At 60.6% G+C, this 137,872-nt stretch overlaps 2 protein-coding genes across 5 annotated transcripts in view; both read left to right on the plus strand.

The window, feature by feature from the left end:
• The first annotated feature begins 13,827 nt into the window (after positions 1–13,827).
• On the plus strand, positions 13,828–79,078 carry KCNQ2 (potassium voltage-gated channel subfamily Q member 2). Of its 4 annotated transcripts, XM_030914493.1 has the most exons (17): positions 13,876–14,292; positions 37,913–38,003; positions 39,378–39,504; positions 39,910–40,085; positions 42,168–42,293; positions 46,347–46,457; positions 47,327–47,422; positions 51,674–51,768; positions 54,281–54,310; positions 56,723–56,791; positions 60,860–60,889; positions 65,972–66,025; positions 70,325–70,548; positions 71,225–71,330; positions 71,855–71,986; positions 76,788–76,911; positions 77,787–79,078. In XM_030914493.1, the coding sequence occupies exons 1-17, from the start codon at positions 13,997–13,999 to the stop codon at positions 78,516–78,518; spliced, it is 2,619 nt and encodes an 872-aa protein (XP_030770353.1). In that variant the 5' UTR covers positions 13,876–13,996; the 3' UTR covers positions 78,519–79,078. The 4 variants fall into 4 exon arrangements, with proteins under 4 accessions (XP_030770354.1, XP_030770353.1, XP_030770355.1 ...); XM_030914494.1 differs by lacking the exon at positions 65,972–66,025 and having other exon boundaries at positions 13,828–14,292; positions 77,787–78,924; XM_030914495.1 differs by lacking the exon at positions 65,972–66,025 and having other exon boundaries at positions 13,957–14,292; positions 70,361–70,548; positions 71,228–71,330; positions 77,787–78,695.
• A 47,165-nt stretch (positions 79,079–126,243) lies between these two features.
• CHRNA4 (cholinergic receptor nicotinic alpha 4 subunit) overlaps positions 126,244–137,872 on the plus strand; it is a 15,614-nt gene continuing 3,985 nt past the window's right edge. Inside the window, 6 exon segments of the mRNA XM_030914497.1 lie at positions 126,244–126,423; positions 127,769–127,830; positions 127,832–127,921; positions 131,742–131,786; positions 132,053–132,162; positions 136,643–137,872. The exon segment at positions 136,643–137,872 is cut by the window's right edge and continues 145 nt beyond it. Coding sequence (XP_030770357.1) covers positions 126,348–126,423; positions 127,769–127,830; positions 127,832–127,921; positions 131,742–131,786; positions 132,053–132,162; positions 136,643–137,872 — 1,613 coding nt within the window. The 5' untranslated portion in view covers positions 126,244–126,347.

Consider the following 137,872-nt stretch of genomic DNA (forward strand, 5'->3'; position numbering starts at 1 on the left):
CAGTCAGCTACAGATTCCAGGGTTGTGGGCCTGATATCCTTGGGGCATGTTAGACCCGCTGTGCTGGGTGAGGACTGAAACGAGGCTAGCCCAGCTGACAGGCAGTGGTGATGGGGCACTGTCTGGGGGTGCCCTTGGAGGGCCTGCTCGTGTCTCCGGTCCCAAAGTGGGGTGGCCTCAAACCCACATGAAAGGGGGGTGGAATGGGAGGAAGAGTGGAGCAATCAGGCAGGGATGTGGTTGGGCGCTTGGGCCCCCAGGTGGGGAGGATTTGAACCCACGAACATCAGAGCCACGAGGCCTCTGAGGAGGAGATACAGGACCCAGTCACATCGGGACTTTGGATATATACCAGTAATTGTTTAGTGTAAAATACTTGGGGCATATTTACACAGAAATGGTACTCCTTATTTATCTGAAATTCTGATCCTGACTGGGTGTCCTGTGTTTTACCTGGTGGCCCTGCCCAGGGACACAGGTGTTCCTGATGGACCCCAGCCCATCCTGGGCCTCTGTGGGGCCACCATTGATGGGAGGGGCTGAGGGGCCCCTGCAGGGCCTGTCTGGAAGGAAGTTATCCTTTCACATGTGACCTGGCTAGAGTTGGGGCCAAATGGGAGAAATTTGCCAGCCTGAGATGGGACAAAAGTGGAAAACAGCCCCCAGCTGCAGTTGCAGAAAGCCCCCTTGGGTGGCCCCTGAGGTGCTCAGGGGTCCCCTCACCCCCATGTCCCAGTTGCAGTTGCAAACTCTGGATGACTCTGGCAGCCTTGGTCACCCAGGCTCTGCTGGTGGGGGGCAAGCCCAGCCTGCCTGCCGCGGTCTGTGCTGGGGCCACAGTGCCCCCTCCAGGTGGGTGTGTTTCTGGGGTGGAGAGGAGCACAGGGAGGGCAGAGAGATGGGAGCACTCCCTGTTCCCACTGGGGTCCTCAGCAGATGAGAGTCCTGGCCATGGTAGCCTGGAGGGTGGGTCTCCAGGGAGGGTCTCTGACCTCGGCTCCCCTTCTGGGGTAATGAAGGCAGGCCCAAGTCCTTGGATCTGATGCCTGGCAGGGCTCCGGGCCTTGCTCTGCCCCTCGTGCTCGGGTGGGGGGCTGTGGGGTGGGGACCAGCAGTGGCTGGAGGAGGCCGGAATCTGGGACTGGGCTCCTGGTGTCCATCGTGGGCGGAGGCAGAACACACGGTGCCAGGATTGCCCTGCTGGATGCTGGGCAGGGGATACCCTGTGTCCAGCCCACTGTCAGTTCTGGAGGGTGGGGCAGGGGCTTGGCCAAAGTCCGCCCTGGGGGCCCCAGCCCTAGGTCTCCGGGGAGTTCTGGTACCACCCACAACAAGGGCAGGAGGAGCTTCTGGTGGGTGAGAGACCCACGGAAGCAAGCTGTGCTCACTAATCAGGAAGGGGGGTTGGGGGGATGCCAGGCAGAGCTCTGCATTGCCTCCAGGCCAGTAATGCTCAAAGCTTTCGTCTTAGGACGCTTGCATGGTGTTAAAAGTCAGGGAGGTTACATGTGCTGCTGTTTAGTGTGCTGGAAACTAAACGTGAGAATATTTAAGACATGAGAAAGCAGGGGAGTGTCATACCTCTTATGGCCTCTGAAAACTCCACTGTCCAAGTGAGGATGGGAGTGAGAAGCCTTGGCATTACTGTGAAAACAGGTTTTGACCTTGGGGCTTTCTGGAAGGTTCTTGGGAGCCCCAGGGGGCCTGGACCGTGTTTTGTGAACTGAGACTTTAGGCGGCAGAGCAGTGGGGAAGGCGAGGGTTGGGGTCCCAGCTCTGGTAACGGAGCCAGAGATGCCACGGTGCCCCTTCTCCATCGGTGAAAGGGGGTCATATTGCACCTGCCCTGAGGGTCGGGCCAGGATTAAAGGAAGCCACGGCTTCACAGGGCCTCTGCGGCTGCCTCTCCAGCTCCCTGAGCAGGGGCTGCACTGGAGGTGTGAGCTCTGGCTGCTCCCTTGGGCCCAGAGGAGGGTGGGGTTTTCCCCATAGCAGGTGGAGGCAGGGGCGTGGGGAGGGGCAGAGCTCACTGGGGTTGGGGTCAGGGCAGAACGCTCTGTGGGTGTCGGCTTGGGGAGCCTGAGGACAGCTGGAGGGCGGTGGCAGGGTGAGGGCAGGGGACCACAGCCAGACAGTGCCCTGGAGCTCTGCAAGGGTGGGACAGGGCAGGGGACCACCGCCAGACAGTGCCCTGGAGCTCTGCAAGCGTGGACTGTGCAGCCCCAGGGCCTCAGTGGGGTGTCGATGGATGCTTGCAGCTGGCTGGACACTGGGCTGCTGTCTGGCTGAAGAGGGCCCCAAGGCCCAGAGAGTGGCTCTGACTAGCAGCCACTGGGACTCAGGGTCAGTCCTGGGGCTGCTGAGGCCCCAGAGCAGGTCCTGAAGTCAGGGAGGGCATGGGGCGGTGGGGGGGAAGGAGCTCCACCCTACTTGGGTTGGTGAACAATTTTTTTTTTTTTGAGATGCAGTCTCGCTCTGTCGCCCAGGCTAGAGTGCAGTGGCGCGATCTCAGCTCACTGCAAGCTCCACCTCCCGGGTTCATGCCATTCTCCTGCCTCAGCTTCCCAAGTAGCTGGGACTACAGGCACCCGCCACCACGCTTAACTAATTTTTTGTATTTTTTTATTAGAGATGGGGTTTCACCGTGTTGGCCAGGATGGTCTCGATCTCCTGACCTCGTGATCCACCCGCCTCGGCCTCCCAAAGTGCTGGGATTACAGGTGGGAGCCACCGCGCCTGGCCTTTTTTTTTTGAGATGGAGTCTTGCGGTCTCCCAGGCTGGAGTGCAGTGGCACGATCTCAGCTCACTGCAAGCTCCACCTCCCAGGTTCATGCCATTCTCCTGCCTTAGCCTCCCGAGTAGCTGGGACTGCAGGTGCCAGCCACCACGCCTGGCTAATTTTTTGCATTTTTAGTAGAGAAGGGGTTTCACCGTGTTAGCCAGGATGGTCTCGATCTCCTGACCTTGTGATCCGCCTGCCTTGGCCTCCCAAAGTGCTGGGATTACAGGCGTGAGCCACCGCGCCCAGCCGGGTTGGTGAATATTTTAAAACAGGATCCACCAAGATACCCTATTGGCGGCTTCAGTCTGCACTTTGGACATCACTGAAAAATTCCTGAGGCCTCAGGAAGGCTGTGGGGCCCTGCTGAGTGGCCAAATGCCATCTGTCCCCTGCCCTTGTCTCTGCCGGGCTCCTGGTGCCCTCTTGTAACCCAGGCGGTAAGGACCTTCCCACCCCACTCCAGGTTCCCAGGGTGGCTGGAAGGGCCTGGGTGCCCCTGGCAGTCCTGGGTTTGAGCAGCGGCTTCTGGGCTCCCTGCCAAGGGGCTGGGCTTTGTGGCAGCCGGTCGGGCCTCCACGATGGGACGCTGGGGATTTCCCACGTGTTGTGACTGTCCTTGTGGGTGACTTATTGTGTCCCGGAGTGGGACTGCAGGCACGTGGTTACATCCATACCCTGGTGCGTGTATGTGACCTGAGTGAACTGTGCATACCTGTGGGTGACTGTGTGGGGTGCAGGAGAGAACTTGGCGGGAGGTCCTGGAGCCCCTGGAAACAGGGCGTATGTGCTCGTGTGTCTCTTCATTTGTGCCTGCGTGTCTGTGTGTCGGGCGTCTGGTTGTGCCTGTGCTGCTGGCTGGCCGCCTGGAGTCAGGGCTGAGTCTCTGGGGGGTGCCCACTGGGTGGCTGGACCCAGGAAGCACTGGGCAACAGTCCCTGTCCCGAAGCCAGGGAGGGAGAAGCCGGCTGGGGGACGGGCTGGACTGGCAGGTGCATGGGCCTTGAGGCAGCTCCTGACTCTGTTGAGGGGAGGGAGGGAAGCCCCGTCCCCGTGAGAGGGTCAGCCAGGAATGTCAGGTGTCTTTGGAGGAGCTGTGGGGTCTGGCTTATTTCCTGGCTGCATGCTGCTCTGGCATTTTGCTTTGGGGATCGGCTGGGGGAGGTGCGGACGATGCTGAGAAGGATGTGTGAGGCTGAGAACAGCTCCAGGATGGAGAGCAGATGCAGGTGGGGTCAGTGGCCCCAAACCAGGGCTCTGGCTGGGTCTGTGGGGACCCCGAGGCAGGGGCGGGAGGCACCAACACCCAGAGGAGGGGGGAGAGGGTGGGGGCCCTGGATGGTGTGGGGTGGGAGCAGGAAGGAAGCCCTTGCCCCTGGACCCCCTGCCCAAACGTGGGTCCTGGTTTGCAGGCCTCCTGCTGCAGGACAGCAGTTCCTAAGAGCCTGTGGGCCTCCTGCAGGGACAGGACTGGAGCTGTGGGTGTGGCAGGAGGCAGAGCTCCCAGGCAGGACCAGCCTGGAGGGGTTGGAGGGACAGGAACCAACGCCCCCTGCCCTGCCCATCTCCCTGAACATGTCGGGGGAAGGAGCCCCAGGCTCTGCCACACAGCCTGTCATGGGGAGGGGCTGGCAGCTCTGCCCCAGGCTCTGGCAGTGAGGACCCTGCCAGCCACTGTCTGAAGCCAGGTCAGGCCAAGCCAGCTGCCAGCTGTGGGGTTCCAGGGCTCAGCTGCCTGGGAGGAGGGGGCGGTGCTGAACTGGGGAGTTGGAGGGAACGGTGGGGGGCAGGGGAAGGAGAAATCCACTGAGTCCCACAGTGGGAGGCTGTAAGATCTCCCTCTCCATGTCTTAGTCTCTGTAAACTTTTTACCCTTAGGCTATGGGGAACAACCTTTAACTATAAAGGGGTCCCTGTGGCCCCGCCCTCCCCAGAGGCTGTGGCTGCCTCCAGGGGTGGGGGTTTCTGGCACTTGAGGGGCCTTAATTGACCGCCTCCCACTGCCCTTTCTTTATGCTGCATCTCCTGACACCCAGGCCTTCATCTTGGGTGTGAGGCGGGTGGCACACAGCAGGGCACGGTGCCCACGGGGCAGCCGGGAGCTGACTCAGCATCTTCACCTTCCCGCTCACGTGACGCCTCCTCCTGCCGCCGCTCGAGACGCTTTACAAACCTTGCGCCATTCCTCCATCAGCGCAATCCTTATCTGCGGTCAGCACCCCGACTTCACAGGTAAAGAGGTGGAGGTGCGGAGAGATCCGGCAGCTGCCCAGAGCCACGCAAACTAAGCTCACAGTGAGTGAGACACAGCAATGGCTCCTGCGCCTGCGATGACGTAAAAGCAGCATTTCCCCATCAGGCTGGGAACCAGCAATGCAGAACGCCCAGGGCTCCTTTGCTGAACTCCACGGCTGCCCCAACTCGACCTCACTCCTTGGGTGCTCCCCCACCCAGTGCCCGGACTCCTGGCTCCTTTCTCATGAAGATTCTCAGCCCTTGGCTTGTGTATTCAGGAACTCTTGGAAGTCCATTTATTTATGCTGTTTCATGCTAAAGTGTGAATGACTAACATACCAGAACTATTTGCTTTTTTTTTGAGATGGAGTCTCACTCTTGTCACCAGGCTGCAGTGCAATGGTGCGATCTCAGTTCACTGCAACCTCCACTCCCAGGGTTCAAGCCATCCTCCTGCCTCGGCCTCCCGAGTAGCTGGGATAATAGGTGCCCACCATCATGCCTGGCTAATTTTTGTATTTTTAGTAGAGATGGGGTTTCACCATTTTGGCCAGGCTGGTCTCCAACTCCGGACCTCAGATGATCCACCCACCGCGACCTCCCAAAGTGCTGGGATTACAGGTGTGAGCTGCCGCACCTGGCCTATTTGCATTTTAAGAAAGGACATTGTTAACTTATACCATGTTTTCTTTTTCTTTTTCTTTTTTTTCTTTTTTGAGATGGAGTCTTGCACTGTTGCCTGGGCTGCAGTACAGTATCGTGATCTTGGCTCACTGCAACCTCTGCCTCCTGAGTTCAAGCGATTCTTCTGCCTCAGCCTCCTGAGTAGCTGGGGTTACAGGCACCCACCACCATGCCCAGCTAATTTTTTGTATTTTTAGTAGAGATGGGATTTCATCATGTTGGCCAGGCTGGTCTCGAACTCCTGACCTTGTGATTCGTCCACCTCAGCCTCCCAAAGTGCTGGGATTATAGGTGTGAGCCACCGTGACTGGCCTTACACCATGTTTTCTTAATGTCAGCACAACTGGCATTTGGGTTGGATGATGCTGTGCTCTGTGGGGGCTGCCCTGTGCCCTGCAGGGTGCTTGGTGCCCCCCCTCCCCCAACCTCCACCCACTGGATACCAGTAGCATCTGCCCCTCCACTGTGACGACCAAAACTGTCTCCAGACTCACTAGATGCTCCCTTGGGAACAAAACCCCTGGGTAAGAACAATTGACCTAAATGGATTTCATCTCTGTAGGTGGGATGCCAGGAAGTGTGATTAAGCAAAAGACTGGTCTCCAGGATGGGGCCAGCTCGTCTGAGCCGCAGGGATGGACACATCATGCTCTCTTCAACTCAACCAGTGGGAGGATCTGAGAGAAATCAGGGAAGAGGGCCGTGTCCGAGCCAGAAGTGGACTCACCTGGGCACCTTCCTGCGGAGACCAGGGAAGAGGGGCGTGTCCGAGCCAGGAACTGGACTCACCTGAGCACCTTCCTGCGCGAGACTAGGGAAGAGGGGCGTGTCCGAGCCGGGAACTGGACTCACCTGAGCACCTTCCTGCGCGAGACCAGGGAAGAGGGGCGTGTCCGAGCCGGGAACTGGACTCACCTGAGCACCTTCCTGCGCGAGACCGGGGAAGAGGGGCGTGTCCAACCAGGGAAGAGGGGCGTGTCCGACCAGGGAAGAGAGGCGTGTCCGAGCCGGGAACTGGACTCACCTGGGCACCTTCCTGCCCTCCTCCTGACGCCCTCTCAGAATGAGGCTCTCGCTGTCCGCATCCTCACCCTCCCGTGAAGTGGGGGCCGATTCTCTCCACTTGTCATAAGGTAAGCATGAGGTTCTATCTCACTTGGGCAACTACAACAAAGTACCTACGACTCGGGGGCTTAAACAACAGAAATTTATTTCTCACAGTTCTGGAAGCCAGAGGTCAAGATCAAGGTGCGGGCAGACTCGGTTCCTGCGAGCGCCGGCTTCCTGGCTTGCTGACGATGCCTTCCCATGTCCCCATGTGGCACGAAGCAGAAAAGAGGTCCCAGTGCTCCTGTCTGTTCCCCTGAGGGTGCTGGTCCTGTTCCAAGGGCTCCACCCTCCTGACCCAGCCGCCCCCAAAGCCCCCTCTCCTAACACCACCGCACTGGAGTGAGGATTTCAGCACGTGGATTCTGGGGGTACATCCAGTCCACGCAGGCCTGAGTGGTTGCCTGGCCTGCTGAAAGCCACTCAGCTCGGGCAGGCCCACGGTGGCTGCCTGCAGGCCATGCCGTGCAGCCCACACCAGCGCCACCCTCTGCAGGGGCTGAGGCAGAGCCTGCTGGGTGCTGAGGGTGGTGCCCTCGTGTTTGCTGGTGAGGTGGGGCAGCAGGCCACCTGCAGAGCCTCGGGACTGCCCAGACTCCAGCTTTGTGCAGCCCCTGGTGTGCCACTTGGAGAACCATCCACCTGGTGTGGCGTTAGGTGACTTTGTTCCGGATGCGGGGTGGGGAGGGCTGTGACAGCCCATGGGCCTTGCCAAGTCTGGGCGGCCCTGCCCAAAGCCTACTGGACAACTGGCCAAGCAAGGCCCTGGTGAGCCTGGACCGTCGGTGGGCGGGCAGTCAGGGCACAGATGCCAGCAGCCTGCGTGGGCAGAAGTCTGGCTGCTCCGCCGGCCCTGAGCTCCAGCTACCCATGTCCCCTTGGGGTCTCTCTGGCAGCCCTGAACCACACAAGCCCCAGGCTAGTGACTGAGGCCACATCTGGCTGGAGGCTCCAGCGACGTCCAGCCCCAGGTCAAAGTGGCCATCTGTCATCTGACAGGTTGACACACACCTTCCTTGGGCTGAGTGTCTGTGCCTGCCCCCACGCCCTGCACTCAGTGTGCAGTAGGGCAGCGGTCCCAGGCAAAGCAGTTTCCCATCGGGATGAGGACCAGCTCCAGAGAAGGTGGGAAGGGGTCCCCGTGTCAGGGCCTCCCTGAGAAGATGCAGTGTCTGCCATCCTGGTGGGCAGAGGGGACAGCAAATGCAAGGGCTCCTTGCCTGCTCAGGGAAGTGGGGGTGGCCGTGTGCCCAGGCAGGGAGGATGGGGGCAGAGGGGCCGGTGGTCCTGGAGCATGTGGCAGGGCCAGGTCTCAGGAGCAAGGAGGCCTCGAGGAGGAAAGTGTGTGGGTAGTGTCGAGGTGCCAGGGAGTCTGGATGTGTAGATCCACGATGGGGCCTGGGTCTCTCCCACGAGTGAGCGCAGGGCCTGCATTCCTCACGATGGATCTGCCACAGAACGGGGACGACTGTCACAGCTTCTCCATGTGGCTGAAGGCGTAGGAGGGGGCGCGTGGGAGGCCACTTGTGACACCTGTGGACCGGAGATGACAACATACGGGGTTTGGGGATGTCAAGCTCCCTTGAGGTCCCAGAGCTACAGGTTGATTTCTGCCCTTTCCGGATGCCTCCAGAGCCACTGTGGCTTCCCAGCCTGTTCCTGCCGTCACAGGTGACCACGGGCTCCTCAATTGACGGTATTATTGGTGGCTGGGAAGTACAAGCAACTCCCTCATGCAATTAGCCGGCTTGCCAGGGGCTAGGGAAGCTTGTTGAGAGCCCTGGTCCTTTAGAAAAAAGTATAAATTAAATTTTTATTGACTTTAGTGTAAGATGTTAAAAAAAGTCAATACTTTCGTATCTAAATCTTTTCCTCACTCCCCTGCTCCCCTGCAAGCTGGATAAATACAGCCCTTCCTCCTAATAATGGAAAATTCCTTTGGAGGGGCTGGGCCTCTGTCTGGGGAGGCACTTCCTGTCGCCCAAATTACAGGATTAAAGCCGCAGTGGGTCTGGCCCAGGTGAGATGACTGAGAACCTGCCTCTCCTCATTTCCTCATTTTCCCAAATTAAATCTTGTTTCTTGGCTGGCAGAGCTTTCCTCCAGGCCTCTGTGGGGTTGTCTGTTTTTCTGAAGGCACAGAGACGGGGAAGCAGCTCCCTCTGTTTCCACTGGGAGGCACAGGGTGGTGGCCTGGGAGGCCCTGCTTTAAGCCAGCATCCACAGGGGCCGTTGTCACTGGTGCCGAGGCCCTCGGAACGCAGGTGAAGCTGAGCACCCGGCACAGATCCCACCCAGGACAGCACAGCGTCAAAAGAGCATAAAATCTGGCTGTTCTAGCAAGGGCCACAACCCGCCAGGGGCACCAGCACCATGGAGCCGTCCTGCACAAACTCACTGTGGCAGCCCCTGCCTCCCACACCTGGCTTCTGATGGCCCCATACAGGAGGCAGCCAGAGGAAGCCCATATGCCTCTCAACTCACTGCCTGTGCTTGGTTTCCTGGGGTTTTTGTTCGTTTGTTTTTTGTTTGTTTGTTTTTTTGTTTTTGAGACAGAGTCTCGCACTGTTGCCCAGGCTGGAGTGCAGTGATGCAATCTCGACTCGCTGCAACCTCCACCTCCTGGGTTCAAGTGATTCTCCTGCCTCAGCCTCCCAGGTAGCTGGAATTACAGGCATGCGCCACCACACCCGGCTAATTTTGAATTTTTAGTAGAGACGGGGTTTCTCCATGTTGGTCAGGCTGGTCCCTAACTCTCCACCTCAGGTGATCCACCCACCTCGGCCTCCCAAAGTTCTGGGATTACAGGCATGAGCCACTGTACCTGGCCTGTTTTGTTTTTTTTTTTTTTTTTTGAGACTGAGTCTTGCTCTTGTCTCCCAGGCTGGAGTGCAGTGACATGATTTCAGCTCACTTCAGCCTCCGCCTCCCGGGTTCGAGTGATTCCTCTGCCTCAGCCTTCGAGTAGCTGGTGTTACAAGTGTCTGCCACCATGCCTGACTAATTTTTGTGTTTTTAGTAGAGACAGGGTTTCACCATGTAGGCCAGGCTGGTCTTGAACTCCTGACCTGGTCTTGAACTCCTAACCTCCGGTGATCGACCCACCTCAGACTCCCAAAGTGCTGGGATTACAGGCATGAGCCACCACACCCAGGCCTCATTTTTGTTTTTAATTAATTAACCCCTCCCGTCCCGTCCCCTCCCCTCTTTTCTTTCCTTTCCTTTTCTTTTTTTTTTAGGGTCTTGCTGTGTTGCCCAGGCTGGAGTGCAGTGGTGTAATGAGAGCTCAGTGTAGCCTCCAACTCCTGGGCTTGAGTGAGCCTCCTGCCTCAGCCTCCTGAGTAGCTGAGACAACAGGTACACACCAGCAAGCTCAGCTAAGTTTCATTTATTTATTTATTTTTTGAGACAGGGTCTCTCTCTCTCTCTCTTACCGAAGCTGGAGTGCAGTCGTGCCATCATGGCTCACTGCAGCCGGGACCTCCTGGATTAAAGCAGTCCTCCCATCTCAGCCTCCTGGGCAGCTAGGATCACAGGCAGGCCACCCAGCCCAGATAATTTTCGCAGTTTTGTAGAGACAGGGTTTCTGTGTTGCCCAGGCTGGTCTCGAACTCTTGGGCTCAAGCAGTCTGCCCACCTCAGCCTCCCAAAGCTCTGGACTTACAGGCATGAGCCACCTGGCCTGGCCTCGGTTGTTCACTTTTGGTCCCACCATTCCAGTGCTGAGCCTGTGAGACTGGAGTCATGACCCAGCAGGACTGCACCTGCACCTGAGGGAGAGCAGAGGCGTGGGCTCTGGAGGGCACTGAGCCTGCTCTGTGACCTGTACCATATGGGCAGGGTTACCCTATGGGTTCTCCCTGGCAGTGACCCAGACGTGCTTCAGTTTGTCCTCTAACAGCCATTGACTCTGGGTCCCTCTCTGCACCAGGCTTCAGGGAGAAGGACAGTGGGAGAAGCCCCAGGGGAGTCCGGGCAGCAGGCGGTCAGTCCCTGTGGTTCGCTTTCTGCCGGGGGAGGGAGACCAAAGGAGGACTCTGGGGACAGATGAACTGGCCTTGATCGGCAGGAGCAGCCAGTTCTGGCAGTGCAGTCTTCATGTTCTCTGGTCGTTTAGTGCAGCCCAGTGACATGGGAGACCGGGGAGGCCTCGAGGTTACTTGCCTGGAGGAGATCAGAGAAGGGGCTGGGCTTGCAGGTTCTGGCGAGAGGACGGTGCTGGAGGTGCTGAAGGGACAGCGCCCGTGTGGAATCCGCTGCCGCCCTGGCCGCCTGGGTGAGGACCGACTGTCTCCCCTGCTGGAGCTGGGCGCCGCGTACGTCTGAATTCTGCTCATCCTCTCTGGAGTCCTGTCGATGCAGTCTTGGCAAAGATTGCTTGAGCCTGAATGCTTTTCCCATCTATTTTTAAATAAATGGAATTCCTCATGCTTGGATGAAATTTACCCCAACTGGGCATTTTCACGACCTGCTTTGCCTGGGCGCAGAGGAGGGGACAGGGGGTAGGCATGCGGGTAACCAGATTGCTGACAATGTAGCCCGTGGGTGTGCAAGACACAAAATTAAAAACATAAATGATTAATGAGCTAGCTCTTTGAAAGGACATCCTAAACAAAGGAGGAAGCAAAGATTTTCAAGCCTTGATGCAGGATTCGCTTTCCAGAACCTTCCAAGGTGTGGCAAAGCTGCTGGAGCCAACGCCATTTGTAGACGGGAGAACCACGAGCTGCAGGGTGCAAAGCTCCACCTGCATCCTGAGCTGGCCCCTCCAGCCTGGCATCCCCACAGGGGCCACACTCTCAGCCACCCCCAGGAGGCTGTGAAGCCAGCTGATGGCTCCCCAAGACTTCAGCAAGGTGTTCCCCTTTTTTTCCTGAAAAATAAGACGAACAGGTTTGTCTCTCCCAATGTCCTGGAACACCAGAGCACCTTAATCCTTGCTCCCATCTCAGCTCTGGTGCATCTGCTAAAACGGGAACTGGGGATCACTTTTCCTTCATCCTCAATGGATCAGCCCTAACCTTGGGTCCCACTTGGCTCTGACATCAAACCTGAGATGACTGCTTCCCCAGGAGGGGCCATGCGCAGCCCGGGCACTGCCGAGGGACACCGGATAGTCTGAGGCTTCCCCCAGCAGGATGAGGGGCCCCAGCCCTGCCGGGTTTCCATTTTAAGCTACGGCTGCTCTTCTGGTGAGTGGGAAAGACCAGCGGCGCCAGCCAGTGTGTGAGGGGAGATGCCGTGGTGCCCTCTTCCTTCTGCACACTGAAGTCCTCTCCCTCCCCTGAACACACCAGGCTGGTGCCTCCTCCCTTAATGGAGAGAAACCGCAGCCGCGTGGGGCAAGCCCACTTCATGCTGGTTATCACAGCCAATGTGTGGGCACAGAGGCAGGGAGGCGGGGGTCCGGAGCGTGCCCCCGAATGTGCACTAGCTTGTGTAAGTTGCCGTCTATCCCCAACATCCTGTATAATGTTCAGGTTAGCATTCTGCCTGCACCGACCCTTCTGTTTACAGCCTAAACACAAAACAACAGAAACAGGCCCCATGGCCATGAGCTCTGGAAACCAAAGGGCAAACACAACCCAAGGGCTGACCCTGCGCCAGGGTTAGGGCTGTTTTATGAGCAGGTCACCTGCGAGGACAGCACCAGCGATTCAGCAGAGGGCTTTCTCTAGGCAGAATCCATGGCGCCAGGCAAACGCGCGAATAGGCTGGATGTAGTCATGAGACGCACTCGAAGACCACACCCCTCCTGGGTGTGCAGAGGAAGGCCCAGTGGCGGGGCACCTCGGGGGGTGGGCAGCACTGAGCCTCAGGGGTCCCTTGGTCTCCCGGTAGCAGCTCTAGAGGGACCCCTCCCAGGACACATGGCTCCCACAGTGGGGAGGCCACCTCTGCCCACCTGCCCCCAAGGAAACACCGTCCCATCTGTGTCCAGGAGGCACAGATCTGCCTCCTTTGTCCTGAGGTGTGGCACTGGGCTTCCCGCTGACCTCTCTGCTGCCCTGGGGCCACCCTCCAATCCTGCCCCTGCCACAGGCCCCTTGTGGAGCCTGCAGAGCAAAGTCTAGGCCCCTTGGGGGGCTTCAAGGCCCTCTAGGAGTGACTCTCCCGTCCCAACCCAGATGGTCCTTCCTCCTCTTCTTGCCTGCGGGCCGCTGTGGCCACCCCCTTTCCCCTGGTCTGTTTTCCTTGCAGGGCACCTCCAGCCTCCACAGACCCTCCCTGCACACACCCTGGGGTCTAGGGGGTCCCACTGCCTGGGCAACCCTAACACCAACAGCATGAGGTCACCATGGGCTGAGCCCCAACAGAGTCTTGGGGAGGGCCCGTACCCCACCCCTTCCCGGAGGCGTCCACTTCCAGAGCCCCAGCTGAGAGGACTCCAGTCCTGCTCAGGTGGCTCTGCACGGCTCTGGGACCCCAGGGAGCCATGGGGCCACCAGGCAGGTCCGCTTGGTTAGTACCGCCTGACTCAAAGGTGACTGCAGGGTCAGTGTGCACATGGTCGGGGGAATGGGCAGGCTCAGCCCAGAGGTTTGGTCCTGCGGGCCTTGGCCCCTTCCGCCTCCCCCTCCCCTCCCCTCCCCTCCCCTCCCCTCCCCTCCCCTCCCCTCCCGCTCCCCTCCTGTCTCCCCTCTTCCCCTCCCCTCCCCTTTTCCCGTCCCCTCCCCCTCCTCTCTCCCATCCTCTTCTCTTCTCCCCTCCCCGTTCCCTTCCCCTCTCCTCCTGTCTCCCCTTTCCCCCCTCCCCGCTTCCCTCCCCTCTACCCGTCTCTTCTCCTCCCCTCCCCTCTCCTCTCCCTCCCCTCCTGTCTCCCCTCTCCCCTTCCCCTACCCCTCCCCTCTCCCCTTCCCTCTCCTCCCCTCTCCTCCCTTTCCCTCCCCTCTCCCTCCTCCCCTCCCCTCTCCTCCCCTCCCCTCCTCCGACTGGCGTCGCGGGGGTTAACGCCGGGCGGGGCGAGGCGGCGGGCGGAGCCGGCGCGGCCGCGGGCCAGGCGCCGAGGTGCGCGCGGAGCGAGGTGGCCGCAGCGTCTCGGCGCGCGGCCCAAGCCCGTCAGGAGCGCGGAACCGCCGCCTCGGCCATGCGGCTCCCGGCCCGGGGGCCTGGGCTGGGGCCCGCGCCGCCCCCCGCGCACCGCCCCCGCTGAGCCTGCGCCCGACCCGGGGCGCCTCCCGCCCGGCACCATGGTGCAGAAGTCGCGCAACGGCGGCGTGTACCCCGGCCCGAGCGGGGAGAAGAAGCTGAAGGTGGGCTTCGTGGGGCTGGATCCCGGCGCGCCCGACTCCACCCGGGACGGGGCGCTGCTGATCGCCGGCTCCGAGGCCCCCAAGCGCGGCAGCATCCTCAGCAAACCTCGCGCGGGCGGCGCGGGCGCCGGGAAGCCCCCCAAGCGCAACGCCTTCTACCGCAAGCTGCAGAATTTCCTCTACAACGTGCTGGAGCGGCCGCGCGGCTGGGCGTTCATCTACCACGCCTACGTGTGAGTGGCGGCGCCGCCCCCGTGGCGACCCCCGTGGCGACCCCCGTGGCGACCCCCGTGGCGACCCCCATCGGCGACCCCGGCCGGGCCGGCTGCGGCGGGTTTGGCTCCCTGCGCCTGGGTCTGGGTCCGGGGCCGAGACCGGAGAGCGACTGTGCGGCGCGCGGGCAGGAAGGATTCCGGGATCGGGGCCGGGGCCGCTCAGGTCCGGGTGGGGGCTCCGGGCCCGCAGGACGGAGACGTGCGGCCGCCCCAGCCCCCTCCTCAGCCTGGGAGGCCCCTCCCCGCGGCCGCTGCGCCGAACAAAGGGCCGGCCGGGGAGGGAGGGCGGCAGCGCTGGGTCTGGGCTCTCCGGGACTCTCGGGGCCCCGCGGGGCTGGGGCCGCCCGACCAAGCGGGGGCGGCGGGGGAGGGTTTGGCCTGCCCTTCGCCATCCTCCCGAGCCGCTCTCCTTCAGCCTGGGGCCAGCTTTTGGGTTCCTGAGATGCGGGAGGATCTCCCATGACCCCCCCCAGCCCGGGCGGAGCGCAGCTGTCTGTCCTGCCCCCTCGGCGCGGACGCCCCTCCCTGGACCCGCGAACCCCCCTCGGCTCCTGCGCTCAGCGCGGCGCTGACCCATCTCTGCAGCCGCGGCCGCCCCCGTGCACATCGCGGGCTCAGGACCCCTCCTTGGCAGAGCGAGGCCCGGGGAAGGGGCTGCGGCAGAGCCGGGACCCCCAGCCCTGGGCCTGGAAGGGGCTGTCCCGCTCCCCGGGCGAGGCTCAGGGCACGGCTGCCTCCTGGGGCAGGGCTGGCGGGGGGCGGCCGAAGCCTGCGTCCGTGTGCACCTGGGTGTTCGCGTGTGGAATTTGCACGGCCCGCTGCGCGTGCGGCCTGTGCGGCGGGTGTGCACAGCCTCCCCGTGCCAGGGCGCTTGCTCTCCCATCCCAGCTGAACAAGGGACCCGCTGAGCTCCGGGACCGGCCATTTTGTGTGAGAGGCATTTTGGGATGGGACTGAGGGGCAGACTCGCCACAAGCTGGCCGGGCGCCCACCTGGGCCGAGAGGGGTGTGTGCCCTCAGCAGACCCTCCGTGGGCTGTGATATGGGAGGGTTCTGGGGTAGGGAGAAGATCCCAGAGGGAAATGCGAGGCCGCTTGCAGGGAGGGTGTCTCCGTGGAGGGCCCCTGGGCACCCAGCCCGGGAATCGCCAAGCACAGGCTTCTCCGACCTCCTGGGTCCTGGAGGTCCTGCCGCCCCCAGGAGGTGAGTCTGGCCTTTCCAGTCCAGGGTCCATGCCCAAATCCTTGGATGAGCCTCTGTGTCCTCAGGAACGGCCTCTCCTTATGGCCCCCACCTGGCTGGGGACCGAAGGGGCTCTTGGAGGGCCGGTACTGGTCAGCTAGGTCTCAGCCCAAGGTGACTCCTGGGATGAGGACAGGACAGAACCCACCCCACAGCCCTCCTGCCCCGATGGCCTCAGTGGCCAGAGCCCCATTCTGCGTTTGACCCATGGTGCTGCCCAGGGTTTGTTCTGCTTTGAGCCCATGATCCAAGGGCCCAGCCTGGCTATTCCTGAGGTTTCCTGTTGGGTCAGCAGCTCTCCACTGGCCGCCCCCTGCCTGGGCCTGCGTGGGTCAGCCCCTCTGTTCTCCTTCCTGTCTCTGCCTCCTGAGGGTGGCAGTCCAGAACTGGGGTGAAGCATGAGGAGCGCTTGCACATGTGGGGTCTGAGCCATCTCCTCCTGACGACCCTGAGTCTCTATAGAGTCTACAGAGCAGCAGCTTGTGGGGGCTTCAGGCGACACCCTCAACTCTGAACAGCCCCGCCCTCCAGCCTGCACTAGGCCTCTCCTCAGCTCCTTTGCTGTGGGTATGCAGCTCCCTGAACCTGCCTGAGCCCCGGCTCCTAGGCTCTCCTCAGCTCCCTTGCTGTGGGTGGGATTTTTTCTGAGTGTCAGGGCTGGAGAGCAGGGTCTCTGATCCTGCCCCGGGTTGGACACTGGGGGCTGGTCTCAGAACCTCTGCAAACCTCAGTTTTCTGTGGGTAACATCGGCACAGCTGCTCCTCACTCGAGGGCTTTGTGAGCCCCGCTGCTGGGGGGCATCCCACTCTACCAGGCCGGCCCAGTGCCCTCTGTGAAAGGGGTGCAACTCATCGCCCGGCCCCCAGACCCCTGGTGTGGAGTTCTCTGCTGTCCCCATGGCCCAGCCCATCCTTGGGGTGCAGCCTCCACCCTGACTTGGGAGGCCCGATGGCCCCGTGTCCCCTGCCTGGCCCGGCATGGACTGGCCGGGTTGTGTGTTAGGCATCATTTGGTCTGTTTGTTCATCAGCTAAACGGAGATGGAGCTGAGTTGGGCCTGGGGCAGCCGGGAGTGGGGGGAAGGCCAGGGCTCCCTGTGCTGCTGCACCCAGCTGTGGCTGGACACAGGTCCCCAGGCCCACCTCCCTTTTGCCTGTTGCCGCCAGCGTCTCACTTCGGAGAGGTCAAGTTGTGAGAACCTCTCTGGGCAGCCCTGCTGGACCCAGGGTGGCCACTGTCTGGGGTAGAGAGGGCGGTGGCTGCTGCCCTATGGCCCCAGGGCTTGGTAAGCATCAGGCCAGGCCCCTGTTGCCCCGGCTCTGGGGAGGTGGAGACGTCAGCACTGAGTTAGAGAGGGGCTTTTTCCACCGTTGCTCCTCCGTGTGGAGCTGCGGCCTCCGCTCACGCTGCCTGGTGCGTTCCCAGAGATTCTGGAGACAGGGCCTCCCTGAGTCAGACCTGCTCTCTGCCTGGTGGGGGCGGCATGCCGGCCCACCTCTCCCAGACCCTCCCAAAGGGAGTGTGAGCTGCAGAAGTGGCCCAAACTCAGCAGATGATGTGCCTGGGGCTGCCCTAGGGGACTCTGGGCCAGAGCACCATGGGGATGCCCTTCGGAGCCTGAATCCCCAGCTCCAGCGTCTCTCCTGCTGCCCATCTGTGCACAGGATGGAGCCAGGCACTGCTGCACCACGGACTTGAATCTCCTCGTCCAGGATCCCCACGTGGGTCACTGGACATGTCCACTCTGTTCCCACTGGGTGGGTGTGGGCCTCAGTTACAGCCTGCCAGAGGGTCACACAGCCCCATCCCTGTGAATGGGGAAACTGAGGCAGAGGAAGGTTGAGTGAGCTCCAGAGTCGTCCTGCTTAACTGAAAGGAGGGATCCCAGCCTGAGATGACAGCTGGGGTGCAGATCGCTTGAGCTTGCCAGCAGCCCAGCCACGTTGAATGGCCAGGGTGAAGCTGTGTTTAAAATAGGCCAGATGGGAACTCTGGCACCAGGGAGGGCCTGTCCTTGGGGCTCGCTGTGCCATCTTGGCTTTTGGGCCAGGCCTCAGATGGGGTCCAGGGTTGCAGGGGCCTATGGCCCTGGGCTGCTTGACCAGGTGCTGTCTCCCATTTCACTGCAGAGAGTGGCCTGGGGCTGGAGGGCCTATGTTCAAGTCCCCTCTTGCCGGGGCCCAGGTGCTTCCCCTCACAGTCCTGGATAACTCGGATGGTGCTGAGCACAGGCCGTCCGGGCCCCTCTCCCACCCTTAGCATTCAGCTCTGAGGCTGATATGAGCGCTTGAAGGGCTGGCTGGGGTGAGCAGGCGCCAGCACTCTCTTCTTGGTCAGGCTGCTTTGAGGGGTGAGTGCAGGCCTGGGCTTTACCCAGCACAGAGCGGGGCCCTGGCAGGACCAGGGTCCGGTCTCTGCTGATGGAGCACTGTGTGCCAAGAAAGAGACTTGAGTGTTTGAACGGCCACATTCCACTTCTTCCCACAGCCTCCTGGGTAGGAAATCTTATGGAAATTTCCCAAAAGGTGAAAAAGCCTTGGAGAGTTGTGGTTTCCGGGGAAACCTGGACTTCTCTGGTTCCTGGACCCCTCGGGAGGTCTTGGGCTTCCTCGCAGGATTCTGTCCCTCACCAAATAATTTAAAGTGAAGTTACTCTGGAGTGATAAGATGTTGTACGTGACGCTGCCTCGTTATACGGTGGAGGTGGAGTCAGTCTCTGTGCACATTCTGTGTCTGCGAGAGGATGGGAGCTAACGGGTAAGCAGGAACGCTCCTGATCATTCCACAGTTAGAGCAGAGGAAATCCGTGTTATTAGAAATCACTGCAAGCCAATCTCTGCAGAGATACGGTCTCTCCAGAGGCGCTGGTGCCCTGGATGTGGGCACTGCTGGGCACTAAGGATTCTCGACCCCCAGGATGCTGACCACGTGGGAGTCCTGTCTCCAGTTTCGAAAATGCTTAAATCCTGGAGTGTTCAGAGCTGTGGTCACTTCTCAGGGCACAGGCTGAGTCCAGTGGTAGAGAGTGGCTTAACATAGTGGTTTTCCCAGTTTGTTTTAGTTGATAAACGAATGAGTCTGTGGATCTCCGCAGTCCCTGTGCTCCTGACGCATCCATGCCCCCGTGTGCACACTCAGCAAGTCCATCTTGTAGCTGCTCGCAAGAGCACGGGGCCAGCCTCTGCCCTGTAGGAGTGACATTCCATAGCCTCCATCGCCGCACAGGAGCTGGGCCAGCCTCTGCCCTGTAGGAGTGACAGTTCCATAGCCTCCATCGCCGCACAGGAGCTGGGTCAGCCTCAGCCCCATAGGAATGACATTCCAAAGTCACTGAAGAGCCAGGCTGGCCCCAGCCCTGTAGGAGTGACGTTCCGCAGCTGTGGAGGAGCTGGGCTGGCCTCCGCCTGAAGCTGCTTCCAGTGTGGGGAGATGAATCTGCTACACAGAGTGAGTTCCCTTCTAGGAAAATGGGCAGGTCTGGAGGACCAAGGGGGACCTGTGGGGGCCTTGAATCTGGCGAGAAGGGATATGGGATGGTTGAGCTGCCTTGCCCAGAGGCTGGGGAGTGGCAGCCTGTGCCCTGGGCCCTCCGAGTGTCCACTGAGGTTGGATGGGAGGCTGGGGCCAGCGGCCAGGCTGTGTCCTATTAAAGGCTCAGGCGAGAGCAGTGTGCCCGTTTTGGGAGGATGGGGGGCAAGGATGGTGGGGTGATGCCTGCGATGTCCCTCGGGAGAGACGTTGGCCTTGTGTCCGACATCTCATTATCACAGACAGACCCGAGTGCGTTACCTCGCCGGGGGTCGTCTTAACTATTTTCCCGTGTGCGTGCCGGGTAGCTCTGAGACGGGAAACTGCTGGTGTGTGTGCTGTCCACTATGCAGCCCCACTCCCCTCTGGGCCTCCGCCCATGTGAGACGTGCTCCTGTGCAGCTGTGACCTGTGGAGACGGTTCCGAAGGCCCCGCGTGACCTGTGGGGAGTGAGACCCAGGGAGGGCAGGGCTGGGGCTCTGGCTGGGTCCTGTCCTGAGACTGGCCAGCATTGGGATCCTAGACCCAAGTTTCCTTATCTGCATGGTGGGGGTAACCATTCTGCGTCTGTCATGTGGTTGCCGCCGGGATTCGATGTGTGAGTCACTCCCCAGGACGCCTGATGCCTGCCACGTTCACCGAGCTCGTAGCCATCATCGCCATGACCGTGAGGCGCCTTCAGCAGAACGGAAGGCCTCACCCCAGACGAAGCGTGGAGGCCAGGAGCAGGGACGGCGTCGCTCTGCCATCCACCCCTCCAGCCGATTCTCAGTCCCATTGGTCAGCGGCTGGGCTGTGACAGAGAGGCCTGCGCTGCTGTTGAGGGCGAGGTTGTGGGTTGGAGCGCGAGGCCCAGGCTCGGGCGTCGGAAGCTTGCCTGTTTGTCGTATGGGGCTGGCCGGCCGTTTCCCTGGAACGAAGGCTGCCTGCCCTGTGTGTGCCGGGTGTTTGGGGGTTTGTCTTCCTGTTTGTGGCTTCCGGCATGTTCCCAGCATCCTGAGGGTTGAGGCTTGGAGGATAGGAATGATCTTTGGCTTGAAAAACCACTGTGGCAGGTTTTTCCAGTGAACCCCATAAGCCGTGAAAGAGCTGTGGTGCACGCGTCGAGTGTCCACGCAGACCACACCAGAGAACCCGCCAGGAGGCCTCAGCGCCGACACGGGCCCGGCAATGAGGCCGCCTTTAGCACGGAGCGGCCAGCTGAAACAGCTGTGTCTGGAACCGGGATGCCCTGTGCAGGGCTGGAGCTCAGCTCTGCCTTCTGACTCAAAACCGCGCCTCTGTTGAGGGGAGGCCCTGGACATGCTCAGAGGAGGAAGCGCGTCCTGCGTAGGGTGGGCAGCACCTCTTCAACCCGGCCAACAGGTCCAAGGTCGAAGGAGGAGGGGTCTGCAGATCTGAGCTTATCCCTGAGGAACTCTCTGGAAATGGCTCCCACTGGCCCCTGCGTGCGACCCCTACGCTCACCGGCCTGTTTGCCGAGCTTGCTCTGTTGATTTCGGAGTGGGTTCTGGTTCCTGCCTCCCTGGTGGGCTCTGAGTGGCAGGGCCCTGCCGACCGCTGGCCTCAGCAGCAGGTGATAGAGCGGTGGGCCCTGCAGGACGAGGCTCTGTCCTTGATGGCTATGGGCGAGGGGGGCGTGCTGGAGGCGGCCAGCGCAAGGCGGGTGGGCCCTGAGAAGCCCGTCTGTTTCCCCTGCAGCCTGAGAAAGCCGTACCCGCAGAGCTGGAGGAGGGAGTGACTCAGGACGCTACTTAGCAAATGGGTTGGTCGGGAGTCTGGGAAATGGAGGGTTAGACTTTTTGTTGTCTGAAGCTGGGATGGGTCATGCTTTTAATTCATCCAGGAGGACATGGAGCTGAAGAGCTCTCTGGCTCTTGTCGCCCCTGACGGGAGTGCTCTGAGGTCTGGCAGGCCACAGGGCTGCTGGGATGGCCTCAGCCCCAAACCCATGCCTGTTACTTGCCGGGGGCCAGGCCAGAGATTTCCCAGTGAGAGCTTCAGGGTCGACATTTCCAGGAGAAGGAGGCACTTCTGAAATAGAGTGCCCTTGGTGAGCTTGTGTGGCTTTTCTTTCTCTGTACCCCTCTCTGAGTTGTCCCATTGAGTGTTCTGGGGTTGTGAGCATCTGGAGCCATGGAGAGGATGGGACTGGGGGCGCGTGGGGGAGACACCCCTGCAAAGGGCAGGAGAGCCCCCTCAGCCCCACTGGGGAGGGTCTGCACGGGGCTGTGGGTGATTGGCTGGCAAGTTTGAATGCTGATCCATGTGCCACTTGTTTCTAAGTCAGCAGGGCTCCTGCCCCCACACACGGAGTGGCTGGATTCTGGGACCACTTTCCTGCGGAGAGGGGAGCCAGAGTACAGGTGCTTCTTCCTGTTAGCAGTGGGCCTGTGCTGTGCTCCCTCTGGGGTTAGGCGGCCCCGGTGGGGGCTTCAGTCTTGAAAGGGGCTCCTAGCTCTGGGGTGCAGGCTGCCGTGCGTGGGGGGTGTTGCACGTCGGTCCCCAGGATGATGTATGGTGGAGGATGGGGTGACGTGAGCTCTCCACAGAGCTTCATGTCCCTTCTGTCATCTAAACCACAGACCCTGTGCCAGGTGAGGGGCTGGGGTGGGTGAGGCTAAGGTACCTGCCCAAGGCCTCGGGGCACTTGGTGGCCCCTCCACCCCCTGCAGGAGATGTCAGCTCGGTGGAGAGGCTGGCCTCCGAGAAGACTTCTCCCTGGCCACCAGCTGCCCAGAGTTCCCAGCCCAGTGCCAGCAACTTGTGCTGGCCCCAGACAGGGGATACTGGGTGGCCTCTCGAAGAGGAAGTGGCGGTTTTCAGACAGTGGCTGCCTTGCTTTGAGGATGAGGATGTTTTCCAGACGTGCTCTGGAACTGTCCTCAGGTTCTGCTGCCTACCCAGCTTGAATACAGTTAGGTCTTTAATTTTTTTGGATTCCTGGGAGTGGCTTTGTGGACACTCAGGAGAGCAGTGGCTGCTCCAGGGAGTCCGGCCAGGAGTTGGTTGGACCTCGGAGTCTCCCATCTCTGAGTCATCTCAGTGGGGGCGGACGGGCAGCTCCTGGGGGTGTGGCAGGGCTGGGCTCCAGGCTTCCTGGCCTGCAGGGAGCCTCCTTCTAGATTCTTCCTCTGTATCTGTGGCGTGGAGGCGTCTGCTGCCTCTGCCTGCCCCCATCTCGTCCTCCAGGTCTTCTCTAGTTCTGTTCCTCCCCGTGGAGCACTTACCCTTGACCTAAGCTGAAAACCTGAGAACTTTCGAGCTTTTGCTTTTCTCTTTAGTCTTGGAAAACACATGGGAAGGGTGAGTGGGAGCAAAAGGCCAGTTTCTCCCTGGATCCCCGTCCTGGGGGGAGGTGGGGAGAAGCCTCGGGCAGGGATGAGAGGTTGGGATGCCTGCCCTGAGGGGCTGTGGGTGGGAGGCCGCGGGCGCCTGGTTAATGTGTCTCTGCCCCGTGTGCAGTGAAGGCCTCTAAACTGGGACTCAGGGTGCAGAAGGCACGTGTGTGGGACTTTAAAGTTTGTCTGTCGTGGAGGCTGAGCCCCAGGGAAGAGGCAGCAACACTCGGCCGACTGGGCTTCCTTCTCCTGGAGGAGGGCGGTCAGGGAAGCAGGGATATTGGGTAGCGTCACCCCAGGACAGAGCAGGAGGCAGACTGGAGTCCCCTTTGTAGACCAGGTAGGGCCAGGCAGGGCCTGATGTCTGTATTCTGTTATTTATTTTAGGAGTAGGGGTCTCGCTCTGTGGCCCAGGCTGAGTGCAGTGGTGTGATTGTAGCTCACAGCAGCCCAGAGCTCCTGGCTTGAGCGATCCTCTTGCTTTGACCTCCTGAGTAGCTGGGAGATGACCCCCTTCTTACCCGTTCTTCCAGAATAGGTCAAGTTCACATGACACACACAGCCACACACACTCAGAAAAGACACCCATGGAAACCCTGGAATATATAAAATGACATCCAGCCAGAACGATTTGCCCCTCTGTGCTGCCCTGTCTCCTCACTGGGTCAGCCATGGCCCCTCTCCTGGAGCTGTTCTCTGCATGCGTGCCGAGGTATGGCACGTGTGTGTCTGTGTGTGTTCACTCATTTCTTTTCACATGTGTGGAGTCACTCCGTGTCCTGCCTTGTGCGTATGGCCCCCTCTCCCTGCTTCTCCCCCTCTAGATCCGTCGGCTGCTCACCACTTCTCTGACCAGTTCGCACTGATGGACCTTGAAGCAGGTGCAAGGACTTTGCCGCTGCAAACGGTGCCACGTGGGGCTCCGTGCACATCTTCACGCAAGGTGCAGGTCTGCAGGATGAATTCCTAGAAGCTGCCTGGTGGCTGTAAAAATGTTCTCATCCCAAAGGACCAGATATGCAGAGAAGTTTAACACTCACTTTTCCTGTCATTGAAAAGTTACATTTTTGTGGAAACCCATTCAGGCTGAAGACAGAAGGTGTGTGCAGGGAAAGGAGGCTCTGAGGCCCCACTCCTGGCTGCCTGCTGCTCAGGTGGTTGATGTGGGGGCAGATGCCCTGCTCCCTGGGGTAGGTGCTGCCTCCTCCGTGTTCCCTGGGGTAGGTGCCGGCTCTTCCATATGGCCTGGGGTAGGCGCCACCCCCTCCCTGCTCCCTGGGGTAGGTGCAGCCTCCTCCCTGCTTCCCGGGGTAGGTGATATCTCTGCCCTCCTACCTGTCCAGGCTCTGGGGCCACTCTTGGGGATGGGGGAGGAGGCCGGCCCCCGGGTGCTGGCCGTGGTCCTGACCAGGAGCTGCAGTTATGTCTCCTCGTGGGCCAGAGGATCCCTTTGTGTGACTCATTCTTGGTTGGCATCTGCCCAGGCCATAGAGTCAGGGGCTTGGCTCGCCTCTGGGCAGCTTTGGGAAAGGGGCTGGTGTTTGGGAGGTGCCTGCCCAAGGAATGATTGGGGGTGGCTGCTGGGGCAAGGTACACGGCCAGCTTCTCTGCTTTATAGTTAACACTGAGCCAGCTTATCCGAGACCACCCCTTCCCACGGGTGCCGTTTAATTAGCCAAGAGCTGAGTTAAGATCACGTGAAGAAAGTAGGGGGCCTTGGCCTGAGTGGTAAGTGGACAGGACTGCGTCTGTCAGGGTGAGGGGGTCTGGCGGCCCCTGCTGCCCTTGTTTCTTTTCTTTTTTTTTTTCTTTCTTTTTTTTTGAGACAGAGTCTCGCTCTGTCGCCCAGGCTGGAGTGCAGTGGCCAGATCTCAGCTCACTGCAAGCTCCGCCCCCCGGGTTCCCGCCATTCTTCTGCCTCAGCCTCCTGAGTAGCTGGGACTACAGGTGCCCGCCACCTCGCCCAGTTAATTTTTTGTATTTTTAGTAGAGACGGGGTTTCACCGTGTTAGCCAGGATGGTCTCGATCTCCTGACCTCGTGATCCGCCCGTCTCGGCCTCTCAAAGTGCTGAGATTACAGGCTTGAGCCACTGCGCCCAGCCACCCTCCTTTCTTAAAGAAACATTTGATCGTGGCTTATTTTCTTCTGATTACAAAATAAGCACATTCACCGCAGGAGATTGGGAAAGTGTGGAAAACAGGGAAGGACATTTGCTTTTTCTGATTTCTTTCCGGTTGTCTGTGCCCACCTGTGCGTTTCTAAACAGAATAGGATTCAGGAGTCCCCATCCCTCTGCAGTGTTAGCAGCATACTGTCTGCACTTCTCATGGGCAAGATGAGTCTCGAAGGCAGGTGGTCAGCCTGTCTCTGACCTGGGGCCACTGCAGTGCCTGTCCAGCCACCTGTGGTCACGGGTAACAACAGAGTCCCCGTGTTGTGCGGTGTCCCTGCATGGATGTTGACACCACAGCTGTCCTGGGGACGTGTCCACTTGAGGCTTGGGGAATCCACATGTGTCCCATCCAAGTCCGTCCTGCAGGCCTTGGGTCTGCCTGAGTGTGATTAGGTCATGAGGCCACCCTGACCAGGAAGGCTGGTGAGGGGAGAGGGAGGACCCAGGCTAGCCCAGGAGGGCTTGTGTTAGAACGAGGTTCCTTCTGTGGGGTGAGCCCTCCGTCACCAGAGGTGTGCAAGTGGAGGACAAGAGAGAGCACTCACTAGGAAGTTTGTAGGGGCCAGGGGCTGGAGCTGTAGGCTGTGAACCAGCTGAGGGCACTGGCCTGCTTCGGTGGGGGTTAGGCATGGCTGTCTCAGGGGGCCTGCCTGGATGTGGGGTGACCCCTCTGTGCAGGTTCTGGGCTGGGCACTTGGGGCCACTGTGAGCAGAGGATGTGGGGGTGCTGCCTCTGGGAGGGCGAGCAGACCCCACCCTGGGGGGACAGTGCTTGGTCGGGCCCAGGGCCCTGGAGAGAATACACCAGAGAGAGTTGGGGGCTGCCCAGGGAAGGGAGGGTCGGGCAGCCTGTCAGAAAAAGTGACCTGAGATTGAAGCCTGGGGGATGAGGGGGTGGCCCTGGGACCTCAGAGAAAGTGACCTGAGATTGAAGTCTGGGGGATGAGGAGGCAGCCCGGGGACCTGTGGGTAGGAGAGGATTCCAGGCAGTAGGAAGGGCACATGCAAAGGCCCTGAGGCAGGGAGGGCGCTTGCTGAGGGCAGGACGGGAGCAGGGTGGATGGGTTGCGTGGGGTCCACCATGAGGGACTGCAGAGGTCTTGAGGGCCAGGCCAGGGCGGGGTCTGTCCTCAGGGCTTGGGGCTCCCCTATGCCGGCCGCCATTCCCACCCAGCTTCTCCGCCTGCTTCTGGGATCGAGGTGGCTGGTACAGGGACGCTTCTCTGCGGGCTCTGTGGGTTGGAATGGGGCAGTGGAGAGTGGGCAGCCGGGGCATGCTGGGAGGCAGAGCAAAGTCCAGGGGACCCCAGGCCAGGGGCTGCAAGCCAGGGAGGTCGGGGGACGGGCGTTGCAGGGTCCGGGAGGGAGAGCCAGGACCTCTGCATGGGGCTGGGCTGGGCACTTTGGCCAGCCCTCTTGGTGCACCTACCGGGTCTCTGTCCAGCATCTGTGGTCTGGGTGGGACAGGTGACTAATGGAGAACAAATGAGCCCTGCGGAGCTTCTGTCTCCAGGGACTGTGAGCAGGTGCTGCTAAGTCACGAGGCAGTGCCCGGGGAGCTGATTTCACTGTGTGCTGAGCCAGCGGGTTTCCTGCCAGGGCCTGGGAGTCCACCCACAGCTGCAGCTCCCAGAGCCCCTGGGGTGCACGGTGGACGCCCCCTCTTTCTGGGCCGGGGCAAAGGCCCTGGAAGGACCTGTGTTGGCTGCAGCAGTGCTGGGGGCTGGGGGTGGTACTCTTTGGGGGGCTGGGGGTCCCTGTAAGCCTTGGGCGTCTGCTGCGGGAGGTGGGCAGGACCCCGCCTCTAGCTCCTCCGCTCCCATTCCCGAAGGAGCCACAGCTGGCTGAGGGAAGTGGCCATCCTGGGGCCATGGTGAGTGGGGGGCATCGAGAGCCCCCCTGAGAGTGCCTCCTGCCCGGGATGTTGGAAGGAGGGCTGTAGGTGCCAGATGGGCACAGGCAGGCCCAGGCCATTTGGAGGCTGTGAGCACCAGGCCAGCAGCTGGGCCTTCTGAGGGCCCAAGACTTCCTGACCTGTGGCCTGTCAGGGTCCAGTTGAGCACTCAGTGTTTGGGAGGCTTGGTCCCACCTGGCCCACCTCCCATCCCTGCCCCATGGCCTTGGCTCAGGTGGGTGCTGCCAGAAGCTCCTAATGAGGGTGGACCCCGGCCTGGCAGGTACAAGCCACGCAGTGCCCAGCATGGGGCGAGAGGTCTCCATGTGCAGCTCTGCAGGAGTGTGGCCTGTGTCCCCTGGCGGTCTGTGGTCATCCATCATGCTTGGTTCATGCCTGGTTCACGCCTGGACTCTGTCAGCAGCGCCCGCGCCCGTCACTTCCGAGGTGGGAGGTGTTGTGTGTCCTGGAAACAGAGCAGTTCATTAGACGGTGAAATTAGATTCCAGGTTGCAGCGCAGCGGCCGCCTAATGGACGAGATGAGCGGGGCCCCCAGGGAGGCTCAAGCAGTCCTGGACCTGGTGCCTGCTCCGGCCTCATGCTGGCTTCCTGCTCACCCCCAGGGCCCTGCTGGGCTCCCAGCCCTATTCTGGACAGGGAATTTCTGAAGGAGGCCGCATGGGACCCCCCAGGACCCCCTGCGGTGGGAGAGGGGTGCATGGTGGGGGCTGTGCAGCCAGCCTGCTCCAGCCAGTCCGCACATGGGCCTCTGAGAGTCTCCTCAGAGCCTCTGTTTTCCCGTCTGTGAAACGGGCATGTGTGCATCTTCCTTACTGTAGGGCTGCTTCCCTCCTGGCAGGTCGTGGGTGTGCTGAGAAGCTTAGCCTGTGGGGCTGGGAGTGGGGTCTTGATGTCAGGGACCCCTCCTGACCCAACCCCAGCTCTGTCTGAGGCAGGGGCTGAGGGTGGCAGCGAGGCGGCAACGCCTTCCCTCCTGCCCGCCCATCCTCCACATGTTCCGTTTTCATTTAACTAAATACGCAAGATGAGATGAATAGCCCCAGCCAACTCGGAGTCAGCCGCTGGGGCAGGGTCCTGACCGGAGGATCCAGGGTTGCAGAGCGAGGGGGCTGGCTGTGGGACTGGCCTTGGGGGGCCCTGGCCCCTCCTGCGCTGAGTCCTCTTCCCCAAGTGCGTGAAGTGAGTGAGGAGTGGGGTGGTGGCGTCTGTGTCATGCTTTCCCAGAAAAGAAATATCCCCTTCTACCAGACTGGGGAAGGAAGGCGGCGGGACCTGGAAGCAGAGGATTCTCCGGTGGTGGGGGGCCCCGTGAGCAGAGGAGTCTCCGGAGGTGGGGGCCCCGTGAGCAGAGGAGTCTCCGGAGGTGGGGGGCCCCGTGAGCAGAGGAGTCTCCGGAGGTGGGGGGCCCCGTGAGCAGAGGAGCTTTTGCATCTCATGGCTTGTGGGTGCCAGCGGTGGGGGCCCCAGGACTGTGGTCTGGCCTTAACTGGGCACCCTTTGTGGCCTGGTGACCCTTTGGCCCCTCCCACGGGCCCCTCCCTGCCCAGCTTCTCCTGTTTGCTCTTGGATCCCCATTCCCAAGAGGGGACCCCCCCTGCTCCACGCTCAGGCTGTGGCTGGATTCGGGGTGCCTGATCCCTGCCGTGGCCTCTCGTGATGTGGGGCTGTCTGATGGGCACGGGGCTGGGCTGTGCATCAGGGACATGTGGTGAGCCCCAGCTGACGCCCTCTGCTCAGTGGTGGGTGCCAGGGCTCTGTGGGTCCTCCCCGCCCCCACCCTGAGTCTTTCCCCGAATCTGGGGCTGGGGACCAGCTACTTGCCTCGTCTCCTTGGCAACGGCTGCCAGGGAAGCTCCTGAAGTTGAACCCATTATCATAATTAGCCTAGAAACCCTTTGTGTTGTAATTCTGGGCTTCAGAGAAGCTGCTTGGTCCTCCCACTGTCCTCCCGTCGTCCTCCTGCCGTCCTCCCCTCATCCTCCCCCGTCCTCCCGTAGGAAGCCTCTTCTTTCTTTCCCTGCAGATTTGGCCACTGCCTGGGAGGAGGGGGCGGGCAGCCCTTGCCGAGCCAGTGAGACCCCAGCTGAACGCCCCGTGGTGGGCTGTATTCCCCTGCTTAGTGTAGGAGGGGCTGTACCCACACTGTGGGCCTTGGTCTGAGGGGGTGATGGCCCCGCCCTGTGAGGCCCCTGGCGGCTGGCTCTCAGGGAGTGTCCCACATCTGGACACTTGCCGTGCCGGACCCCGAGGCCACATGGGCAGGGAGTGTCCCAGCGTTCCCGGGAGCCACCTCTCCCGCGGCCTGGGGGATGCCATCGGGGTCTCCTGCCGCCCTCTCCCCTGGTTCAGAGGCAGAGGCCCTCACCCGCTTCGGTGAGCTTCAGTTTCCCGTCCTCTAAGATGGGCATTGAGTGTGGATGTCTTGGGGACACCGCGGTGTGTGGACGGAGGCCTGGAGGCCCCTGTGTCTTCCCCACAGTTCAGCCGACCGGATGTCTGGCCAGCGCATTCGGGAGCCATCAGTTTGGAGGTTTCTTCCCTGTTCTGTCCTGGGGCCTGGAGCCATGGCTGAGGCAGTGGGATCTTTGTGTCCCCGAGATGGACCCAGACGCCCCCCATGCCGCCTCCTCCCTCCTCTGCGGCTCTTCTCATGCGTCCGTCTCTCTGCCTCCCCTGCACTGGCCGCCCCCGGCGGCGCCATCTGTGCCATCTGTTCCAAAAACTTAAAAAGCAAAACTCGGAGCTGTTGCCTGCACTTTTCAGTGGGGCTGCGGCGGGAGGGGCAGCGGCTTCCTCCATGCAGGGTCTGCGGGCCGGCAAGGCGGGGGCAGACGGGTGGAAGCTGAGCTGGAAGGAGCCGGAGCCTTCTGAGGGGCTGGCTGCGAGATTCATCTTCTCCCTGAATTCTGGCTTTATTCCTCCTGGTTCATGCCTGCTGGGAGGAGCCGCAGATCTCGGCCATATCCGGGGGCATTCGCCTGCAGGCTTTCTGGAATGCTCCGAGATGCCTGGTCCGAGCCACCTTAGGAAGCAGGCTGAGTCTCGAACACCCAGGATCTGGACCTCATTCTTTTTTAATTTACAGGAAAGTTCCTTGCAGCCCTAGGAGCTGCCTTCCTGGATGTGGCACCAAGGACTCAGAATTTGAGTCTGTGGGGCTGTCCTTGCCCCCACCCCACCCTGTTCTCAAGTCTGGGCAGCCTCACCCTCATGAGACGTGGATACGCCTGCCCTTCTCTCTCCAGGCCTCCCCACCCCTCCCCATTCCCTCTGCTGGGGATGCCCTTCCCCTTCTCCCCTTGTGGCCAACTCCTCTACCCTGTAGCTGCCCCCGCCTGCCCCTGTATGTGCCTCCTTCGGGGAGCCGCCCCCTGGATTATGTGCGTGGCTCTGCTGGGCTGAGCTGGGTCCCTGAGCCCCTCCTGTGGTGTGTGATGCCCTCTGTGTCCCCGCTGTGCCCCTTCCGCCTCCCAAGCCTCCGGGCTCCTGACTGGGAAGCCAGGGACCCCCCCATCCTCCCCTGCTCCCACCCGCTGAGAGTCCGGAGAAAACCCCATTAGGCAGACAGAGAATTGCCCGCAGAAGGCGCACGAGATGTCTGCACACTTTTCCCAGGGCTCAGTTAATTGAAGAACTTAGCCAACGAGCACGGGAAATTAATCGCGGCTTGGAAATGGGACGTCCCTCGCGTGTGGTTTGTCTGCCTGGGCCTCGGTTCGGGGTCCGGGCGGAGGCCTCTGGGTCGCACACGTGGGCGGGGCCGAGGCCCCCTGGTGACGGTGCCTCGGGGCCAGTGCCTTCGAGCTGGAAGCTGTGGGCCTGTGGGGGCAGCCGAGGGTGAGGGCCTTCCTGGTGCTGCTGTGCCGGTGTCCGCTGCGGTGCGGGCCCTGGGTAGGGCAGGACCAGCCTGTGGGTTGCGGTCTTGGGAGTGGCGGGGAGGGGTGCGGGGGGACGGGCGCTGGCTCTTGGACCCGCCTCCACACGCGGTGTTGCACTTGGAGCTTCTCATGTGGCCCTGGACCCTCCCCTCAGCCTGCAGGGACTCTGCTTCCTGGAAGCCCCCGCCCCACCCCTGCCTCTGCCCCTGCAGCTGGAGCTCCGGCTGGCCTGTTGTCCTGGGCTGAAGCGTTCTCGCTGACCTGTGTGGAGGCTCCCAGTTCCCATGAGGCAGGTCCCGGTGGGGCCTCTCTCTGCGGCTGCAGGCCGGCTGGTGGGGTCCTGGGCGGGTGTGTGGCCTGGACCTGCCCTGGAGCTGAGCTTCCGGCTAGGGACCTGGCTCTGCCCACCACTGTCCCGGACACCAGTCAGGGCATTCTGGGCCTGCACCGCTGAGTCAGCCCGTTCCTGCTCCAGGCCTCCAGCTGAGGCCCGTGTCCTCTCCCAGCCCGTGATGCCCACTTTATGCATCCGCTCAGCCGTGCCACAGTGCCCGGCTGGTGGCCATGCACCTGCCTCAGTGCTGCTGTGCAGGTGTTTTCTGGCGGGAACACTTAGCTCAGTGGACTTCAAGTGAAGCTAGTGACTCTCCGCCATGGGGGTGGGCCTCGTCCCAGCAGCTGAGGCCTTGAGAGCAGAAACTGAGGTTTCCGGAAGAAAAGGGATTTTTCTCAAGATGGCAACGTGGAAGTCGTGCTGAGTTTCCCGCCTGCTGCCCTGTGGAATTCGGACTCAGATGGCGGCTTCAGCTCTTGTTTGTGCTTCCGGCCAGCCCTGCTGACTCAGCAGCCCCCGCTACACGCTCAGGAGCCCGTTCCTCAGTCAGTCCCCACATGCACCGGGTTCTGCCCAGTCGGCTCTGTTTCTGGGAGAGCTTGGTGGGTACATGGCCCGTGGGGCCCTCTAGCCTTTCTGTCCATAATGGAATGACCTTCCCTCCTCCTGCCTGGAGGAACCTGGGGAGACATCCCAAAGAGAGGCCGGTGTGGGGCAGAGCCGACTGCGGTGGAAAGGACCCTGGGCATCCACAGATGAAACCAGCTGCTCTGACGGCCACGCTCCCGCCGGGCAAAGGTGGACGGGCTGATTTGGGCAACTGGAGCCATGGCTTCATCACGGTCCTCAGAAAAAAAGCAAATGACCCCACCCAATCTACCTCCACTGGAAGATCTCGAGGAGCTGATCCAATTTTGAAAACTTACACCAAGAAAATCAAAAGAATGAAGCATGTATCCTGCTTTTCTAGAGCAACCTTAGCATGACCAATGGGTCTTCTCTTTCTAGACGTTTCTCTTTAGAAAGTTTTCACCCGAGGAATAAGGCGTGAGGGGCAAACTCCATTCATAGCCCCTGTCGTCTGTGGATCCCGCAGGATGGACAGCGGATGCTGAGCCCGGAGACACGGAGGTGGCCGGCCTCACGGGCCCACCCCTGCTGTGGGAACCGCAGGGAGAGGACCCTGAGCAGAACCGTGACCCTGCCTTCGGGGACATCTGTGGACAGCCACTGGCGTCCCCTCGATACATGGTCGCAAGGGGGACAGGGAGGGAGGGGAGGCTGGCGATCGGGGGAAAGCAGAGGGCAGGCAGCCACTGGCCCCGCCTGGCCTGGTCCGAGTGCTGTAGATGCTGGCGGCCGTGTGGGGGCTGTGGGCACTGACCATCACTGGCTTTTTAAGGGTTGCAGTGAAGCTGCAGCTGCACTTTATGAAGCCCTCGGCTCAGAAGCGGGCACTGGATTATTGCTTCTCAATGGCATGGGGCTGGGACATCCTCGGCGAGTGTGTGGGTGGAATCTGAACTGGGGCTCACGCTAGAGATGCTGACAGTGTTCACATGAGATGCTTTCAAATGTGACTTTGGCCCCTGCGCCTCCATCTCTGGTGTGGGTGCTCGGTGGCCAGAGCCTTCAAAGGCACGGTTTCTACCACTGCTGCCGGTGGCTCAGCAGTGCCCGGCCTCGGTTGGCTCTGGTGCTGGGATGGGCAGGGGTGGGGCTGACCTCAGCCGGGCCGCCTATGCCTGAAGCCTCCACCTCTGCTTCAGACCGCATGGTCCTGGGTGCTTCTGAAACATGGTCATGGCCCTTCCCGGGGCAGATCTCGGGAGGACCACCCTGTGCCGCGCCTTCCCTGCCCTGGACGACGTTCCCGGCTGCGCAGCAGAGGCCGCTGCTGGGGAGTCGGAAGGCAGAGCTATAGGGACTGTGCCTGCCCAGGCTGGAGGACTCAGGCTGCCTGGACTTGGGGGTCTCCAGCGAGCTGGAAGGGGGCACAGGGGGCCGTGCCAGCCTCCCCACATCCAGGGGTGTTCATGGGGGAGATGACTGGGTCCGGGCAGAGGGAAGCCACGGGGGTGTCCGTCGTGATTGAGCTCGGAATGGCTCGGTCGCCTTCTTGCTCTTGGCTGAGTGGAGCTTGCCCGAGGCCCCGGGTCCTGGAGGCACTTTGCACACAGGACGGGCTTGACACGAGGCCCACTCAGGTTTGTGTCTTTCCACAAGGTCAGACTTTCACTGATGCCGTTTCAGTCACAGACGTCACGAGCTACGTGGAGTTCCCAAGCAGGCAGGTTCTCCCTAGAGCTTCTGGGTCACACTGCGGTCACGGCCACTCCACGCCAGTCAGTGCTGCAGACTGTACATTGCCGTGTGCTCATCCAGTCAGGTTCCACGTTCCACCCAAAGTCAGGTTTAACATCGTGAGGAAAAGACCCAGGATGGAGGATTAATAGCAGTCCAGAGGCCTGGCCTGGGCCGCTGCAGGCAGCTGTGAGATGGCGGTGACGACAGAGGCTCCAGGGAGAACTGAGCGCGGCGGACGGGCTCGTGTGTGTCCTTATCTGGTTGGACTCGGACTCTTTTTTTTTTTTTCTTTTTTTTTTTGAGACAGAGTTTTGCTCTGTCACCCAGGCTGGAGTGCAGTGGCGTGGTCTCGGCTCACTGCAGCCTCCACCTTCTGGGTTCAAGCGATTCTTCTGCCTCCCGAGTAGCTGGGATTACAGGCACGTGCCACCATGCCTGGCTAATTTTTGTATTTTTAGTAGAGATGGAATTTCACCATATTGGCCAGGCTGGTCTCGAACTCCTGACCTCAAGTGATCTGCCCACCTCGGCCTCCTCCCAAAGTGCTGGGATTACAGACGTGAGTCGCCATGCCCAGCCAGGTTTTCTTTTTTTGTTTGTTTGTTTTTTGTTTCTTAAACAGAACATCTTTTCCTTCTCGGTAGAGTGCCCTGTGAGACAAAATGGAGTCTTTTTCTAAGATGGAGTTAGTTATGCCAAGGGCTCTCGGCACAGGCCTGCCCTCCCCTGCTTCTGAGTCCCCGCAGCCCTGGCTCCACAGACGCTGCTCTGCCAGCTCTCACCTGGGCACCTGCCACTCTTGTTCAACCTTGACCCCACCTGACCCCACCATGACCCTGTGTGACCTCTGGGCTAGGGATCTCCTGGCTTCCCCCACCTCCCCAGCCGTCTTCTCAGTCTCTGCCCCCAGGGGTGACTGCAGCGCCCAGTGCTGCCTCAGGGAGTCCTGGTTCTTGCCTGGGGCACCCATGGCCTCCTACACCTCTGGTAGCCCCGGGGCCCCTGGAACGGGGGCAAGCATCAGTGCTGCCTTATTCCTGGAAGCCTGAAGCCACCTGGGGAGGGAGATCCAGCCCTGACCCCATGTGTGGTGGTCTTGCTGGGCCTCTGCAGCCGTGCTCGTCCGGCATGTGTGCTGGGCCTGTGACCTCTGCGGCCACGCTTGTCCAGCGTGTGTGCTGGGCCTGTGACCTCTGGAAGGGGCCTGCGCTCGTCTGGCGTGTGTGCTGGGCCTGTGATCTCTGCTGGGCCTCTGCGGCCGCGCTCCTCCAGCATGTGTGCTGGGCCTATGACCTCTGCGGCCACGCTTGTCCGGCGTGTGTGCTGGGCCTGTGACCTCTGGAAGGGCAGCCAGGGTTTTTTCTAGGTCCCTCCGGAGCAGTGGGAGGAGGGTTTGGGGCAATTCGTTCCTTTGGGTGAGGGAAGGGTGGTAAGGCGGGTGGCGGGGGGGTGAGGTGGGTGAGGGGGGTGCGGGTCCTGTAGGGGGCAGAGGGCAGCGAGCTCCTGCAGCGGGACGGGCGGGCAGGTCCCGGGGGCACAGGCAGTGCAGGGCTGGGGGCTGGGAGCTGGGTGTGGGTGCTGGTGGTGGTATTGATGGTGCAGGAGGGGGTCTGGTCTGAGCGCTGTGTGTCAGATGTGGGCCCAATGATGTGCTCTAATTGCTGCCACCACCCAATGGGCCGTCCTGGTTTGGGGGCTCAGAGCCTAAGCCTGGGGTGATGGGGGCCCCAGTTTGTGCCTGGATGGCCTGGCCCCGTCCTTCTGCCTCTGCGGCCAAAAGTCTGAGAAGTCTCCCTGCCGGCCACAGACTCTGGGGCTTCCCTCTTCCCTCTTCTCCCGGGAGCTCAGACGCTGGGGCTTTTCCCTCTTCTCCTGGGCCGTGGAGCTCAGCCTTTGGGGAGTCCCTCCCCTCTCTGCGGTGCTCCCCAGGGGCTCTCCTACAGGACAGTGAAGCTGTGAGCGGAGTGGTGTCCTCTTCCCACCAGGCACCACGGCCAACGCTGACCTCCGCTTCCCAAACCCTCCAAAACCCTCCAGGCATTGCGGCCAGCGCTGACCTCTGCTCCCCGAACCCTCCAGCTTCTGTGACCAACGCTGACCTGTGCTCCCTAAATAGCTACGCACACCGAGGACTTGTTTTTCCCTTTTTGATCCGTGGCAGCTTGTGTCACAGCCACGAGGCTTGTCTGCCCAGGGAGGAGCCGTGGGTCAGAGTAGCTGTGGTCACAGCATTGTGGAGTCAGGTGTGGGCTCAGAGCAGGGACACACCCATGTCTGTCAGCTGATCATAGCCTGAAAGGTCAGGGTCTTTTGTTTGCAAGGGGCAGAAAACAAGTCTAGAGTGTTGTAAGTAATGGGCTTACAAACCTGGAAGTCCAAGGGGCTTCAGGCACAGCTGGATCCAGGTGCTCACATTATGTGTCTTCAGGTCTCTTCTCCATCCCTCAGTGCTGCCTTCCTTATTGTGACCTCATCTTCAGGCAGGTTTTCCTGTGCCCACCCATCCTCCTGCCAGTGCCCCAGGCCTGCCTCCTCCTAGTTGACAACCTTCGTGGGAAGGGGGTGCCTTATTCCTGGTAGTTCCAGCAGAGGTTCTGGGGCCACCACTTGCTGGCCGTGGTTGGCCAGCCTCGATCCGATGAGCACCCCCGCACCCCCAGACTGGAAAGGAAATTGTGAGGCTGAGACAGGAGGGGTGGGTCTCAACAGGTGCAGTGATGCCCCAAAGCTCCAATGACAAGGGGGCATGTCTGGACTGGAGAGACCCCCCCCCCAGATGCCTGTGGCTGTGCCCAGTGTCTTGGCCCAATGTCTCGGCCCAGCAGGTCAGGGGGGCATGTCCAGGCTGGAGGGACCCCCCAGGATGCCAAGAGCACCCTGGCACAGCGTCTTGGCCCAGCAGGTTGGGGGTGTGTGTCCGGGCTGGAGGGACCCCCCCAGGATGCCTGTGCCCAGTGTCTCAGCCCAGCAGGTCGGGGGGGGCGTGTCCAGGCTGGAGGGATCCCCAGGATGCCCGTGCCTGTGCCCAGTGCCCCGGCCCAGTGCCCCTGCCCAGCACCCCGGCTCAGCGTCTCGGCCCTGCAGGTCGGGGCATCCAAGGAATATTTCCTCTGTGGGAATGGGGAGAGGGGAGCCAGGACAGTGCCCCGGAACCCAGGCTGGACTGCAGCACTGCTTCGGGGACAGAGGGAAGGAGATCCTGAGTGTGGGGACTCTCCCACCTGGGTGTGGGCGCCAGGGAAGGGCTCAGGTTTGAGACACAGGAGGGCCCCACAGGCTCCGTGGCGGCCATGCGGTGCCGCCAGGTGTGCAAGGTGATGGCGAGTGTGAAGACAGCATAGGGCGCGGACACGGGGAGGCGGCTGCTCTGTGGCTGTGTCCCCACCACTCCTGATTCTGAGCACGGTTGGAACGAGAGGCAGCAACACGGTCAAGGTGAAGGCGTCTCTCCCATTGCCTGGAATGAGGGCGTGTCCCACGCGTGGCCTCCTTTATGGCTGTGACCAAGGACCTGGATGTTGGACACGTCCCCTTCACATCCCAGAACACCTGTGAAAAATGTAAATGGGACAAAGCATTTGCTTCCCGCGAAGTGGGTTTCTCTCTGGTGTGTTCAGTGGCTTCGGCACGCTGGAGCTGGCTTTCCTGCCAGAGCGGCAGCTTGAGGCTCTGGGCGGCACAGCTTTGCTCCCAGGAAGAGCTGGGAGATCTATGTCTCTTCTACGTGGGTGGCCGCAAGCCGGGTTCCCGCGGCAGGGTCTTCGGGGGGGTGGGGGCTCCTCCCATCTGTAGCTTTCTGGGGTGGGCAAGGGAGCAAGTGTAGCAGAGCCGCTTGTATCAGAGGAGGATGCAGGGCTGAGAAAAAGTCATGCATCTGGGCCAAGCATGGTGGCTGACGCCTGTATTCCCAGCCCTTTGCGGGGCCAAGGCGGGAGGATTACTTGAGCCCAAGCGTTCAAGACTAGCCCGGCCAATATGATGAAACCCCATCTCCACTAAAAAATACAAAAATTAGCCTGGTGTGGTGGCACACGCCTGTAATCCCAGCTCCCCTGGAGGCTGAGGCAGGAGAATTGCTTGAACCTGGGAGGCGGAGCTTGCAGTGAGCCGAGATCGAGCCACTGCACTCCAGCCTGCATGACAAGTGAAACTCTATCTCAAAACAAAACAAAACAAAACAAACAAAAAACATGCATTTGGGGGAATTTTGGTGGGGCGTGAACTTGAGCGTCTGAGGGGAAGTTGAAGAAGGATCGGTGAGTGAGGTAACTGCATGGGACGTGGATGGGAAGAGCAATCACGGTGGAAGTCACTGGTGGGAGGAGGCGCCTGCAACCCAGGAGGAAGGAGAAACTGAGCCTCCTGGCAGCCAGGACGAGGCTGGAAAGGAGGTGATCCCAGGAGCTCTTGTTGCTTGGCTCTGGATTTAACTAGCAGAGAAGCCATCTGCGTTGGGGTCTGGAGGAGGTGGCTGAGAGCGAGCAGCAGGGAAGGTTGATCGGGTGCCTTCTGCCCCAGGGGTTTGGCTTGTTCCTGTGTTTGCAGCCGTTGATGGGTGGGCCTTGCTGTTCCCATTCGACTCTGAGAGTTTTGGAGACGCTGCCAAAGGATGAAGCTACCAGGGCTGAAACCTGACAGGGGGCGGGGGCCAGAGTGGAGAGGGGGTGTGTCCTGGAAGAGGCAGCTGCGCACGGTGCCACTGTGGAGTTTGGGGTCCTGGGAGGTGGCTGTGGGGGTGCCCTGTGGCCTGAGTGGACTCTGGTGGGGTGGGTGGGGAGTGGGGTCCTGCGTTCTAGAGACGCAGCCATGCTGGTGCCTTGCTGCGGCCTGGCTGAGCACGTGTTCCCTGCCCCCAGGTTCCTCCTGGTTTTCTCCTGCCTCGTACTGTCTGTGTTTTCCACCATCAAGGAGTATGAGAAGAGCTCAGAGGGGGCCCTCTACATCCTGGTGAGCCCCGCGAGAGGGTGGGGGCTGGAGGGGCCCAGGAAGGAGCCAGAGCTGCCTGGGCATCTGTCCCTCATTCCTGTTACTACAGGGCCTCTGATGCCCCCAACCCTGGCTTCCTGTAAAGGCCTCCCCCACCCCCACCACACGATGCCTCTCCCCTGCCTTGCTCCCTCCAGCCCCGTCCCAGCCCAGCCCCAGCTCTGGCCATGTCTTTGTGCTCTGTCAGCTCCCACCTGCCCCCAGCCCCACAGCCCCGGCTATGCCCCAGCCCCACCCTGGCTGTAACTCAGCCCTCACCTCACCCCTCATGGTGACCTCACAGTGGCTGACAGCCCTGCCTCCATCACCCCACCCTGGGCAGGTCCACCCTCCCTCCTTCCCTCCCTTTCCCCTCCCCACTTTATCTATCTCTGGAGCCAGAGCTGTGGGGTGTCCCCAGCAGACGGCAGACGTGGGCGTCGGGGTGGGGGCTGTGATGCTTGCAGCAACCCTGTGCCAGGGCAGGGTGGGCACCATGGCAACGGGAGTGCAGTTCCTGTGTCGCTGTTGGTAACGGGGTAGGGGGCCCTCGAGGAGACTGATCCCCATCTGAATGCACCCCCCTCTACTGCCCACCCTGCCCCTCTGTCCTGGGGCTGCCCAAGGTCTGGGTGGAGGCTGAGACCCCCTTTGTAGTTACCTGGGGCCTTCCCTCAGCTCAGCCCTGCTGTGTACCCCCCAACTCAGACAGAGCAGGCCCCCCCCAGCTCAGACAGGGCCCCCAGCTCAGACAGGGCCTCCCAGCTCAGACAGGGCCTCCCAGCTCAGACAGGGCCCCCCAGCTCAGACAGGGCCTCCGAGCTCAGACAGGGTTCCCCAACTCAGACTGGGCCCCCCAGCTCAGACAGGGTTCCCCAACTCAGACAGGGCCCCCCAGCTCAGACAGGGCCCCCCAGCTCAGACAGGATTCCCCCAGTTCAGACAGGGCCCCCCAGCTCAGACAGGGCCCCCCAGCTCAGACAGGATTCCCCCAGTTCAGACAGGCCCCCCAGCTCAGACAGGGTTCCCCAGCTCAGACAGGGCCCCCCAGTTCAGACAGGGTTCCCCAGCCCAGACAGAGTCCCCAACGCAGACAGGGAGGTGGGGAGGGTGGCCCCATGGTTCGTACTCGGCTGTGTTCCCGGATGCACGGTCTCCAGAGGGCCCAACCCTTGCTGCCCAGAGGCTGGAGAGGGGTGGGGGCCCTGTGTGGGTCAGTCTAAGCTGGAGTTTCCTTTGGGGGCCTCCTGCCCTGTGGCTTGGTCCCTGGGCCAGAACTGCCCCTGTGGGGGGCCAGGCTGGGCCCCCAAGGCCTCCCCCAGGCTTCGAGGTGGCCTCAGCTTTCCTCCCCTGCAGGAAATCGTGACTATCGTGGTGTTTGGCGTGGAGTACTTTGTGCGGATCTGGGCCGCAGGCTGCTGCTGCCGGTACCGTGGCTGGAGGGGGCGGCTCAAGTTTGCCCGGAAGCCGTTCTGTGTGATTGGTGAGGCCTGGTGGGGGTCGCATTGCTGGAATCGGGGCCAGGGACCCAGGGATGGACTCAGCACTGGGGGGAGCTGGGGCTAGGTCTACGTGGGCCAGAGAGGCTGGGCAGGACTGGCTCCTTCTGGAAGTTTCTTCTCACCTGCTGACTTGGAGTCAGAGCCTGTGGTTAACTCGGCCTAAATGTCAGGAAGAGGGATGTTGTGCCGGGCTGCCCGTCCCGGGCCCTGCAGGCAGGGTAGACGATAGTAATGTCCTTCCTGGGTCCCGACAGAGCCCACACCAGGCGCTGGGCATACACCTTCCCGCCCCTCTGCACAGCCTCCTGGAACCTGGGGTGGGGGCTTTCTCCATGCGGGTGCAGGGGGCGGCGCACCAGCTCACCAGCTCTATGCCCACTTTGTAGACATCATGGTGCTCATCGCCTCCATCGCGGTGCTGGCTGCCGGCTCCCAGGGCAATGTCTTTGCCACGTCCGCGCTGCGGAGCCTGCGCTTCCTGCAGATTCTACGGATGATCCGCATGGACCGGCGGGGAGGCACCTGGAAGCTACTGGGCTCTGTGGTCTATGCCCACAGCAAGGTGAGTCATGGCGCCGAGGCTGGCGGTGGGCGCCCCCAGCCACTGCCTGGGGTTTGCTCCGGGAGCCCTGGGTGGAGGGATGGAGGTCAGTGGTGGCTCTGGCTGGAGCCCATCAGGTGTGAACGAGCCTCCCTCCCCTTTCTTCTCAGTGCTTCTTCCCATGGCTTGGCCCATCTTTGTCATCTGTCTCCAGAAAGCTGCTTTTTTGAAAGGCCGGGCCAGCCGTTTCGGCCCCTGCCGCCCCCACCTTCCTGCCGCGAACCCTTGGCTCTGTGGCTCGGTGTCTTTCCTGGGTTTTTAGTGCCTGGATCGATACATCGTGCTAGTCACCTGCCTGGTGGTTGTTTAAGCTGCAGCTTGTGGCGGCTGCTGGCCGGGGGACCCACGGGGTGGCTGTAGCCACACATGCTGAGTTCCAGGGGCCCCAGGCCCCCCAGTGACCGAGACCCCATCCTGCCAGACCGTGCTGTCTGTCTGTCCACCCTGCTCACGAGAGCCCATCCTGCCAGACCGTGCTGTCTGTCCACCTGCTCACGAGACCCCATCCTGCCAGACCGTGCTGTCTGTCTGTCCACCCTGCTCACGAGACCCCATCCTGCCAGACCGTGCTGTCTGTCTGTCCACCCTGCTCACAAGACCCCATCCTGCCAGACCGTGCTGTCTGTCTGTCCACCCTGCTCACGAGACCTCATCCTGCCAGACCGTGCTGTCTGTCTGTCCACCCTGCTCATGGGTGGGCTCATTTGCTCAAATGGCCCCTCCCCATTTTCTTCCCTCTTGAGCCCTGCCAGGGTGGTGGTTTTGGCTGCAGAACAGGCCCCCTTCCCTCCCTGGATGCTGTGGGGGTTGAGTGCTGACTGCAGTGGGCAACCTTTTCACATCTGTGCCTGGAGGCTCAGGGAGATTGGGGGAGGGTCTCAACAGTCCCAAGATTCTCCAGCCCTGCTGGCTGCCAGAATAGACGCTGCTGACCCTGGAGGAAGCGGTGGGCCGGCCATGCGAGCCGCTGTTGCCCAGGCCAGGAGGCATAGGGGAAGGGGCTGCTGTAGCTAAGATGGTGAAGCCAGTGGCCCCTCCGGGTTTCCCTGTGCCAGCCCTGCCACCAACCCTGGCGTGGAGCCCCTGCTGGCCTCAGAAGGGTCCAGCCCCCATATCCCTGGAGACAGAGCCCAAAGTGGGATGGCTGGCAAGGCTGCAGTGCTCCTGGAGGCAGGTGGCGGGTGGTGATGGTGGTGGTGGTGATGGTGGTGGTGGTGGTGGTGGTGATGGTGGGTGGTGATGATGATGGTGATGATAGTGGTGGTGGTGGTGATGGTGGTGATGGTGGTGGTGGTAGTGATGCTGATGGTGGTGATGGTGATATGGTGGTGGTGGTGGTGGTGGTGGTGGTGGTGGTGGTGGTGGTGGTGATGGTGGTGGTGGTGGTGATGCTGATGGTGGTGATGGTGATGTGATGGTGGTGGTGGTGGTGGTGGTGATGGTGGTAATGATGGTGGTGGTGGTGATGGTGGTGGTGGTGGTGGTGGTGGTGATGCTGATGGTAGTGATGGTGATGTGATGGTGGTGATGGTGATGTGATGGTGGTGGTGGTATGGTGGTGGTGGTGATGGTGGTGGTGGTGGTGGTGGTGATGCTGGTGGTGGTGGTGGTGATGGTGGTGGTGATGGTGATGTGATGGTGGTGGTGGTGATGGTGGTGGTGGTGGTGGTGGGTGTTGATGCTGCTGGTGGGATTGGTGATGGATGGTGGTGGTGGTGGTGGTGGTGGTGATGCTGATGGGTTGCGGTGGATGTGATGGTGGTGGGTTTGGTCGGTGGTGGTTGTGGTGGTGATGGTGGTGGTTGATTGGTGGTGGTGATGGTGGTGGTTGGTGGTGATGGTGGTGGTAGTAATGTTGATGGTGTGGTGGTCATGGTGGTGTGATGGTGGTGGTGGTGGTGGTGATGGTTGGTGGTGGTGTGAATTTGGTGGTGGTGGTGGTTTGTTGGTGGTGGTGGTGGTTGTTGATGGTGTGATGGTGGTGATGATGGTGGTGATGGTGATGTGATGGTGGTGATGATGGTGGTACCATCTACCTCTCAGGAGCTGGTCACCGCCTGGTACATCGGCTTCCTCTGTCTCATCCTGGCCTCGTTCCTGGTGTACTTGGCAGAGAAGGGGGAGAACGACCACTTTGACACCTACGCGGATGCACTCTGGTGGGGCCTGGTGAGTTGTGGTCATTGTGGCTTTCCCTTTCCCTGCTGTCCCACCTGTACACCGACTGAGGACGTGCCCTTGTCACTTTGCTGGGACCAGGCTGTCGCTGGCTGAGCCGGCTCCATACATCTCTTTGGGGCCACCTACTGGCCACCCATGGTCATGATGGCTCGTGGTTGAGGCGGGGTGACGGTTGCCATGCTGGTGGGGGAGCAGGTGGGGAGGGCTGGGCCCCAGGGAGCCTGAGCTCAGCTGTGGTTGGCATCTTCCTTCCTCCTGAGTGATCCTCCACCTGCTCTGTATCCTGATCATTGGGGGAAGGGGGAGAAGAGGCGTCTCTAGGAGATCTGTCCTGGCCAACCCTGGTCCAGGGACCAACCCCATGACCTGGTGGCTGTGGGAGTGGGTGAGTGGGAGGCTTTGCCCTCTGTGCCCATGGCTGGCTGCTACCGTCCTGGGTCTTCCTGTCCCTGGCCCCCACCCCTGGCCCTGCCCCTCAGGGTAAGAGAGGAGAGAATTTGAAGGGCAGCCTATCCTCTGGTCCCAGCTCAGCCTCTAGCCTGTCTGTCCAGGGTGGTCTGGAGCCTGTGGGTCTGTGGCCCCTCTACTGGTCACCCCCTCCTTGGCCTCCCTGCTGCCGGGACCCCAGCCCACTTTCTTGGCCACCTGTCCCTGTGCTGTGGCCGGGCTTCTCTCGGAGCAAGTCACCCCCGTCGAGAGGGTTCCTGGAAGCCTTCTGAAGGACCCCTTGGTGTGGGGTGGACGTGGGATCTCTGAGGCCCTGTGTTTTTGGAGACCAGGTGGCTCCGCAGGCCCCACTCTGATCAGGTCTGAACAGATCTGGGCCCCGGGCTCCTCCTCACCTGGGGCCACAGACACCCTCAGGCTGGTGGTGCGCAGGGGCAGGGTTGTGGTCTCCTGGGAGGCTGAGACCAGACCCCAGGCCCAGCCCTGCACACACTGGCCGAGTGGGCTTATCCCTGCGGGAAAGGTGTGAGCAGCTCCACCTGGTGCCTAAGTTGGATGCAGCTGATCTGAAGTTATTTTATTAATTTCATGAGACCCAGGCACTGTCCTTCCAGGCAGGGCTTGGGTGGGGGTTGAGAGCTGAGCGTGCCTCAGGGCCCAGGCTGTGGACCAGGCAGACGACCTGGACTCACTGAGCCATCGTGTGGTTCAGGCCCCACCGTAGGGTCAGCGAGAGGCCCAGGGCATCCTGAGCTGTGACTGCCAGGCCCTAGGGCTTTCAGTGGGGACAAGCTCATCCCCCAGGTCTTTTGTGGGCAAGTCTTCTTATCTTTTCGATTGAATTGGGATTTTTATTTGGGTGTTTCTTCGGAGTAATGCTTGTATATATTTTTAAATGTCAGACAGTTCCTAAGCTTTATGGTGAGAATACAGCCCCACTCTGTGGTCACGGTGCCCTCCCCTCTGGCTCCCTCTGCGGCGGCTACGGCTGCTTCTGTGTTTTCTTTGGGGTTTACCTGATTAGTCTTAAACAGCAAATAGGGATGCTGGTATTTCTGATTCAAACACGCTAACTGTGTGCCTCCTACTGGGATAGGATAAGCTCTACCCCCAATTTCCCTTTCTTGCAGCCTTTGGGGGTCCTCACCAGTGTGGGGGGAATCCCGCCTCACCTCCCCCGCAGGCCAGGCTCCATCTGCCAGGCCTCCAGCTTCCTTTCCCTTGAGTTGGCGTCTACTTTGAAGGAGCAGGTCGGATGGCAGCTGGGAATGTTTCAGGGGCAGAAATTTTTGGAGAGCTGTGTGTGAAAGTGTCCCATCCATCTGACCGCCTGGGGAGGGGTGGAGGGCCTGGCCCTCTTTCACAGACTTGGCCCTCAGTGGGACCCGGGGCTTGGAAGCTGCTCTGGGATTCTCTGGCCTCTTTCGACTCCCCTGTCTCCCACAACATTCTAGCTAGGGTCCATGTCTCACTGCCCCGCCCATCTCTCTGCCATCTCTCTCTCTCTCTCTTTTTTTTTGTTTTTTTTTTTTTTTGTTTTTTTTTTGAGGCAGGATCTTGCTCTATCATCCAGGCTGGAGTGCAGTGGTGCAGTCAAAGCTCGCTGCAGACTCAACCTCCTGGGCTCAAGTGATTCTCCTGCCTCACCCTCCTAAATAGCTGGGATTACAGGTGTGCACCACCACACCTGGCTAATTTTTGTATTTTTAGTAGAGACAGGGTTTCACCATGTTGGCCAGGCTGGTCTTGAACTCCTGGGCTCAAGCGATCCACCAGCCTTGGCCTCCCAAAGTGCTGCGATTACAGGCATGAGCCACTGTGCCAGGCCCATATCTCTCTGTCTGTCTGTCTCTATGTCTGCCTCTATCTCTCTATCTCTCTGTCTCCATCTCTCTGTCTCTGTCTCTATCTCTGTCTCAGTCCCCATCCTCTCCCTCTTGGTTTTCTGCCTCCCCCCTCAGCCCTTGCTGTCATGTGGTTGAGTTGAGAATGTCAAGAGTCACTGTTTCATGTCTTCTAAAACATTCCTCTTGGCTGGGCACGTTGGCTCACGCCTGTAATCCCAGCACTTTGGGAGGTCAAGGCGGGCGGATCATGAGGTCAGGAGATTGAGACCATCCTGGCGAACACGGTGAAACCTCGTCTCTACTAAAAATACAAAAAATTAGCCGGGCGAGGTGGCGGGCGCCTGTAGTCCCAGCTACTCGGGAGGCTGAGGCAGGAGAATGGCATGAACCCAGGAGGCGGAGCTTGCATTGAGCCGAGATTGCGCCACTGCACTCCAGCCTGGGCGACAGAGCGAGACTCCATCTCAAAATAAAAAACAAAAAACAAACCAAAAAAAAAAATTGCCTCCTTTGGTAAAGAAACTGTGTGGAGGGCTAAGGTCCTGACTTGGTCTCCCCAGGAGAGGTTTCTGGGTCCAGGCCTCGCCCAACCTCCCGCCCACCCCATGTGGCAGCCTCCTTCCCAGAGCCTGCTGTGCACTCCGCATGGTGGCGGCAGTCGAGGCCCCTAAGTGCTGGTGCTGCTTCGTGCCAGGCCGCGGCTTCTTTCAGTGTGGAGCGGGCGCGGCCCAGCCGGCCCACTCTGTCCTCAGACCACACAGCGGCATCCTCAGAGCCTGGGGTAAACTCCCTAGGGTGGGGCTGCGGGTCCTGGTGAGAGGTCTCCCCTTCCCGGCCCCACTGTCTGTGCTCAGGCCTCGAACCCTCCCTCTGTTTATCTAAGACCCTGCCCTTCCAGGGCCTGTCCCGGGCCCACCTTCTCGTCCAAGCCAGAGCGGCCTCCGTGCGGTTGTCCTGAGCCCCCTGGCTTGTGGTGCATGCGGTTCTGGCAAGGGGGGTGGGCTGCGGCCCCCACATGTCCAGCACTGAATGCAGGGCACCTGCCCTGCCTTCCTCGGCCCCGGCACAGGCGTCTCTTGTCAGAGCTGCTTGGAGACGTGTCTGACCTTTGCTTCCCCTCACCCAGGCTCCGAGCTGGGTGCTCCTGGGCTCTCTGGGACCCCTGGGGAGGCCCAACCTGGCCCGACCGCCCCCTTGCCCACCACCCCTAGAGAAACTCTAAACACAACCCCTGGGGTCCCTGCTCCAGGAGCAGCCACCCTGCCATGGCCCGGTGGGGACCACTCCCCCGCCTCTCATCATGGCCTCCTCCCGCCCACCCCTCTCCTCTGGCCTCAGCTCAGGTCAGGCTCAGCAAACCCCCTGCATGCCCCGCCTGTTCCTCTGGGTCCCTCTCGGCACTCCCTCCTCCCCAGCTGCGCTCTCCACCTGGCGGGGATGGGGTGGGGGCTGCCGTCCTAGCCGAGCCTCGTGGGAGTCACGTCACTGGGCCTCTGGTTCTCGATGTGAGATGGGGACACAGCCTTTGGCTGGACCCTGCTTCTGGCCTGTAGGGGAAAAGGAGATAGGGCTCCGGGGATGAAGGGCGGCCAACCCCAACCCTGGCCTCACTGGGCCCGTGTGGGTGGTGACACGGGGGTGGTACCACATCTGTCCCAGCCCAAGCCCTGAGCCGCCTGCGGGCGTCTAGCCTGCCCTCAGGGGTGTGAGCAGGCCCTTCATGTGACCAGAGCCTGCGGTCCCACAGATCACGCTGACCACCATTGGCTACGGGGACAAGTACCCCCAGACCTGGAACGGCAGGCTCCTGGCGGCAACCTTCACCCTCATCGGTGTCTCCTTCTTCGCGCTTCCTGCAGTAAGTCCAGCTGCCCTGCCTGCCTTGGAGGGGGATGAGGTCTTGTAGGCTCCCGAGGTGACCACAGGCCCCTGGGCACAGTTCCCTGGGTGGGACCTGGGGCAGGAGCGGCTCCCAGCAGGTCCATAGCCCCCAGGAACTGGAGGTGGCAGCTCAGGGTCAGAGGCCTTGTTCCCTGAGGACTGGAGTGGGGGTTCCCCAGCCCCAGCAGGAGCATGCCCAGGGCTGTGGCTGTAGCTTCGGGGGCTCTGTTAGTCACTGGTGGCCCCTCTTAGTCTGAGTGGGGCCCAGCAGGACGTCCTTGTGACCAGGGGCAGGGCGGCTGGTGACACAGCTCCCTCGTGGGTCTCCAGGCAGTGAGGCCCACCCAGTTCAGAGGAAGGTGGAGGGGCCCTGCCAACCTTTGCTGCCCCAGGGCAGGGCAGGGCAGCTGGTGCATGGCGAGAGGCTGGCCCCGGTGATTCCTTCACTGTGTGCCCTTCAAGATGGATGTGCAGACTTTTCTGGGTGGAAGGGAAGGAGAGGCCACCCTGAGTTCAGTGTGGGCCCTGCCATGTCTCCTGCAAGCCAGAGGGTTCCTTTTGATGCTGATGGATTGTGGGGACGCGGGTCCCTGGGTGCAGTCTGACCCTGGTGAAGGTGGGGGACGTATGGATCAGTGGAGACGGGTCTGACCCTGGTGAAGGTCGGGGAGGTATGGATCAGTGGAGATGGGTCTGACCCTGGTGAAGGTGGGGGAGGTATGGATCAGTGGAGATGGGTCTGACCCTGGTGAAGGTGGCAGACATGGGTTCCCGGGGCGTGGTCTGACCCTGATGAATTGGGGTGTGGGGGTCCCCGGGGTGTGGCCTGACCCTGATGAATTGCAGGGCATCTTGGGGTCTGGCTTTGCCCTGAAGGTTCAGGAGCAGCACCGGCAGAAGCACTTTGAGAAGAGGCGGAACCCGGCCGCAGGCTTGATCCAGGTGAGTCCAGGCGTCCCCTGGGGACCAGCGCAGCCCTCGTCCTGGTCCCACCTTGTCCAGGAGTAGAGGCCGCCAGGGCCTTGGCATCGCCCTATCTGCGGATGGGGCCACAGCCCCCACCCTCTGCGGGAATATGTGGGAGGAGCCAGGATGCGAGTGTGTGTGTTGAGAAATGGCTCCGACCCCTGAGGCTGCACAGGGTGGTTTGTCTGAAGACGCTGGAGTGGCCCTTGCCTTGTGTGGGCGCTGGGGCCCAGCCATCAGGTCTTCTCCACCGCACCCTGGGAGGCGAGTGCACCCATTCGGAAGCTGCAGGGCTGAGGCTCCCAGAGCCCACATGCTGCAGTGAGTCAGTCCCTGACCCCGTCTGACCCCTGATGCTGGCTGTAGGCCCCCCTAATGCCCGCCCAGACCCCACCCAGCCCCATCCCACCATTTGGGGGTAGGTAGGGTGCAGTGATCACTCTGGCATCCACAAGTAATTCCTGAGCCACCTTGAAAATATGGACAGACAATGGCTGGGCACAGTGGCTCACGCCTGTAATCCCAGCACTTTGGGAGGCTGAGGTGGTAGGATCACGAGGTCAGGAAATCAAGACCATCCTGGCCAACATGGTGAAACCCCGTCTCTCCTAAAAATACAAAAATTAGCCAGGTGTGGTGGTGTGCACCTGTAGTCCCAGCTACTCAGGCGGCTGAAGCAGGAGAATCGCTTGAACCAGGGAGGTGGAGGTTGCAGTGAGCGGAGATCACGCCACAGTACTCCAACTTGGGAACAGAGTGAGACTCCATCTCAAAAAACAAAACAAAACAAAACAAAACAAAATATGGACAGACAGCAGGACCCCCTTGGGACCAGCCATTCTTACAGTTCCTCCCCAAAGTCTTCCATCCACTGGACCCTCAGAACTGACCAGGTCCCTGCCAGCTGGATGTGGCTATAGGCTCTCTCCTGTCTTAGACAGCAGATCTTGAGATGGAGATAAGCCTGGGTTACACCAGGTGGGCCCTAAATGCAATGACATGCATCCTTATAAGAAGGAGATTTGACACAGAGGAGGGGAAAGCAGTGTGACCACAGAGGCAGAGACTGGAGACATGGCCACAAGCCGTGGAGTGTCGGTGGCCACGGCAGGGGATGTGCCTCTCGTGGTCTTGGTTCTGGGCCCAGCCCACCTTAAGGTGTGTATTTATCTTCCACTATAAAAACTACAAAAGCCATTTATTTTCATGCAAAAGATTATAAAGAAGAACAAAAATGCCCCCAAATCTCACTCCACTATTGATGGTTTAAAAAGTGACCACGTGGGCCGGGCGCGGTGGCTCAAGCCTGTAATCCCAGCACTTTGGGAGGCCGAGACGGGTGGATCACGAGGTCAGGAGATCGAGACCATTCTGGCTAACACGGTGAAACCTTGTCTCTACTAAAAAATACAAAAAACTAGCCGGGCGAGGTGGCGGGCGCCTGTAGTCCCAGCTACTCGGGAGGCTGAGGCAGGAGAATGGCGTAAACCCGGGAGGCGGAGCTTGCAGTGAGCTGAGATCCGGCCACTGCGCTCCAGCCTGGGCGACAGAGCGAGACTCCGTCTCCAAAAAAAAAAAAAAAGTGACCATGTATATGTGGTGAAAAGGTTAAAACAGTGCCAGAAAAGGCAGCACCTGAGCGCCCAGGGTCCTGTGCACCCTGCTCCCCTCGAAGGTCACTCTTAACAGCAGCTGGTGCACATTTCCAGAGCACCATTGGGCCTCTCCACGGGCCCACTACAATAGAGATCCAGCAATAAAGTGAGTCACACGAATTTCGTGGTTTCCCAGTGCATGTGGAAGTTATGTTTACAGGCTGGGCACCGTGGCTCCCACCTGTAATCCCAGCACTTTGGGAAGCCGAGGTGGGCAGATCTCTTGAGGTCAGGAGTTCGAGACCAGCCTGGCCGACATGGTGAAACCCCATCTCTACTAAAAATACAAAAAAATTAGCCGGGCATGGTGGCTCATGCCTGTAATCCCAGCTACTGAGGAGGCTGAGGCAGGAGAATCGCTTGAACCCGGGAGACGGAGGTTGCAGTGAGCCGAGATCGCGCCATGGCACTCCAGCTTGGGCAACAGCGTGAGACTCCATCTCAAAAAAAAAAGTTATGTTTATACCATGCTGTAGCCTACTAAGTGTGCAGTAGCATTATGTCTAAAAACCAGTAAAACACTGCACGTACCTTCACTTACAAATACTTAATTGCTAAGATATACTAACAATCACCTGAGGCTTCCGCGAGTTGTAATCTTTGTGCCGGCAGAGGGTCTCACCTCGATGCTGGTGGCCACTGCTGATGAGGTGGGGCTGCTGAAGGCTGGGGTGGTTGTGGCGATTTCTTAAAATAAGGCAAGAATGAGGTTTGCCGCTCGATTCACTCTTGCTTTCACGAAAGATTTCTCTACGGCATGCGATGCTGTTGGATAGCATTTTACCCACAGTGGAACTGCCTCGCGGTCAGTCCTCCAAGACGCTGCCACTGCTTTACCAACTAAGTTTATTTAACGTTCTGAATCCTTCTTGTCATTTCAACACTGTTCACAGCATCTTCACCTGGAGTAGAGTCTGTCAACAACGACAACAACAAAAACCAGAAAAAATACCTCCAAACGTGTCCAATGTGTTTGGGAATTAGAAGAAAGGATTATAACCAGAGATGAACCACTGTGGCCGGAGGATGGGGAGCTCTCATCCACAAATGAGCCAGTGTGGCGAGCCGCCTGTGTGCCGGAGGCGGGGGGGCAGGGAAGCTCTCCCTGGCTGAGAAGTTCACATAAGCTGCTTGGAAACAGATTTCACTGGCTCTGGAGGCTGAAAACCAGAGTTGGCGTCCGTTCACTGGTGGAGATGCCGCTGCTGGACCAGCGTTCCTCCTAGAGCATCTTGTCTGGATTGCTGCAGTCCTGACAAGAAATTCCTTGTGGGGTGCACCGCCATACCTGGCTAATTTTTTTTTTTTTTAAAGGAGAGGCAGCGTTTTGCCATGTTTCCCAGGCTGGTCTTGAACTCCTGGGCTCCGATGATCCACCTGCCTCAGCCTCCAAGGTGTGGCGAGCCTCGGCGCCTGGCCAGGGGGGCTAACATGTTAACAAATGGAAAACCAAGTGTAGGATGTGTGGAAATTGGGCCCCCTGCTGGTAGGAATGTAACGATGCGGCCACCCTGGAACGCAGTTTGGTGGTTTCTCAGAAAGTTCGGAAATGTGGAGTTACCACGTAGCCCAGCCATTCTACAGACTTCAACCAAAACGTGCACACAGATTTCACAGCAGCACCACTCATAGGAACCAAAAAGTGGCCACAGCTGCAATGTCTATTAATGGATGAACGGAATATGATTTATCCATACGATCCTCCTATGAGGAGGAGCGGGCGCTGCCCCTTGCTACGAGGAGGATGGCCCTCAGGGAGCCGGACAGGGAAGGCCTTGCAGCTTGTGATGTCCTTGGCAGGAAAAGCCCAGGGCAGGGAAGTCTGTGGAGCCCCGTACACCCTGGCGGTGGCCAGGGCCTGGGGGACCAGGGAACCAGGAGTGCCTGCTGGACGTGGGGAGTAGTAGGGGGTTTCTTGGGGGCGACGAAGAAGTGTGGCATTAGATAGGGGCAGTGGTCACACAGCACTGCGTGTGCAGGTGCCACTGAAGCGCACACTTTAAAATGGCTAAAGTGGTGAACTTTAGGACATGTCTATTTCAGCACCGCAAAACAAAACAAAGGCATAGAGAATGGAAATCCAGCCAGGCAAGGTTCAGTCTAACCCACAGGCTCATGCCCTGAGCCGGGCTGAGTCCCCGCCCTGGGAGGATGCAGGTTGGGTTAGGCCCATACCCCCAGCGCCTCAGGTTGCCCAGGGCCCAACAGGGAGGGCAGGAAGGTTAACATCCAGGACAGGTGATAACCACCAGGGGCCAGGTGAGAGTCATGGAAAGGAAAGAACGCAGCCTCCCTGCGAACTATCTGAGGGCCCCAAGTCAAGCCCTGACCACTCCCCTCCAGGCCCCACCGTCTGACAAGTGGTCTTGCCTGTCTGTCCAGCAGGGGGTAAACTGAGGCTGTGGGGCTGATGCAGCACTGGGGCCCGGCCTGCTGGCCCAGAGTCCTGAGTGCCGGGCTGACAGCATGGGAGTCCCAGGTCCTCTCTGCCCCATTCCTTCCATGCCTGGCCCTCCTGGGCGCACCCCTCACCACCTGCCCCTCGCCAACCGCCTCGTCTCTCCCTCCGCAGTCGGCCTGGAGATTCTACGCCACCAACCTCTCGCGCACAGACCTGCACTCCACGTGGCAGTACTACGAGCGCACGGTCACCGTGCCCATGTACAGGTACCACCGCCAGGCACCTGCCACCACACATCTGTTTTTTTGTTTTCCATTTGTTCTTAAACCCCATTTTTTGTTGTTCATTATTTTGATTGATTTTTTTTCTGTAAAATTTATGCATTTTTCACAAAGGAGTTCTGTGTGTGGTTTATTTTGAGGCGTTGATTCTGCCCTTTGTGTTAGAGCTGCGGCTTTCTTTTCACTTTCATTTCCTCCCCCGTTGCTTTATCATCCTGGCCATGGGTCATGCTGTGTTGTGTGCCTTGCAAGGACGCTCCCCAGGGAGCTTGACAGCCCCTCCCCGGGCTGCTCTGGACTGACAGCCCCTCCCCGGGCTGCTCTGGACCAGCAGCTCGAGGTGCCCAGGCTTCTTGAGTGGAACCAGCACTGTGACCCCGTCCCCCAGCAAGGACCTAGGGCTCCTGCGTGGGGGGCAGGAAAGTAACCCCGGATCACAGTGAGGCTTTCGGACCAGGAGACTCAAATTATCCTGGGGGTCCCAGGTGTCCCCCAACAGGACAGAGCACACAGACAACCTTGGAGCCCCTCGGACAGCAGAAAAGGGAGCCTAAAAAGTGCCAGTCGAGGCAGTGCCAGCAGGCCCTGTGAGCCTGTGTGGTTGGAGGGCAGCCTTCCCGTGTTTTTTTGTTTTACAAAAGGGCAGGTGGCAGCCAGTTGGGATTCTCATGCCTGGCTCTTGCTTAAATTAAGGTCTGAGATGAGGGGTTCCGAGGGCCTTTCTCCTGGTCCACGTGGGCCTGACCCCTCGAGTCCGTCTATGTGGGCACCACCCTGCCCGCCCGTCCGCCCGCCCTCCCTCTGCTCTGAGGTGGGGAACTGAGCCCGGCGACTTCCCAGCTCAGGCGCCCTCCTCACCTGCTCCGAGGGGGTTTCTGTTCCCTGGAGCCTTCCCTGAGGGTGGGGCCTTCCCCGAGGGTGGGGCCTTCCCCGAGGGTGGGGCCTTTCCCGAGGGTGGGGACTTCCCCGAGGGTGGGCCTTCCACGTGGGTGGGGCCTTCCCCGAGGGTGGGGCCTTCCCCGTGGGTGGGGCCTTCCCCGAGGGTGGGGCCTTCCCCGTGGGTGGGGCCTTCCCCGTGGGTGGGGCCTTCCCCGAGGGTGGGGCCTTCCCCGAGGGTGGGGCCTTCCCCGTGGGTGGGGCCTTCCCCGAGGGTGGGGCCTTCCCCGAGGGTGGAGCCTTCCCTGAGGGTGGGGGTCTTCCTTCCCTGAGGGTGGAGCTTTCCCTGTGGGTGGGGCCTTCCCTGAGAGCAGAGCCTTCCCTGAGGGTGGGGCCTTCCCTGAGGGTGGAGTCATCCCTGAGGGTGGGGCCTTCCCTGAGGGTGGGGACTTCCCTGAGGGTGGAGCCTTCCTGAGGGTGGAGCCTTCCTGAGGGTGGAGCCCTTCCTGAGGGGATGGAGGTCATCCCGTGGGTGGGGCCCTCCCCTGAGGGGGGGCCCTTCCTTCCCTGAGGTTGGAGCCTTCCCTGTGGGTGGGGCCTCCCCTTAGGGTGGGCCTTCCTTCCCTGAGGGTGGAGCCTTCCCTGGGGTGGGGCCTCCCCTGAGGGTGGGGCCTTCCTTCCCTGAGGGTGGAGCCTTCCCTGTGGGTGGGGCCTCCCCTGAGGGTGGGGCCTTCCTTCCCTGAGGGTGGAGCCTTCCCTGTGGGTGGGGCCTCCCCTGAGGGTGGGGCCTTCCTTCCCTGAGGGTGGAGCCTTCCCTGTGGGTGGGGCCTCCCCTGAGGGTGGGGCCTTCCTTCCCTGAGGGTGGAGCCTTCCCTGTGGTTGGAGCCTTCCCTGTGGGTGGGGCCTCCCCTGAGGGTGGGGCCTTCCTTCCCTGAGGGTGGAGCCTTCCCTGAGGGTGGAGCCTTCCCTGTGGGTGGGGCCTCCCCTGAGGGTGGGGCCTTCCTTCCCTGAGGGTGGAGCCTTCCCTGAGGGTGGAGCCTTCCCTGTGGGTGGGGCCTCCCCTGAGGGTGGAGCCTTCCCTGAGGGTGGAGCCTTCCCTGTGGGTGGGGCCTTCCCTGAGAGCAGAGCCTTCCCTGAGGGTGGGGCAGGTGCATAGCGTGGATGGGACTTCTAGGCTGGAGTGGGGCCCAGGATTCTTCTGGAGGATCCTGAGTTGGCAAGGGTGGACAGACCCGTGGCCATCCTCAGCTGCTACCTGCCTTTTCGGGGTGTCACTTGGGAGGAGGGTGCCAGAGCCCTTGGTGGTCCTTGATGTTTGCAGTTGTCCTCCAGGGTCTGCCCCAACCCCTCCCTCAGCACCATCCCCCCTGCACCTCCTGGAAGCCCGACCTTAGGAGCCTGGCCCTGCCCGTCTTTCCTGGGAATGTTGGCCATGCCCCTGTTTCTGCAAAGCGGCCTCTCTCAGCCCAGGGCGGGGACAGAACCAGCCCTTGTGCTAATTTTCTTTGTTCTATTGTTTCCCCTACTTTCCTCGACTATTTGTTTCATTTTCTTTTTCTTATCCCGTTCTTTTTGAAATTTTCTGTTCTTTTCCCTTTGTGTGTGTGGAAACACTTGAAAGTTCGCAAACTCAAACCTACGGGGCCTCCAGGTAGGAAATGCATGGACAGAAGCCCTGTGTGTGTGTGGTTCTCATTCTGTGTCTGGAACTGTGACCAGGCAAGCCCCCGGAGCCCCACGGCCCACCCAGTCTGTAGAGTGACCACTGCCCCCACCCACTGAGCATTCCTGCACCCCCTGCCCTGCGTGGCCCCATGCTGGGCGGCCCGATCACCCTGGGCCCTCCCCTGCCTGGAGCCCACATGCCAACCCTGCCCTCCCTGGAGCCCATGTGCCAACCCTGCCCTCCCCGGGCCCATCCACCCTTCTCACTGTGTCCCCGCCCCCAGCAGCTGCTTCCTGTTGCCGGCCCGCCTGTGTCCCCTGTGGTCTCGTCCTGTCCTGCTTCCGGCCTGGCTCCCCTCGTGCCTCCATCCCCACCCCACGGGCCCCATCTGTGAGCAGAGCAGGAATGCTGGATGGGGGGCTTCCCCCACCCTGGCGCTGGGCACCCATCTGGGGCCAAAGGTGCTCCCAGGCCAGGACCCCCAGGCCGGCCATGGTCCTTGTCCCACCGTGGCTCACAGGGTGGCCTCTGCGGGCAACTCACCTCAGGGGTCTGCTTCAGGGTCTTTTGCCCTGGACTCAAGTTTCTCCTGAGTCTTGCCCTGGCGTCACAGGGGAACCCCAAGGCTCTGGGCCGTCCCACCCCTGTGCGTTCCCCACTGCTGAGAGCGGGAAACAGGGCTGTTTGTTCAGACTGGAGGGCACTGAGCCCCTATGGGAAGCCTCACCCCCATACAGCACGAAGGGCCTCTCCCTGTCGGGTGGGGAGACTTGTGCTCTGTGATGGCACCGCCCTGCAGAGCCTGGGGCCAGCTGCTCCCCACATAGACTGGGAGGGCTTCCTGCACAAAAGCCCTTGATGACTCCTCCAGGGGCCAGTCACCCATCCCGGAGGAGAGACCTGGCCACCCTTCCTGGAAACTGTTAGACTGTGATCCTCCATTCCCAGAAGGGAAGTGGGTGCGATGCTGGGCAGTGGTGGGTTCCCGGCACCTCTGCCCCCGACTTGCTCAGCCATAAGACATCTCCAATGTCTGCAGAGACCCTGCCGCCCCTGGAGCCAGGTGGCTGGCGCTGAAGCCGGCTGCCCCCTCCCCAGCCTCTGCTCTCTCCCAGGGCCGTCCCCTCCCCTTGTTGCACCCTTGTCCCACAGCCCCATCCTGCCCTGGCCATGCTGCCCACCTGTCTGCCCTGGCGCTGCTGCTCTGTGTGTTCGAGGCATGGCCTCCTGTGTGGCTCTGAGGGCTGACGTGTGTGTCTCTTATCTGGGCCTGTGTGCGTGTGGGTCCCGCCAAGGAGAGGTGGGGAGCCACCTGTGGCCCCCGGACAGACTCCAGCCAGCCTGGGCTCTGCTGCGCCCACAACACCAGCTCACCAGCCGCCTGGGTTCCTGCTCTGACCTGGACAGCGGACTGCCCTCTGGAGGGAGGGGGCTCACAGGAGCCCCACTCCTGCCAGCATTTTGGGGGGCACCTCTGGGGCTGCAGAGGGAACAAAGAGGCCGTGGATGGGATGGTGGGGCCTGGGAGCAGAGGCTGAGGAGGTGGAGGGGTGGGGACAGGTGGGTCAGGGATCCGGGTGGGGCAGAGGCTCCCGAGGAGGGCATCTCTTCCTGAAGCTAGCTGGAATACTGTGAAGGCACAGGCGGTGAGGAGCAGGCGGAGTGAGGTGGGTGGGAGTGGTGGGGGGGTGAAGAGGGGGACGTCCCACCCAGACGTGGGGAGGCGCCTGCACGCCCGCCTGGGGGGCTTCAGGGGACCCGGACCTGGTCCTGCTGGTGGCTGTGGGTGGCAGGGCAGGAAGATGGGGGTGGGTATGACCAGGAGTGGGAAGGGGGCTCGGAGCAGAGCTGGGCATCTGGGCCTGATGAGCCTGGGCTCATCCTATAGACTCCAGAATGAGCTTCCCTTTGCCAAGCAAAATCCTTTTCTGTATCTCCACCTCCCAACTCCTCCAGCTTTGGCAGAGAAAGTGGCTGTGTAGAGAGAGGCCGGGGCCCTAAATATATTCGGGTGCTGTCCTTCTAGGATATTCAGGGATTAGAAGGTGGGCAGGGAGTAGGGCCTCCCCCGACCTGTGCGCCCTCCTCCACCTGCTCCAGGCTGCAGGGTTGGGGCTACATGGGTGGCCAGGTGCCCTCCTCCCTCCTCTCTCCTCTCTGCTGTCCCTGCTGGTTGACAAGGCCCCAGGCACAGCCAGAGAATGAATGTGGCTCCTGGGACTGCCCAGGAGAAGTGGGCCTGAGTCCAGTGGGCAGCTGCCTGAAAGCCTGACCACATCACACGCTGCCGGGTGTCTGACACCGCAGGCGTCTGCCGGTGGAGCTGTGCAAGCTGCGGGAGGTGTCCCAGGACTTGGGCGGGTGAGACGCTCACTCCCCTCTCCTCCTCTCCCCCAGACTCATCCCCCCGTTGAACCAGCTGGAGCTGCTGAGGAACCTCAAGAGTAAATCTGGACTTGCTTTCAGGTCAGCCAGGGAGCTCCAGGTGGGGCGGGTGGGCGTCTCAGTCCTCTGCGGGCCCTGGCTGTCCACAGAAGACTCGCCCCGGACAGTGCCCCGGGGACTCCAGGGAGCTGGGACGTGCAGGGACGCTGGACTTGGTGAGGGTGGTGCTTTCTCTTTCCGTGTCTGCTGACCTGGTCTGGACTCCCATCCCCAGAGGGGCAGCTGGTCTGGAGGACGGGCAGAGAGGGGGGGCGAAGGTTGACGTGGTACCCAGGTGCGTGGGTCGTATGACACAAAGTGTGCCGGCCCTGCGGACCCCCGGCCCTGCGGACCCCCGGCCCTGCATCCTCCCGAGTGCCTGGTGGTGACTCAGGCACCGGCGGCACCTGCTGCCTCTCCTTCAGGCGCAAAGCCCACGGCTGTCAGAGTGCCGGGCGCCGAGGTAGGTTGTAGAAGGGCCTGCTGAGCGGGAGACGTGGACCACGCATTCACCTGCCAGGCCTGCCCAGGCCCAGGGCCGTGCCCAAGCAGCTCCATGTCAGAAAGCCCTTGGCAGGGCAGGAGCTTCCAGTGGGTTGGATGCTGGTCTCTGCCTCCTGGAGACACGTTTCTGCCCTGGAACCTGTCAGGACGATCTCAGATCATCCTGGATTTTCTGGGCAGGCCCTGAGTCCAACGATGAGCGTTCTTACAAGGAGAGGGAGACTGGGAGACACACAGAGGAGACAGCCAACTAGGATGAAGAGAGGGACTGAAGCGATGTGGCCACAAGCCAAGGGCTGCCCCGAGCCGCAGAAGCTGGAAGAGGCAGAAAGGAGCCTTCCCTGGAGCTGCTGGAGGAAGCAGGCCCCGCCCGCCCGCCGCCGCTGCTTGGTTTTGGACTCTGGCCTCTGGGACAGTGAAAGAACAAAGTCTGTTGTTGTACACTCCAGCGGCACTTCGTTACCGGAGCTGTAGCACGTGAATCCAGACCTTAATCCCAGGAGCCGCATGCTGCTGTGCCAAACACCTACAAGTGTGGGCGCGACTTCAGAACTGGGGGATGCGGGGGCTTGTTTCCTACAATCACAGGTCCTCGCGTGGAGGACTTCAGCCCCAGGATGCTTCACACCCAGAATCACACACACCTGATTTAAATGATTCTGATGACTTTATTTTATTTATTTATTTTTGTTTGAGATGGAGTCTCACTCTGTCACCCAGGCCGGAGTGTGGTGGTGTGATCGCGGCTCACTGTAACCTCTGCCTCCCGGGTTCAAGCGATTCTCCTGCCTCAGCCTCCTGAGTAGCTGGCATTACAGATACCTGCTACCACTCCCGGCTAATTTTTGTTATTTTGGGTAGAGATGGGGTTTCACCATGTTGGTTGGCCAGGCTGGTCTCAAGTTCCTGACCTCAAGGGCTCTGCCTGTCTCGGCCTCCCAAAGTGCTGGGATTAAAGGTGGGAGCCACCGTGCCTGGCCTCTGATGACTTTAGATGATGAAATTTGGGACTTTTTGAACTGATGGGATTTAGATGAGATTTTGGACATATTTTGAGGTGCAGGCTGGAAGAAACTGAGGTGTCCTGAAGAGATGGTGGGGCTCAGGAGGAAGTGGGGATGCAGCTGTTGGAAGCTGGAGGGAAGGCTGTCCTTGTTGTTGGTGGCAGAGAATCGCCAGGCTGTGCACTACTGTCGGGCAGAGGCAGAATTTTTAAGTGATGAACTGGGATATTTAGCCAAGAAGATTTCCAAGCAAAGTGTGGAAGGTGCAGCCTAATTTATTTCTGCTGCTCATAGTAAAGTGAGAGAGGAAAGAGGGAGATTTGGAATGGCACCTGGCCGATCTGCCAAAAGACTATTAAAAAAAAAAAGAAGAAGAAGAAAGCATTCAGGGCAGAACTGCTGTAAGAAACCAGAACTTGAAGGTTTGGGAGGTGCTCAGCCCGTCCAGCTTGCTAAGGGTCTTAAATTAGGAGATTCACTGTTGGCAAAGCCTGCTTTGGAGAGAAGCCCACAGGTGTGGCCAGACAGCCTCATGCTGAAGGTGCCAGGTGTGCGGCCGCAGCCTCCACCGTCTCCACAGAGGCCTGAAGATGGAGCTATCCGGGAAGGATGTGCAGAGGGGCCTCTTGTCTAACGGCATCGTGCCCTGTGACATATTCAGGAGGCCCTGGAGGTTTGGGGGAGTTTCATACCAGCATAAACTAGATTGGCAGAGATAGCGTCAGACGAAGGTAAGAAGGCATCGAACTTCCAAGAGTCTGCAGGCGGGAAACAGGCCAGTGGCGCTCCTCAGCTGTGAACACGAGCTGCCCTTCAGGAAATGGAGAACGACCGTGAGGCTCCCGCAGAGCCCCTAAGGAGCGTCCCCAGAGCTGTGCCACGTGGAGTTTGCCCAGTGTGGTGGCTGGCGGCCCCTCTGTCTTTCTCCCTTTCTGAGTGGGAAGGGCGGTCCTGCCATTGATGTTTTAAGCAGATTACTTGTTTTCTAGATTCACAGGTGCGTGCACGGAGGACTTTAGCCCCAGGTTGGTGCACACCCACGGTCTCACACACACCTGATTTAAGTGATTGCCATGACTTTAGATGATGGGATTTGGGACTTTTTGAATGGATGGGATTTCTTTTTTCTACTTTTTTTTTCTCTGAGACAGAGTCTCCCTGTGTTACTCAGGCATGATCACGGCTCACTGCAACTTCTGCCTCCTGGGTTCAAGTGATTCTCCTCCCTCAACCTCCCGAGTCCCTGGGATTACAGGCGCCTGCCACCACACCCAGCTAATTTTTGTATTTTTAGGAGAGACAGGGTTTCACCATATTGGTCAGGCTGGTCTTGAACTCCTGACCTCAGGTGATCTGCCTGTCTTGGCCTCCCAAAGTGCTGGGACTGCAGGCGTGAGCCACCGCGCCTGGCCAACAAATGGGAGTTCGATGAAGTTTTGGACACAGAGTCTGTGCTGCAGAGGGTGGAGACTTTGGGGGATCTTGGGAGGGGTGAGTGTATTCTGGACATAAGACGGACATGAATTTTGGGAGGTTGGGGGAATGCAGTGGGTTGAATGCTGGTCTCCAAAATGTCCCAGAATGTGCAAATGTGACCTTATTTGGGAAGAGGGTCCTTGCAGCTGTAACTGAGTTTGGGATCTTGAGATGAGGTCACCCTGGATCATCCTAATGGGCCCTAGCCCCGTGACAGCTGTCCTTACAGAGGTAGAGGAGGAGAAGACACAGAGACATGGAGAATGCCATGGAGAGACGGAGGCAGAGACGGAGTAGTGCGGCCACAAGCCAAGGACACCTGGGCCACTGGGAGCTGCAGGAGGCGATGAGGGACCCTCCCTGAGAGCATGGCAACACGGTCCCTGCCACGTGAAGTATTTGGAAGTGCACCAAAGAACCTGCTTGTAATACGGCGTACCAGCTGGGGCACCAGCCCAGGTGTTCGGATGAGATTGCTGGGGCCTCCCCATGGATGAGCCAAATCACACTCCACCGATCTCTACTCAATTCGCAATGCCTTTACCAGCAGAAACAGCCCCAAGTGAGATGCCGGAAGGCCCAGACAGCTTTGCCTGCAGGGCGAGGCTGGGACAGTTGGTTGGGGGCACAAACCCTGGGCTCACTGACTGTGGCACAGTGGAGCCACCCCTGGAGAATCATGCGGAAGAGAATCATTCCACTGGGATAAGCGTGGAAAAGAGTCGGAGCAGCTCAGTCTGTCTCGATAATTGATTGTAAACTAAACTCCCTTGCGGAGCTTTTTTCAGCAAACATGTCCTTTTTGGAACTTTATTAATATTGGTGTGGTTCTGGTTAAAACGAGTGTCCGTGAATGTGGAGGGGTAGTGACCCCCAGGTCAGGAGAGCAGAAGCCCCCGGCGGAGTCCCTCTTCCCTCTCAGAGCTGCCTCCATGGGCCCTGGGGTGCCCATTCTGGGGCTGTGGGCTCTCTGGGGTGGGTGAGCCAGCTCCACCCCTGCCCAGCCTTCTCTGAGACCCCCCTCCCCTGCAGCCCCTGGCCCATGGGACTGTGGGGGGCTGGGCTGGTTAGGTGCCCATGGGTGCTGAGTGGGCGGCCACTAACTCTCTATTGCTTCTGTTTGAAGGAAGGACCCCCCGCCGGAGCCGTCTCCAAGGTCAGTGCCCCTCACCGCTGCCCTGGTGTCTGCCATGCGCACAACCATCTGGTCTCTCTCCCACACGTGTGCACAACCTGTCGTGGAGACATGAGGGCCTTGTGTGTGCTTCCGTGTGTGACCGTGTGACTGTGTGTCCAGACCCCCGCCTGGCGGTGATGTGGGCCCTTAAATCACTTTTCCTGCTCACCCCTCCCCAGTGATTTGGTTTTACTTTGCAGCACTGTGGATCCGGGCAGCTGGGTGGCTTCTCGGGGGGTCCCCCACCCCGCCCACAAGTCTGGCCCCAGGGCTCTCGGAGGCAGGGGTTTCTGTTAGCGCACTCCCTCCGGCTGCAGGCACACAGCCCGAGCTCACAGCTGGCCTGAGTCGGGCCAGCCGGGGTGAAAGCTCCGAGTGGGCCTCTGGCTTTCCCGCTGTTCTGGGTCGGGAGTATCTGGAGCACATGGCACAGACCAGGGCCCCCCTGTCCTCCGGGGAGGGTGGGACATCCTCTCTGCCTCGCGCCCCTGGGTGGAGATTCTGGCCAGCCTCCTCTCCCTGTTTGCCAAGGTCAAGGTGGGCCAAGGGTGCAGGTGCTCAGCCTGGTTCCCTCTCCCGGGTCCCTGAGTTTCTGTGGGTCAGGCAGATTGGAGACAGGACTCGTGTAAGGGGTGAAGGATGGAGACAGAGAAAATCAAGATCATTTCACAAGTTAATTCTATGTCTGTCGAGCCCCAGCCCCCCATGCATCACCCTGAGGAGGTCCCAGGCTTCTCTCGGCCCCATCCACATGTTGCAGAGTAAATCTGGCCCCTTGGACCTGGAGTCCGAGATGGATGCCTGGCTGCTTTGTGCTCGTGCCCTCCTGGACGGCAGGGTGACAGCTGGCAAGACACTGGGGTCTTGGGTGCGGGGAGATGGAGTGGGGCTGAGTTCCGTTTTTCCAGCCACCCTACATCCCACAGAAGGGGAGTCACGGTCAGTGCCTTGAGCTGGAAAGACGGGCAATGCTTCCGGCCCAAACCAACCAAGAGAACCACTAGGGGCTCGTTCATCCTCTCAGAGGCTAAGAAAACGGACGAGGGCCCAGAAAGAGTTGGATGGGCAGCACGGCTTCTGCTGGTGCCACCCCCACTGCTGCCACTGCTGGGGCCGCGTCATTCTCCTGTCACTGCCTCCCCCGCCCCTGCTGTTGGCCCTGAGGCTGGGAGTGGCTGTGGGGATGGACACTGTGCCCCCCACAATGGGCACCCTCGCCTGTGATTTGGGTGGAACCTCGGTGCTGTCCCAGGTGGACGAGAGGCTTCCGCGCAGCGGGGCCCCACGCCCTTGCTGAGAGCGACGCTGGAAATGCCCCAAGCCTCAGGGCCCTCGTGCTCGACGCCCCCGCCCGGCCCGCTCCACGTTCTCGTCTCAGCCTCTCTCTTTCTCTCTCTCCCTCCTGCCCTCCACCCCACCCATCTGGACACCCGCTGCCCCCAAGCGCTTTAATCCCTGTTACTGCCCTTCTTGGGCCCCTCTCTCGTCTGCCCCCTTTGGGGATGAGGTGCTGGCCCTGAAAGCGAACTCCAGGTGAGGACACGCGGGAGCCTCCGGGCTCTCCGGTAAGCTCTGTGGCTCCCCACCCCTCCCCCGTCTCTTCCCCATGTGTCTGGGGGTCCTTGCCTGCCTGTGCCTCCCACGCCCTCCCCCGTGGGTGAGCGCCCACCCGCCCCGGCCCTCCTCCTGGGACGCCTGTGGTGAGGGACGTGGGGCTGCCGGGTCTGGGGCTTCCGGAAGGTGCCTGGGGTGCAGTGGGAGTGAGGAGCAGTCTCTGCCCTTGAAGACCCTACCTGCCCGTCCTGGGGTGCTCACCTGCCAGGTAATGGGCGGCGTCTCTGTTCCCTGGCCTGGGGCAGCCGCAGCCTTGTCCAGTGCAGGGCCATGCCTAGGAAGTTGTTTCGCAGTCATTACCTGCCACGTCCCTGGGCTGCTGGGTGAGGGGCCTGCTCTGTGAAGCCTGAGGGAGAGCTCGGCTCCTGGTGCCCCTCTGCTGCCCGACCCGGGCTCTGTGAGTCCGGTGGGACCCGTGCCTCTGCCTGCCCTTTGGAGGTGGAGCCCACACCCCACCTGGTAGGACCCCGCTGGTGTCAGCTGGTCTTGGCAGGTGGATGGTGTGGACACAGGGACCCTCACTCACTGCTGAGACCCTCACCCCCATCCTAGCTCGGAACACAGGCATGTGGTGGCAAGCGACCCGGCTGGCGGGGGCTTGGTTCCCGTAGGGACCACTGGGGCTGTGCTGGAGTCAGAGGAGGTGTCTACGTTGGGGTCGGGTGGGGAGCCAGGCAGGCTGGGGCTTGGGCTGCCCAGGGCAGGGGTCCCAGGGGGGTCTCTGTGGCCAGGTGGGGGGCCAGGTAGGCTGGGGGGCTCGGGGTGTGCTGCCCCAGGGGGGTCTCGGGGGGTCTCTGTGGCCAGGTGGGGGGCCAGGTAGGCTGGGGGGCTCGGGGTGTGCTGCCCCAGGGGGGTCTCGGGGGGTCTCTGTGGCCACGGCGGCTCTGACTTGTGCTGTCTTGTCCCATCCTGCATCTCACTGCCTCCTGCCCCCGTGCCTGGAGGAGCCCCCAGCAGCGGCTGCCCCCTTGCGCCTGTGTGGGCTCCTTCGCGCCTGTGTGGGCTCCTTCGCGCCTGTGTGGGCTCCTTCGCGCCTGTGTGGGCCCCCTCGCGCCTGTGGCTCCCCCGCCCTCTTCGCGCCCCCGGGGGCCCCCTCGTGCCTGTGGGCTCCTCGCCCTGTGGTCCTCGCCCTGCCCCCTGTGCCTGGCTCGCCCTGTGGCTCCTCGCACTGGTGGGCCCTCGTCCTGGGGCCCTGTCTGTGGCCCTCGTGCTGGGGCCCCCACCAGTGGGCCCCCTCGCGCCTGTGGGCCCCCTCGCGCCTGTGGGCTCCCTCGTGCCTGTGGGCTCCTTCTCCTCTTCTCAAACACAAGTGTCCGCGTGTTTTTGGTGCCTGTCTGTCCTGTCGGGTCTTGGTCAGCATCTGTGGGTCTCGGGCTCGCCATGGGCCTGCCTGCCTGTCCGGCCTTGGGTCATGGTGCCTTCTCACGCAGTGTGGAGCTCCCTGTGGCTGATGGGGCTGGAAGGAAGCCCAGTGCCAGCTGCAGACCCCAGGGTGAGGTGCAGCTGCACGGGCCCCCCCACAAAACTTTGGGGGTCTTAGGGGGCTGTGGCTGCAGCGCCTCCCCACCAGCTATCCCTGGCTCTCAGACCACGTTGCCCCATACAGGAGCTGCCAGCCACGGGTGGCTGTTAAGATAACGTGCATTAAAATGGGCACGATTAGAGATTCACTCCTGGCGCCCTCTGCTGCCCGATCCGGGCTCTGTGAGTCCGGTGGGACCCGTGCCTCTGCCTGCCCTTTGGAGGTGGAGCCCGCACCCCACATGGCAGGACCCCGCTGGTGTCAGCTGGTCTTGGCAGGTGGATGGTGTGGACACAGGGACCAAATGGGCACGATTAGAGATTCACCAGGCACTCTCAGGTGCCTGGTGGCGACAGCCAGAGCTTCAGTGTGGCGACAGGACGATTCCATTGCAGAATTGGGCAGCAGGGCCGGCCCGGGAGGGGCCTCTTGGTCAAGGCGATCGTCATGGGGTCAAAACAGGAGACCTTGGGAGGTCTGGGGAAGCAGGACTCTGCCTCCTTCATGCTCCTTCCCCGGGGTGGCAAAGGTCTCCGGGGGCCTTCAGGCAGGGGCTCTGTGCTTGGGCCTGGGCACCCTGGTGGTGCTGGTGGGAGTCTGAGGTCTTTGCCTGCCAGGAAGGCTTGGGTGTCATCATGGCTGCCATGGCCACAGTGGGAGAGACTCTGTGCCAGCCAGAACCTCGGGCCCCGTCCCACCCTCGCGTTCGTGGTTAACCAGCAAACAGAGTCTGGCCTTAGTGCCTGGGGACCCCAAAGCTGCTTGTGTACTAAAAAGCGGGACTGGCACGGGGGCTGGGGTGGAAGCCGGCCACCCGTCCTCGGGGTCTTGCAGGCCGGTGGGGCTCGGGGAAGGGTCCAGAGCCCTCAGCTACCCGGGTGGCCGAGTGCTGCCATGACTGGAGCTAGCCGTGTCCGTGACGCCGCGTGGAGAGCTGCCAGCGGGTTTGTGCAGGGACGTTGGTGCCTAAACACGTGTGCAAGAAGACAGGAGGCGGGGCCCTTTCTTCCTAGAGCCTGTGTGTTCTGAGTGGAAGCCGTCGTCACGCTGGGGTTCCTGGGGCGCCTAGTTTGAGAAATGCTGTCTCAGGAAGCAGCGGCAAAGCGGGTGGGGGTGGCGGGGGTGGGGAAAAGGAAGGGGTTCTTGTCGTTCGTGGTGATTTGCTTTTTCATGTTTTGCTTAATCATTTGCATATTGTAATACAGAGATCAATCGCCAGGGCTTTCGGGGAGATTGTTGGGAAAGTGTTCCGCGTTTTCTGAGCCTTTTCTAAGGAACGGCCAGCGGGGAGCTGCCCCGGTGAAGGGCTTTGCACTGAGGGGATCCACCGAGCCCCGACGTGACTATCCTCAGGGGAGCCCTTGAACCCCCGGGTAGCCACGCCTGCAGCGGCAGCCACGCCTCCCGGGTAACCCGAGACCCGCCTCCAACTGGGGGCCTGGCTGGCGTGGCCAAACGTCGCCGATCGGTTTGCAAAGTGGGACAGCTGGACGTTTTCCTCCCTAAAATGTGCTTCCCACCCACACCCTTTCCTGGGATCACGTCCATCCCAAGTGGGGCTTCTGCGGCGTCTGAGGCCACATGTATTATTGTTTTGTTGGCATGAATACTGCAAAAAATAATACATCTTTTAAGACATGAACCCAAACTGTGGCTTTGGAAGGAAAAGGTATTTTTGGAGGAAAACAAACAAACAAACAAAAAAAAAAACCAGGGATTTTTTTTTCCTTCAGAAATAGGGAAGTGTTTTCTTCTCCAGACAGTGGAGACGATGGTGCACCTTCTCGCTGACCTTGCTTGGGCGCAAGCTCTGCCGCTGGGGACTGCACACAACACCCTGGGTGGTTGCGGTGCCTCAGTTTCCCTGCTCCCGGCCGTGTGCTGTTGCCGGCACCCAGGACTAACTGTGCTCTCCTCATTTCCAGTAAAGGCAGCCCGTGCAGAGGGCCCCTGTGTGGATGCTGCCCCGGACGCTCTAGGTACCGCGGAACGCGCCGCACGGACTGACCGCTGCTGCACGGCTCCTCTGCCCCTCCCTGCTTACTAGAGGTTCTGGAGGAGCCAGGGGGAGGCTGGCGCCCCAACCCCAATTCTGACCCATCACCCTCGCGGTGCGGGGTCAGTTTCTTCTATTTCAGCCGACAGCTGCCTGCAGGGCGGAGCTGGGCGAAGGTGGTTCTTCTTGCTCCCCACGCCAGGCGATGTCCTGCACACAGCTGGAGGGGCCAGCCAGGGGCTCTGAACCCAGCAAGGCGTCCGCGCCTCCTGGGGTCCCCGACTGCTCTTCAGGGAGCATTCCCCTGGGGCTGTCTCTCTAGCACCTCTGCTGCACACCTGAGGACGACTGAGCCTTCCTGGCTGCCTCGCCCACGGGAGGCAGCTCCGTCTGTGTGTGCCGGGCTCCTCAGGGTCCTGATGCATCAGAAGCCCCAGAAAGCCAGAGGCCCGCGGCTCCCTCTCCCAACAACAGGCCTGGTTTAGGGCAGGTGGAAACAGGACGGGGGAGGAGCCGCCCCCTTTGTACCATGGGCTCCTGGCCTGCACTGTGACCCGCACCTCCCCTGTCCCCGCGTCCCCTGTCTGCTGTGGGGTGTGTGCAGGCCTGCACTGGGGGCCCCTCCCTCCTGGCCAGCACAGCCTAGCAAGGTGGAGGCAGCTGTGTCGTGCTCATGTGGGGCTCTCCTTGGTGCGTGCATGCCGCCCGTGGTGCTGGCCTGGGAGGGTCGGTGGGGCCGCATGCTGCCTATCTGCTTCGGTGCATGCTCCAGACCCTGCTCCACGGGGGACCTGCAGCCCCCACCTCCCCCGGCTACCCTCTCCCTGCGACTTTGCTCTGCTGCTTGTGTGCTTTGGAGTCAGTGCTTGCGGGCAGACTGTTGGCAGCCCCAGAGAGGGAGACAGGCATGTGGGCTGCCCGGGGCACGGCCTGCTGGGGTTCTAGCAGGATGTCCTGCCTGTCCAGAGCATCTGTTCAGGGTGCTTCTGGCTGCATGCTGGTCCCTCAGGGCAGGGGCTGAGGTCAGGCTACTTGGGGACCAGAGGGTTTGGAAGTGGGGGTGGGAGCCCAGGCCAGAGAACAACCCATGGAAGGCCCTGTCCTGCTGCAAGCAGCCCCCACGGGAAGCCCCTTCATCCTCACACACCCTGGGCATCATTGGTCCAGACACCAGCTGGGTGGGGCTCTGGATGCTCCTCAGCCTCCTGTTTCCTGCAGGCACCGCACATCTGAATTTCCCCACGGGGAGGGAGGGTGGCAGGCAGGGTGGGGGTGGTACTCTCTCCCAGGTGCTTCTTGAGCCTGCCCCGGCCCCGTAAGCGCCAAGCGTAGGTGCCACGGACACCCCTCGCACACAGAGGGCAGCTCTGGCCGAGGGCTCCTCCCAGGCGGGTGTCGGCAGCTTTTCGCGTGTGCTTGTTCTTGGCTTGTGCGCCGAGGGAGGTTCCCGTGAGACCATGTGTGCGCCTGGCAGCTGAGCAGGCTGGCAGGGTCTGGTGTCTGCAGCATGGAGCCTCGCCGGCTGTGCTTGGAGGGTGCAGAGTTTGGGTCATGGTGGAGGTCCAGGGGAGGGAAAGGCATGGCCAGGCCCCACCACCCTCCTCTCCCTGGCAGATCCTCCCTCACAGGTCTGAGGTGGGAGCAGAGCCCGAGACCCGGTACAGCAGGGCCGTGCTGAGGCCAGGGCAGGCTCCTTCCCGCCGGCTCCGTCTTGGGGAAGGGCACGTGGGCTGCGTCCCGGTGGCCCTTGGGGCTGTGCTGGCATCGGGTCCAGCAGGGCATGCCTGCCGCTTGGTGGGACTACGGCTCCTCGTGGTGGCCGGGGGAGGGGGAGTTCCCCACTGGAAAATGGGAAGCAGACGTCGCTGGGGCCAGGTCTTCTCTCCTGGGGCCTGTGGAATCCACGCCACCCTTCCTGCAACTCCCTGCGGACTGTGGGGCCTGACCTTTCCTGGCCGGCACGTCTGTGTGGTGGCCTGGGTGTTTGACCCGTTCATCTCCGAAGCCACAGGAAGGAATCTGATGCCAATTCCTCAAGCTGTGCCTCTCCCACTGCAAGCCCTCAGCACTGGGCTCTGCCCAGAGACCATCCAGGGGCAGCCCCGAAGCTGCAGTTGGGCCGACCGGCTCTGTCCTCCACCCGGTGCTTTGCCAGCTGCCATGAGAAAGGAGGTGGCTGCTTCTCTCTCTCTTTGGTGACTGGACCTGCCTGGGGTGGAGAGGTGGAGAGAGGAATTGAGTCTTCCAGTGACTCCCACTTGCCCTAAGGCCTGCCTGAGCGGGGCCAGGAGGGCCTGTTCCTGCCTCTGAAATGGCTCGTGCAGTGGAGGAAGAGAAAACATTCTAGAAGCCAGAGTCCCACGGAGCCCGTGCCCAGGTGCTCCCCCAGCCCTGGTCTGGTTCTCCCCGGCCACCTGTGCTTTTGTTGTTGGGACAGGGATCAGAGGCCGTCGGGACAGAGGCCCCCATGGCACCAGGACTCTGAGCACCCCTGGCCCCTACGGGCACAGCGTGTTGGCCTCAGGCAGTGCAGGGCTGTGGACTCAGGGCTGGGGTCCTGAGCGAGCCTGTACCATCGGCTCCTGATGCCCCCAAGCACGCGACACCTCGGGGGATCTCGGCCACTCCGTCTCTGCTTCCCCGAGCGGGTACCACACCGGGGGCTTCTTTCTTTCTCTCAGAGACCCGAGTGGGCACAGATGGTCTGGGCGGTCACTTGCTGCCCGGGGGATGGGGTGGGGAGGAGCAGCCAAGCCATCCGCGGGTCCAGGCCGGGCAGATGGGCGCGGTGGGCTCTCGTGTCTGTGGCTGGTTATCTCTGTGCCGTCTGGTGGGCGTGTCTTTCTGGCTGTGGGTCCGGGGTTGGGGCTGATGGTGGCTGCTGACCGGGACCTCAGTCCCTCGCTGTTGGCTGTGGAGCTGCCGTGGGATCAGTGAGCCCATGAGGCATTGGGCTTCCTCTCTGAAGTGTGTCAGGGATCTGCTGGGCCTCCCCACCCGAGGGCTCGTCTCAGGTCCCCGGAACGGTGCTCTGGGCCCCGCCCAGAACCGCCCTGAGAAGTTCTGTGCCTGCTGAGCATGGCTGGGCACGAGTGGGTCCCCAGTTCACGAGATCCCCACTGTCCTCAAGGGAGCCAGGGACTCGGATGCTTTCCAGACCTCAGGAGGCCACATCTGCCTGATGCATCCCAACCACAGTGACCCCTCCCCTCCCCTCACTGTCGCCCGGAGGACGCTGGAGCTGAAGAACTTGGGTGCAAACCTGTCGCCACGGTCACCAAAAAACTCAGGGGGAAGGCAGGCCCAAGGACACCTGAGAATATGGAGCTGGAGATCCAGCCAGACACAGCTGCAAATCCTGCTTCATGCCTTGCAGGCCGAGGGGGCTGGGCCACAGCACTGCAGCTTCCGAGGCTGCCTCTCCCTGCCCTGGGGCAGGACTTGGACAGTGAGGCTTGTTGCTTGAGGCCCGGCTGGCGGAGGAGCCCGGTTACCCATTCCTTCCTTCCAGAAGCCTGAAGGAGCAGTTCTCTGACGATGCACCTGGTGGGAGGGGAGCCTGACAGGGAGGCCTGAGCCCTCCCGAAGCCCATCCCACCAGGCAGTCCCCTGGGTTGGGTGGAAAGGCCAGAGTGTGGTGGAAGGGTCCACCGCAGACTCGGCCCCCAACGTCTTGTTGTCCCCCGGCCCCTTGACTCTGGGGCAGAGGGAGAGGGACAGGTGGCAGGAGGGGAGGAGGGAGGCCACTTCCTGGGAGCAGTTACGGGTGTGAAAAGGCCACAGGGGAAACCACGGGTGGGGCCAGGGCAGACAGAGGTGCCCGAAGAAGAGCCTCAGCCCTGGTGTTTGGGACGCCCATTGCCCTGCATGTCACTGGGTGAGGGGCTGGCGGGACAGCATGAAGAAGGCACTGGCACCTCATGGTGGTAGCAGAAAGTGATTTAAGAGTCCACAGACATCAACTCCCCCGACATGGCCAAGCTCTGGCCACGCCTGAGCCAGCCGGGGGAGCTTGCCACCCACCCAGCCTCCCCTCCCTCCCTCCTCCCGCCCGGTGCTGGGTCCCTGTGGCCTCCCCGCCCTGCTCCCGCCGGGTGCTCGGTCCCCGTGGCATCTGCTCTGAGCCACTTGTGTGGCTGGCTGTTCTTCAGACCTGTGTCTCCCTGCGGCGCGTGGGTGGCGTTGGCCATGAGCAGACACGGTCTGTGTTCTTTCCAGAGTGACTTCTCTCGCTGTTTTTCTATCTGTCTGTCTGTCTGTCTGTCGTTTCCCATGGGAGCAGCCAGAAGGTCAGTTTGAAAGATCGTGTCTTCTCCAGCCCCCGAGGCGTAGCTGCCAAGGGGAAGGGGTCCCCGCAGGCCCAGACAGTGCGGCGGTCACCCAGCGCCGACCAGAGCCTCGAGGACAGCCCCAGCAAGGTGCCCAAGAGCTGGAGCTTTGGGGACCGCAGCCGGGCGCGCCAGGCTTTTCGCATCAAGGGCGCCGCGTCACGACAGAACTCAGAAGGTGGGTCTGTCCTCGCCGCCCTCTCCGGGGATGGATGTGGTGCCTCAGCCACTGGGACACCCGGTGGCATCACAGCCTCTTGTGCTTGCTCTTGGAGTGGGAACCCCCATCCTTTCTAAAATTGAGTTACACTCATGCAACCTAAAATTAACTTTTTAAAAGTGTAGGAATTCAGTGGCATTTGGCACACTCATGGTGGAGTGGTCGCCACCACCTCAGCCTAGTTCCAGAACATTCTCATCACCACGGAAGGAAACTGCGGCCCCATCAGTGGTCACCCCATTCCCCGCCTCAGCCCCAGCACCCACCGCTCTCGGGCCGTGCGTGTCCGCGGCTGCTGCATGCGGCCGTCGGGTGTGGCTTCCGTCACTGAGCCTCAGGGGTCAGGCCTGCACCTTCCGCTGTTAACATCTGTGTATGGATGCACCGTGTTCTGCTCATCCATTGGCCGGGGTGTCCTTTGATGCCCCACATCGACCACTCCCTGTGGCCACAGGCTGCCGGGGAAGGTCAGCTGGATGCAGAGGGGAGGGTTTCCAGAAAAGCAGGTGCACCCGTGGGGCACCCCAGGGAGCCTCAAAGGGCTCCCTGGTGCTCTGTCCAGCTGGTGTGCCCTGCAGGACCCCGTGAATGGGCCTCCCAGCCGACCCCTCACGGCCTGTCTCCTTCCCCCCAGAAGCAAGCCTCCCTGGAGAGGACATTGTGGATGACAAGAGCTGCCCCTGCGAGTTTGTGACTGAGGACCTGACCCCGGGCCTCAAAGTCAGCATCAGAGCCGTGTGGTGAGGCCCCTGCCCAGCCGGGAGCCTGGGGGAGTGAGGAGGGGCCTCCCGCTCGGTGGTCCTGCCTCCTGCAGGTGCTCATGGGGCTGGACAGAGCCGCCCAGAGACAGAGTCTACCACAAAAAGAAAGGGCCAAGACACAGCAACCTGGCTGAATGTCCTGGAGTTCACTCTGGGACTTGGGTGGGCTTCGGGTGGGATGCTGGTTTGGCAAGAGGCCTGAGGCCTGGTGCCACCTGGCTTAGGAAGCAACTCAGCCACTTTGTGCCTGCTGTGGCACGGAGTCCAAGGGGGCATGGCCAGGCCTGCAAGCCCCACCTGTCACGGGCATAGCAGGGCCACGAACAGGCCCTTCTGTGTGTGGAGCTGGTGGGAGGCAGACAAGACGGGCAAGTCCAGCCATCTCCAGGGGCCGCAGTCTCAGAGGTGCTGGGAAGGCGACAGGCAGGCAGACGCAGGGCCAGCCTGGTGCATGTGGCCGGGGTCTCTGGCCCAGGGCTCATGGCCCCACCTACCCCCTGCAGTGTCATGCGGTTCCTGGTGTCCAAGCGGAAGTTCAAGGAGAGCCTGCGGCCCTACGACGTGATGGACGTCATTGAGCAGTACTCAGCCGGCCACCTGGACATGCTGTCCCGAATTAAGAGCCTGCAGTCCAGGCAAGAGCCCCGCCTGCCTGTCCAGCAGGGGACGAGAGCGGGGTGGGCTTCTGGGACAAAGCCATGGTGGGAGTGCAGGGGGTGTGCGGGGGGCCTCGTCCCCACCCATGTCGGCCTCTGTCAGCTTCTGTTGTGTCTTCACAAAGTCGGTTTTAATATTTCTGTTGTTTCCCCCGTCTTTCCCCCATCCACACTGCGGTGGAAAAGTGTGTGCACCTGTGTGTGTGGGTCCCTGAAAACGTGCGTGTGCATGTGTGTGTGTATAAGTCACGCATGCACACGTGTGCTTCTGCACAGGTGTATGTGTGTGGCGTGCACATGTGGCTCTGCTCTGCCATGTATGCACGTGTGTGGGGAGTGCATACATGTGTGTACACATGTGTGCATGTGTGTGCATGTGTGTTGGGGATGGAGTAATTCTGTTGAGATGTGAAGCTGCAGGGTTCCCGTGGGCCCTGCCAGGCAGCAGTTATGCTATTTGGCACCTTTTCTTCTTCTACCTGCCCTCCTTGGCATAGGTGTCCCCTAAGTCCACACATGTGCAGCCTCAGGCACATACAAACAAGCATATACACATGAATGGGTGTTTATGTTGCCTGTAATGGGGACACACGGCTGTTGGGAGTCTCTCCTGCAGTAGGGGACATGCTCCTGCCTATCAGGGTCCCCTCCCTCTCCCAGGCCCCCCAACCAAGGCTGTAGCAGTTTCCCAGCCCTGGAAGCAAGGCTGGGCCCCCGTTACAGGGAGGAGGCTGGGATGGTCAGGGACAGCCCGGGGTCACAGCCCAACTCTGGGCCTTCCAGCGGAGTGCAGCTGTCCTCTGGGGCAGCTGAGAACCCCACCCTGGGGCTCCTGCCCAGTCCTGCTTCAGGGGGCCAGGGAAGGGGCACCTCCAGGCCTTAGCCCACTCCTGCTGTGCAGGGGCCGCTGAGCCATCCCCTTCGCCCCGCTGGGCTCCAGCCGCGAGGCCTCTTTTCCAGCGTCCTCTCTGGAGCAGCGGCCAGCGCTGGCCTCGTGTGCGTGTGCGTGCGCGTGCAGAACGCCCTCCTGTCTTGACTTTTGTGCTTTGTCTCCACATCTCTCTCACTTTAGCTGTTTTTGTTCACCAGGATCTCGTCCTAAATTTTCCCTTTCCTTCCCTTCCCTTTCTCTCTGGAAAAGCAAACAAAACAAACCAAACAGCCCAAGGACCCCAGGAGTCCTCGGCCGGCTCCTGACAATGCGTTTCACGTTGCCCCGCAGTGGCCTGTCTGGTACCAGCTCCCGCTGCAGGCACCTCCCCTGTACTGCACACTCCGGGGTGCAGCGCCCGGGTCTCCGCAGTGGGGCCGCCCACCACTGTTCCCGAGTCAAACGCTTTGCTTGAAACACGGGAAGGACTTGGCAAATCCAAGGTCCAGCAAGGTGGCGTCCGCACCCTCTGTGGGAGAGCACCTGTTTTGACGAAGCCTCACTGTTGCTTCTGTTGGGTGTTCCTTCCGTTTCCGCCAGTTCCTGGCCAGCTCCTTCTTTCATGTGGCTTTACGATGCATTTTGCTGGTGTCTCTTTTCTTGTTTACTCTGCCAGGATAGATATGATTGTGGGCCCCCCACCCCCTTCAACTCCCCGGCACAAGAAGTACCCCACCAAAGGACCCACGGCCCCTCCGAGAGAGTCACCCCAGTACTCACCTAGGTTAGGATGCCAGCACCTCTCCGACGTGTCTGTGGAATGGCCGGCCCCTTCGCTCCAGGCCACATGACGGCAGCACCTTGTACCACCCTTTCCCCGGGACAGAGGGGACGCTCGGGTTTTCTCTGTTCCTGAAAAAGCAACATGAGGGAGAAGGCCCTTCCTCTGCCAGGGCCCCAGGCAGGCTGTGCCCATGTCAGGACTGCCAGGGGCCCCACTGCTCCTCTCGACAAGTGTCCTGGGCAAGCCGGGGGCTCTGGACGCCCTGTGAGACGTCCCTCTGGAGTTGGGAGGCCCCGGGCAGCACCTCCAGGATCAGATGCCATCAGACCTTCAGGGATGTCACCCTGGCCCTGCTCCTGCCCCCTGGACAGGCCCCTCTTGGTAGAGGGCCCTCCAGCCTCCCCAGGCACTGACCTGCCCCTCAGCACCTGCCCACTGCGGGGGTGGGCCTGGCCGTGTGCACAGCCCAGACCTGGGCCCCGTGTGCCTCTGAGCAGGTGCAGCTGCGTCTCTGTGGCTCTTCCGTCTCGTGGAAGATACAGATGGTCACAGCATCTAACCCTTAAGCCACTGGGAAGAAATGTGAGCAAAGGCCTGCCAGGTGCCCGGCACAGACGTGTGCTGAGCAGCTCCGGTGCTGGCTTTCAAGCCACCAGCATCCTAATTAGTGTTTTTGATAACGGAGCTGGCGAGAGCCCCCGCCGATGGGCAGAAGAGGCGCGGCCCACGTGAGCTGGCAGAAGCCAATTCTATAGTGATTAATTCAGACTTTCCAAGGCCTTCCTGCCTCCCAGGGACCATTCAGATGACGGTGGTTCCCCGTCTTCTTGCAAGTCTGATAGGCTGCCCCCCGGGCAGAGGCCTGGAGGCTGAGCATAGACCCCTGGCCCTCCCTGACAGCTCAGGGCAGAGGGTTTGTGGGCACAGCCGATGCCAGTGTCTGGGCAAATGAAGCCCAGGCCTGGGCTGTTGGGGACAGCGTCCGGGGCGAGTCTGACCCCTCCTCCCTCTGTGGTGGGGTTTCTGCCTGTGAGGCTGAGGTTCTGTGCACTGGACACGTCAACCCCGTGCTCCTCCCATGAGAATGGCGTTTCTGGGAGCCGGCAGGGCATCGTCTGCTACTGCCCAACCCAAGGTAGCCCCAGACAGTGTTTCCAGGGTTCCCTGCCCTGCGGTGCCCCCCAGGCCCAAGGGTACTGTGCCCTGGGGCTGGTCCTCCGTCCTCAGGAGACGTGTAGGTTCACAGAGAGAGGGGGCCAGGGGGACAGTTGGGGCGCTTGCCCCACCTCACGGGGCACTGAGCACTCAAGGATCAAGTCTCCCCCAGTCTGAGGTCCAGGGCAGGAGGGGCACAGGGTCCTTGGAGGAGCCCCCAGCAGCAGCTCCAGGCCGAGCCCGTGGCCAGGGCTCCTATTGGGACTGAGCAGGCGGGCGGCCCGTCATGTGGCAGGGGCGAAGGTGCTGAGCATCTGCCTGGACTGTGTGGACGCCCCGAACACCAGGGACCCCCATCTCCTCCATCGCCACTGGCGTCTGCTCGGAGCCAGAGGGTCCCCTCCCGCTGCCCCTCCCCCGTCCCCTCCTGCCCTCCTGGCCCTGTTGCATGAGTCCAGCATGAAGCCCTGCAGAGCATGAGGAGCTGCACTGTGGCCGATGCGAGCCTGAAACCCCCTCTGTTTCTTGCAACAGAAAGAAGAAAACACCCCTGGCCCACCTTCCCCCACCCCCATCAGAGGCAGGTAGGGCAGCCCAGTGGCAGGAAGTGAGGACTCGGCCCTGTCCGGCTGGTGTGGGGCACTCTTCATGTACGAGGCCCCAGTCCAGGGGAGACTCGGGAGCTTGCGGCCTCGCGTGGATGGGTCCTGCTCAGCCACACCCTATCTCGAGCTGCCCTTGTCCGGCTGGACTTTTATAGACTTATTGCAGGGTCTTCGTTTCCAAGTGAGTTCCCATGTAGCTTCAGGCCTCAGCGAACACCCACCGTGGTGGCCTCCGCCAGCCCAGCAGCGGCCGTGGCTCTGTGGCTACCAGACTGTTCAGAAGCCCCTGTCCCTGAGGGCAAAGGAGCCTCCCTCCCTTTTTATTGTCATGAGTGACCTATGACCTCATTGGAGATCAGCTCAGCTGAATTCTGCATCCTGCAGACACATAGGCACACAGGCAAACGTGCACAGTCTTGCACACATCAACACGTGTGCACACACAAACTTGTACAAGAGGGCACACATGCATAACTGAGTACACACACGTGCAGTATGCACACACCTGGGTACACACGTGCACACACGTGTAGTATGCACACGCCTGGGTACACACGTGCAGTATGCACACACCTGGGTACACACATGCACACATGTGCAGTATGCACACACCTGGGTACACACGTGCACACACACGTGTAGTATGCACACGCCTGGGTACACACGTGTAGTATGCACACACCTGGGTACACACGTGCAGTATGCACACACCTGGGTACACACGTGCACACACACGTGCACACACCCTTGCAGCTTTGTCTCCCCTCCTCTGGTTTGTGCGTTGGTTCCTGTGCTGCTCTGTGCCCTCCCTCCTTGTCCTGGTGCATGGAGCTGCAGCTCTCACGCCTTTTCTGCTTCTGTTGTCCCCGCCACAGACAGTTAACTCTGTCCCCATCAGACCTGGTGGGGCCGATGGCCTCAGTGGCACATTACGTAGGAGTAAAGCTCCAGGGTGGGCATGGGTAGGGGGAGGAGCATCCTCTGGAGTGGGCTCCAGGCCCTGCAGTGGGAGACCCACCGTGGGCTGTGGGGTCAATAGGCCTTGAGCAGGGAAGAGGGTGAGCAGGTGGGGCTGGCTGGAGGGAGCCGGGAGCCCACGGAGAGGAGCCAGGCGACTTGGTTCTGGTGGGAGCTTCCTTTACTCCTCGCTAATGTGCCAGGCCCCTCGGGGACAGAGTGGGCAGGAGCAGAACCTCGCGGTGCCAGAAGACGGGCTGAGAACGGGGTGTACCCCGTCCATCTGTCCTGGCACCCGCTGCCCCCTGGTCGGCTCTGGGCTGGGTCTGCAGCCTGGCCCAGGAGGAGAGGGCAGGGCCCCTGCTGCACCCACCCGAACTCATGCTTTGCGGTCTCTGTTCCCGGTAGAGTGGACCAGATTGTGGGGCGGGGCCCAGCGATCACGGACAAGGACCGCACCAAGGGCCCGGCCGAGGCGGAGCTGCCTGAGGACCCCAGCATGATGGGACGGCTCGGGAAGGTGGAGAAGCAGGTGCGAAAGGCTGGGCGGGAGGGGTGCAGGTCTGGAGGGCTGTGGTGCCTGCTGTCCTGGGGCCCCTGCTGTCAGCCTGTGGCAGTGTCAGCTTCAAGGGCTGGGTGCCACAGAGGGCTCCTCAAGTCTAGGGGGCACATGGCCCTGTTACCACCGATAGCTGCTCTGTGCAGACCCCTCACACCCCACCATGAGCCCCCACCACCAGCCTGGGGTGCCTTCCCTCCTGACAGTACCCAAGAGTCTGCTGTTTCCACGTCCCCTGTGGAATGTGCCAGAAGTTGTACCTGCCTGGCTTTCCTCCTCTCTGTTCTCCTTGCCCGACACCCCAGTCACTATCTTCTGGGGGTGCATTCTCAGAAACCACCGCAGAGGACCCCTGTTTTGAGGTCTGCGTCTGAGAATCAGGCCTGAGCAGTAAGTGAGGAACCGCCAGGTCCTGCCCTGTGGGGCTTTCGCTGAAGGGGGTTCCACGGTAGGCAGCAGGAGGGCCTGGCTCTGAACACACGCCCCAACCATGGAGCTGGAGGCTGAGCCCCCAGGGGTCTGGGAAGGAGGAGGAGCTGCTCCTGGGCCTCCTCTTCCTGCTCCTCCAGCTTCCAGGGAGCAGGGGTCCCCCCTCCCTGCACCTCTCCAGGGAGCAGCCCGGGTCCGCCCACCTCCTGGGACCAGCCCAAGTCGACTGACTTCCTGGGAGTGGCCCAGGTCCCCCCATCTCCTAGGACCAGCCTGGGACCCCCCACTTCCTGGGACTAGCCTGGGTCCCTCCTGTTTCCTGGGACCAGCCTGGGTCCCCCCGTTTCCTGGGAGCAGCCCAGGTCCCCCCATCTCCTGGCATGGGCCCTCGCAGCCCAGCCCAGCAGCCCCTTTTGCAGGTCTTGTCCATGGAGAAGAAGCTGGACTTCCTGGTGAACATCTACATGCAGCGGATGGGCATCCCTCCGACAGAGACTGAGGCCTACTTTGGGGCCAAAGAGCCAGAGCCGGCACCTCCGTACCACAGCCCGGAAGACAGCCGGGAGCACGTCGACAGGCACGGCTGCATCGTCAAGATTGTGCGCTCCAGCAGCTCCACGGGCCAGAAGAACTTCTCGGCGCCCCCGGCTGCGCCCCCTGTCCAGTGTCCGCCCTCCACCTCCTGGCAGCCACAGAGCCACCCGCGCCAGGGCCACGGCACCTCCCCCGTGGGGGACCCTGGCTCCCTGGTGCGCATCCCGCCGCCGCCTGCCCACGAGCGGTCACTGTCCGCCTACGGCGGGGGCAACCGCGCCAGCACGGAGTTCCTGCGGCAGGAGGACGCCCCGGGCTGCAGGCCCCCCGAGGGGACTCTGCGGGACAGCGACACGTCCATCTCCATCCCGTCCGTGGACCACGAGGAGCTGGAGCGTTCCTTCAGCGGCTTCAGCATCTCCCAGTCCAAGGAGAACCTGGATGCTCTCAACAGCTGCTACGCGGCCGTGGCGCCTTGTGCCAAAGTCAGGCCCTACATCGCGGAGGGAGAGTCAGACACCGACTCCGACCTCTGTACGCCCTGTGGGCCCCCGCCACGCTCGGCCACCGGCGAGGGCCCCTTTGGTGACGTGGGCTGGGCCGGGCCCCGGAAGTGAGGCAGCGCTGGGCCAGTGGACCCGTCCGCGGCCCTCCTCAGCACGGTGCCTCCGAGGTTTTGAGGCAGGAACCCTCTGGGGCCCTTTTCTTACAGTAACTGAGTGTGGCGGGAAGGGTGGGCCCTGGAGGGGCCCATGTGGGCTGAAGGACGGGGCTCCTGGCAGTGACCTTTTACAAAAGTGATTTTCCGACAGGAGCTGGAGGGCTGGGCAGGGCCCTGTGGCTCCAGGAGCAGCAGTAAGGCCGCCTGTCCACTCTGCTCAGGGCTGTGGCAGACATCAGCCTGGTGTGAGGAGGGGCGGGAGTGATGACGGGGTGTGGCTGGCATGGCGACGGGCGGGGGATGGTCTCAGGGAGCCGAGCCCAGGGAAGGCACAAGGGGCAGGGCTGTTCCATGAGGACCTGTGGGCCTTGGGGCCTGGTGGGATTTCTGGGCAGCTGCAGGTGGGTGTGGCCAGCCGCTGCGCGTGGCCTCTGCCCTCACACCTGGCCTGCCTGGCGGACTTTCCCGTGCCCCACCTCAGGGGTGCCCAGTTACAGAGCTATTGATTGGCATCTTCTCCCGTACCTTCTGGGACCTGAGGGGTCTTTTGGTGGGAACCAGCCCTGAGGTGGAGACCCTCACTGGCAGCTGAGGAGCAGGTGGGGCCTGGGAACCAAACTGGAGCCCAAAGTGGACGTCCAACCCTCTGGTCTTGGCCTCTAGAGGGAAGGCCCGGCTCACAGTGGGGCCAGGGATCCAGCTCTGAAGGGTCTTCAGAAAGGGGGTCCTTGGGGGCTCCAGCTGCCTCGCCCTGGCCTTTCCATGGGTGTGTGAGAGCCAGCAGCACCCCAGCCTCGGAGACCTGGGAGGCAGAACCCCAAGTCTTCCTCTCTCTCCTGACTGCCCTGGTTGGGGGCTGGCGCTGGGACACCTGCCTGGTGAGCAGGCCTCACAGTTCTTAGCCAGGGGTCCGCCTCACCTCTGTCCACCAATGCCCTGACAGACTTGGGGCAGGGCTGGGCAATGATGCAGTGGGCCAGGAAAGCCTTCACGTCAGCACACGGCCGCCCGCCCCGCCGTTCTGGAGGAAGCCTCTCCCACCTCAGCCCAGCTGAGCGCCCTCCCTGGCTCTCCTGCGCCCCTGGAGCTGACGGCCCCTTCTCCACTGACCGATTCCTTAGCTGGGCCTCTTGGGGTCTCGGGCCTCAGGGATGCACCATCCCACACCTGTCCTGTTGCAGGCACCGTGGCCTTTGGGGCGGGCGGCTGTGATGGGGGAGCGAGTCCCTAGCTCCAGACTTAAGCACCAGAGCCCGGGAACATCTGGCACTGGGGTGATGGCATCGCAGGCGGGCCTGGGCTCCTGGAGAGTGGCCTCCCTGGGGGTGAGCAGGGTGGGGTCATGGGCACAAATACTCGCAGAGAGCAAGGGCAGGGGAGCCCTGGGCCCGTTTCTTCTCCACCTTCGGGGAGCCCTGGGCCCGTTTCTTCTCCACCTTCGGGGAGCCCTGGGCCCGTTTCTTCTCCACCTTCGGGGAACACTGGGCCCGTTTCTTCTCCACCTTCAGGAGCCCTGGGCCCGTTTCTTCTCCACCTTCGGCGAACCCTGGGCCCGTTTCTTCTCCACCTTCGGGGAACACTGGGCCCGTTTCTTCTCCACCTTCAGGAGCCCTGGGCCCGTTTCTTCTCCACCTTCGGCGAACCCTGGGCCCGTTTCTTCTCCACCTTCGGGGAACACTGGGCCCGTTTCTTCTCCACCTTCGGGGAGCCCTGGGCCTGTATCTTCTCCACCTTCGTTTTAAGTTCACTTGGCTTGGCTGGGAGGTCCTGAGGCCCTGAGGTCAGCAGGGGAACACGTCCTGAGGGAGAGGACTTTGAAAGCCGCATGTGAGGGTCGTATGCCCCTGGCTGGTGGGGGTCCTGGCGCTCAGGGTGTTTGGGGAGCCATGTCTGGCATCCGTTGTGGGGAGCTGCTACCCTGGCCTCTGTGCCTACCCCCAGCCTGGCCAGGGCACTCCCAGGCCACATCGTCATTGGGGTGCCTCCACTGGGCTGTCTCCTTACCCCTCCCTGTGCCGGAGCCTGTCCCAAAAAGGTGCCAATTGGGAGGCCTCAGAAGCCACTGTCTGTCTGCTTTGTTCCCAAAGGCAGCGTGTGTGGCCTCGGGCCCTGCGGTGGCAAGAAGCATCCCTTCTGGTGTGGCTGCGGCTGCTTGTTTCCTGGGCAGTGTCTCATGGGCGGTGCCCTTGCTGTCTCCCTTGGGCTGGGAGCCACGTCCCTTCGCCTTCCTGTCATGGGATAGGGAATCCCCAGCGGGGCCCACAGGCAGGGGTGTGCCTGCATCCCGCCCAGCGCAGCACCAGCCCCAGCCACCGCTCCCCACGTCCCCAGTTCCGGCTCAGCCATCTGGACTCCAAATCCTGGAGAAGGGAGACCTGGCAGTGGAGGGAGGGTGTGCTGTGTGTCCCCTGCCAGGTGTGTCCCCGCCTGCTCTTCCCTCCCCCAGGGCCTCTGAGGCATGAGCACTTGGGCACAGGTTGGGATTCTGCAGGATGGGGAAGACAGGCCAATCCCTTTCCTACCAGAAGCTGGCCACCCAGCAGGAGGGACTGAGGCCAGACTCATGTCCAGCAAGGAGCCTGTGGTGTGTAACCTGGGAAGTCTCTGGTCCCTGGGAAGAGGGAAGGTGCACGTCCTGGGATGGTTGGTGGACCCTGTTTTGGGAGACAAGGAGGTAGAGGGTCTCTCTTGGGCCCCCCGAGACTCCAACCTAAGCAGTGCAGCCACCCACTGCCCCAGGGCCCCACCTCAGAGAAGTGCAGCAGGAAGGAGGCTAGAGGTGGTGCGGCGCCGCCTCAGGTGTCTGCGTGAATGAGCGTGGCCCAGGACTGGTGCTGCCTCATGGCAAAGAGCTCCCACGATGTTCGTTAGAGCGCACATCCCTACATGCCCACTGGCACACACACGTGCTCACACACGCCCGCATACAGGCATACACATGCACGCTTGCACACATGCACACACACGTGCACGCACATGCACAGGCCGCACGTGTATAGACCATGCACTGTACACATATGTGCACACACATTCCTGCGTACAGGTATACACATGCACTCAGGCACATGCACACACGTGTATAGCTCACACACAGTACACACATATGCACAAGTGTACAGACCACACACAGCACTAACACATGCACACACAAGTGCACAGACCACACAGCACACACATACGCACACACAAGTGCACAGAACACATGGCACACATGCACACACACACACACGCATGTGTGCACACTCCTCCCACCTCCAGCATTGGAGCCCTTCTGTCTCTGGTCTTTCTCTTTGACCCTGCTGGGTTTAAACTGCCTAGGGAGGGGCTACAGGGAGTAATTGTGGCTTTAGGGGTCGTGGTGATGCTGGAATGTCAAGCCCCGTGGTGGGGTATCTGACTGTCCGGGTTCCTGGTCCGCAGTGGCAGAGTGCCAGGCAGAGCCCAATCAGGGTCTCGTGCTGCCTCCCCCCACAGCCTGGCAGCCATCCAGAGGAGGGGCTCTGCCAGATGCCAAGGTGCCCCGGCGCCCGTATGTGTGTTCATCTGGGTCCTGTGTTTGGTCTGCCCTGGAGGTGCTGGGCCCTCCTGGGATGGGTGGCCCAGCCTCGAATCCCAGGCCCTGGCCCAGGCAGGCGCTGCTGCCCGTTGTGGTTTCCTGGCCCAGCTTCTCCTTCTTCCTCTGCATAAAATTGCAGTCCGTGAATCTTACAGCTGTCACCGCGGCTGGAACACGCTGGGGGAGGGCCCCTCCCGCGCCTCCCTCGCCTCCCGCGCCTCCCGCGCCTCCCGCACCTCCCACACACAGCTGTCTGAGCAGGGAAGGTGCCCGACATCCCCCACCAGAGGACACGCTGCCCCTCAGCGATGCCCCTAACTTTTGGGGAACCTTGTCTCAAGCCCCCACTTGGAGGCTGGAATCGCCCCAGGCACTGTGAGGGCTTCTCCAGGGGCACCTGAGCTGTGGGTCTGATCACCCCAAGTCCCGCCCGGAGGAGAGGCACAGCCAGGGCGTGTGTTTTAACATTTACCCCCTTCAGGGCTGGAGGTCTCAGTGTTTCTAGATTCCAGACCCTGCTGCCGGAGAGACCTGCTGCTGGAGAGAAGGGGAGGAGGACCCCAGCTGGGGTCGGTCCCCCACAGTCAGGGACCCCCGTAAAGGACACCCCCTTCTTTCTAGAAAGAACTGGACCCTGAGCTATTTCTAGTCGCTTCCCAGAAGCCGAAGGAGCCGTGAGAGCTTCGCAGAAACGCCCTTGTTGTCCCGCTGCCCTGAGCTGTGAGTGCCGTGTAAGTGGAGGCCGGGGGCACTGGCAAGATCACAGGTGGACACTGCACAGCCCCAGTGACACAAACCCTTACAGCAAACGTGGTGTGAGAGGATGGCTCACAAGGCTTGGACCTGCCGTGGAGGGTGCCTGGCAGGGGGCTGAGCTCTGAGGGGTGGGTGCTCAGTGCATGAGTACCCCCAGTGTCCTCTGACCCTGTCCAGTGCCTCCCCCAACCCCCACACCCATGCAAAACTCCCAGGCCACATGTATGTATGTCCAGGGCATGAGGGTGGGGTGGAGAGGCCTGGTCAGGGCCTTTGAGGGCTGCAGGATGGAATGACCACCCGGGGAGCCTGTGTGGCTGTGCTGGGCCAGCCGTCCTGTGTTCCCACCCAGTGGGGCAGGCTCCACATTGGCCCCAGCAAAGCACTAAGGAGCAGGACAGACAGCCAGGGCGGCTTCCTGAAGGATGTGGGATGGTGGACTCCGGGGTCGAGGGAATACCCAGGTTCCTGTCCCTCCGGGAGACCTGGAGAAGCTGCACACCCAGAAGCTTTCCGTGACCCTTGGAGCATGAGTAAATGGGGGTCCCAGTTTGCTGAACTTTGCTGTCTTGTAAGGGTGGGGGCTGACGGCAGACCCGGGAGGAGGTGATGTCACAGAGGAGGTTGTGGGAAACGGTGGAGGAGAGACGGGAAAGGGCTGCTTGGGAGGGAGGGGCCTCTTCAAAGTTTTAAAAGGCATTTGTGGGGTGGGGTTGAGTGTGCTCTGGGCTTGGACACTTGCTGTGGTGTCCCTGGCTGGCCGAGGAGACTGGCTCTGGCCGGTGGCCCCGTCCTGAGAGGTCCTCAGCATCTGACTCTTGGCACCAGCAAGGAGGGGCCGGTCCCCAGGGCTGCCAGGCAGGCGCATGCATACCGCCATACGCCACACGCCAACTCTGCCTGGGTTTTACAAAGTCGTTGCCTTAATGCATGTGGACAGGAACTCCCTGAGGTCACCCCGTGCCCCCTGGCTCTGCCAGGTACGGACACCCTGGACCCTGCCTCCAGGTGGGGTGGGCGAGGGGCCCAAGGGATGGGCTCCAGAGACAAGCGCAGGGCAGGAGGGGTCTCACGGAGGAGTCTTGCACCGAGGTGCCCAGAGTGGGCGGTCCCACTGGACGCCATCCCTCTGCCTGGGATCCACTCAGCCCACGCGCGCCCGCCACGCCCGCGCCCCACGCCATTGCAGTCTGCCATCCTCTGGCCGTGACGGTGGCTGCAGCTTCCCCATTTGCGCCGTTGCCTCTGGCTGTCTGCACTTTTGTTCATGCTCCAAAGAATATTTCATAATGCCTTCAGTACCGACGTACACTTCTGACCATTTTGTATGTGTCCTTGTGCCATAGTGACCAGGCCTTTTTTTTGGTGGATGTGTTACCCCGCACACTTCAATCTCAACTTTGTGCACCATCCGTTTTCTAGGGATAGACGCCCAGGGAATGAACTCTAGTTTTCTAACAGATTAGCCGAGATATTAACTTACACGGACAGGTTGATGCCAGAGCCACAAGAATGCGCCAGTGCGGGTTTGTGGGGCACTTCGGGTGTGGGGTCCTGCGGCTGGGAGGGCTGTGGAAGGTTCTGGGGATCCCTGCTGCCACGGGGACGAGTTCGGACACCAGGTGGACCTGTGCACTCAGTAAAACGCAGTGATTCAACCTGGACAGTGTATGGCCTCCTCACTCCACTGTCTCTGGGTGGCCGGTCTGAGGGCTGGGGACTTCTGGCCAATGCTGGGGCTGGGTCGGGTGCGGTGCTGTGGACCGGGTGTGCGGACAGATGGTCCCTCTCCTCAGGGGATGAAAGAGCTGCGGTGTTGTGGAACAGTGGGGCTGGGGGTCACAGTGGGTGAGGAGCAGGGGCAGCCATGTCCTAGGGCTCTGGCCAGAGGAGGGGCCACTGTGGTCCCTGGGCTCTCTCTGGGGGTGCCGAGCTCTCCCTCCCCTCTGAGGCCTGCAGCCACCCAGAAAGATGCTGGGCCCTAGGCCTGCTCCTGGAGCACCTGCGGTCCATCAGCTTGCCCGGGCAGGATCGCCGGCCACCACATGTCCACTTGGGTACCTCCTGTTGTTGGCCTGGACTCCATCTGCTTGTCTGTCTCCCTGCCCCTACTCCCTGCCCACATCTTCCTCTGCCCATCTCTGGCCTCTGGACAAGCTCTTCTGCCCCCCACGCTCGTTGAGGCCCTCAGCTAGGGAGCTCTGTGGTGAGGCTGACATCCCACCTGGTGACCAGCACCTTGTAGGGTGATTTATGCCCCCACACAGGGCGCAGGTGTCCACCCACCCATGCTGCCGCCTTCCTGCTGTGACACTGAGTTCCTTGGGGGCCGCTGGGTGCTTCCCCACACCTGCGGGTTCTCTCACAAAGGGGGCACATTTGCAGGAGCCCCCAAATGCTCCAGTCTGAAGAGGACACGGGGACAGGGCACTTGTGAGGGTCTGGGAGGGTCTAGAGGGGGCCATGGTCAACATGGTGATGGGAAACAGGGCGGGGGGACCACCTGCCCAAGGGGTCTCCAGGGGAGCTCAGGAGTCCCCTGTCCAGGGCCAGCCAGAGAGTGAGTGCAGAGCTCCACCATGAGCTGGGCCTGCAGGGGCCTCACTAGGGATGGACCTCACGCTCCCCTCCAGGGACGGACCCCACACCCCCTCCAGGGACGGACCCCACGGCTCCCTGACCGGATGGACCCCACACCCCCTCCAGGGATGGACCCCATGACCCCCTCCAGGGACGGACCCCACACCCCTCCCGGGATGGACCCCACACCCCCCTCCAGGGACGGACCCCACACCCCCTCCAGGGACGGACCCCACGGCCCCCTCTAGGGACGGACCCCACGGCCCCCTGCAGGGACGGACCCCACGGTCACCTCCAGCTGGTGGCCAAGCCTAGGATGCCTGCCTGGTTGCAGGGCTCACCCAGAGGAGGACCCCATGGGCACCCACTCCTCCCCGTGGGCACCCACTCCACCTGGCAGCAGAGGCCCTGAAAGGCCCACCTGACCTGTACCCTGGGCGGGAACTGCTCGGCTAAACCCATAGCTAAGTTGAGATGACCTGGCTCTTCCCCACAGGGAGGCCACAGCCACAGCTCTGGACGCATCGCAGAGGCGCGTGCGTTAGTCCCCGTCCCTCTGTGTGTGCCCGTCCATCGGCAAGGCGGGCAAAGCTGGACAGGCACACAGATCCCAGGCTCCCCAGGCCTGGCTCCTGGCTCCTGGGTGGGGGCTCCTGCAGGGCTGGAGCAGGAGGGGCCGCTCTGTGGCTTCAGTCGCTGCAGTCTGGACTCCACCCTGGCCCAGCGGCCTCGAGCTGTCCAGTCCCCCTGGCCCGTTCCTTGCCTGCCCTGTGCTGGGCCACAGCAGCCACCTGGACGCCAGCGCCCCTGCTGTGCGGGGTCAGCCAGCACCTGAAGTCCCAAGGACAGGCAGAATCAGAATTGTGACCTAAATTCTCTGAATTGGCTCTGCCCCTGAGTATGACAGGCCCGAAAACAGGCCCAGAGGCATTGCAGCAAGTGACAGCATGAATTCTCCCATTCACTCATTCACTCATTCATTCATTCACCAAATAGGCACATGCCCCAAGACCTCCCACAGACTGAGTCCAGCAGAAGCCTGAAGCCCAGACCCAGCGCAGGAATTACAGAACTAAACAGGCCACTGCCTGCTGCTCTGGAGAGGGATGGGGGGACAGAAACGCCTGCCCAAGACTCAGGGGCGCTTGTGCTGGGAGGAGAGTGCTAGGGATGTGCGGGGCTCCCTGGGACAGCCGCCCTGGGCCATTGCTGGGCTGTGCACGGACAGTGACTGGGGGAGGACACAGTGGGTCAGAGCTACACGCCGCTGTTCCTGGGGGCGTCCATCTCCACCGAGGACAGGGCCAGGGCGGGTCATCTCTCCATCAGCCTGGGGTGGCAGGTGAGTGCCCAGCTGGCTCCCTCCAGCCAGCGTCCCTCCAGCCTGGCACTGCTCAGCAGGGCGCTCTGGAAAACCTCTCCTGACCATCCTGGCTAGCTTTGGGGCCCACTCCTGACAGAGGAGCAGAGGGCGGCTGGTGTAGGCCCCTCAGAACTGGAGCTGTGGGAGGACCCGGAGCTCGCCATGAACACCCAGTGTCCCATGGTGACCAGGTGATCTGGGTCTGAGTGGGCGTCCCAGGGCATGTTAACTCGGACTGGGAGGGCACACTGGCTTCCGGGAGGTTCCGATGCCTAGGAGGAGACCATGGCTGGAGCTGGGGGCCCGCTGCCGGAAGGGGTAGGGGGCAGGATGAGTGCTGGAGGGAGGGTGCTCTGGGTGAGGGCTGAGTCCTAATTAACAAACACACCCGGCCACGGGACGGCTATGGAAAGAAAGGCAGGAACAAGCATGGTGAGCGCGTGCAGATGCAGGAGCCCAGCGCTGCTGACAGGGAGGTGAAATGGCACAGCCACGGCAGGAACACACAGGCAGCGGCTCCTCCAAACATTCCGCATAAAATTACCACAGGACCCAGCAATCCCACGTCGGGGCACAGACCCCCAAACACCCAGGTGGGCAGCACGTCACTCACGACAGACAGAGGCAGCCCAGGTGGATGAGCCCACGTGGCCCATCTGTGCCATGGAATTTACTCAGCCTCAGAAGGAGGGAAATCCTGACACACGCCACACTGGCAACCTTGAGGACATTTTACAAAGTGAAATAAGCCGGTCACAAAAGGGCAAATACTGTACGATTCACCCTGTAGGAGGCGGATTCGGAGACGGAGGGTGGGACGGTTCTACCTGTAGAGGTATTACAGTAGCCGGATTCAGAGACGACAGGTAGGAAGTGGGTGCCAGGGGCTGGGAAGGAGAAATGGGAGTGAGTGTTTAATGGGGGCAGAGTTTCAGTTTGGGAAGATGAAAGTGCTGGAGATGGACGGTGGCAAAGGTCACACAACAGTGGGAATGTGCTATACTGAAACCACTGAACTGCGTGCTTTAAGTGGTGATGATGGTAAATTTTCTGCTGTGTGTTTTACAATTTAAACAAACAAGGGTCGAGCCCTCTTCCTCCTGGGCTGGGTCTCGGCCAGCAGAGGGGCCTCGACAAGCCCATGGCGATCTCCTTGGGGCCTGAAACTGGGCTTAGCAGCTACAAGAACTTCGTCGGTTTTGAGCAGACTGAAGTCTGTGCGCTGGGGCGGGTCTCAGGGCAGTGGATCTGAGCAGACGTGGGCTGGGCCGGGGATTCCAGGGCTCCCTCATCCTCCGTGGCCTGGAGGTCTCGGCATCGCCTCCGGGCACTTCTCAGATGGCCTCATCCTGTGTCCAGTGTGGGCGCGCCAGCATAGCCCTGCTCCAGCCCCATCCCAGTCAGCTCCTGTTCCTGTCCATCACCTTCCACACCCGGGAACTGACCCCACACGACGCCTTGCCTGGTTCACACCCTCCTCACCTCCTCCCTTGGCTCTGGGGCAGTGTACGGCTGTGCTGTAGGAAAGGCCCACAGCATCCACCTGCTGGTTTGAGGAACTGGAAACTGAGGCCCAAAAAGTAGAACAAGGGGGCCCGGGGAAATAGCCATTCTGTGGGCAGAACCCGGAGTCGGGCCGCCTGTGGTCCCCACTCCTGGCAGGACTTAGAACCGCCAGGTCACTGGGCGTCCCTGAGGGGCAGAAAAGAGGCACCTCTCACCTTCCCGCACCCACCCCCCCCAACCGCCAACCCCAGATGTCCACGCCACTGAGAGACGCAGAAGCTCGCAAAAGCGGAACAGGGGCTCACTGAGGCGGAGCACCCGGGTCACTCCCCGAAGGAGTGAGGGAGCCCCCAAGCCACACGCCAGGCATAAGCACGTGGATCTTCTCAGACCAACCCACAAGCTGCCGGCTTAAGGATCCCGACTGGGAGCTGCTTCTGTGTGTACAGAGCTGGCCTTTCACACTTGCTCCTGTGAACTTGTCTGTCCAGGACCTCCTACAGCCCCTCCACCTGGCCTGCCCTGTGCCTCCTCCTGCAGCCCCTCCGCCTCCACTGGGCCTGCACCTCCTCCTGCAGCCCCTCCGCCTCCACAGGCCAGGCCTGTGCCTCCTCCTGCAGCCCCTTCACCTTCACCCAGCCAAGCCTGCACCTCCTCCTGCAGCCCCTCTGCCTCCACCAGGCCAGGCCTGCACCTCCTCCTGCAGCCCCGGCCACCTCCTCCCTCATGGCCGCTGCCCGCGGATCCCCCAACTGTGGTGCTCCCTGCCCCGAAGTCTGCATGGTGCACAGGGAAAATCCCAGCTCTCTAGCAGCACTGGGACCCTCTGAAGGCGGCCCTCTGTGCCATCCCCACACCCACCTTCCCCCCTCTCTACTCTCTTCTAGAATGCTCCTGAACTTCCTGGTCCCTCCCAGTCCACCTCCAGCCCTACCTCCTCCTTGGAGCCCCCAGCTGCCCTGAACCAGTGCCCCCTACACCACCACCACCATCCCCTGCCTGGAGCTGTGTCCTGAGGGTGTTGGTTCCATCTCCATCCGCTCACCCTTCCTTCCCTCCAGCCGGGGCCATGTCCCCAGGCTTGGGGATTTGCTGACGGTGACCACCAGAAAGTCCCAGCATCCGAGCTTGGCTGAGTCCTTAGGAGCCATACCCGATCGCAGCCGTATCTGCTTTAATAAAATGCAAAACACTTCATTTCTTCTTAAATTTAAAAGCAAAATGGTTCAGCTCGAGTTCATCTCAGGAGACAAGGACTGTGCCAGGCGTCGCCTTCTGCCTGAAGGGACTCTGGGCGGGGACCCCGGGGTCTGCCGTCAGCCAGCAGAGACAGGGAGCTGCACCAGCCTCTCACATGGACAGGAGCACCTGCTGCCTGCCGTGGGGTCAGGAAAGAGAGGTGAGGCCGCACCTGCTGGGGGGGGCAGGAAAGAGAGGTGAGGCCGCACCTGCTGGGGGGGGCAGGAAAGAGAGGCGAGGCCGCACCTGCTGGGGGGGGGCAGGAAAGAGAGGTGAGGCCACACCTGCTGGGGGGCAGGAGAGAGAGGTGAGGCCACACCTGCTGGGGGGGGCAGGGAAAGAGAGGTGAGGCCGCACCTGCTGGGGGGGACAGGAAAGAGAGGTGAGGCCGCACCTGCTGGGGGGGGGCAGGGGAAGAGAGGTGAGGCCGCACCTGCTGGTGGGGGCAGGAAAGAGAGGTGAGGCCGCACCTGCTGGGGGGCAGGAGAGAGAGGTGAGGCTGCACCTGCTGGGGGGATAGGGAAAGAGAGGTGAGGCCGCACCTGCTGGGGGGGCAGGAAAGAGAGGTGAGGCTGCACCTGCTGGGGGGATAGGGAAAGAGAGGTGAGGCCGCACCTGCTTGGGGGGGCAGGAAAGAGAGGTGAGGCCGCACCTGCTGGGGGGGGCAGGGAAAGAGAGGTGAGGCAGCACTTACTGGAAGTGGGGGAAGGGAAAGAGAAGTGAGGTTGCACCTGCTGAAGGGGGACTGAGGGAGGAGCAGGGTATGGGGGTGGCTCCGAGGGTGGGGAGCACATGGCGCCCGGTCTCTCCGCAATGCTGTGCTGCGTGGTCTTGGATGTGCTCCCTGCCTCAGATGTCACCTTGTGCCTCTCTGCATGCCGGGTCGGTCCCTGCAGCCTCACCATGGGTAGTCCCTTGGCCTCGGTTTGCCCTGCACTGTCCTCCGGCCTCATGTGGCCTTGTCTTCACACCCAGCCTGGTCATGTCTTGGGAGCCTGTCACCCACGCACCCCTCGGGGTGGAGCCCCTGCCTGGACTCAGGTCCCCCTGGCATCACACCCAGACGGTGGCCCCAGACCCTCCCCTGTCCAAACAGGAGATCTCTCATAACGCAGCCAGGTGGTGTCCGGGGGACTGAGGCCCACCAGTGCCTCCGCTTTTTCCCGGCCTGACAGTGAATCCCGGTGCTGCTTCCTCAGCCTTGGCTCAGTTGCCATCCTGCTGCTGCAGGATTTGCCTTCTGCTCTGCATCCTGGCTCTGTCGTCAGCAGCCCTGGTCTCGAGGAGAGGCCCCCTTGGCACACCGGCTCCCGCGTGTCTCAGGCTATGCGGACAGGAGTCCCTGGACTGGGCTGTGCTTGCTGGAGCTCCTTCCCTCCAGCGATGAGTCCCCAGATCGTCTCCCTGGTGTGCCTCAGTTCTCAAAGGTCCCGGCAGCCCCTCTGTGCCAGGCAGTGGCCCCGTGCCAGCAGCCTCCTCCCACAGCCCAGGAGCTGGAGGAAACAGCTCAGCCATGCCGCGCCGCCAGCTAGAGCCGGGACTCCCTCCTTGACATTCAGAGCTGCTAAGTTTTCCTGCGCAGGGTTAGTTTGACATTTGCATTGGAATAGATTTATGCTAACTTCCTCCCTGCTGCTGGTCAGAGACCAAATCCTCCTGGTTGCTCAGGCAGTGGCCGGATGGGCCACCTGCCTCATTGCCTGCCTCGCCACAGGCAGGCTCTGGGACCCGAGACCACCCAGGCGCAGACTTGGCACTGTACAGCTCGTGCAGTGCCCCCACCTCTGCCCCCACAGAGACCTCCAGCCCCCTTGTCTTGGAAGGACACAGCTGCCCTTCCTGGCCCTCCCCCAACTGCAAGGCCTCGCCCAAGGTCTGCTTCCTCTATGAAGCTTCCCTGAGTGGCCCTCTTGGAGGGTCACTCTGCCCTGGTGAATTCTGACCACACCTGGCCCCTCCATCATTTCATGGACGTAGCCCTGGTCAGCTCCACTTGGGTCGTGGCTGATGCGGCTCATTCCTTTGCACCCCAGCACAGCACAGCACAGGCTATTCACTTGATGTCCAGTCAGCCTGTGCTGCATGCTCCCTGCAGCCGGGGGCCTGCCACCACGCATCCATCCACCCTTCCGTCCTCCCTGAGGGCCGGCAGTGCCTCCTGGATCCAGCCACATACACAGCAGGTGCAGAATGGGTGCTCACTAACTCCACAGGACGACGAGGTGTTAAACCTGCAGCCACTGGCTCTTGACGAGAGATTTGCGGAGAGCCTGCAAGTCCCACAGGCCTCCTGGAGGGCCATGCACAGAGAGCCTGGGGGGCCATACACAGAGAGCCTGGGGGTCCATAGCCCAGCCCTGGCACTCTCCACCCACAGCAAGCATTGCCTCAGGAGCCAGGCCCAGCCTGCATCCCCCCACACCCGCCCTGCTCCTTCCTCCTCTAGGCCCAGGAGCCTGCCTAATGCGTGTCTACCATGTTCACCTTGCCTGTGTCACACGTGAGAAGACTGAGGCTCAGTGAGGGCCCAGCAGAGCAGGTGGAGCTGGTCAGCCCAGCTGTACCCTGACATGTGGGGGTGTGGTGGTATGGAATCTTAATGAGGCTGGCAGGACTGAGGGAAGGCAAAAAGAAGAGGCAAAGAAGCTTTAACTCTGCCTTTTTTCATTGTCCAGAACACACAGCCCTCCAGCAGAAAACTCCCAGTCTTCCTGTGCCCGGCTATCATCAGACCCTTGGCTGACAGGAGAATGGATGTTAGCTGACTGCAGCCTCGGCGTTATCAGTGCTGCCTGTCGCCCTCTCTAGCACACAGCGCAGGCACTGCCCTATAAAATCCCCAGCAAACCTTCATCTCTTTGCAGCGGCTCCTCTCTTGCTGACCTACCCGTTGCTTCCGTGCTATGTACTTTTCCTACTTCCTCTAATAAATCTGCCTTTCTTTACCTACAACTGTTTTGGTAAATTCTTTTTATGGCCCACACAGCCCCAGCCCCAGATAGTCACTACCCAAGACGGGGTCACTTCCTGCCACAGGTGAACGGGTGAGGTCCCGGGATCCAGCACAGGCCAGTGTGGCTGGAGAGTGTGTGTGGAGGCGGGTGCTTCTGCAACCCTATGCCTTCTCAAGGGCTGCGGGCTTTGCCCGGGTTGCCCTGAGGGGCACTGAATCTGAGTGACAGGAGCATGGAGGAACCCATGTAGGGGCTTGGGAGGGGCCACAGGTCCCAGTGCCCCCCAGCCCCTGCTCAGCCCTCAAGACATAGCCAGGAGATGGGGGTCTGTGGGCGACACCTGTGTTCTTCCTTCTGTGCTTGTGAGACCCCCGCCCTGCACAGTGCAGACCAGGCCAGAGGGAACCTGAGGGGCCTCTCTAAGTGGCAGGCTGGGTGCTGTGGCCTCCGTGGGGATGTGGGCACTGCTCAGAGGGCTGCCTGTCTACCCAGGGACCAACCTGAACCTTCCCCTCAGACAGGCCCTGCCAGGACTCTGAAGAAACCTGGTCTGCATGTACTGTGGGGGTCCCTGTTGCAGTGAAAATGGACAAACGGCACCCAGGAATTAGAAGGTGAGATGCAGGCAGATGTTCACATAGAAGAAACGGGTATGGCAAACTAACTTCTCCAGCAGCAGCCGCGCGGGTGTGTCCCATGTGCTCCCCCAACGGTGGGACCTTGCCTCCCCTCCACTGGGAGGTGGGGTCTCCATTTCCTCTGCTTGGGCCTGGGGGCCCAGGTTAGAAGGCATGGGAGTGACACTGCCTGACTCCAAGGCTAGGCAAGGATCCGCAGGGCTGCTTCTGCTTGGCTTTTCTCAGGATGCCAACCCCTGAAATCCAGACATCACGCTGTGGGGAAGCCCAGAGGCCACATGGCCACGTGTGTGTCCTGGTCAGCAGTTCCAGCTCAGGCCTCTGCTGACAGTCTGTACCAGCCCCAGACATGTGAGTGAACGAGCCTTCGAGGTTTATGGCAGAGGCCCTGCATATTGGGAGTGGAGATTGGCTGCGTGCCGTCTGACTCCTGAGCTGCAGAAACTATGAGATGATAAATGGTTTTCATTATTTTTAAGCCACTATGTTTTAGGGCAATTTGTTATTCAGCAACAGATACACAGCAACTTCTCTTTCCTGAAACTGCTTGTGTAACTCTGACGTTACTCCGTCCTTACACGTTTGTTAGAATTTACCAATGGAACCATAGGAACTTAAAATTTTCTGTTTTGAAAGGATTTTAGCTACAAATTCAGTTTCTTTAACAGGCATAAGACTATCTCGGTTATCTATTTCTTCTTGAAAGAGTTTTGGTAGTTTGTGTTGTTCAAGGAATTGGTCCACTTCAGTTGTTGAACCTGGGTGTAGACTTGTTCCTAGTATTTTTTTATTGTTCCTTTAATGTGTTTTGTTACTGTTCCTTTAATGAGTGGTTGAGAGTGATGTCCTCCTCTTTTGTTTCTGATATAATTTGCATTTTCTTTTTACAGCAGTCTTGCTCTGTTGCCCAGGCTGGAGTGCAGTGCTGCGATCTCGGCTCATTGCAACCTCCGCCTTCCCAGTTCAAGCGATTCTCCTGCCTCAGCCTCCTGAGTAGCTGGGATCACAGGCACCCGTCACCACGCCCAGCTAATCTGTGTATTTTTAGTAGAGATGAGGTTTCACCATGTTGGTCAGGCTGGTCTTGAACTCCTGGCCTCAAGTGATGTCCGCCTCCCACAGTGCTGGGATTACAGGCGTGAGCCACCATGTCCGGCCCTTCTTCTTTCTTCTTTTTATTGCTCAGTCTAAGGTTTATCAGTTTTATTTTTTCAAAGAACCAGATTTTGGTTTGGTTGACTTTGCTTTCAATTTCATTGATTTTTGCTGTAATCTTTATTATTTCCTTCCTTCTACTTACTTTAGGTTTAATTTTCTCTGCATCTTTAGTTTTTTTTTTTTTTTTTTTTTTTTTTTTTTGAGACAGAGTCTCGCTCTGTCGCCCAGCCTGGAGTACAGCGGGCAGATCTCAGCTCACTGCAAGCTCCGCCTCCCGGGTTTATGCCATTCTCCTGCCTCAGCCTCCCGAGTAGCTGGGACTACAGGCGCCGCCACCTCGCCCGGCTAGTTTTTTGTATTTTTTTAGTAGAGACGGGTTTCACCATGTTAGCCAGGATGGTCTCGATCTCCTGACCACATGATCCGCCCGTCTCGGCCTCCCAAAGTGCTGGGATTACAGGCTTGAGCCACCACGCCCGGCCTCTTTAGTTTCTTTAGGTGGAAGTTTGGGTTACTTATATGAAATATTTCTTCTTTTTCTAATAATTTAATACTATAAATTTTCCTCTAAGCACTGCTTTACCTACCTACTGCAAATTTTGATGTTATTCTTTACATTTTCATTTCAAAATATTTTCAAATTTTTCTTGATACTTCTTCTTTCATAGATTATTTTAGAGTGTGCCATTCAATTTCCAAATGTTTGTGAGACTTCACACATATTCTGTCATTTAATTCTAGTTTAATTTCTTTATGTACTAAGACTGTACTTTGTATGATTTCTATTCTTTTTTTTTTTTTTTTACTTTTTTTTTTTTTTTGAGACGGAGTCTCGCTCTGCCCCCCGGGCTGGAGTGCAGTGGCCGGATCTCAGCTCACTGCAAGCTCCGCCTCCCGGGTTCACGCCATTCTCCTGCCTCAGCCTCCCGAGTAGCTGGGACTACAGGCGCCCGCCACCTCGCCCGGCTAGTTTTTTGTATTTTTTTTTAGTAGAGACGGGGTTTCACCGTGTTAGCCAGGATGGTCTCGATCTCCTGACCTCGTGATCCGCCCGCCTCGGTCTCCCAAAGTGCTGGGATTACAGGCTTGAGCCACCGCACCCGGCCGGTGATTTCTATTCTTTTAAATTTTAGAGTTTGTTTTATGACCAGAATACAGGCTGTCTTGGTGAATCTCATGTGTACTTGAGAGGAAGGTGCCTCTGGGTCTCTGAGTGTTGCTTTGTTTTACACATGTCAGTTAGTTCCAATTGGTTGAGGTTGTTCAGGTCATCTGTATTGTGACTGATTTTCTTTTTTTCTTTTCTTTTCTTTTTTTTTTTTTCGAGTCTCACTCTGTCTCCAGGCCGGAGTACAATGGTACGATTTCAGCTCACTGCAACCTCCGCCTCCCAGGTTCAAGCGATTCCCCTGCCTCAGCCTCCTGAGTAGCTGGGACTACAGGCGCCCGCCACCTCGCCTGGCTAACTTTCTGTATTTAGTAGAGATGGGGTTCACTATGTTGGCCAAGATGTTACTGATTTTCTACCTGACTGTTCCGTCAATTACTGCTGGGGGAGTACTGACATCTCCAGTTAAAACTGTGGATTTCCCAGTTTCTCCTTTTAATTCTCTCAGTGTTTACTTCATGGATTTTGAGACTCTGTTACGAGCTGACTACACATTTAGGATGGTTATGTCTTCTTGGAGAACTGACCTTTTTATCATGAGGTAAATGTTCCTCTTTATCCCTGATAATATCCTTTGTTCTGAAGCTACTTATTCTGATATGAACAGTTACTCCAGGTTTCTTTGGCTTAGTGTTTATATAGTATATCTTTTTCCATCTTTCAGCTTTTTACCATCTTTGTCTTTATACTGAAAGTGATTTTTTTTCACACACTGTAGTTAGATACTGTTTTCTAAAATCCAATCTGACAATCTCTTTATTTTTAACTGGTGCTTTTAGATCACTCACATTTGTAGTGATTATTGATATGATTGGATTAAAATCCACCATCTTGCTAGCTATTTTGTATTTGTTCCATTTGGCTCAGTTTCTTTCCTCCTTTTCTTTTTTAATCTTTCTTGGAGTAATTGAACAGTCCCAGGTCCTCCTTCACATCCTTTGCAATATTGGGAATTATTGCATATTTTACATTTATATGTGCTATAGACACAAAATACGTCGCTTCTGTTTTTTGCTTTGTACATTTTGCTTTGGACAGTTAATTATATTTTAGAGCAAATAAAAATAAGAAAAAGTAAACTTTATTTTACATTATTTTATCCAATTTCCAACTTTCTTCATTGTTTTGTGTAGACCCAAGTTCCTGGTGGACACCACGCTCCTTCTGCCTGAAGAACTTCCTTTGGCATTTCCTGTCAAGTAGATCTGAGGGCCGTGCATTCCCTTGGGTTTTGTTTGCCAGAGAAAGACTGTGTCCTTCATATTTGGTGGATAGTTTTGCTGGCGACTGAATTCTGGGTTGACAGGTTTGTGTTTTCTCAGTAATTAACGATGATACTCCATTGGCTTCTTCCTTGAATGATTTATGACAAGAAGTCGGCTGTGATTCTTACATCCTGTTCTTCTGTAGGTATTGTGTTCCCGCTACCCCCGCACTCCCAGGCCACTGGATGCCTCCAAGAGTTCTGCTTTGCCTTTAGCTTCCTTTTTTCTTTTTTTGAGATGGAGTCTGGCTCTGTCACCCAGGCTGGAGTGCAGTGGGGCAATCTCGGCTCCCTGCAGCCTCTGCCTCCCAGGTTCAAGCGATTCTCGTGCCTCAGCCTCCTGAGTAGCTGGGACTACAGGTGTGAGCCACCACATCAGGCTATTTTTTGTATTTTTAGTAGATGGGGTTTTGCCATGTTGGGCAGGCTGGTCTCAAACTCCTGACTTCAAGTGATCCACCCTCCTTGGCCTCCCAAAGTGCTGGTATTACAGGTGTGAGCCACCACACCAGGGCTGCCTTTGCCTTTAGTTTTCAAAAGTTTGAATTTGATATGCCTGGGTGCAGTTATTTTTGGTATTTTCCCTCCTTAGTGTTAAGTTTCTTAGATCTGTGGCCTAGTGTTTGTCATTAATTTTGAAAAAGATACAGCCATTATTTCTCCAAACAGCTCTTCCCCACTTTCTCTTTTCCTTGTGATCTTGGATGCTCTGCCTTTCCCTCACCTCCGTGTGTACGTGTGTGTGTGCGTGTGTGTTTGTGTGTGTATACGTGCATGCATGCACGTATGTGTGTGTGTGGGGGCATGTGTGTTCATGCGCATGTGTGTGGAGGTGTATGTGCTTGTGCATATGTGTTTGGATTAGTATGTGTGTTCGTGCGTGTGTCAGCATGTACATGCATGTGTGTGTGCGTGTGTGTGCATGTGTGTTCGTGTGTGTGTCAGCATGTAGGTGCATGTGTGTGTGCATGTGTGTGCGTGTGTGTGCATGTGTGTTCGTGTGCATGTGTGTGTCCACATATGCACACGTGGGGGTGTGTGCATACGTGTGTGTGTGGGTGTGTGTGCATGTGTGCATATGTGTGTGCACCTATGTGTGTGCATGTGTGCATGGGTGTGTGTGTGTGCGTGCATGCACGTGCATGTGCATGCATGTGCATTCACATGCAGGTGCTTCTGCCTGCATGTGCTTGTGTGCAGGCACACACGTGTGTGTGCACGTGCGTGTGCTTCTGTGTGCGTGTGTGTGGGCGTGCATGTGTGTGTGCTTCTGCATGCATGTGTGTGGGGGGGCATGTACGTGCATGTGCTTCTGTGTGCTTGTGCATGTGTTGCTTGTGCATGCACGTGTGTGTGTGTGCATGTGCATGTGTTGGTTATTGGGTGTTGATCTATCTTCACGTTCACTGACCCTTTCCTCCACTGCATTGCGTCTACTGCCCCATCAAAAGCATTTTTCATCTCTGTAGCTGGGGTTTTGGTTTGACGTCTTTCCATCTGGTTCTTTCTTATAGTTTCCATCTCCCTGCGGAAATTACTCATCCCATCTTGTACATTGTCTACGTTTTCCGTTAGGGCCCCTAACATACTACTCAAGGTTGTTATGTTCCCTGCCTGATAGTCCCGACATCAGGGTCATACACAATTCTGGTTTAGATGATTATTTTGCATCTTTGGAGTCTGTTTGTTCTTGCTTTTCACATGTCTTATAATTTTTTTGCTGGAAGGCGGGCATTGAGTGGAGGACAGTAGATATTGCCATGAGCGGCTTTATGCTTGGTGACGACCTGCCCTTCCTTCTCTAGGTCTTTGGTGTGGAGGTTTTATTACTCAGGTCAGGACTTGGACTTGGTTTGAGGTTGTTGCTATGGTTACCTTCTGTGTTTAGGGGATAGTCCACGTGCCAGGTATTTTCTCAATGACTTTTCCTTGGCTTTGCATCTTGTCTTGGTTTCATACCCAGGGAGAATGCTTCTTCTTCAGCTCTTCCAGTTTTATTTTTATGGAGCCCTTGTTAGTCTTGCGTGAAAGGGTGGAGAATGCTTCTGGCTCCATCTTAGGCAGGCACTGTGTCCTCGGGGTGTGGTTTTCACGACTGCACTGATTCCTTCCCAGCCACGGAGCTGGGCCAAGCATTTTTCTTCCTGTTCCCCAGGACCAGGGCTTCTCCCTTCTCACTTCCTGTCACTCAACCACAGTGTCTTCCCGCAGTGTCCTGCGGTGACGGTTTCTGCACTCTTCCCTCTGCAAGTGAATGTGCGTTTCACAGGAGGGTGAGGAGATGGTGCTGTCTGGGGTGGCTGCCATTCTCCTCGCCCGCTAGAGCCAGAGGAAAGATTTCTCATGATTTTCTATGACCTTTCCTGTGAGCCCCTGGTGGACTCTGCAAAAGGGGGACCCTCCACCCCTGTGTCTTCACGGAGGTTCCCAGGGTCAGACCAGCCTCATGCAGACTTTAGAACGTGCTGACATTTAGTTGGATCTTCTTCCTGGCTTATCTGGCATCCAGCAGAGTTCCAGGCAACCAAAGGCTCGGGTCCTGTGTCTCGCATCCAGAGCCTGGTCCCTGTATCTCCACAGATTTGGAATGAGTGGTTGGCCGAGACCTGAGCTTTCTGATAGGTTCCAGAAGGTGCTCATTTCCAGGCTTTCCTGTGTTTCCCGCATTGTAAGCATGAGTGTGATGGTCTTTTCGTCTCTTTGCATTGAGCCCAGCCTGGAAGGCTTGTCTTCGTTTGTGAAGGATAGTTGTGCTGGGTATAGAATTCTAGATTGACTTTTAAGGCTGTTGCTCCAAAACCCTCGCTGTTCACGTTGTTTCTGAGGGTGAACCTGCTCTTGTCCTTTATTCTCCTCTGTCTAATGTGTCTTTTTTTTTCTGGCTGCTTTATTGATTACCTTTCCTGACATTGCCAGATTTCCCTTTTTTGCTGATTTTGAACAATTTAATGATGATGTGCCTCTGTGTAGTTTTTGTCATCTGTGTCTTGTGCGTGGGGTGATGAACTTGGCTTTGTGGGCTTGTTGTTTTCATAAAATTTGCAGTGTTTTGGAACATACTTTACTTTTTCAAATATTTTTTCTGTTTCTCCTCATTTGGCCACAGCAATTGCATATATATTTGCCCACTTTATGTTGTCTCACTGATCACTGATGCTCTTTTAATTGCTTAAAAATTATTTTGTCCCCACGTTTCATTGTGGACAGTTTCTATTGCTGCAACTTCCCTCCTCTTTTCTTCCGCAGCATCCGTCTGCCATCGATCCTACACAGTGTGTTCATGTCTCAGGTACCTTGGTTTTCATCTCTGGAAGTTATACTTTATATTTGGTTCTTTTCTACATTTCCCATGTCTCTACTTAACTTTTTGCATAAATTAAACACAGCTCTGATAACTTTTTTGTTGTTGTTGTTTTGAGATGGAGTCTCACTTTGCTGCCCAGGCTGGAGTGCGGTGGTGCAATATTGGCTCACTTCAACCTCTGTCCCCCAGGTTCAAGCAATTCTCCTGCCTCAGCCTCCTGAGTAGGTGGGACTACAGCTGCCCGCCACTGCACCTGGCTAATTTTTTGTATTTTTAGTAGAGATGGGGTTTTGCGATGTTGGGCAGGGTGGTCTCGAACTTGTGACCTCAAGTGATCTGCCCACCTTGGCCTCCTAAAGTGCTGGGATTACAGGCATTAGCCACCGTGCCCGGCCTCTGATAACATTTTAAATATCCTTGTCTATTAACTCTAAATCTACATCAGTGTGGTGCCAGTTTCAATCAATTGATTTTGGGGTCACATTTTTATATTTCTGTTCATGCCTAGTAATCTTTGATTTAATGCCATAAGTTGTGAATTTTAATTCACAATAATTTGGTTAGTCCTGGTTTTTGACATTCGTTATGGGGTAATGTGTTACTCGCAATACTTTAATTTTGTTTTTTTTTGTGTGTTTCAGGTTTGTTCATCCTAATTATTACTCCACTGAGACTGCCCAGCGTCTCCCTTCTGAGTTCTCCCCACACAGTGCCATAGATTTTGAGGTTTTCCAGGCAGGCTGGGAAAGAGGCCCTCTCCCGGTCCTGTGGGAACGCAGGGTTGTTTCTTCTGACTCCTTTAGCTGGACCTTTCCCTGGCCTGGGCCGCTTCCGCCCAGGGTGTGCAGAGCAGATCCCAGAGGCTCGGTGTCAGTGCAGCTCCCTCCTCTCCCTCTCTACCAGGAGCCTTGGCTTCCCCAGACTCCCAGCTCGGTCCTGTCAACACAGAACTGCACCAGGAAGAAGCTGTAGCAGCCGGAGGGCTCAGCCTCTCGGGGACTGTGGAGCTCTGCTGCCAACGTCCCAGGTCTCTAATGCTGTGGCTCTGGATATTCTGTCTGTTGTTGTTCAGGCGGGAGGTGACCCTGGCCCTGTTACTGCATGTTGGCCCCAAAGCCCCTTTGAATCACGGTGACATCCTTGTCCCACACATGGCTGCCTCTATCTCCCTGCCCCTGGGCCTTCACTCGTCCAAGTTCAGCCCCTGAATGCTCACCCCACCCGCCTCTCAGAATTCCACCTGTTGCGGGGTATCCCGGAGACCCAATGGGTTTGTTCTTGATGTGGCCATCACTGAGAGCCACTGAGAGTGTAGGGATGGGTGGTGGGGGGTGGAGGTGACAAGAGGAGTGGGGGTGAGGTTGGGGTTGGGGTTGGGGGATGGGGTGGGGGTAGAGGGGTTTCCTGGAAACAGGCCTCCTTTCCGTGATGGTGCCTATGATGTGGCATCTGTGAGTTTGGGGGTGTTTGTCCACTGGAGGAGGACGGTGCGTGGAGTGGGGTCAGGGTTGCAGCCTGGGCGGCACTGGCTTGCTCCTCTCTGCGCCTCTCAGCTGTGGGCCCTGTCTGTAGTGGCCCACAAGGATGAAGCCCCAGTGAGCTGTCCTGGGCTTTTGTCCTCCTGCTCCCAAAGATCCTGGACCATCCTGGGGGAGCCATGCTCCCCAGCTCCAGGCCGCCAGAAGGCCAACTCAGGCCTAGCACTGCAAGGGTGCCGAGGCTTGGACGGGTGCCCGGGGAAGTCGGCGGGACCTGGTGACTCCCAGGCCCTATCCCCGAGCTCTCTCCGCATCCCAGTCCCCTGAGTGATCCTGGCTGCCGGAGTCAGTGGGAGCACCTTTCCCGCCTCCAACCCAAGCAGGTGGTGTCAGGGGAGGTGTGAGACAGAGACTTTCTCATTCTAATTCCGTGCATAACTCTTTATTTGAGATGGTTATAGGCATCATGCATTCGTTTTGTAATTTAAAAAACCCAGACAAGCAAGTCAACGATTTTATTGCTAAGGAAACAAAACAATAAAAAAGAAGCGAGGCAGAGCTGGCTGGTGATAAACTGGCTGGTGTGGTGGGAACCCAAGCCCCTGGGCCAGGCAGGAGCCTTGAAAATAAAGTTCCTGTGGTTTGTGATCGGACCCCCGAGACACGCAGCCTGGGAAACCGCTGGGGGCGGGGAAACCGCTGTGACGGGGCTGGCCATGACCTTGGCAGGTGGATCTGAAGGGGCCATTTGGCTGCTGCGGATGTGAAAGTGAATTTTATTTTCTTCAGGTTCCAGAGGCAAGAAATGGCCTGGTAAATATTTTTTGTGCCTTTAAAAAATATATTCAGGCTGGACGCGGCGGCTCACACCTGCAATCCCAGCACTTTGGGAGACCGAGGCGGGTGGATCACTTGGGATCAGCAATTTGAGACCAGCCTGACCAACTTGGTGAAACACTGTCTCAACTAAAAATGCAGAGTTATCTGGGTGCAGTGGCGCATACCTGCAATCCCAGCTACTCGGGAGGCTGAGGCAGGAGAATCGCTTGAACCTGAGAGACGGAGGCTGCAGGGAGCTGAGATTGCGCCACTGCACTCCAGCCTGGGTGACAGAGTGAACTTGATCTAAAAAAAAGAAAAACATGCAGCTGAGAGAAGGCTTTCCAAGTCAGATGCCCCGGGGCTGAGTCCTGCCCCTCACCTGCTCACTGCCAGCACCGGGAGGAAGGGTTCCCAGGGCTATTCTGGGCAGCTGGGGACCAGGGCTGCCATCGGCCAGGAGAAACCCACTGGGGTGCAGCCCAGCGCTAAGGGAAGGAGGGGGACTGGGCCAGGGAGGGCCAGACCTGCTTGTGGGAGGGGTGGGGCCGGTGACAGTCCACGCAGGGATGGTGGGGTGGCGGGGGGGTCCGGCTGGCACTGGGGTCCGGCGGGCACTGGGTCCGGCTGGCACTGGGTGCACAAGCGTTTACTCACAGGTGGGTCTAGGGGGCCTTGGAACCCCTCATGGACACGGTTTGGGGAGATTACCAAGCCCATCAGCGGGTTGGCTAAGACCTCTCTGGGGGTAAAATGGGTGGGAAGATTCCTGGTCCTGCCCAGGCCCTCTGCCCTGATGCCACCCTGAGGAGCTCACCCCACCCCAGAGGCTGCACCCCAGAGGCTGCAGGGCCAGGACCACTGGGGGCTTGTGCCGGCCATGAAGGAGTCTAGGTCCCCAGGGGGACCATCCTCATCTTGAGAAGGACAGAAGGTCCCCCCTTTTCTGGTTTCTCATCTTCTCTTTCCACCTCCCCACTCCCAGCTCTCTCCATCGACACCCTCCCCAGAATGGACCTGGACCGGGTCCTTACACCTGGGGGTGCTGGTGACCCCATTTTACAGAGGAGGAGACTATGGTCAGGACCAAATGGCAGAGTCAGGGTTCATAACCTGACCCGTGACCCCGGGGTCCTCACTGCTGGTGCCACAGCACTTCCAGCACCGTCCAGCAGGTGGTGCTGCAGGGACAGCTTCCGCGGCCCCGGCTCTCCGGCCGCGCGCTGGGGCTCGGAGCTGGGGTCAGGGTCTCCCTCCAGCCTGCGGTTAACCGCGACTGCAGCTGCAGTGTTGGAGCCTCTTGGCAGAGGGAAAGCCGAGCATCCGGAGGCCAGTGGAAAAACCGTGTTGCCACGGAGTCTGTTTCCTCCTGAACTGGAAACGGATTTCAGGTAAACAGTGTTGAGTCCAAGCCCAGCAGTGCTTTGCAGAGTAGTCACCGCACCTCCTGGGTTTCGGTTCCCAGTTCCCTCCCCGGGAGCCGCATCTTCCCTGGTCCCTCTGGACAGGTCAAGCGCCCTAGAGGGAAAGCGGTTAGCCCCACACTCCTGAAGCCCCCTCCACGCTGCCTTCTGGCTGGGAAGGCTCAGTCTCTGCCCTGACCCGAGAAGAGGCAGGAGCCACCTTGGAAACAAACTGAGCCCCTGCGCCAACTCCCCAGCCAGAAACATGCAGAGGCAGGAGCCACGTTCCTCCCCAGCCAGAAACATGCAGAGGCAGGAGCCACGTTCCTCCCCAGCCGAAAACATGCAGAGGCAGGAGCCACGTTCCTCCCCAGCCGGAAAACATGCAGAGGCAGGAGCCACGTTCCTCCCCAGCCGGAAACATGCAGAGGCAGGAGCCACGTTCCTCCCCAGCCGGAAACATGCAGAGGCAGGAGCCACGTTCCTCCCCAGCCGAAAACATGCAGAGGCAGGAGCCACGTTCCTCCCCAGCCGGAAACATGCAGAGGCAGGAGCCACGTTCCTCCCCAGCCGGAAACATGCAGAGGCAGGAGCCACGTTCCTCCCCAGCCGGAAACATGCAGAGGCAGGAGCCACGTTCCTCCCCAGCCGGAAACATGCAGAGGCAGGAGCCACGTTCCTCCCCAGCCGGAAACATGCAGAGGCAGGAGCCACGTTCCTCCCCAGCCGGAAACATGCAGAGGCAGGAGCCACGTTCCTCCCCAGCCGGAAACATGCAGAGGCAGGAGCCACGTTCCTCCCCAGCCGGAAACATGCAGAGGCAGGAGCCACGTTCCTCCCCAGCCGGAAACATGCAGAGGCAGGAGCCACGTTCCTCCCCAGCCGGAAACATGCAGAGGCAGGAGCCACGTTCCTCCCCAGCCGGAAACATGCAGAGGCAGGAGCCACGTTCCTCCCCAGCCGGAAACATGCAGAGGCAGGAGCCACGTTCCTCCCCAGCCGGAAACATGCAGAGGCAGGAGCCACGTTCCTCCCCAGCCGGAAACATGCAGAGGCAGGAGCCACGTTCCTCCCCAGCCGGAAACATGCAGAGGCAGGAGCCACGTTCCTCCCCAGCCGGAAACATGCAGAGGCAGGAGCCACGTTCCTCCCCAGCCGGAAACATGCAGAGGCAGGAGCCACGTTCCTCCCCAGCCGGAAACATGCAGAGGCAGGAGCCACGTTCCTCCCCAGCCGGAAACATGCAGAGGCAGGAGCCACGTTCCTCCCCAGCCGGAAACATGCAGAGGCAGGAGCCACGTTCCTCCCCAGCCGGAAACATGCAGAGGCAGGAGCCACGTTCCTCCCCAGCCGGAAACATGCAGAGGCAGGAGCCACGTTCCTCCCCAGCCGGAAACATGCAGAGGCAGGAGCCACGTTCCTCCCCAGCCGGAAACATGCAGAGGCAGGAGCCACGTTCCTCCCCAGCCGGAAACATGCAGAGGCAGGAGCCACGTTCCTCCCCAGCCGGAAACATGCAGAGGCAGGAGCCACGTTCCTCCCCAGCCGGAAACATGCAGAGGCAGGAGCCACGTTCCTCCCCAGCCGGAAACATGCAGAGGCAGGAGCCACGTTCCTCCCCAGCCGGAAACATGCAGAGGCAGGAGCCACGTTCCTCCCCAGCCGGAAACATGCAGAGGCAGGAGCCACGTTCCTCCCCAGCCGGAAACATGCAGAGGCAGGAGCCACGTTCCTCCCCAGCCGGAAACATGCAAGAGGCAGGAGCCACGTTCCTCCCCAGCCGGAAACATGCAGAGGCAGGAGCCACGTTCCTCCCCAGCCGGAAACATGCAGAGGCAGGAGCCACGTTCCTCCCCAGCCGGAAACATGCAGAGGCAGGAGCCACGTTCCTCCCCAGCCGGAAACATGCAGAGGCAGGAGCCACGTTCCTCCCCAGCCGGAAACATGCAGAGGCAGGAGCCACGTTCCTCCCCAGCCGGAAACATGCAGAGGCAGGAGCCACGTTCCTGCCGCAGTACCAGCACAGCCTGAGAGCAGGAGGAAGGGCCTGCAGGCCACAGGGGCCCTGAGCCACACAGGAGGTGAGGGACGGGCTGGGAGGGCCCCGAGGTGGGTGACAGGTGCCTGCCATACGCTTTTGTTTCTCCAAGCTGAAGCTGCCCTCTGCGTAGGGCAGGGGCAGATCTTGGATCCCGAGTTCACATCTGTGCCTCCCTACTTTTCTTTCTCCTCTGATGGAAGTCAGGGGACACCAGGGGAATGAGGGGGACCCCCAGACTCGCGTGACGTTGCCTCTAGCTCTGGGTAACCCATGAGAATGGGGTTTCACACCCAAGCAACCACCAGGCTTCGGTTCCCATGAGCTCCTATTTTAACCTCCTTCTCCCAGAAGGTAGAGACCTTCAGCACAGGCAGTGCTACCCGTGGTGCAGCACTGGGCACACCACAGAGGCCAGGTGTCTGTGAGGCTGGGGAGCCGGAGGTGAAGGAGCCGGCCCTGGGTTGGAATGAGCAGGTTCTGAAGGCTGAGGGGGCTGTGTAGGAGGCTGAGGGGGTAGGAGGAGGAGGCCAAGTGGCCAGTCTGGGAGGCTGAGGAGGCTGGTGTAGGAGGCTGAGGGGCCAGTCTGGGAGGCTGAGGGGGCTGGAGGAGGCTGAGGAAGCTTATCTTGGCAGTTGAATGAGCTCGTCTTGAGAGAAGGCACACATCGTAGGGGCTTTTAGGGTGCCACAGGAGGCAGCACCCAGGCCTCGGCCTTTGGGTGGGAGGGTGGGAGCCCTCCACCTCTGGGCGCCTCCCTCCTGCCTCTGCTTCTCCCTTTGTCACGGGACCCTTGGGCTGTCGCTTTTCCTGCCTGAAGACTCTGTGGCTGGTGGCACCTTTGCCAAGGTTTGCTGGGGCCTGCTGGGCTCGTTCTAGCCTGGCAGGTTGGGCTTGGCTCATGCTACCCACCTGGGCCCCACACCTGCTGAGGGTGAGCCAGGCACAGAGTGGTGAGGGGTGTGTGAGTGAGTGGGCGTGGGGTCCAGCCACTACGCACGGCCAGGCACACTGGCTACAGCAGGGTGGACAGCTCCACACGCTGGCTCCCTGTGAGGCTGGGACTGGACCAGGCGAACCCCACAAGTGGCTTCCACAGCTGGCACCAGGGAACACAGTGGTGCTCGGAAGCTTGGAGGTGCCAGGAACTGCAGAGCCCCAAAGACAGTGTCACAGCCCTGGCTCAGGGAGCTCCTAGGTCTGGGCTCCCCAAAGGGCCGCAGCTCTTCTCTCCTCCTTTCTTCTCTCCCTCTCGTCACCCACAGCGTGGCGAGCAAGGGGGCGTGTTTCAACTCTGTTTGTCATGGCTCTTTCATCCCTGCCATTTGGGCCCCGAGTTCTTGTCCCACACCAGGAAGAATGAGGTAACTGGACACGTGGAGGGTGACCAGGCGAAGGGCAGTGTGGACACGCGGAGGGTGACCAGGCGAAGGGGAATGTGGACACGCGGAGGGTGACCAGGCGAAGGGGAATGTGGACACGCGGAGGGTGACCAGGCGAAGGGGAATGTGGACACGCGGAGGGTGACCAGGCGAAGGGGAATGTGGACACGAGGAGGGTGACCAGGCGAAGGGCAGTGTGGACACGCGGAGGGTGACCAGGCGAAGGGGAATGTGGACACGCGGAGGGTGACCAGGCGAAGGGGAATGTGGACACGCGGAGGGTGACCAGGCGAAGGGGAATGTGGACACGAGGAGGGTGACCAGGCGAAGGGAAATGTGGACACGCGGAGGGTGACCAGGCGAAGGGGAATGTGGACACGCGGAGGGTGACCAGGCGAAGGGGAATGTGGACACGAGGAGGGTGACCAGGCGAAGGGGAATGTGGACACGCGGAGGGTGACCAGGTGAAGGGGAATGTGGACACGTGGAGGGTGACCAGGAAGAATGAGGTATGTGGACACGTGGAGGGTGACCAGGCAAAGGGGAATGTGGACACGCGGAGGGTGACCAGGCGAAGGGGAATGTGGACACGAGGAGGGTGACCAGGCGAAGGGGAATGTGGACACGAGGAGGGTGACCAGGCGAAGGGGAATGTGGACACGCGGAGGGTGACCAGGTGAAGGGGAATGTGGACACGTGGAGGGTGACCAGGAAGAATGAGGTATGTGGACACGTGGAGGGTGACCAGGCGAAGGGGAATGTGGACACGCGGAGGGTGACCAGGCGAAGGGGAATGTGGACACGAGGAGGGTGACCAGGCGAAGGGGAATGTGGACACGCGGAGGGTGACCAGGCGAAGGGGAATGTGGACACGAGAAGGGTGACCAGGCGAAGGGGAATGTGGACACGCGGAGGGTGACCAGGCGAAGGGAAATGTGGACACGCGGAGGGTGACCAGGCGAAGGGCAGTGTGGACACGCGGAGGGTGACCAGGCGAAGGGCAGTGTGGACACGCGGAGGGTGACCAGGCGAAGGGGAATGTGGACACGCGGAGGGTGACCAGGCGAAGGGGAATGTGGACACGCGGAGGGTGACCAGGCGAAGGGGAATCTGGACACGAGGAGGGTGACCAGGCGAAGGGGTATGTGGACACGCGGAGGGTGACCAGGCGAAGGGAAATGTGGACACGCGGAGGGTGACCAGGAAGAATGAGGTATGTGGACACGCGGAGGGTGACCAGGCGAAGGGGAATGTGGACACGTGGAGGGTGACCAGGAAGAATGAGGTATGTGGACACATGGAGGGTGACCAGGCGAAGGGGAATGTGGACACGCGGAGGGTGACCAGGCGAAGGGCAGTGTGGACACGCGGAGGGTGACCAGGCGAAGGGCAGTGTGGACACGCGGAGGGTGACCAGGTGAAGGGCAGTGTGGACACGTGGAGGGTGACCAGGAAGAATGAGGTATGTGGACACGCGGAGGGTGACCAGGCGAAGGGGAATGTGGACACGCGGAGGGTGACCAGGAAGAATGAGGTATGTGGACACGTGGAGGGTGACCAGGAAGAATGAGGTATGTGGACACGCGGAGGGTGACCAGGCGAAGGGGAATGTGGACACGTGGAGGGTGACCAGGAAGAATGAGGTATGTGGACACGTGGAGGGTGACCAGGCGAAGGGGAATGTGGACACGTGGAGGGTGACCAGGAAGAATGAGGTATGTGGACACGCGGAGGGTGACCAGGCGAAGGGGAATGTGGACACGCGGAGGGTGACCAGGCGAAGGGGAATGTGGACACGCGGAGGGTGACCAGGCGAAGGGGAATGTGGACACGCGGAGGGTGACCAGGAAGAATGAGGTATGTGGACACGTGGAGGGTGACCAGGAAGAATGAGGTATGTGGACACGCGGAGGGTGACCAGGCGAAGGGGAATGTGGACACGTGGAGGGTGACCAGGCGAAGGGGAATGTGGACACGTGGAGGGTGACCAGGAAGAATGAGGTATGTGGACACGCGGAGGGTGACCAGGCAAAGGAGAATGTGGACACGTGGAGGGTGACCAGGAAGAATGAGGTATGTGGACACATGGAGGGTGACCAGGCGAAGGGGAGCTTTACTGAACAACTCAGAGGTGGCCCGCAGTGGGCCACTCCTCTCGGCAAGCAGGGTGGCCCGTTGTCATTTGGAGTCTGGCTGAGTCTGGGGTTTTTATGGGCTTCAGAGGAGGAAGTGCTTGCTGATTGGTCCGTGGGTGGTCATGGGTGGGCCCAGAAAAAGCACCACAAGTTCTCACTCTGGTCCGCAGAGCTGGCAGCCCTGGCCTGAAGATGAGGATTCACTGGGATCCCCCCTTTCCACCCAGGAGCCCATCTGCCCCCTGCTGTCATTAACCTGCTATCCACAGTGCCCACCGTGCCCAGGCTGTGCTGAAGGCTGCCTGCAGGCCTACGCAGACCTGCCCTTAGTGTCCCTCAGCCTCCCTCCCATGCTTGTCAGTGCCCAGAGTCTGAAGGGGGCCAAGGCAGCAGGGCTGGTGTGTCAGTGCTGCTGCAAGCGTGAGTACACCCGGCTGGGCTGTGACAGTGCCTGGGCTCAGCCTCCACTTTGCTCTGAAATCAGAGCAGGCACTGGGAGCAGGCAGAAGCCAGGCAGCGGGGGCAGGGGCTTCCTGGGCCTCTGAGAGTACAGAGATGCCTGGGTCTGCAGCCACAGCTGGGCCCCCACCCTGTCAATTCAGAAGTGGGTGGAGCTTCCACCTGTTCCCAGCTCCCACCAGCTCCACAGAGCGCACAGTCCCAGCTACACCTCCCTGATGGCAGCCAGCATCATGGCAGCCCACTCCAGACAGGCCGCCGCTGCTATCACCTTCACCGTCGGGTATTCCAGCCTGGTTACATGCCGGCCTCCTACCTCCCCCTGCCTCCAACACAATCAAGGGAACAGGTCATGGAAAAAATGCAGAAGGAGCCTGAGGGGACGCTGGACCTGTGGGTTTGAGCTCTGCTTTTTGAGCAGTTGAAGAAAGTCCCCTCCTTTTCTCTGAAAATTGGAGCTGGAATAACACAGGGTATCCACCAGGAGATCTGTATGGAGGGCCAGCTGTGAGCAAACTGCAGTGTGGACACAGCACAGCACAGGCATGTCCCTAAAGGAGGGTACCACGCAGCGTGGGTGAATGGGGGGCCCTGGAGCACAAGGCGGAGGGTGGTTGTTGCTGTTTTGTGTGCATGCACCCCTTCCCCCACACTCCACGTCTTCCACCTCAGACTCTCCCCTGCTCTTTTCCCTGGGTGACCCTTGGAGCTGCTCATCCTGGGGAGCAGGTGAGGTCAGCACCTTGGATAGCTCTGTCGCTTGGGGAAGACCCGGCGTTGAGCAAGGCCCCCTGGCTTCAGCTCCTAACAGCCTACTTCCACTCCTGCAAGCGTGCAGCTTTGGGTCAGAGCCCCGCGACCCCACAGCCCACCGAGAAGACGTCCTCATGGCACGGCTCTCCCCATTGCACTTTGCCAAGTGTTGGCTGGAAGATGGTGGGAGAGGAGTGACAGTTTGATGAAGAACGAATGAATGGATTAATTAATGCACAGGGTAACAGAGGCTGGCCTGGCCCGGTCCCCATTCCTTATTTCCTAATGCAGATAAATTCTAGTAATTTCTGTGGGGTGAGAAATGGGCATCAGAAATAATGGTTTTACTATCAAAAATTGAAACAGAGTGCCTGTGTGTATCTGAAAGAATACTAGTTGTTCAGATGCTTCTGGGGAAGAGCAGCTCGATGTCAAGGTTGCCACACTGCGAGGCACTCAGCAGCGACGGAAGCCCCCCTGGCTGGGCCACAGCTGTGCCATCACACCCCCGGCCCCGGGGCTGACCCGTAGCTGATGTCGGCTCACCCAGTGCCAGCTCAGCTTCCCTGCAATGCCCTAGATATTTACAAGGTAGACACTGGAAGCCCGGGCTGCCTTGCTGTTGGGAGGGAAACGCCTGCCAGACGGAGTCAACCAGCTGCTCCGGAATTCTCACCGGCATTGGGAGGGTTGGTGTTGCTGCTCAGCACAGGGGCTCAGAAGCCCTTCCCACGCCCCCATTATCCTCAGCCTCCCCAGGCTCCATCTGGCAGGAGGGAGCAGACGGTGGGCCCTGCCTCCTGGCCTTGAGACCAGAGGACGGCCCAGGTTTTGAAGCAGGTGAACGTCTGAGCTGCTTCTGCAAGTGCAGCCTTCGCTCCGAAGACGCAGGGCCAACGTGCCCCGGTGTGCAGCAGGGCAGCTGGCTTTTCCCGTCTGCAGAGCTCCGTCTCCTGTGCCGCTCCCCAGGAGGGGCGTGCTGTCTCGGGCCAGGATGACCCCCGTTTCCCTGCTGCTGAAGGGGAGGGCCCCCTCTCTCTGGGCCTTGGCCTCTGTCTATCAAATGATGGTAAGACGCAATCGGCGGGGGGATGAGCTATGGTCCAGAGAATGGTGCGGGAGGGGCTGGCTCACCTGCCCCCGAGGCTGGCTTCCGGTCACGGTTCACCTGTCCACTCTGCACCCTGTGAATGATTCAAGTCAAGACCGTGCCTTCAAAGAGCTCATGGCCTCATGAAATGTGACCGACAGAGGCACATGCAGGTTGCTATGGAAACACGCACAGGCTATTCGGGGTGGGGGATGGGCCTGGAGGGTCGCGCCAGGGATGAGGTGTTGAAAGATGAATGAATTTTCCTCAGAGAGCCAGGGAGGTGGTGGTGCAGTGGGAGGCATGTGCTCCGGAAGCTGGAGGAGACCCCACACTCCAGATGCATCAACCTGCCGCCCCGCAAAGCTCATTTATTTACTAACGTCTCGGCAAAGCCAACCGTGAGATGGAAGCCTTCCCCTCTTCTCCCTGGTCTGCGTGTGCAGAGGCAAAGCCGCTACCATGACTGGCTGCTGACGCTCCCTCCAGACACACCCTCCCTGGCGCAGCTCCGAGCTGGAGGGGCCTGGGTGCCCCTAGCTCTCAGCCCAGGCCAAGGGCCAAAGAACTGAGCTCCCCCGATGAACTGAATGGGGGCTCCCTCTGTCCCCACCCCCCAAGGAGGGATCATGGGGAAACCCAGGTCCTCGGTCCCGGCAGTCGCCCGGGGACTGTCTGGTGGGCCCACCAGTTCCTCTGCTGTGTCTACACCCAGAGCCTTTATTTCTCCCAGGCAAAGCCACTCGCCAACCCACCCAGGTGGGGAAGGCCCACAGGGAGGGGCTTTCCCCTGGCACAGTTCCACGGCGGCCCTTCGACCAGAGTGGCTGGGGGCAGAGCTGCGCCCCTGGCAGCCCTGGGTTGAGGTGTCCTCAGAGCAGATGCCTGACAGCCTGCAGACCGTGACCCTGGGGGCTGCATAAAGAGGGGTCTCCTAGAGGCCTTGGCACCGATCCCAGGCAGGAGGGCCCTGGATGTGAGCTGCCGACCCACCTGCCACAGACACTTTGTTTGCTTGGCCTCTGAACCGTGAGTCAAGGGTGAAAACAGGAACCTCTCTTCCAGGGAACCTGTCCCGAGGGGCCCAGGTTGTGTGGCCTCTGCCCAGACTGCTGACCCAAGCTGGTGACCAACGAGCCTGCAAAGGTCAGCAGCTCCCACGGAGGCCCTTGTGTACTCTCAGGGTGGGGAACTGCGCCTCATACCTCTGCTCCTGGGCTCCCCCCAACCTCGACACCCCCACCCCACACCCCGCTGTGGGAAAGCAGTGAAGAGGGAGGGGCATGCCTGCCCTCCCCCCACCCCCCTGCTTCCTCTACAGCAGGTACTGGGCAGCCATCAAAGTTCCCTTTGGCTGCTTTGAACTCTTTTCTAAGGAAAACCTATTCGTGTTTTACCTACGGAATTAAAAATTCATTAAAAGAAAAGTGTACAAAGAGAAAAATCAGTGAACCTGGGAGTATCTTCTTCCCCAAAGTGGATATCACTTATTGCTGAGAAAGTTGACACAAGATCTGAGTTACAGACACAAGCAGACCGGGTAGTTTCTGAACGGTGCTTCCTGGGTTCCTGGGAAATGCCTCAGAGTCTGCACAGGGAGCTGGAGTGCAAGGCTGATGGGGTACAGGGCAGGTGGGGTACAGGGCTGGTAGGGTGCAGGGCTGATGGGGTGCAGGGCTGATGGGGTGCAGGGCTGATGGGGTACAGGGCTGACGGGGTGTAGGGCTCATGGGGGGTGGGGTACAGGGCTGGTGGAGTTCAGGCCGGTGGATCTGACTCGGCACCACCAAAACCTCAGCTAAGGCTTTTCTGCTTTTTCCTTCTTCTAAATAGTTCTGTCGTGTAAACTTTCTTTTGAAGATGAGTTCTGTGGATAGAACAAGGTTAGAAACGCCACCCAACACAGCAGCTTGCGATGCCCGTCACTGTCCTGGAGCCAGACAGGTGGAGGAGAGACCTCGGGGCTGGGCCAGGTCAGCTGACTCCAGAGTGGACACCAGGTATGTCCTAAACCTTGGGTGAGGGTGAGCCCTGCCAAACCCTGGGACGCATCCTGGGGGCCAGGGAAGCTGTGACCTTATGCCTTTGTCATGTGCTGCTGAGATGGCACCTCTGGCGAGACGCTGGGCACTGTCTCTTGGGGCGCAGGGAGTGGGGGAGCCTGGGAGCTGTCTCCAGGGGCGCAGGGAGTGGGGGGGCCCTGACTGCCCCCCACCTGCTCACCTCCTCCCTAGAGGTTGCATCCAGCCAGTTCAGCTTGGGCACAGAGAGCCTATTAAAATCGTGCATCTCTTTGAGGGGGAGTGTCTCTGCCCCATCAGGCCGGCTGGAGGTGGAACGCCGCCCACGCCTCTGGAGCCTGCAGGAGACACAGGACCCACCCATGGTGACTGCCTGGGCTCAGCCTCCTGGGCATCTCTGTGGGAGACAGAAAAGAGCCCCTGCGGGCACTGGGGGTGTTGCAGCTAAGCTGGAAGCCGAAGTGCGGCAACCTTAATTCGCGGTTTCCTCGGCCTCCACCTCCCAGCATGGAGGAGGTTCATTAACCGGAAGTTTGATGTGGAGGGGCCGAGGGCGCTGGAGGCAGGGATGAGTGAGCTGTCTGCCTAAGCCTGCCACTCTGAGACCCTCCTCCCTCCATCCCGAGCCAGCGTCCTGCCCAGGGCATTGCCCCGACCACTCCCTTCCCCTCAGGTATGTGGCCTGGCGATCCATCAGCCTCACATTTCCAGGCAATGCCCAGGGAGGGGCTCCTGGAAGAAGCCGACCTCTTGACGTAGCTTTTAACGTCCTCTGGTTTGAAGACACGAGACTCTGGATTTGCCCAGTACTTGGGGTTCTCAGGTTTTCTCCAACCTGATCATCACATAGTGACGAGCATTGGCCTGGCAATGGTGCCCCCACATGGGAGCAAAAAGGACCAGGCTGAGGTGAGGAGGATGGGTCCTGTGTCCCCACTCTCCCCTGAGCCGGGGCCTTGCAGTGGCCTTGACCTTCAGCCCTGGGGTTCTCCCTGGCCGAGCCCCTGGCAGTGTCCCTCAGCCCAGCCCGTCCCGTCCAGCCCTGGGGTTCTCCCCGGCCAAGCCCCCGGCCCGTTCAGCCCTTGGCTGGGGCCAGTCACTGAGGGTGGCTTCCCCCGGACGTCCCAGGCTCCCTTGAAGGAGCTGCTCTCAGTGCGATTCTGCAGATGGATGGGGCTTCTGTGCTGAGCCCTCCACTGTCTTGGGCTCTTCTAATATCACGCTGAGCACTGGGCATTGTTCGTCCCACTCTACAGATGAGAAAGTCAGGGCTTACGTAGGTGAAGGAAACTGCCTGAGCACCAGAACCTGGGGAGGCGCCGGGGCTGGACCGAGCCTGCTGTATCCAGCCTGCTGTGGCCATGGCTGGGCCGAGCCTGCTGTGGCCGTGTTGCTGCACATTAACCAGGCAGGGACTCAGTTAACTGAGGGCTGGGCTGGGGGATCACAAAGAGGGAGGCAGCATGAGGTGCTTGTGGGGGCTCTGGGTTGCACGTTCCAGCAGGAGCAGGGGGCGACGGCCTGCGTCTCTGAACAGGCTCTTCCAGTGGTGCTGGGCGGGACCCGGGTGTGCCCCTCCCGTGGGCCAGAAAGAGACTCGAGAGCCCAGGCCTGGACTCCTCTCAGGCTGCAGGTGAGAGCCAGGCGGTGGGGCAGGGAGCCAGAGGCAGAGGCAGGGGCAAGGCAGCTCCTCCCGGCTGCACCCCGAGACACTGGAGGAAGCTCTGAGCTCTTCCTGCTTGCCGTCCAGACCAGACGCTAAAATCAAACACAGAACTGATACTGACCACAAAACCTCTCAGAGCCACTTCATTGGAGAAGACTGGGGTCAGGCAGCTGTGGGCAGCTCACGGCCGGCACGGGGCTTCCCTCTGGGATGTCGGGATTTGATCTCCCTGCGCAGGATTTTCTGTAGGAAAAGTCAGTCCCGTGGGTTCCTCTGTCAGGCCTGCAGGGGCCCACGGCCCCCAGCTGTTCCCTGCGTGCATACTTGGAACCATGTCTAAGTCCCTGCCGTCCGGAGGCCTTTTCTCACCACCCACCCTCGTCTTCAGCCCTTCCTACCTTCAACCATGGCCAAGGCTCTGCCCTGGGTGGAGGCTCTGCCCTGGGTGGTGGGTCTGGGATGACCAAGGCAGGTGCAGCCCTCCTGGGCCCCGCCGTTGGCTGGGGAGAGAGAGTTGACCAACACTCTCCATGGCGGGGAACAGGAGAGACCCTCCCTGTGAGAGGGGAGTCAGGGAGGACTCTTGGGAAGGGGGCCTTTCATTCAAGGCCCGAATGAGAAGCAGCCAGGTGTGCCAGGGCCGGGCAGGTGGGGACGGGTGCGCAAGGAGGGGCTCAGCATCTTCTAAAACCAACCACACACCTGCAAGAGAGACCCCTGCGGCCCCCTGGGGCTGAGATGGCACTAGGACAGTATTCCAGTTGCCCCCATCCTTTCCAGAGACCCTCCTGGACCTGAGCTCCAGGATGCAGGAGCTGTGAGTCTGCTTTGCTTTGGTTTTCTGTGGGGCTGGTGGCATGCCCAGAAGACGTTTACTGCATTTAATGAGACTGGGGACAGGACAGTGGCCCTGGGCGTTTAATGGTGCTGGGGACTGCACAGTGGCCTCAGGCTCTGAGGTCCCTGCAGACCTGCTGCGTGGCCAGGTCTCAACTTTGGTCTCCGCACCTCCAAACAAGGGTGTTGACACAGGGTCTCTGTGACCTGTGGCAGCCCCGTTGTTCTGTCCTTGTTCTCACGGGACTCAAAGCCTCACTCCATGAGGTGCCACTGGGCTCACCTGTCCTGGTGGCTTTCCTGAGCCAGGAATAGAATCTTCACCTGAACTAACCTGAGGCCACGCCCAGGCCCTTCCGTCGCAGCCCAGGGCCACTCTGAAGTGAGATCTGGCAGCCTGGGGAGGTTCAGGGGCTCACAGGTGGTGGCACCCAGCCCTGCCACACTTCTCCTGGGCCTATGCAGAGGCACGAGCTGTGGTCAGTGCTTGGAGACAGAGCAGCTCCAGGCCACCCATCCTTCCGGTCTGCAGCATCTCACCTCACACAAGGCCCCAGCACCACAAGCCGGTTCTCCCCGTTCCTTGGAGCTGACCCTGGAGGCAGCATCTACAGGGGGCATCCCAGGCAGCCTCACTGCAGGCACCACGGAAGCATAGAAGAGCTGCATTGTGCCAGCACAGGGCACGCAGGGACGTCCGGGTGCCCCAGCTGGCAGCCACTCTCCCCACAGGCAGGGTCTAGTGCGTCCATGTGCAACGTCTGTGATTGGGCTTGTGCTGGGAGCGTAATGAGGAGCCTCCCTGGCCTCCCCAGATCCTGTCACTGATGGGGAAAGGACACGTGCCCATCATAACACACACATCGCCAGACGTGGGCTTCCAGCGCGGAGGAAGCAAATTAAACGCTGCAAATGAACGTCAGGGTAATTATCCCCACCAGAGCTGGGATGGGGTCCAGGCCTCCCTGAGAACGGGGCAGACACGTGTCAAGCGCCTAAGAGATGGGGAACTGGGGCAAAGGTGCTGGTGCCACAACAGCCCAGGCACAGAGGAGGGTCGAGGCCACCCCACGTCCCCATCTGCTGCGAGGAAGAGAACGATTTGGAGAGGAGCTGAAAGTCAGTGAGTGCAGCCTGTGAGGGGAAGCTCGTTGGTTTAATTCTGGATGGTGAGGAGGCTCGCGGAGCCATCGGAGCCATGAATATTCATGAACCGGCAGCCTTGCCCAGGTAGCCGCGGCTGGGCTGGCGGCTGCATTGGCTCTGCTCATTTTTGAAACGATACAGCACTTCTGGATTGGAGACGTGATGAGCTATTTGTAGACATGTCCTTGTTGATAAGGAAGCAGCGCTGGTTGACAGAACCCTCCGGCACGGCTGGGGAGGACAGGGCTCTTCTCCCGGGGCTGGGGCAGGGGCAGCCCGAGTCCCTGGGCATTGGGGGCCCGGGTTTGGGGAACGGGGTGTCAAGAAGCTGTGATGGTGGAGGGAGGAGAAGGGCCCTGGGCTCGGTCAGGCTGAACTGGGTCCCTCTCCCCAGCCCTTGGCTCTGTCATCATAGGAGTAACAGAATAATAATGTCACCCCAGACGCTGGCGACAATCCATCTGGTATGACAAATGTTAGAACATGCTGGAAGCTGACAAAGGCTCCGTGCTGCAAACGACCCCTGCCCTCCAAAGCTATGCCCAGAAACCCAAGGCGGGTGGGACCTGAGCTGTCCCTCCTGCTCAGAGTGCAAAGTCCCCGTGAGGGCAACCTGGCACTCACCTACCAAGGACCTGTGCCGGCTCACAGGGACCTGTCCATCTGGGTCCCAATCAATACATTCCTCCGCCTCCTCCCAAAGGCACCTTCACCCAGTCCTGGCTCTGGGCTCCCTGTAGGGGGTCAAGTGTCCAGCGTCCCCTTCCTGTAAGGAAGGAGACCAGGCTGGGGGGGGCTTGCTGTGGGCCCCCAGCTGGGGCCAGGGCATGAGGAGACTGGCATGGGGCACACTTGTGGCAGTGCTGGCCCCACACCAGGCCAGGAGGGTGGGTGGGGCTGGGAATGAGGAAGGGTTGACTGAGGTGTGATCTTGGTCTTGCCTTGAGTGCTGGGGAGGGCAGGGCTGAGGAGGGACATGTGGGAGGAGGCACTGAGTGGAGGAAGAACTGAGCTCCTGGAGAACCGGGTGCGCCACTCAGCAGGTGGGCAGGGTCCCAGATTCGGCACTGACGCTGCCACAGGAGGGTGGGCCTGGCACCAGGCGTTCAGGTGTCCTGCACTTGGTCAAGCGTGACAGCAGCGCCTGCTTTCCCGACATTACAAAAGGTGCCCGAGTTGCAGGCTGCAAGTTCCCCAAGTGGCCTCAGGAGTCTGCAGCACCTGGTGCTGGGAGGCGGAGCTTCAGGATGCCCAAGGACCCCAGCGGCTGCGGGGATAAAGCCCACCCTCTGCCCCAACTTTCAGAGGAATTTGCTGATGTGAAAATTCAACTGCCTGGCAAAGGAAACCTCTCCCTCTGAAATTAGCCCCTGGGCCTGAGTTCCCATAACTACAGGCTGAAAAAGGCAGTGCTATGGGGGTCCCCACCCCCAGATCCAGGGAAAACAACACGGAGAGACTGAGGCTGCCGATGCGTGGGCCACCCCCCTCTGCACGAGACCCTCCCAGGCAGAAGAGCTGGGCAGGGGATGTTGGGGTAAATGAGCAGAGGCCCTGGTGCCGGGCTCTGGGACAGAGGGCAGGGGTGAGGCCGCCTGTCAGCAGGTGACTGTCACACTCATGCCTGTGAAAAAATGCTCCTGTGCACACACCGTGTTTGTGCATATACAAGCCCTGTGTACACACTCCATGCACACATACACACTGCACACACACATACGGTGCATGCACACACAGGGCACATCTCAAGCACGTACCACGTGCACACACACACCCTGTATACACATACATCTCATGAAACACAGTCCATGCACACACACGTATGCACACACACCCTGTGCATGCATGCATCTCCAAGCCTGGTGCACCCCCATCCTGCACACACATCTCATCCACACACACATCCCACATACACACACAGGAAAATGATCTGCGCTTTGTGCCTCTGCGCCTGCAGTCATTCTGCTGACTTTGGTGGAGATGCCAGGACTGTCCAGAGCTTCCTCACCTGCTGCAAGACCTCAGCTAGTTCAGGCCCCAGGGAGACCCTCTCCACTTGCAGGAGCCAGCAGCCATCCTGGTCCCTTGGCTCATTCTCAGCAGCGGGAAGACACCTGCTGACACAGTTCACTTTGGCTGAGGGGAAGGGAGACCCCATGCTGCTGCCTTTTCCAGCTGGTGTTTGTGGGACATGGGTCCCCAGCAATTGGTCTAGAAGGTCTGGCAGGGAGTGTCCAGTATGGCTGTGTGGCTCCTCAGGGAACCTTTGATCTTATCAAAGTTTGGGTGGTCTCAGCAGGGTGGGGAGCGGAAGAAAGCCCACTCAGGGCTCTGGTCCAGGGTTCGCTTCTCTGACAGCTCCCCACAGTGTTCCCTAGGACGGGGGCCTTCTGGAGTTTGCAGCACCCTCCCTCGGTTAGAGACAGGCCTGCTCGCAAAGCCTCAGAGCCGGGACAAGCAGCTCCGATTTTATGGGTGGGGAGGCTGGGCTAAGACGGGTGGGAGGACTTGCCCAGGGTCCCGAACCTGGAGGGGGCAGAATCAGGCTTAGGCCTGGATCTCCTGACTCGGGGTCCCGTGGCTCACACATACCCCAGAAAGTGGGGGTCCTGATATGCCTGGGGAGGCTGAGGTGGGTGCTGGGTACATGCCCTAGGGAGGAGGGGCAGCCAGAGGGCAGGGTATGAGGCCGTCACCATGCATCAGAATCTCATGGGAGCTTGTATGGGCCCAGAGGGGCCAGGCCCCAGGGGTCTCATGGACACTGGGGAAAGCCACATCCACAACTGCAGCGGTCTCCTCTCTACTGGGGTCCTGGCTGGGGAACACAGGAGAGGGCAAGGTGACAGGGAGGTGAAGGAGTAGGAAGAGAATTTTCCAGGACTCAGCACTCTCCTTGGAGGGGTCACCGGATCTACAGCAAGTCTTGGCGGCCACCTGAGCTCCGTCCGCAGCTCCGGGGCAACGTGCAGGGGTGTTCGGAGCCTTCACCCACCCTCCCCACCCCGACCCCAGGGAAACTGTGGCCCTTGTGCCTCCCAGGCGGGAGCCATCTCCATCCTTTCTGGACTCAGAGGTGGCCTTGGAAGGGTGCAGGCTGGACATCATTAGCAGGTGGCCAGCTGGCTGGGACAAAGGGCGTTTCTGTGCCAGTGACCTGTCAGGACATAATTCCTCACAAAGAGCTGAGATGCACTCCCTCTCCAGACGCTTGCCCAGAGCCCACTGCTCAGGGCTGGAAGTGTCCTCTGGATTGGGAGGGGGTGCTGGGGGGAGCCTAGGGCTGAGCCCCGAGTGGGATTCCTGGCCCCTGATGTGGCTGTGAGTCCATGGCCCACGGCCCCCGGGGCCTGCCCTCTCCCCTGGCTGCACCACATTGGGCCTGGCCTCCGGCCCTGTCCAGACCCTGAAGCCACTGAACCGTGACCCTCAGATGCTGGCAAGGGCTCCCCTGAGAGTGCAGAAGAATAACCGCTGGATGGCTCCAGCGAGGACCCAGGAGCCTGCACGACCTCATCTCCATCCTCACAACGGCCCAGTGACTCAGGGCCGGAACCATCTCCACAGCTGAGGAAACCAAGGCTCAGAGAAAAAGATGACTTGCCTGAGGTCCCCTGGCAGCAGGGGCGCAGCCAGAGTTCCAACCCTCAGCTCGCTGCCAACCTTCCCGCTGCACGGTCTCTGGGCCATCAGCGAGACTTGGAGGCAGACCTGGGTGCCGGATCATTCTCATGCATGGCTGCAGTTCCACTGCGAGGCTGGAGCCTTCCTCTGGAGCGTACTTAGAGTGAATTAGCTACTCAGCAGAGAGGCAGGGAGTGTGGAGGGAGGGGCAGAAACACAGAGCTATGAAACCGGAGCCAATGGGAGATCAATCACTGTCTACAAAGAGCCCCCAGGAAGCCCAGGTGTGGCAGGAGCCCCTCAGAGCTTGAGGAACCCCACTCAGAGGGCTCAGGGGAGAGGGGAGTTGCAGACAGCTCCAGCCCTGAGCCAGAGACACCTGGCGAGCCAGGACACCTGTGGCAGCTGCTGGGTCCGGTGGCAGACCCTCAGGCCCGTGCTGTGGACGTCAAGGACGTCCCCACAGGAGGAAATCCACCGTGGCCCCAGGCCCTGACCTTGGCTCGGCTTGGCCTCTGCTTCGTGGCTTTGGTTGGGAAGGTGGGGATAAGCTGCTGGCGTCTTGGTGGGGAGGGGCCTTGGCTTCTGGTGCTGCCGTTCACTCCTTCCCAACAAGGAAAACCTTTGGTGATTTCAGGTTGTGATGCTTGGAAGGGATCAGGCCTCTCAACCAACCTTTCCATCTCCCACTATCACCCTCCGTCTCCCACTATCACCCTCCGTCTCCCACTATCACCCTCCGTCTCCCACTATCACCCCAGCGGCTGTGCCCTACAGCTTTTCAGCAAACGCAGCTCTAGCCAGGGCCCAGGATGAAAGCAGCTGCAGGTGGGAAGAGGGGGCGTGAGGAGAACGCGTTGCCCCTTTGGTAATCCGGGCCCAGTTCCCATGTTTCTCCTACACTTAACGGTCTTCAAAACCTGGGCTGAATAAAATGGACAGACAGGGCTCCAGGATCTCCTCTCTCAGCCCGAGGAAAAGCACTGTCTATTCCCTGCAGGGCAGAGCACCAGGAGAAGGTAGGGAGGGCAGGGAGTACCAGGAGAGGGCAGGGAGCTGGGAGCACAGCCAGGGGCAGGGAGCCAAGCCTGGGGGAGCACCTGGGCTCTGGTGAGGCTCCAGGAGGCCACTCTCATTTATGGGTTACTCATGTCTGTGAAGGGGCAGGTGGCCTGGGGGCTGAGGTGGCACCGCTCACTAGTGTGGCCTCATCGTTTTCTCACCTCAGAGGAACAGGGTGGAAGGGACGCAGGCCAGACTCAGGTGAGCAGCAAAGCGTTGCGTTGTGCTCAGGCCTCACAGACGGGGTGCGAGTGACTCGGCCCCACAGAGGGTTTTGGTCCTGAGTCCTCGGGGAGGATGGGAGCACGGGCAGGGCCCCCCGTCCACGGGCTGAGCCCACAGCGTGGTGCCTTCTGCCTCCCACAGCCATCTCCTCGGGTGCAGCTCAGGCTCAGCTGGTGCCCCCCAATGCTCTCACCTTTACTACAAACCCTTGGTTACCATGGGCAGGTAGAGGGCGGTGAGGGAGAGAGAAAAACCGTCCCCAGAGCCGTCCTCCCGGGGCAGCTGCTTTGCACTGTAGCCAGTGACAGCCTGGAGTTGGTGGTGACGTGGGTGGGGGTGGGGGAGCTGGTGTCTGCAAGGGCCTGGCTGTGTCCCCAAACCCACCTGCAAGCCCCTAGGGCAACTCAGGCCAAGGAAGAACTTGTGCCCCCAAATGTGGTCTCACTGGACTTGAACCCAGAGCTTTTGTTTCCCTCGCAGCAGAAATTTCAGGAGCAGCAGAGGCAAGGGCCAGGATGTGGAGTAGGAATCGAACTCAGCCTCGGCGATTACTGGGTTCCCACAACCAGCGCTCTCCAGCAGGCGCAGGTGGAAGGTAGGGGCTGTGTAAATTAATGAGTTAGACCCGATTAATCTTGATGCATTAGCAAATCCAAAGGGGAAGCCGGCGAGGTTGGACAGATGTGTGTGAGCGTGCGCACTTGGCCCCAGGGCTGTGTTGCCAGAGCCCTGGACGTCCAGCTGGCCTGGCCTGGTCCCTGGCTCTGGGAGAGACAGGCCTGCTGGCCCTGGCTGAGCTCTCAGAGTTCACTCACCTGCGGGAATCCACCAGCGAGAGCCGCAGGCTTGAGACCGCTAGACCCTGTGGAAGCCTGGGCCTGTTTTGTTAGAAAAGTGAGCAGGAGACAGAAAAGGCAAAGCTGGCTTAGCCTCACAGCTTCTGCCAGGTTCCTGCCGAGAGGCCCATGGCCTCTTCCCCTGCACCAACGCGGGGCAAATTCCAGCCCCTGACCCAGACCAGGACACCAGGCTCAGGCTGAGCCCTGGCTGGGATGGGGGACACTGACCCTCCGCATCAGCCCTGCACCAGGTGGCTCTAAGCCGACATTTCTCGGGGGCACTCTGAGGCTGCCTGCATCAGAGCTGCCCAGCAATGGCTGGTGGAAGCTACAGATGTGGAGGCCTCACCCCAGACTGAACAGTCTCTGAGGGTGGGGCTCCAGAATCTGGAGTTAAACAAACTCCTCCGTGCACAGCTGAGTGGACGCCCGTGCCCCTCAGGCTGCCCTTCAGGGATTCACCCAGCTCACCACACACCCCTTCCCCTGCTCTGACCCCAGATAAGCTCCGCAGGAGGCCTCAGTTTTAGCAAGTCCAGGGCGAAACCATGAGCCCAAGCGCAGGAGCAGGGGTGTCCTCTTCCCAAAGGGGTCTTTCGTTTGCTGCGGGAGGGTGGGGCACAGGGTGTGGGTGTGGAACCCACGAGGCGGACATCACTTTATCAGCAGCAAATGAGCCCCATTATGACCAACTGCCAAGTCAGAGAAACGATAAGCCCGTTTCACAGGGACTCCAGCCGGGACCACAGCGTGGCTGGCCTCTCCACCAACCAAAGAATGTGGAATCAGCTCTGCCAATGGCATTTGCTCTGCGACACCACAGGCAGGGGTTTCTCACCAAGGTGGGGCCTGAACCAAAGGGCACAGGCTGCTCTATCCTATGCGGGAGCCACCGGCCTTGCCACCTCTCCGTTCCCTTCCTGAGCAGGGAGCCTCACGGGCTGTGCCGCAGGGAGCGGGGGTGGGGTTTTGTGAGTGGGTCAGAGGTCAGCAGGCTGCCCTCACGGGGCCTCAGGGGCACTTTGCTCTTCTCCCTCCCTGTGTTTACCAGCTGCTTGCTCAGCCCAAATCTCATCCAGCTTGGAACCTTCTAGTTCCTGGCACAGAACTTGCCCATGGAGGGGCTTCATGTAGACCAGAAGGACCAGGGTCTTGCACTGCCCAGGGGCTTAGGGAGAGCAAGGAGAGGAGGAGGAGGAGAGGGAGTCCTTCCTTGGGGGACTTCAGTCTGCCTAGGGAAACAGGACCTTGAAACCATTGAGGGTTGGATCTGCAGGGTGGTCTGAGGGAGAGCCGTCAGCAGGGTGAGTGGTGGAGACCCGTGGCTCCAGGAAAGACTGCAGGAAAGTAGACCTGGGATCTCCCAGGAGGCTGCCCCAGTAAGGGCACCTCAGCCCAAAACTACATCTGAGGCCAGCAGGAGGCCAGGGTGCAGACCCTAAAGCCAGATGGCTTGGGTTGGAATCCCAGTACTGCTGTGTGAACTTCAGCAAGCTGCTTAGCCTCTCTGCACCTGCATTATCTCTTAAGAGCCCACCTTGAGGGGGCCGTGGAAGTGCAGGGGGTCCCTGCATCCAGCTTGCTTGGGCCAGCAGCATCTGGGAGGGCCACAGAAGCAGGCCAGGTGTTGTTGCTGGACTGGCCACTGCACAGCAGCTGTGCATTCTGAAAGCTCTAATTGCAGGCACTGCCCACAGAGCAGACAGACAGCTCCCGCCAGTGATGAGGAGCTCCTGCCGGTCACAGAGCAGGTGTATGAGGAGCCATGAGCTCAACCTGGAATCAGGAGTGTAGGAGAGGTGGGCAGAGAGGGGAGAGACAGGTGGGCAGGAGCGGTGGCTGCTCAGAGAAGCTGGGGGGAGGAGGAGAAGGAAGGTGGGGGGTGGGGACAGGGGAGACGGGAGAGTCCATAGGAAGGGAGCTGTAAGGCTCCAGAGGCCTGTACTGGAGTGGGAGGTGCTCCAGGGGACTCCTGACTGACAGCTCCCTCGCCCGACCTGCAGCCTTGGAGGGAGGCGCGAAAGCGGCGGGTCTCGGGGACCTCTCCAGCCCCCTCTGCTCTGCCCTCCATTACCGACGACGGAAGTCTCCGTTTTCAGGGGCTGTGTCCCAGTGGCAGAGCCTGAGGCTGGGCCAGGGGCGTGGCTGCAGGGATGGCCGGGTCTGATGTTTCTGCAGAGCCAGTGCCCTCTCCTCCTGCACACGAAGTTCAGCCGCACAAGGCGCCCCTCCTCCAACGCACCTGCTACTCTGTGGGCGGCCACCTCGGCACCCACCTGAGGGCGGGGCCCTTCCCTGGGGACCATGCGCTGCCTCCGGGGGCGCCCCGTATTGTTCAATGCCAGGCCAGGGACGCCTCGGGTTTGCTCTCCAAGCACCCGGCCAGGAGACGCTCTGTTACAGCCCCTCACCCACTGCGGGGGGGATGGGGGCGTGACTTCATGCCACGCAGTCCACGGGGCACGCAGGCCACGCAAGGGGTGGGGGCCGACAGACCCTGACCCCAGGCTGGACCTTGAGCAGGAGGGGATCTTCCTCACCGGAAGGCGGGCGCAGGGCCTGGGCTCCCCTCTGGACGCCTCTTGGGTCCTGGCGGAGGTACGGGGGAGGCGGGGGCTGCAGGCGGAGAGAGAGTCCTGAACGGCTAGCTGGGGAACCAAACCAGAGATTTTCAGGCTGCAGACACCGGCTGGCGCGATGGAGTAACCCAGATGTGCTAGGGGCGCCTCTCCTTGCGCCGGATCCCCTAGACGCGCCCCCACCCCTCCAGGCAGGCAGCAGGCGCCCAGGCTGGAGATGTGGGAAGGGAGGTCAGACCGGCTCCGGGAACCCCCAGTCGCACGCAGTGACCCCGGGGTCCCCATCCCCGGCTCAGGCACGTCTGGAACCCCGCGAGGACAAGGAAACTTTACCCCTGCCCGGGGTCCAGCGCAGCCTCCCCGTCCCCCTGGGCGCGCGGTCCGTCACCGCTCGTTCTCCCCGGCCCTTGCTCCCTCCTCCCTTCCCTCCCTCCGTCCCCTCCCCCGCCTACTTCCCCCTCCCCTTCTTCCCCCTCCTCTGCTCCCCCTCCTCTCCCCTCCCCTGCTCCCCCTCCCAGCCGGCTGAGGCGGGCAGGGCCGGGCGGGGCCGCGCCACGGAGCCCACAGCCCGGCGCTCCCGGCCCCGTCGCCGCCGCACCGCGCCCCGCAGGAGAAGCGGAACCGGGCCCGGCGGCCGAAGCGGCCCGCGAGGCGCGGGAGGCATGAAGTTGGGCGCGCACGGGCCTCGGAGCCGGGGGGAGCCGGGAGCCGCCCGCATCTAGAGCCCGCGAGGTGCGTGCGCCATGGAGCTCGGGGGCCCCGGGGCGCCGCGGCTGCTGCCGCCGCTGCTGCTGCTTCTGGGGACCGGCCTCCTGCGCGGTAAGTTTCGGGGCGCGGGATGGGCCCCCTTTCGCCCGCGTTCGGGTGGCCTGGGACCCCCGGAGCCAGAGGGAGGGAGGCTCCTGACTGCGGTCCCAAGCCGCGGGTGCGCGCAACGGGGCGGCAGAGAGGCTCCCCATCCCCAGCCGCACAGGCTGCGCTTGCACCCGGGCTGAGCCAGGCGAGGAGGGAGTTAACCGCCGGCGAATGTGGAGGGCTGGGAAAGGGGGTTTCCGCGGGGGGTGGGGGTTCCGCTGCTGTTTCAGGGCTGGACCCAAAAGCTCGAACTTGGACAGAGGTGGGGCCCCCTTCGCCCTTCCCCCATCCATCCGGCTAAATTTCCCTGAAGACTCCCATGCCTGCTTCCTCCGGTTTAGGGGATCAGAGGGGTGGCCTCTGTCCTTGGCGGCCCCCACCCACCTTTTCTGGAGGAAGAACAAGGTCGGGAATAGGGACTCTGGGCGTGGAGTCAAGGCTCCCAGGGGTGTAGAACTGACCCCTCCCTCTCCCCAGTCCTGTCTGCGCTCTCAGGCGAGCAGGGCCCAGCAGGAAGGTGGAAGTCTCCCCTCCATCCAGACCCGCCCCAGGTGGCAGCGCCCAGGACAGGCGGGAAACGCCTCAGACCCTGGGGCCCAGACCTGGAGCACAGATGGAGCTGGGGCTGTGCTCCTCCAGAACGACTCATCAAGGGCGTTCTGTGTCTGACCAAGAGCTCGGGCAGGCTGGAGTGCGGAGGGCAGGGGTGCGGAGGGCAGGGGTGCGGAGGGCTCGGGTGCAGAGGGGGCTGGGCAACTGCATCTAAAACACTCCTCCAGCCTCAGGGGATTGATGAACCACAGGAGATTCCCTAGGAAGCAGGCGCTTTTGGGGGCTGATCCTCCTTCCTCTTCCTCCTTCTCCCTGCCTGGGCTGGCCCCGCTGCCCTGTGCCCCATCCCGTGCTGCTGTTACCCCCAAGTGTCCTCTGACTCACCGGCCGCTGGAGGCACAGCCCTTCCCTGGAAGTCAGTGTGACAGGAGACCCAAAGCAGTTCTCAGCCCATCCATTGCCTGGTTTTGTGGTGCGGTGCAAGGTGCTGGAAAGGCCTCCGTGGGCTGAGGGGCCTGGGAAGCTTCCCAGAGGAAATCACAATTACACCCAGGGGTGGGAGAGAGATGGAAGCCAAAGGAGAGCAGCACATGCCACGCCTGGCACACGCAGAGGTCCTGGGGTGGGCGGTGCTCTTGTGAGGAGCTGAAAGGAAGCGGACGTGGCTGAGCGTGCTGGGCAGGGGACTGGGGCAGCCAGGACAGCTCCCGGCTCCTGTCCCGCCTGCACCTGAGCACTGACCTGCCTCTCCCCGCAGCCAGCAGCCATGTGGAGACCCGGGCCCACGCTGAGGAGCGGCTCCTGAAGAAACTCTTCTCCTGGTTACAACAAGTGGTCCCGACCCGTGGCCAACATCTCGGATGTGGTCCTTGTCCGCTTCGGCCTGTCCATTGCTCAGCTCATTGACGTGGTAGGTGGGCGTGTGGCCATCATGCGCTGTGACTGAGGGCACCCTGCAAGGAGCGCCGGGGTCTGGGTGGGCAGAGGGGACACAGCCATCAACACTCCCCGTGGCTGTGAGTGTTTGGCCTGGGCTAGTATGCCAGAACAGCAGCCACCAGCTCCGTCCTGCCGGAGCCCCAGCCAAGGGTTGGTTCAGAGCATCCCAGCCAGGCCCTGCCCTTTCCTCCCCCTCGATGTGGGAACACTCCAAGCGGCCAGGTTCTCAGTACAGAGCCCAGGCACCTTCGGAAGAACAGCAAAGGCCTTGCTTGGGGGTGGCGGGGCACACTGTGACCTGGGAACAACGAGGACAACTGACTGGGAAAGGGGCTAGGGCAGGGGCAGGCACTGTGGTGTCCTGGCAGCACCCCAATCTCGGCTGGCCCCAGAGCCCCTCACCCACAGGTCTGGAATGTGGGGTTTGGGTGAGTCTTGGGCAAGTTCGGTTTGTCTGAAGTGTGTTTCCTTTCTGGTGGGGGGCCCAGGAGGCTGCTGGGAGGATGCCTAGGGGTCCAGCCAGGCCCCTGCAGCGTGGGCCAGTGCACACGGAGCCCCGAGGTGGGGATAGGAACCAGGAGGCTTCGAGGCTGAGAGAACTGAGCTGTGGGAGGCTCGGCCTTGTGCTCAGTTGAGATGCTTGGTTACCTACCCAGGCCTGAGCCAGACTGTCTGGGGGTCTCGGCAGCCCTAGAGGGGCTGGGTGGGGGGCAGCAGAGACATTTCCATGTTTCCTAGCCAGGCTCAGCCACTCCAAATAGGGTGAGACCATCCCTCAGGGTACCTGGCTGGGTGGGGGTGCATAACCTGGGGGCTCCTGCCATGGAAGAGGGCAGGCTGGGCAGGCCGTGGCCTCTGGGAGCTGGCCTGCTTGCGAGTGGGCAGCTGATGGCCAGCTGGGCTGCAGGGGCTTGTGTCTTCCACGCTGGAGTCCGCCAGCTCCAGCCCTGCTGCCAAATCCCAGCTTGCTGGTCCAGGGAGGGCACCCCCACACGGGGAGGCATTTGTATGCTGCAGAGGCCCAGCCCACACCTTGCCAGGACGCCCAGCCTGGGTCTGCCGCTGTGGGAGGAGCTGCCAGGTTGCAGGAGTATTTTCTCTCTTTGGGAGGCTGGTGGATGTTGGGTAACCCTGGGCCTGGGGCCTGTGAAACGGGGTGAGAGCTGCTTCACTATCCCAGGCTGAGTGGACCACACCCCAGGGGCTTTGAGAGGTGTAGGGAGCTGCAGCCACATTCCCACAGACAGGCTGGTCAGTGGTGGCACTTGCCTGCGCAGGGCTGCGCATGGAGACTCCAGTCAGCCGGCCCCGTCCAAGGTCGGCCACCCAGACCTCCACCCTCAGTGTCCTGGAACTGCCCCGAGTGGCTCCTGTGGAGTGTCTCTGGCGGAGGCCCAGCCAGAAGACAATGAGGGTTGCACAGGCTTGGCAAGCCTGCTGAGGTTTGCAAACATGGCTGCAAAGTGGTGGCTGGCAGAGGTGGCTGCTGGCGGCTGCCCAAGGCTCTAGGTCTGCCACCCCCCCACCTGGCTGCCTACCTGAGCTTCTCAGGGCTCAGTCCATGGCTCCCCACACCACCACAGAGCCCCCAGTTTGCTCAGGAGACATTGAGGCCAGGAGCACACCCAGCACCAGGACTCCCAGAGCTGCCCACCCCTCTCTCCACCCTGCAGCCGGCTAAGGACTCACACGAGCATGCACACATGGGTGCTGACGCTCCTGGGTGCCCAAGGCTGAGGGCCACGTGTGTGTGGAAGGGGCTGCCTTGTGTCCATACATGGGTGCTGACGCTCCTGGGTGCCAGCCTAAGTCCGAGGGTCACGTGTGTGTGGAAGGGGCTGCCTTGTGTCTGGCCCACTCTGTCTGTCCCACCAGGGGCTGGGGACTCACATGTGCCCCCTTTGCGGGCTCATATACTTGTTACAGGTGCCATCACCAGGGTCTGTCCTGGAGGGGATGTGAGCTGCATATGTGAGCTCAAGCCCCAGGACTGGCTGCACAGGAGGGTCTGGAAGACCCAGTGCTTTTCTAACCAGCCCAGGCCAATGCTGAGTGGTGGTGAAATGTACGGTGTTGACCTGTCCTCTAGCTTCAAGGGCACCTGAGAGTGATGGCTGCAAAGGGGCAGAGCAGGACACTGGGCAGGAGGGCCAGGCCTGGCCACATGAAGCTGGTTCTGAGGACCCTGGAACTTCCTCGGACACACAGGATGAGGTCCTGAGGGGATGAGGTCCTGTGGGGAGATATGGCCCTGCGGAGACGTGGTCTATGGGGACGTAATCTGTGGGGATGAAGTTCAGTGGAGACGTGGTCCTGTGGGACGTGGTCTGTGGCGATGTGGTCTGTGGGACATGGTCCTGTGGGGACGTGGTCCGTGGAGATGTGGTCCTGTGGGGACGTGGTTCTGTGGGGACATGGTCCATGGAGACATGGTCCGTGGAGATGTGGTCCTCTGGGATGTGGTCCTGTGGGGACATGGTTCTGTGGGGACGTGGTCTGTGGAGGTGTGGTCCTGTGGGGATGTGGTTCTGTGGGGACATGGTCCGTGGAGATGTGGTCCTGTGGATATGGTCCTGTGGGGACATGGTTCTGTGGGGATGTGGTCTGTGGAGGTGTAGTCCTGTGGGGACATGGTTCTGTGGGGACATGGTCCGTGGAGATGTGGTCCTGTGGGATGTGGTCCTGTGGGATATGGTCCTGTGGGGACATGGTTCTGTGGGGATGTGGTCTGTGGAGGTGTAGTCCTGTGGGGACATGGTTCTGTGGGGACATGGTCCGTGGAGATGTGGTCCTGTGGGATGTGGTCCTGTGGATATGGTCCTGTGGGGACATGGTTCTGTGGGGATGTGGTCTGTGGAGGTGTAGTCCTGTGGGGACATGGTTCTGTGGGGACATGGTCCGTGGAGATGTGGTCCTGTGGGATGTGGTCCTGTGGATATGGTCCTGTGGGGACATGGTTCTGTGGGGACGTGGTCTGTGGAGGTGTAGTCCTGTGGGGACGTGGTTCTGTGGGGACATGGTCCGTGGAGATGTGGTCCTGTGGGATGTGGTCCTGTGGGATATGGTCCTGTGGGGACATGGTTCTGTGGGGACGTGGTCTGTGGAGGTGTAGTCCTGTGGGGACGTGGTTCTGTGGGGACATGGTCCGTGGAGATGTGGTCCTGTGGGATGTGGTCCTGTGGGATATGGTCCTGTGGGGACATGGTTCTGTGGGGACGTGGTCTGTGGAGATGTGGAAGGAGGTGAGTGGTGAGTGGGGCGGGCTGGAAGGGGCTGGGGTGAGCGGCCCAGCTGCACACAGTGACCTTGAGTGACAGGTCCCACCTGCTCAGGTCATGAGGCACAGTCCTGGAGAGGCCACCCTGGCCAGCAGTGGAACCCACTTATGTGCCAGGGGCAGCTTTGCTGGCTGTGTGTGCCCACGTGGGGTGCCTCGTCTGCAGAGGGGCTGCCCCCAAGGGCCAGGAGGGAGCAAGGCAGGTGGGCAGAAGGAGGCTCCCCGTGCCTGCCACACCCATCCTTAGCTGGGGGAGCCTGTGAGGCCGCTGACCTCCTCTCCAGTTTCCTGCTGGAGATGTTTGCGGCCTTGTCCCCACATCCCTAGGTCTCCTCAGAGTCCCATCCTGGGCTCAGCTGCCTCCAGGGACAGGGCACTCGCCCCCTCCAGAAGTCGCCCATCCACCATGTCTCGCCCTGGCCCTGTCCTTGTGCCAGTGGCTGTGGATGAGGAAACCCAGGGCCAGAGAAAGACGCCAGGGGGTCACTGGCCCCTTCCTCTCTCTGTGCCCTAGGATGAGAAGAACCAGATGATGACCACGAACGTATGGGTGAAGCAGGTGAGTGGGAGGGCACTGCCCTGCCCTGGCCCTGCCCCAGCCCTGCCCTCCCCCACACCCCTCACCCTGCTGCCCTGCCCTGGCCCTGCCCCAGCCCTGCCCTCCCCCACACCCCTCACCCTGCTGCCCTGCCCCACCCTGGTCCTGCCCCACCCACCCTCCCGCACACCCCTCACCCTGCTGCCCTGCCCCACCCTGGCCCTGCCCCACCCCACCCTCCCCCACACCCCTCACCCTGCGGCCTCCCCCCGCCCCACCCCGTCCAGGAGTGGCATGACTACAAGCTGCGCTGGGACCCAGCTGACTACGAGAACGTCACCTCCATCCGCATCCCCTCTGAGCTCATCTGGCGGCCGGACATCGTCCTCTACAACAAGTGAGTCCTCTGGGGAGCTCTGCCAAGGCCCAGCCTGGCCCAGCAGGGCCTATGCCAGCCCCATCCATGCCAGCCCAGGTCCAGGAAGGAAGAAGCAGGAGCAATGGAGAAATTGGTGGGGGTTGAGGAGGGAAGGGTCCCCCCAGGCCAGCAAAGAGGCTGAGGGCATCCCTGGGTCTCAGCACTGGAACTTCAGAGCCAGAGGGGCCTGAGAGTGGCTGTGGCACCTGGGCACAACATCACTGCCTGGACCGGTCCTGAGGCCTGGGGGCTGGCTCCTGACCCTGGACGTCTTTGCCCCCACCCTTGATGGTTGCAGGAGAGCCCTTTTGGGCTGGAGTGCTTTTCACAATCAGACCCCATCCTGGGATTTCTGGGAGAATAGTGTGGACCGCAGGGTGCCGTGGAGAGGGGTGAGGAAGCCCCAGACGGCTCCCACCCTAGCAGGGCCTCTGCCTGCTCTGCACACTCAGGCCCTGCCCAGGACAAACATCACACCCCGTCCCCAGCAAACAAAGCCTCGGGCTGGACCAAGCCTGTGTCAGGCTCCTGGGAGGCCAAGATGAAGTCTGGTCATGGAAACGGGTTTCCTGTGCCTGGAAGCCAGGGCAGCGTTGCCAGGGATTGGCCGTGGCAGACGGTGGCCTCCAGAGGCTGCTGTCCTCCAACTTGTCCTTCCCACAGATCTGTGCCGAGGGCCCTGCGCCTGGCAGCCAGCACTCTCTGAGCTGAGTCCTCCAGGGACTATCTCTCGCGACAGGCTCAGGGCCTGGGCGCGGCAGGGTCGAAGCTCCCACAAACAGAGCAAATGGAAGCTCTTCCTCCTCTCCTGTCCCAGCCATCTGCCCACAGCCCCTTCCAGGCCCCAGGGCGCCTGCCTGACCTACAAACGCTGCTGTATGATTAAGAACCATCGGGCTCCTCTTCCAACTCAATTGATTCCAGTAATGGCAGTGGGAAGGGGGGTGAAAGGGGGCCGGACGCCCTTCCAGGGTGCATTAGGGGAGGTGGTCAGTGGTGAGTGGGTGGCGAGTGGTCTTCCCTTAGGACAGGCTCCCTGCCCCCTGCAAGATGCCCAGCCACCTAGCTCCCCGCCACCAGGACCGTGCACCCAATCCGCCTGTGTGACTCACAGGGACGTATTTCAGGGAGAAGTGGAAATGCCCAGGATGGGCTGGGCAGAGAAGCAGCTCTGGGTGCCTGTACACAGCCCTCCAGGAATGCAGCCCCCAGGAACAAAGCCTCTGAGGACCACAGCCCCCACTGTGACCTCAAACCCCCAGAACCACAGCCCCCCAGTACTGCAGCTTCCCCAGGACCACAGCTCCCCCAGGACCACAGCTCCCCCAGGACCACAGCTCCCTCAGGACCACAGCTCCCCCAGGACCACAGCTCCCCCAGGACCACAGCTCCCCCAGGACCACAGCTCCTTCAGGACCACAGCTCCCCCAGGACCACAGCTCCCCCAGGTTCACAGCTCCCCCAGGACCACAGCTCCCCCAGGTTCACAGCTCCCCCAGGACCACAGCTCCCCCAGGACCACAGCTCCCCCAGGACCACAGCTCCCCCAGGTTCACAGCTCCCCCAGGACCACAGCTCCCCCAGGACCACATTCCCTGCCAGGACCACATTCCCTGCCAGGACCACATTCCCTGCCAGGACCACAGCTCCCCCAGGACCACAGGCCCCCAGGACCACAGCTCCTCCAGGACCACAGGCCCCCAGGACCACATTCCCTGCCAGGACCACAGCTCCCCCAGGACCACAGCTCCCCCAGGACCACATTCCCTGCCAGGACCACATTCCCTGCCAGGACCACAGCTCCCCCAGGACCACAGCTCCCCCAGGACCACAGGCCCCCAGGACCACAGCTCCCCCAGGACCACAGGCCCCCAGGACCACAGCTCCCCCAGGACCACAGGCCCCCAGGACCACAGCTCCCCCAGGACCACAGCTCCCCCAGGACCACAGGCCCCCAGGACCACATTCCCTGCCAGGACCACAGTCCCCCCAGGACTGCATTCCCGCCTAGGGCTACAGCGCCTCCCGCAGAACTGCAACGCCCGCAAGGATCACAAGTTCTCGCCTGACCACAGCCCCCTAGGACCGCAGCCCCCCTAGGGCCACAGCCCCGCCTAGGACCACAGCTCAGGCGAGCAGGGTGTGCTGCCACCCCATGTCCTCCTGTGTCTCCTCCTCACCATGGCCTGTGGGAGGTAGTGGGGTAACCTGTGGGATACAGTTGGGTGACCCCAGTTTTCTCTTCAGGGCTGGGGTTGTCACCGAGGCTCTCTCTGGATAGGACCTGGGGTTCCTGGAGTCGGTGCTGGTGCTGGTGCTGGGGTCTGCTCCCACTGAGGAGGCCTGTTTCTGGGGCAGCAGGTGACTGTAGCTGGTGGCCGGCCAGGCTGCAGGGTGGGACGCCTCAGCTCTTCTGCAGGGTGGGAGGCTTTGGCCACCCCCAGTTGGGGACCCTGCTGTCCACTTGGGGCTTCTCTAAGATTGGCCCTTTGGGGCAGGAGACCAGAAATCCCTGACCTGGGGATCGGGGTGGAGGGGACAGAGGGTCTCATGCCACCCTGTGGGCCCTGGAGCAGGAATCTGGACCTGCCAGACTGGGCGGCTCCTCAGACCCTGCCTGCTCCAAGGGTGCAGCTTTCCAGAACCAGCTCACAGCTCGGTGGTTCAGCCCAAGCAGGGTTCTCCTCAAAGGCTCCCCAGAAGGCGGCTGGAGCCAGGGGTGGGCAGGGCAGGGAGCAGCAGTGACGCGGCCCAGGGATGCTGTGGGACCTGGGGGCTGGGGGACCGGGCCCTGACCTTGTCCCGTTTCCTGTGGCGGGATGGAGGACCCTGGGGGAGGGGAGCCCTGCCCAGAGTGACGTGGACCCGCACTGTTCCCAAGCACAGCCCTGATCCCCTGCAGCCTGCATGCTGAATGGAGTAGTCACCCACTTCCCGTAGGAGAAGGTTTTCATTTGTGCCTCAGAAGGTGGAGGGCGTTGGTTTTTGGAGAGATGGGCTGGAGAAAAGGAGCAAACTTGACCCTGATTCCACCCAGACTGAACTCGGTGGCCAGGCCCTGCCCCGCGCTGGAGGGACCCTTGGGGGCCAGGCTGTGCTGGGCCGGAGCCGTGTGGAGATGCAGCTGGTGGCTCTTCCCGGGTCTCCCTCCCTCTGCAGGGCAGCCGAGCGGCAGCCCAGCCGGCGGTGTTGGCTCAGGACCAGTTCAGCAGGGCAGAGCCTCAGCACCGACCGAGACCGTGGGGGGCCAGGTCTCCATGACCTGGAGGGCAGAGCTCCAGCAGCGGCAGCTCCACAAAGGGATGGTCCCTGAGGGTTGGGAGGGAGGTTGAGGTGCAGGCCTGGCCCTGGGACTCCTGGGCAGGGACAGAGGAAGCTCAGGGAACAGTGGCCAGCTCTGCCCAAGTACCTGGGGAGGCCCTGGCCTTTGAGCAGGCTCTCAGGGAATGAGACAGAGGAGGGATGGGCAGGGGTCCAGGCAACTTGGCAGAGGTGGGCAGAAGGTGTGTGGCTGGGCAGCCACTCCCCGGGACACGTCGTGCCCCACCGTCCTCCACAGAGCTGAGCCTGGCCCCATACCCACCAACACTGTGGATTTAATGGGGCCTCAGGCTTCCCATTGGTGGGGACTTCCGTGGGTGGGGGGTGGGGGGTCAGCTGCTTCAGCCCTGAACGTGCTCCTGCAGTGTGTCCTACCCAGCCAGCCACTGTCCATGGAACCAGGGGCTGGGTCTGGGAGCTCTGTCTACCAGGAGGAGTTCAAGGGACATCAGCCCCTCGCTCCATTGCTCTGTTGCCCACCTGGGCCTGTGGACAGAAGACCCATGTCCTCAAGGCAAAAGAGAGTCCAGAGCCAGTGGCTTAGATGTGGCCCTGGAACTGGGCAGTGCATATGCAGCCTCACTGCATTGTCCCTGGGTGGCCAGAGCACCTGTCCTTGCCTCTGTGGCCCCTGGTGTCCTCATGCTCACACACCAGGAGGTGGCCTCCAAGTCCTTGGGGTTAATGGCAGAAGCTGGGTGAGGAATTCCCGTGGTGGCCCGGGATGCTGCTTGGAGGGGCAGGGACGTGGGGATGCTGTGTGTCCCAGGAGGTGTCGCTGAAAGACTAGCCCCATCCTTGTGCCACTCATGGGTAAGAAGAATCACCAGCAGCAGTGACTATGTGTGTCAGGCACCTGTAGGTCCCTTCCTGTTCTCTGAACCATGTGCTACACCCAGCTCAGGAATGATAAACTGAGGTGCACGAGTAAGTGAAGAGACGAGCAGTGCACCTGGGCAAGGCTGCCAGCCTTTCTGTGCTCCTGTGATGTGACAATGCCTCTGTGTGTGGACGTGGGCGTGGATGTGGATGTGGACGAGGATGTGGATGTGGGCGTGGACATGGATGTGGGCATGGGTGTGGATGTGGACGTGGGCATGGACGTGGGGGTCTCACTCCCTTCGATCTTCCTGCCCAGTGCTGATGGGGACTTCGCAGTCACCCACCTGACCAAGGCCCACCTGTTCCATGACGGGCGGGTGCAGTGGACGCCCCCGGCCATCTACAAGAGCTCCTGCAGCATCGATGTCACCTTCTTCCCCTTCGACCAGCAGAACTGCACCATGAAATTCGGCTCCTGGACCTATGACAAGGCCAAGATCGACCTGGTGAACATGCACAGCCACGTGGACCAGCTGGACTTCTGGGAGAGCGGCGAGTGGGTCATTGTGGACGCCGTGGGCACCTACAACACCAGGAAGTACGAGTGCTGTGCTGAGATCTACCCGGACATCACCTATGCTTTCGTCATCCGGCGGCTGCCGCTCTTCTACACCATCAACCTCATCATTCCCTGCCTGCTCATCTCCTGCCTCACCGTGCTGGTCTTCTACCTGCCCTCCGAGTGCGGCGAGAAGATCACGCTGTGCATCTCCGTGCTGCTGTCGCTCACCGTCTTCCTGCTGCTCATCACCGAGATCATCCCGTCCACCTCGCTGGTCATCCCGCTCATCGGCGAGTACCTGCTGTTCACCATGATCTTCGTCACCCTGTCCATAGTCATCACGGTCTTTGTGCTCAACGTACACCACCGCTCGCCGCGCACGCACACCATGCCCGCCTGGGTACGCAGGGTCTTCCTGGACATCGTGCCGCGCCTGCTCCTCATGAAGCGGCCGTGTGTGGTCAAGGACAATTGCCGGCGACTCATCGAGTCCATGCACAAGATGGCCAGTGCCCCGCGCTTCTGGCCCGAGCCGGAGGGGGAGCCTGCCGCCACAAGCGGCACCCAGAGCCGGCACCCGCCCTCGCCGTCCTTCTGTGTCCCCCTGGATGTGCCGGCTGAGTCTGGGCCTGCCTGCAAGTTGCCCTCCGACCAGCTCCCCACTCTGCAGCCCCCGGAAGCTGAGAAAGCCAGCCCCCACCCCTCGCCTGGACCCTACCGCCCACCCCACAGCACCCAGGCACCAGGGCTGGCCAAAGCCAGGTCCCTCAGCGTCCAGCACATGTCCAGCCCTGGTGAAGCGGTGGAAGGTGGTGTCCGGTGCCGGTCTCGGAGCATCCAGTACTGTGTTCCCCGAGACAGTGCCAGCCCCGAGGCGGATGGCCAGGCTGCCGGCGCCCTGGCCTCTCGCAAGACCCACTCGGCTGAGCTCCCACCCCCAGACCAGCCCTCTCCATGCAAATGCACCTGCAGGAAGGAGCCCCC

Source organism: Rhinopithecus roxellana, chromosome 13 (assembly GCF_007565055.1).
Source record: "Rhinopithecus roxellana isolate Shanxi Qingling chromosome 13, ASM756505v1, whole genome shotgun sequence".
Lineage (NCBI taxonomy): Eukaryota > Metazoa > Chordata > Mammalia > Primates > Cercopithecidae > Rhinopithecus > Rhinopithecus roxellana.

Bases quoted from the DNA above. Each gene is read 5' to 3' on its own strand.
- KCNQ2 (XM_030914493.1), top strand. From the start codon at position 13,997: ATGGTGCAGAAGTCGCGCAACGGCGGCGTGTACCCCGGCCCGAGCGGG. The intron at 38,004-39,377 runs GTGAGCCCCGCG...CCTCCCCTGCAG, and splicing joins AGGGGGCCCTCTACATCCTG to GAAATCGTGACTATCGTGGT. The intron at 47,423-51,673 runs GTGAGTCCAGGC...CTCCCTCCGCAG, and splicing joins CGGCCGCAGGCTTGATCCAG to TCGGCCTGGAGATTCTACGC.